This window comes from Cornus florida, unplaced genomic scaffold (assembly GCF_030987335.1).
Source record: "Cornus florida cultivar Cherokee Brave unplaced genomic scaffold, ASM3098733v1 CherokeeBrave_3.0.0_Hap2_Chr04, whole genome shotgun sequence".
Classification (NCBI taxonomy): Eukaryota; Viridiplantae; Streptophyta; class Magnoliopsida; order Cornales; family Cornaceae; genus Cornus; species Cornus florida.
The window spans coordinates 82,664,549-82,808,727 of NW_026775574.1; the positions used below are offsets into that span (position 1 = coordinate 82,664,549).

Consider the following 144,179-nt stretch of genomic DNA (forward strand, 5'->3'; position numbering starts at 1 on the left):
GATGGGCTAGACACACACACAATACAATAATAAGTGTTCTTAATCATATGAGAGAGAGAGAGAGAAAGAGAGAGAGAGAGAGAGAGAGAGAGAGCAACAATATCTTGTATATGTTAGGAAACGTGTTAGTTTTAAAAACTTTTTGAGGGATTTTCATTCACAGATCTTGATTCATCACATAGAGACAAGTTTTATGCAAAAATAAAATATGATGTATCATTCAATTAACAGATTGAATACTTACATCAAAGGTCTGAGTTAACCTTAAATCTTTCCTCTAAAGTGAATGTTCTCACTTATTGTAGATCCCTTAGCAAGATGCATTCTCCTTGGATCTCCATCTTCTTGGTACTTGTTTTGCCTTTAGGAATCATTCATAAGCCTCCATGAATGACCTTAGAAAACTAGGATTGTGGGAGCCTCCATTAGACGAGAACACTAACCCTAATTTTCTAGAGAGAGAAAATATATTCATTTTTTTCCTTCTTCCAAAAATCACCCCTAAAATATACATAGACCATGTTTATATATAGACAACATAAAGATAAAGAAAAGGAAACAATAATCCTTCTCAATCTCTAATTCACATGTCTCAAATCTAACAGGATTCCAATATCAAGTTGGGCTATGAGCGAGAATCCTTTGGGCTTATTATTTTATTGGCTATAATGAATTAATAATTGGCCCGGTTCATGGACCCAATTCATTTAATTCATAAATTAATTTCTACTCCACTAAAAGAAATTAATTGAACTCCAATTAAATAATAAATAACCTCTAAGTCAATGTTGCAGTTTGACCCCTCTATGCATAAGTAGTTATCGGATAAATAAAGTCATCAATCCGATTACTTAATTAATATATTTATTTTGGTACCATTGATTATTCCTGACTCGATCATAATAAAACATTTGTTTGACAAAAATAATAATTTAAATAAATAAATATATAATAAATTAATTTGTCTAAAAACACACGAAGGCCTTCGAATTTACTTTGTGATCAACCACAATCAATACAAAATAAATACAAGTAGCAATGTTGTAAATATTGAAAATATAACCCTCTAACTATTAATTACGTAACTACCCAAAGTGTCGGTCTAAGGATCCCGAAGTATCCGCCAAACAAATCAAAGTAATTATTAATTAATAAAAGAGTTTATACTTTTCTCATACTTAAGAGTCAAATGCCATGATGGTGATAGGGAGTAATTGCATTCAACGACTCTCGCAATATATCTCAAGCTAACGTGGATCCAGTTCAAGTCTTAATTAATTATGAGTCCATCCATAATTACTGACTATGAACAATTTATGATTACTATTTATATTCATGTATTGATCGCCATCACATACATATATAAATATCTCTTATAATCAAATGGACACTATCAATTCCATAATGAATTGAAACATAATACATTGAATTCACCAATTGTATAAAGCATAAATATTTCAGATACGTCAGGAACATATGTCACTTTAATCTAAACAGGAATTTGCTATGTCAGGGCATATAAATCCCAACAGCTCCCACTTCCCCTCATAGCCAATTCAGATTGCATCTAACTCCAATGTTATCCAGGTGACGATCAAAACTATTGATCATTACACCTTTGTTAATGGATCAATAAAGTTGTATTCCAACACAATGTTATAGCTATGAGTACATTTTCTTGTCGGACAATATCATGTAGGACATGATATTTTCCTCTCAGTGTACCTTGTTCCTCCATGGAATCTTGGGTCATTGGTTTGGACTACTTCTGCACTATTATCGTAATATAGCTTGATAGGCAGGTTAGTATGCTCCACAACCTCTAAATTAGTGAGATCAAACCAAAAAGGCTTTCTTTGCTGCCTTTAAGGCTGCAATGTACTCTACCTTCAGGTTTGAGTCAGTAGTTGAAATCTGCTTAACAATCTACTAATTAATTTATCCTCTATTGAGTGAATATACACTAAGTCATGAACCTCATAGTCTCAACTTCTGATTTGAAAATAGAACTATCATACCTAACTAGAACCACATCATTGCATCCATAAATGAGTATAAGATCATTGGTTCTCCTAAGGTACTCTATAATATTTTTCACAACAGACCAATTATCAAGTCTGAGTTTGGATTGATATCTACTGACTATCCCTACCATATAGCGGATGTCATGTTTGGTATAGACCATAGCATATATGAGACTCCCATATGCCGAAGCATATTGTTCCAGTCTCATTTGCTCAGTCTCCTCTAATAGTCTTGGAGAGAACAATCCATGTCAACAACGCAATAACTCATTCTTTGAGTTTTGCATACCAAACCTGGTCAAAACTTTATCAATGTAGGATTTATTAAGATAGCCTATTTTCCTTTTAACCTGATCTTGAAAAATATTGATCCTAGGAATATAGCTTACATCTTTAAAATCCTTCATTTCAAAATAATTGAACGGCTACTTCTTTACTGATGATAAAACTTTCACATCATTCTAAATGAGTAGGATGCCATCAATATATATAGATTAGAAAAATAATGACATTCCCTTGTACACTCATGATTTATTCACTAAGAAATCTTCTAGTATCCTTTTGTAGATTAACTTGCCTTCCATAGTTATCACCCTACTAGAAAGTTATACAAGATCCCAAATTTTATTAGAATACATAGATTCCAACTCTGATTTCATAGCAACTTGCTAAAATGATCTATATCCATATCGGTTCACGCTTCCGTGTAGCTTACTGGGTCCAACTCATGTTTAACAGGGATATTCGTAAAGGTCTCACCTAAAAACATGATTCTGTTAGATTGGATGATAATCCTCCCACTACATCAATGTACCGATGCAGGAATCTGTGTACTAGATGATGCTAATGCATCAATAGGGAATTCATCTATAATTCTTAATCTCTATAATAAGTGTGTTCATCTTGTGGTACAACTGGTACTAATACCATATTCTCACACATTATGCTACTAGGTATATGATTCATAATATGATCCTCCTATAGATAAACAGTGAGTGTAAACAATCAACTTTTATCATTGAGATCATAAAATAATCCATCCTAATGCCTTTAGAGTAGCTATCAAATCAATCATGCATATGATTTGCTTCCAACTTACTTATCCATATCAAGCGCACATGTGCAAGACTACCCCATATGTGCATGTGATTCAAACTAAGATTTAGTAAAAAACACAGCTCAATGGTATCCTTGAGATAGACTAAGATGGAATGCATTTCATAATGCTCATCGATGTCATTAACGCTAAACTCTTAAATGAAAGAGATAATGTGACATAATTGATCATAGATCTAACTATGTTAAGTGGAATTCTGTTATTCCTATTTGACACCTAAATCCATTTAGTATCAATTACAGAAAACTGGTACACAACACCCTCATTGACCATATAGTCTTTGCACTATCCTAAGAAATACTCATATCCACGATCAGATCGAAGTGTTTTGATAAGTTTACCTAATCTGTGCTCCACATCAGTCTTGACACTTTCAGAATATACCAAAAATTTAAAACTTGTGTCGTATCAGATAAATTTATCCAAAACGTGACTAATCTTGCTTGGATGTTCATAAGACCACACGTGTCTGTGTTTATCGACTTCAATTCTCCTTTATGTCTATTTCATTTGGCTGATTAAGCCCTTAGAGTTATTTATCCTTCAAAACAGGATTCACAAGTTTGGTTTAGGCTTCTCTGCATCACAAGGTTATAAACCTTCTTTGACCAATCTTTGAATCTTATTTTGACTGATTATAACCCAAAAATAGGTACTAAAAACACAATAAGTCAGGAATAACAAATTTTCTCTTAACATTCAATCCAGAAAATGCAACATTAGCTTCTACATCATGCAAATACTAAGAGTTTGTGATTATAGTATATCAACCATCTTTCAATGCACCAGAAGCAATCGCACATCTATTCAATTTTATAAAACCAGTTTTACAAAATAACAACACAGTTTTTATAAACCAAAAGTGAAACAAGAATTAGATTGTGTCTAACATCTGTGCATAAAGATAATTCTATAATACTAATATCCTCATACTCTCTAATTTCAGATGTAATACTCCCACTGACTTTGCTACAACCTTGGCATCAGGTTAAAAGACAAATATGTATCCACATCATCGAGGCTTCTGGATTCCTGAAATCCTTGCAATGAATTGCGACCATGTTTAGTGGCTCCAGAATCTATCCATCAGGAATTAATAGATACAACTACATAACACGACTCAATGATTAAATATATTTTCCTATGCCACGTCATTACTTAGACAGTTCGTCCTTTAGTGTCTTAGTTAGCGGCAAAAGAAACAGTTTCCTTGGCCCTCAACATACACTTCCTTATTCCCTTTAACCTTTTGGATACCCCTGTTTTGTGTTAGCCTAGTCCTATTATCATCCTTTTCATTTCCTTTACCTTTTCACTTGGACCTAGAAGAAGATGGTATAGACTAGATTAGATTGATAGGAATGCCTATACTTTTGATTATCCCTTTATCTGTTACTAATTCTATAAGAATATCAGCGAGTGTGAACTCAAACTGATTTCTTATTTAGTCTACTCTGAAAGAGCCGAACAAATTTGGTAACAAGGCAATAATCATGCCAATTTAAAACTTACCATTTAAGTCAGCCCTATTGATCTCCAGTTTAATTTTTAAATAATAAACAATCATTTTTAAAATACGATCTCATACTGGAGTTCCTTAGGCTATCTTAATGGTATTCAAGTCTGACATAGTATTTAGACATCTCCTCTATCTAATCTCATTAAAATATCTCATTGATATTTAACATAATACTTGAAGAAAATAAAATAATGTAAATGTTAGCTTTGGAACGTATTCGAGGTAAACTCTAAAATATTGCACCAAGTCCTATCATTTGCCTTATTTCACTTATTAAAAACATTAATGTTCTCTTGGGTATCTTAAAGTAAAAGGATTAGGTTTAGGAGTAATAAATACATTTTGTACCATTACGCTGTGAATAAAATATCTAAGTTCCTTATCCAGTCAATATAAATGAGGTCCAAAAACATTGAATATGTAAGCAAACAGATAAAATGGATTAGACATAAATAATCTGAATATAAATGCAATCATACAATATGCAAGGTGACTTATTAATATTATCATGCATATTTAAAATTAAAATGAGTTTGTCAGCCACATAATATAATAAATCTCAAAAGATCATTACATTATTGGTGAACAATCCCTTTTAATTAGTGCGGGTCCCGCAACTTTGTAGCATAATAAATCACACAATCAATACGTCAATAACTTATCCTGATGGAGGAATTCATTATTACTATTGTTGGGATTCATTTGCTATTAGGTGAGCACTTCCATTAAAGTAATAATATGTGGGTCCCTTAACCACTGCATGAAAAATCGGACGACCAATACGCCGATAACTTATTCGGTTGGCGAAATTCATTATTGCTATTGGCGGGCAAATCCCATCATTTCCATATCTCTTAAGACAATGCCTTGTCTATCATATGAAATGATTCCCGATTTATGATTAGCCTTTCTAAAATCACCTAGTGTAGACCACTCCATTGGAGAGCTAACACTATTGATTTTCGATTGAATGTATAACGTTATTAAAGCTCTAATGAAAAATAAAACATTAAATATCTTGTCATTATAATTTAAACTCTTTAAATCATGCGTAGGGCCTTATTTTTAAAGATCTAATTACAATGAACATTTAATATTTTTATTTTCATGAGACAACCATTCTTGTATTATTTAGACTCTTCAAATCATGCGTGGAGCCTTATTTTTGAAGATCTAATTACAATGGTTTTAATAACGAAGGCCATGGGGCAATGTATAAAAATCCCCGCTCCCACTCAATTTTTTTATCATTAATAATTAGGGTTTTCAATTTATTCATATCCATAATATAATGCATGCAAAACGCCTTGATTTTAATCCAATTAAATTTAGAAAATAACTGGACTTTTAAATGATTCACTAATATTTAATTTGAGGCACACTTTAAAAATAATTTACAAAAATAATTTTTCGTTTCCCAATAAGTGCCCTCTAATTAATTAGTAATCAAATCCAATTAATTTTCATAATTTAATTAATATAAATCAAGTCATTTAAGAAAAAATCATGGATCCAATGCATGAACAATAATAATTAACAATTGATTATTTCATGCATCACATACACAAATAGATAAATCAAATTAAATGGCCAATGGAATCAGCTTTTAACATTTATATGCTCTAAGTAATGCGCGAGGGTCTATCAAAGGCTAGCAAACACTCGCAGGAGGCAAATACGCATTTGGAGAAGCAAAACGGTGCTTAGGACGTGCCTGAATGGTCCTACACGCGCCTCTGGAGGTATACCGTAGGGTCATATGCACCAGGAGGAGTTAAAACAATGTCCCAGCAGGTCCCACGTGCCCACACAAGCTTCCCACGCGCTCTAAGACTTTTGCACGCGCCTACACGTGCTAAGAAAATGAGGCAGCGCGTGGCACTCCTTGCCACGCACTCGCACGCGCTTAATGGATGGGAAGGCGCGTGGCACGCACTGCCACGTGCCACATGGCTTTGACTTTCTCTGGCGCGTGGTCCTCAAGCGCCAGATTATTGGAGGCACACCGAGCGCATGCTTTCTGCGTCGCATGGAATCTTCCTTCCTTGTGTGCTATGATCCGACGGCTGATGCATGCGGTTGCACCTAATTCTGGTGCACCGCGAAGCACTGAATCATCCGTCATCCCTTCCGGCGTTGCCTTTGCCATCGGCGACACTTCGGTCTTCGGAAAGTCGCCGTTAATTCCAGAAAAACAATAATAAAAAAATCCCAGAAAATTAAATTAAGCCCAAAAAATTCCCGAAAAATTCCGAAAAAATTCCAGAAAATTCCAGAAGCCTAATTTAACCTTTTTGGACCTTCTTAAAGCTTCATAGCATCCTTTGATGAAGATTACATGACTTTAATAATATTTACAATTTGAAATATAATGAAAAAAAATAAATTACATCATTGAACTTTCAAACGACTAAATCAAAGCCTTAATTACATTCATCCAAAGATAAAATTATAATCAATATACCTATAAGCTTCATCCATGGCCCAAACACACATCATCATCTATTCACAATTATACATACATCATCATGTATCAATATATATCAATATATTAATTCATACATCAACATACATCAATAAATAAATATATGCATATCAAAATTGGATCTATGAATGATGAATTTTGATAAAAGCATGATCTCTAGTAATGAATCAAACCATGCTCTGATACCACTGTTAGGAAACGTGTTAGTTAAAAACTTTTCGAGGGATTTTCACTCACAGATCTTGATTCATCACATAGAGACAAGTTTTATGGAAAAATAAAATATCATGTATCATTCAATTAACAAATTGAATACTTACATCAAAGGTCTGAGTAAACCTTTAAATCTTTCCTTTAAAGTGAATGTTCTCACTTATTGTAGATCCCTTAGCAAGATACCTTCTCCTTGGATCTCCATCTTCTTGGTACTTGTTTTGCCTTTAGGAATCACTCATAAGCCTCCATGAATGACCTTGGAAAACTAGGCTTGTGGGAGCCTCCATTAGATGAGAACACTAACCCTAATTTTCTAGAGAGAGAAAATATATTCCTTTTTTTTCTTTCTTCCAAAAATCACCCCTAAAATATACATAGACCATGTATATATGTAGGCAACATAAAGATAAAGAAAAGGAAACAATAATCCTTCTCAATCTATAATTCACATGTCTCAAATCTAACAGGATTCCAATATCAAGTTGGGCTATGAGTGAGAATCATTTGGGCTTATTATTTTATTGGTTACAATGAATTAATAATTGGCCCGGTCCATAGACCCAATTCATTTAATTCATAAATTAATTTCTACTCCACTAAAAGAAATTAATTGAACTCCAATTAAATAATAAATAACCTCTAAGTCAATGTTGCACTTTGACCCCTCTATGCATAATTAGTTATCGGATAAATAAAGCCATCAATCCGACTACTTAATTACTATATTTATTTTGATACCATTGATTATTTCTGGCTCGATCACAATAAAACATTTGTTTGACAAAAATAATAATTTAAATAAATAAATATATAATAAATCATTTTGTCTAAAAACACACGAAGGCCTTCGAATATACTTTGTGGTCAACGATAATCAATACAAAATAAATAGAAGTAACAATGATGCAAATATTGAAAATATAACCCTCTAACTATTAATTACATAACTACCCAAAGTGTCGGTCTAAGGATCCCGAAGTATTCGCCGAACAAATCAAAGTAATTATTAATTAATAAAAGAGTTTATACTTTTCTCATGCTTAAGAGTCAAATGCTATGACGGTGATAGGGAGCAATTGCATACGACGGCTTTCGCAATATATCTCAACCTAACGCGGATCCAGTTCAAGTCTTAATTAATTATGAGTCCATCCATAATTACCGACTATGAACAATTTATGATTACTATTTATATTCGTGTATTGATCGCCATCACATACATATATAAATATCTCTTGTAATCAAATAAACACTATTAATTTCATAATGAATTTAAACATAATACATTGAATTCACCAATTGTATAAAGCATAAATATTTCAGATACGTTAGGAACATATGTCACTTTAATCTAAACTGGAATTTGCTATGTCAGGACATATAAATCCCAACAGTATATTCAACACAGACTAACCTAATAAGCCTATGTAGGCTTATATAAAGGGTACAAGTATTACTTAATAACACAAGGGCCCTAACTATATGTAATTACATAATGACCCAACACACATACACATATATATATATAAAACATTCTAACACTCCCTCTTAAGCTGGAGAATATATATCAAATAATCCCAGCTTGGAACAAATAGTTCTTAACCGATTATGACCCAATGCTTTGGTAAACATATCAGCTAATTGATCTTCAGACTTCACGAATGGAGTAGAGATGCTACCACATAATATTTTTTCTCGAATGAAGTGACAATTAACTTCAATATGTTTAGTCCTCTCATGAAACACATGATTTGATGCCATGTGAACTGCTACTTGATTATCACAGAACAATGGAGTAGGAGCTTTAACTGTCAACCCAAGTTCTTTTAAAAAATGTTATATCCATATCAACTCACTAGTGGTAGGGCCATTGCCCTATACTCAACTTCAACATTAGATTGAGTTACCACCGTTTGCTTTTTACTTCTCCATGTAACAAGATTTCCTCCTACAAATGTGCAGTAACCTATTGTAGATCTCCTATCTGAGGAGAACTAGCCCAGTCAGCATCTGTAAAACCTTCTACTCTGAGATGACCATTTGATTTATATGGTAACCCAAAGCCTGGAGCTTGCTTGAGATATCGAATAATCCGAAGAATAGCAATCCAATATGGCATTCTAGGGGCTCCTATGAACTGACTTACAACACTAGTTGCATATGAAATATTAGGTCGAGTGATAGGAAGATAAATTAATTTCCCAACAAGGTGATGAAATTTGCCCGGGTCATTAAATAGATCACCCTCATCAGACACAAGTTTTGTATTTGAATCCATAGAAGTATCAACCGGATGACCACTCAACATACCTGTTTCTTCTAATAAGTCCAACACATATTTTCGTTGGGATAAACTTATACCCTTCTTAGATCTAGCAACTTCAATACCCAAAAAATACCTAAGTTTACCCAAGTCTTTAGTGTGGAATTGATATTGTAGAAACAACTTCAACTTAGCAATGCCTTCAGAATCATCACCTGTGATCACAATATCATCTACATACACCACAAGAAATATGAAGCTAGCTTTAGTGCTTTGGTGAAACACCAAATGGTCGGTCTGACATTTGTTAAGACCAAATTTTAATGCTACCTCATAGAATTTTCCAAACCAAGCCCGTGGAGATTGTTTTAATCCATACAGGGCCTTTTGAAGGTGACAAACAGTGTAAATATACTCCCCCTGAGCAACAAACCCAGGTGGTTGCTCTATATAAACCTCTTCTGCTAAGTCACCATGTGAAAAGACATTTTTAACGTCTAACTGAAATAGAGGCCAATTTCTATTAGTAGCAAGAGAAATCAAAACACGAATAGAAGAAATCTTAGCAACAAGGGCAAATGTCTCAACATAGTTAATACCATAAATCTGGGTATAACCTTTAGCAACAAGACGTGCTTTTAAATGCTTAACGGACCCATCTAGAAGATAGTTCACAGTATATACCTAGTGACAACCAACATATTTGGCACCTGGAGGTAATGGAACAAGATTCCTTGTGCCATTATGATGCAAAGCATCCATTTCATCCTGCATTGCTTTCCTCCAGCCTGAATTAGACTAAGCATCTTGCATAGTCTTAGGAACAAATGTAGTAGACAATTGAGAGGAAAAACATGAGAATGATGGCGATAAGGAATTATAAGAGACACAATAAGTAATGTGATAATTAGTGACACACGAGCGAGTACCTTTACGAAGTGCAATAGGCAAGGAATCGGACACAGTGGATTGTGTTGGATCCAAAGACTCTGAAGACGATGGAGGAGGCATATCAGCAGATGGCTTTGGTCTTCGAGTGTACACCTGTAATGGGGCAGGCAAAAGAGGTCTAGGTTGAAGAGAAAGTGAGGGAAGAGGAACCGTAGGAAGAGGCGACTTGGGAGTGATCATATCAAGAAGTGAATCACTATTTGAAAAATATGGGATTGACTCACAAAAGGTTACATCCGCACTAATAAAGTATCATTGAGAAATAGGACTATAGCAGTGATAATTTTTATGAGAATGAGAGTATCCAAGAAATACACACTTTATGGCACGTGGGTCGAGTTTATCAAAACCAGGACCAAGATTGTGGACATAATATACACATCCAAAAACTCTAGGAGTAAGAGAAAACAAAGGAGAATCAGGAAATAAAATAGAATATGGAGATTTGCCATCTAATACAGATGACGGCATATGGTTAATAAGATGACAGGCAGTAAGAATAACATCACCCCAAAATCGTTTAGGCATGTGCATATGAAACAAAAGAGCACTGGTTACTTCTAAGAGGTGTTGATTCTTACGTTCTGCAACTCCATTTTGTTGAGGAGTATAAACACATGAATTTTGATAAATAATTTCTTTATCACTAAGATATGTATCAAATGGAGTTGAAGAATATTCCTTAACATTATCAGAACGTAGAATACGAATTGGGCATCCAAACTAAGTTTTGATTTCTTTTCAAAATTTTTGAAAAGTTAAAAATAACTCAGAATGATCTTTCATTAGAAACAACCAAGTCAGGCGAGAATAATCATCCATAAATGTCACAAAATAATGAAATTTATTGATTGAAGAATGCTTTATTGGACCTCATAAATCTGAATGAAACAAATGAAAAGGACTAGAGACACGATTATTAAGCCTAGACTTGAAAGACACATGATGGTGCTTACTAAGTTGACAAACTTCATATGACAAGAATTTCAAATGACTTAGAGTAGGAACTTGATGCTGCAAAACTTGAAGTGACGGGTGACTAAGATGACAGTGCCACTAGAATGGAGACAGAGAAGACTGAAGAGCCATAGGATAAGGTTCCAAATCAAAATAATATAAGCCACCAACTTCATGCCCCGTACCAATCTTCTTTTTGGTCTTGAGATCCTGAAACACACAAGAAGTAGGATAAAATGTAACAGAGCACTAGAGAGATTTAGTAAGCTTACTGATAAACATTAAATTAAAGGGAAACTGAGGAACATGTAAAATAGACGAGAGAGACAAGGAATCACTAAGTTGAGTTGTCCCCAAACCTGAAACCTTAGTGGATGAACCATTAGCGAGAGTAACACTTTGAGAAGGAGGTACAACATTAAAATCAGATAGAAGAGAAGAACATCCAGTCATATAATCAGATGCTCCAGTGTCTATGATCCAAGGACTAGGAGTGGAAGACAATAGACATGTGTGTGCAGTACCTGACTAGGCAAAGGTAACCATGGAAGATGAATTAGATACTCTCTTATAAGACAAAAACTGAGTATACTCATCACGTAGAACAAAGACCATATTTGATTCAGCTACGTTGTGAGATCTAGAAGCAACATCATTTGGAGAGGAGGAAACTTGATTTGCATAACTAGATGGTTTTCTATGAAGGTCCCAACAAAAGTTCATAGTATGATTAAAAAGACCATAATGAGTAGATTTTCTTAATTCCCTGCCACGGCCACGTCCTCCCCGTGAATCACGACCACCACATGTGGAGCATCCCCCACGACTTCCACGGTAAGCATTATGTTCACCCTTTGAAACTACCATTGCTGAACGCTCACCACTCTATCCAGTATTCAAATTTAAGGTGTCACTTGCAAGTGTAGTACGCTGAAGTTGAGAAAACACCTCAACAAGAGATGAAAGTGTGGGACTACCCATAATCTATGCACGAAAAAACTCATATGCTAGTGATAAATAAGTAAGAAAACGGACAACATTAAAGTCCTCACGTTGTTGTTGCATACTTTGAACATTAGCAGTAATGGGCTGATACATATTCAGCTCTTCACAGACTCCCATAACTTTGGAATAATACTCTTCTATACTGTGATTACCTTGTTCAAGATTAAAGTACTGCTTACAGAGCTCATAAACACGAGTGATATTACCTGTCCCATAATACAATTGCTGTAATCTGTCCCATATCTCCTTGGCAGTATCCAAATAAAGTAAAGTTGAACTAATTTAGGGTTTAATATTATTTATCATCACAGAGATGATATGAGCATCTTCCTTTTCCCATGCATCAAAAGAAGCATCAGTTGCCTTAAGTTTGTCTTTAGTCAGATGAGTACCAAGACCTCTGCCTTTGAGAAAAATTGCGACAGATTTAGCCCACAATATGTAATTCTTCCCATTGAGTTTAACTGAAGTTATAGAAGAATGAAGACTGGACGTGGGAGAAAGCAAATCTGAACTGGACGCTATGTTGAATCTAGCAAAACAGAGAAGAAGAAAAAAAAAAATAATTGCAGAATTTGTATTCTGGCCGAACTTGTAAAACAGGCCGGATCTGGTCAAACGGGGAGAATCTGGTCAAATGGGCTGGATTTGGTTAAACGGGTCGGATCTAGGCTATCCCAGGTTTTGTAAACTAGGGCTGGAATAGCTATCCCAACTTTACTAAACCAGGGTTAGAATAGCTTAACCATGTAGCCAAACATGGGTCTTCTTCTTCATACATTCACAAACGCCAGTGAATAACGCAGTGAAAACGACAGCAACCAAATCACAAGCAACGGCCGAATCAATAAGCAGTGACCGCTGCAACTTCCGGCCAAAAAAGATGAACCTCACCTCTGCAAATCGAGACGGTAGATGTCGGCGAGCTCGCTGACAACCAAAAACGAACCGCCGGTGATGACGAAAAAGACAGAAACAACGACGAACAAGCTTCAGATCTGACGACGCTGTAGATCATGATGGTGAACAAAGAACTACTGATGATGATGAGCGAGGAGCTGCCGGCAGAGACTACCAACACCACAATCGTGATTCTGATCTTATGAATCATATGTGTGTGTGTGTGTGTGAGAGAAAGAGAGAGCAACAATATCTTGTATATTTAACACACACTAACCTAATTAGCCTATGTAGGCTTATATAAAGGGTACAAGTATTACTTAATAACACAAGGGCCCTAACTATATGAAATTATATAATGACCCAATGCACACACACACACACACACACACATATATATATATATATAACATTTTAACAATATGGAAGAGGAATTGAGGAAAGGAACGCATAGAAATATATTATATTCTATTCATACTATTTCATCTTATTCTCTACCCACCTATAAAATAGGTATAATACATGAGTTTATAAAGACTCTAAAACATATGTAACTAATTACATTTCAATGTCCAATTACTCCCACTAATCCCACTAATATAGTATTTAGTAGACTTAACTCTCATGTCTTCCACTAACATAAATACAAACTCCCACTAACACACAATTAACATACCATATTAAAGGACTTGTAACCTTCACAAAAACCCAAAAAAGCACATAATCAAGTTTAATTTCCAACACCTCCCTTTACACTTGATTTTGTAACTTTCAAATAAACTTCTTATTGATCTTGGGAACTTGAACAAAAGTTCGTTGGTTGATTTTCAATTCCACCTCCTTCAACTGCAACAATCATCTTGGCCATTTCCATTGATGTATGGCTTGTGAAAAGTCTTTAAATGCTTTTTTGATGTCTTCACACAATCATATGTCATCCTCTTTATACAAATACACCATCTATCTTTTTTTTTTTTTTGAATTTTTTATGACTCTTCCACTTCACAAGTGCTGAGTCAAAAAATAAATCCATATTCACCCAACCTATGTCAATTACAAAATCCTCCAAACTATTTTTTAAAAAAATAATTTGAGAATTTCTTATCATTTTGAGTTTCAATCTCATACTTCTTTGGAGTAACTTTTTTCAAAAAAAAGTTCATCATTTTCCACAACATGAACACAATTATCATAATATTTGATTTCATTTTTCAATTGAGATGAATATGAAGAAATCATAATTTTATCAAATAAGTCAAATCTAACTTCTTTAAAGGTGGAATTTGTAACCATACCTGAAGATGTTAATGCACCCATTTCAAAAACTTTTTCCTCTTCTTTAGTACTTTTTTCTTCTTTAATTTTTTTTTCCACTTCATTTTTCTCCACTTTTTTAATTTCTTCTTTAACACCTTTGCTCACTACTTCCTCATTCACCATTTCAAGTTCTCATTCTATTTTTGAATCTTCAAAATGTTCAACTTCATTTGTATTGTATACCTCTTCATTCTCCACAAATTTGTCCTCTATACTTTCATAATCAACCTTTGTAAACTCATCGTCCTCAAAGCATTGTACCAAATACTCCATTAGTAGTGATTCACCTTTATGATTGGAACCGATGGCCTCGAGCGTCTTTCAAACACAATTTAGATTTTTGGGCTCTCCAAAATATTCCCAAATTTCTTGATGTATTGCCTTTTGCAACACTACCAATGCTTTTTCTTCTTTCTTTTCAAGAAACTGGTTGGACATGCCATTTTTTGGCTCTTCTCCAACTACATCCCACAAATCACATGCTTTGAGGTATGATGTCATGATAATTCTCATTCTCTTGTAATTAGATAACATCATTTTCTCATTAAGAAAATACATTTTCTCACATTCAATATCATCAAGGAGAAACATGTTTTTCTCAAAACGTTGAACCTTCTAGGATCAACTTCGTCAGACCTTCAGGATCGTCTAGGCTCTAAATATGAAATTTGGCTTTGATATGAAATCTAGCTTTGATACCACTTTGTTGAAAATAGTGGACGGGCTAGCTAGAGACACACACAACGCAATAATATGGAAGAGGAATTGAGGAAAGGAACATTTAGAAATATATTATATTCTACTCATACTATTTCATCTTATTCTCTAACCACATATAATATAGGTATAGTACATCAGTTTATATAGACTCTAAGACATATGTAACTAATTACATTTTAATGCCCAATTACTCCCACTAATCACACTAATATAGTATTTAGTAGACTTAACTTTCATTTCTTCCACTAACACAAACACAAACTCCCACTAATACACAATTAACACACCATATTAAAGGACTTGTAACCTTTACAAAAACCTTAAAAAGCACATAATCAAGTTTAATTTCCAAAAATATCATAGGAAGGGAATCAAACAGAAATTGTTCGACGTAATAATAATATAGAAGTCTATTAAGAGATGTAACATTGTAAAACTTGAAGGAGTAAAAAATATAAATTGCAGTCAGCTTGATCTATATCCTTTAATTAGTTTGATCCATCTTTTAGGAGATTGGATTACGAGTTTGATTAGGGGAGAATTTGCGCTTTATTGCTAGAGAGCCAACCCAACCCCAAAACAAAACAGAGTTGGTAAAACTATTTTTGTTGATTTGGTATAAAAATTATGTTATTTAGGATAGCCCAAAGGAAACTTTTACTTTCACCTTTTTCAAAATAATTGAGATTGGTTGGAGGTGTTGATAGGATTTCTTTATTTAAAAGGGTAATTGACTTTCACATAAATGTAATGTTTTGTTTGATAACCTCATTCAGCTTAAACGATTAAGACCTGTTAGGATTGGCTTTAAAAACTGTTTTTGGGTCTCTAAACCTCGAAAGCCAAAATTTAAAGTATTTGAATTGCTTAAGACAAAGAGCTTTAGAAGAGTTGGGAATTGGACCTCCAGATTCTTATCCTATGCTAGGAGAGCAATTCTTATTAAATCAATGATCTGTTCCATTCAGTCTTATTGGTCCCAAGCATTTGTTCTATGTACCTAAGAAGGTTTTTGATGAAATCAACAAGATTTTAAGAAGTTTCTATTGGTTAGGGGTTGAGTTTAAGAAAAGAGGGGCAAAGGTTGCTTGGATTGCTATTTGTAGACCAAAGATGTATGGTGGCTTGGGGTTTCCTGATCATAAGCTATCAAATAGAATTGCAAACCTAAAGCATATTTGAAAGTTGTGTTTGAGGAAGGAAAGGCTTTGGGTCGCCTGGACTTGATGTTAACTTATTAAGGACAAATGTTTCTGGACTATCAGGCCCTCTGCACTTAGTTCTAGTTTTTTAAGGAATTTATTAAGGCTATGGGAAATGGCAAGAGGTATCATTAAGTATAAGGTGGGGTGTGGGAAGGACACAAAGCTATGGATTGATTATTGGTTTCCTAATGGCCCAATTGTAAAATAACTAGAACTGAATGATTTAGAAATTCTTTAACTGGACACCTTAGCCACAGTTGATAGCCTAATTTCCAGTAATTATTGGATGGTTCCTTTATTACTAAGTTTCCCATAGTTCTTTCAGTCTCTAAACTTTCTCTCCCAGCTGTATTCCTTACTTCCTCCCTCTGAATAGCAAGATAAAATTGTGTGGTTGCCTAGTTCTTCTGGTATCTACTCATTCTCCTATACCACTGCTTACTTTATCTTTCCCGCCCCAACCTTTGTCTGGCATAAACTTATTTTGGTTCAAACATCATCTACCGAAGCACAACAGCATTGCTTGGTCAGCAGTAAGAGGTAGGCTCGACACTTTAAACTCCAAGCCAATGCTCTATAAGCACTATGTCAGTAGATGTTACCTATGTCTTGCTAAGAATGAATCTATGGACCACCTATGCTTCAAGTGTAGCTACAGTTCACAGATTTGAAGGTTTATTAAGGAGATTGCAGGGTTTTATATACTCCCTAACTGTTGGATGGATTTGATACAGTGGTGTTCAACTCATTGGACTTCTTATGATTTTTTGACACACAAATTCCTACTGCCTGCAACAATTCTTTTCCTCTGGTAAGAGAGAAATGGAAGGGCTTTCAAGAATGTTTCTACACCTCCTCATCACATTATTTCCCAAATCAAGACTTATACCAGAGCAAAGCTTGCAACAATCAAGTTAAGGAGGAGTGCTGATCTTAGGCTAATCATATCTGAGCAAGATCTTCATAGTTTGTTCGTGCAGGCCTATTCAACATCCTGTGTGCACTCTTGGCTAGTCTCATAAGGTTCTATTTGGAGGATATCAGCGGCAATATTGGATTATTTTGCATATTCAGTATTGTAGCTAATTTTCTGGCTTATTATTCATTGGTTGTACTAGGTTGCAGTTGTTGTTAAGTAAGTTGCATTAGGTTGCATTGGCTTGTTTTGGTTTAAGGTTGCTTTAGGTTGCCTCTAGTTGATTGTTCACCTCAGTATTTCCCCATCTTGGGGCTCCATGTACATTCTTTCTCTCTTTTATATAAGCTTACCCTTTAACCAAAAAAAAAAAAGACAAAGAGGTTTTGGCCTTCTGGAAGAGCCTTTATTTATAGGAAGCTGGAGGGGACTAGTTTCCTTCTTCCTAGAAAACAAGAGAAATCAATTTCCCTTTACTAATACTTTTCTAATTCCTTTCATATCCTTAATTTATGTGAGTGAAAAATTTAATAAAACTCCAACGGTATCCCATTTATATTTTGCAAACAATGGGAAGAGAGTGGACACTTTTCTTTTTCTTTCTTTAACATCTTGTAGAGCATTCTAAAATAGGGGTTTCGAAATGAAAAACCTATTGTACAGATGAGGGTTTGTGTTTCCTATCTAGATACATTTACTTTAACTAGTGAAAATTTTGTTTGATTCTTTGATTTTGTATTGTTTGGAGGTCTACTAGTTTTTTGATGATTTTTATAAAACTATTATTTGATATGAATTTTTTCATGGTTATATCACATTGGATTACCTGTATATGATCATTTTACACCTATATCTATATGTATTATTAAAACTACAAATTTATTCATTTAGTTAGGGTTAATTTCACTGAAACCCCTCAGGTTTGGCCAAATATCACCCTCAAACATCTGTCAAAAATAACTATCACTTAGGTTCATTTATATTTTTCTGTTAAAGTCTCCGTTAAAAATATAAAAAAAGACAATTTTGCCCCTAAATTTTTAATCATATTGCTTCCAAAATATCGGTTACTTAAATGACCATTATACCTCTCAAGTGTGTGTGTGTGTGTGTGTGTGTGTATATATATATATATAAGGTTAAATTCTTTTTTAATCCTATTTACTCCAAAATATCAGTTTACTGAAATGACTAATTTACCCCTTTGTTATTAAGGTTAACCGAGCGCTATTTCTCTAACATTGTTACTCCTATCTATTTACTAAACACAACCCTCTATATATATATATATATATATATATATATATATATATATATATACTATACATTCTTTTCATCTATTCTTTTGTCATTATTGGAGAGTTCAAGGGCAGTGACAAATGAAGACCGGAGATAGCGAATGAGGGTTTGAGAGACAGTTTAGAGAGAGAAATGGGTTTGTAGAGAGAGATTTTAGAGAGAGATGACTTTGCACAAAGAGTTTTGAGAGAGAGAGAGAGAAAAGGAGAGAGGGCAAAAGCAGTTGGAAACCAAATATATATATATATATATATATATATATATATATATATATACGAGGTGAGGTGACTTCTCACGGGCTTCGCGGAAGATCCCAGTATCAGGGGCAAGGTCACCTCATGGGCTTCGCGGAAGATCCCAGTATCGGGGGCAAGACAAGATATATATATATATATATATATATATATATATATATTTGGTTTCCAACTGCTTTTGCCCTCTCTCCTTTTCTCTCTCTCTCTCTCAAAACTCTTTGTGCAAAGTCATCTCTCTCTAAAATCTCTCTTTACAAACCCATTTCTCTCTCTAAACTGTCTCTCAAACCCTCATTCGCTATCTCCGGTCTTCATTTGTCACTACCCTTGAACTCTCCAATAATGACAAAAGAATAGATGAAAAGAATGTATAGTATATGTCAAACCCACAACTGGTTCGCGTTTGTCTTCGTTGGACTCAACCTGGGTTTATCTTCCATATATGCCACCACAATAATGACAAGAAGAATATATATATATATATATGTCAAACCTGTTTTCTGTATATTTTTTTCTTCAATTATGTCACATCGTCATGTTAATTAGCCCTTGATTTTACCATTGCTAATGGCACCCAAAATGGAAAAATGGCAGTGTGTAAAAAACTAAGAGCCATTTTATTATTATTATTATTATTTTTCTATCATAACAGAGAAAACAATTCAAGACACGTGGCAATTGGAAAGCACACACCAAGGTCGATCTGTATAGCTAGGTTTGCTGATAGAAATCTCAGGAATTAGCAGAGAAACAATAAAATTTGGGTTAGATTTATGTTTCATAGGGTATTTATTTTTATGTTTTGCAGTAATGCCACTGTGATTGGTAAGGCATAGTTTGTCTAAATAATGGTTTAAAGTTTTTTTTGAACATCTTGATATTTAAACATTGATTCTTCCCAAGTATGGTTATTCTCATCTAGCAAGGAAAAAAGGAAATTGTTTATTTTCTTGTATAGCGATGATGCATAAGAAATATGTTTTAGATTTGACTACTTTCAGATGTACGTGTTTGTCTGTATGTTTGTTTGTCGCAGCAGAAAGTATTCAAAAGTAATGTTTTCATTCTGTGTTGCAAAGAATTCTCCTAGCAAAAATCTACTAGTTGAAGGAGTCTAAAATATTAATTGCAATTAGCTTGATTATATCCATTAATTAGGTTCACATTTTCTTTGGGGAGATTGGAAGTAAGGTTCATCCGGGGAGAATTTGTGCCTTATTACTAGATAGCCACGCCCCTTCTCAACTTGGTGAGACACAGAGACTATTTTTGTTGATTTGGATTACGAAAATGTATCATTTAGCATAACCTAAAAGAAAATTTTACTTCCAGGTTTTTCTTGCTTATGCTTATTTGTCATAAAGAAGACCTATAAAGCAAGTAGTGTATGTGGTATGGTATGATTTAGTCTGATTTTCTGATGCTATTCCTAATCATATATGCTTTTGTGCTATGGGTGACTCTTTTAACCCCATCAATGGTGGGTGATTTCTCATGAAATTTGTGTCTTTGATCTGCAAAGAATATATATGTATATATATATATATATATATATATATATATTTCAAAAAGAGTATAGAGATGCTGTTTATATTCAAGTGGAAATTGTCGATCTGATCAGACATAAATCATTCTTGAAGATTTATAGCAAAACGGGGGGTTGGTTAGAGAGGGGAATCTCCCTATGAATGTTTTGAATGGTTAACAAGGCATATGCATGGCTTTGATATATATGTAGAATGGGTTCTTGTATACTTTTTGATGGTTATGATGATCGCTTTAAATTTACATGTGTTCTAATGGCAAACATCTTTTTAAATCGAAGTACTGGATGACTTTCTTCTTTTTCTGAGTTAAAAGGGTAAGCTTTGATAAATAAAAAGAAGAGAATACAAGAATGTACAGCCCAATCTAAGAAGTAGGTGACAATGCAATGCAGCTTAATCAGTGAAGCACCAAGCATGTCCACCTGCAAATGCGTATCCCTACAGAAACAGCTGTATGTAGCAGATAAAATAGATGAAGAAAATCTTGCGCTTAAACAACTATTGATTCTACAAATTATCTGCTGAGGTGACGTAGACCTGTCCTAAATGCTCTTGCATTCCTTTCATTTCAGATAAAGTAGATGGTTGCCGAGAGTAGAAGTTTATGAGTGGTAAAGTGATTTTCTGTCCAATTTGTGAACACCAAGCAATGAGATCAACCCAATTGTTTGGTTGAATATAAAAGCCTGCTACATGCTGAATAAATTCCCGAATGATGTCATTGTACCTACACTTGAAAATTCACTATCTAAGAGAGTAAGAAGCATTAGTGTAGTGCTTGTATCATAGATATACAAGTAGGGGCGGAGCCAGTGTGTTCCCTGGGCACATGCCCCCTGGCCTGGCCAGCTTACTATAATACATGTATTAAATTTATGTATTTTTATATGTAGTGAAAAAATTCATATAATGCACTCCCTAAAAATTTTATTTTTTAAAATTATCTTTTAAATTTTGTATTTTTGATCTTTGTTATTCTTTAAATTCGTTTAATTTCTTTATAAAAAAAAAAGTCAAAATTTTCTTTTTGAATCAAAGTCCAATTTTTTTCCCTTTTAAAATTTTTGTAAATTATTTATCTTTCTTAAATGACTCATTGATTGATATATTATTTTGAGTAATTTTTTTTATTAACCTTTTGAGTTGAAAATTCTATATTTATTGTCATGTTTATTGAATTTTTTTTTTTTTTTTTTTTTACACTGTGGCCACGGATTAATTTCTTCCTCCGCCCCTGCCTACAAGCCAGCCAAGAAATGAAGTTGTGCTTTGAAATATGATGCTTAAATCAGATGATTTGATTTACCCTACAAGCCAAGCCAAGAAATGGTTGTCATCCTTTATTGGGATAACTAATTGGAAAACACAACTCACAGTATTTCAAGCAGCCTATGTTTACCAATTACAGGAGGTTTTTTAGGGTATGTTTTAGCCAAATTATAACTCAAAAAAAATAAATTCTTATGGAACCAATATATTTATGAGAAGTGCTTGAAAAAATCAAAATCCCATAGCTTTACGCGGACATTTCATTGGAAGTTGAGTTGGAATGTTTTATTTTTTTTTGAACGGTAAATTAAAATATAAGTTGGAATATAATTGCCTCTCGCCTCTAAGAAGGAATATGTTTTCCCTGATATAGGGAAAGTTTTATATATGATATAATATTAAGAGTTGGGAGAAAATTCAAGCAAATTTCCATAGTTTGAATTCCTTTCTTTGGGAAAATATTGGGTACTCCGACCAATGGTGAGGGAGTAACAATTAATCATATTGACAGTACAAGTAAAAATTTGAATAAAATTGGCACAATTGCTTGTGTGTGACGAGTGTTTAACTGTCCGAGACAATGTAAAAAAAGTCTCTTGTACCGTCTGCCTGGTAGTACAGTTTAATCAAAGCTAATATTTAGAATCTTGATTGGAGTGAACCTCGCATTATAAACCTACTTGTTTTTCCTTTTCCTAATACAACAGAACTACCTTATTTAAGTTTTCTAAACCAATATTACTCATTTCTTTTACAAAATACTTGTCATAAATAAATAAATATATATATATACTGAAAAATATGAGAATTAAAATCTTGAAAGAACAAAAAAAAAAAAATAAATAAAAAATAAACATTCTGATAAACTAAAAAACAATATTACCAAAAATTTTTTAAAGATTTTTTTGCTAACTACTTTTTTTTCCCAGGTAGGTCTTTGTATAGAAGACACAGAACTAATATAGCCTAAAAACTCTTTATGCATAGACCCTTCTGCCGTTGGTGTGCTGCGAGAGAATGGGAAGGAAGAGAAAACAAAGAAAGTATAAATTGCCCCTCCATACATCTCCCCCCAAATCAGTCCACACATCTAAACCACCACTACCAACACTACAACCAACCAAGCCACCACTACCACCACCCAAACCACCTCTACCAACGAAGAGAAATGCTAGCAATGATTCGAATCAGCTTCTTCCACTTTCACCTTCAGTCACGGGGCTAATAAAGAGAAGGTCAGGCTCGTTTTACAAAATATATGATGGAGTCTTGAAACCATTGAGGCTTGAGAACAACAATGTCGTCCTTCTCCCAGAGGGCATTGACGTAGCTGTTATGGAGGCCTTCAAATTCGACCTTATCAATGAGGTGGTGTCACTGAGATCATAACTTAATGCCAAAGAAGAAGAATTAGGGGCAGCACTGGTTTAGATTCAAAAACTCACATCAGCTCCCTCAACTTCGGCGGTGGAGACATCCAGCATTGTTCAGGTGAAAACATTGCAAATAACGCTAACCTCACCCTTCCATCAGCAAAGATTGACCCCCATCAAATTCAAATTTGAGAAGGAGGGAAACAGATATATACAAGATCTCAACTCCTTTTCATGCACCATCCCAGCATGGCCAGTTAAGTCAAAGCCCACAGTTTCAGTCAAGTCAAAACCCAAATGGAGGATCTTCTTTATGGGAAAGATTATTACCTACCGGAGTTTAGTGCTGAAAAACCAGAAAATAAGACTGTTGTGGAATGGACTTCGTTACATCGACAGGTGTGTGGATATATGAGGCAGTGGGTAGATGATAATGTTTTGAATCATATTAGTGGAGAGACAAATGCACGTTCTCTATGAAGTAAGCTTGAACAGCTATATGCTAGAAAGACTAGAAATAATAAATTATTTTTGATTAAACAGATGATGGCTTTGAGATACCAAGACGGAACTCCTTTATCTGATCACCTGAATACATTCCAAGGAATTATTAATCAGCTGGCTGGAATGGGTATTAAGTTTGATGATGAGATACAAGGGTTATGGTTGCTTGGTTCATTACTGGACTCGTGTGAGACGCTCAGAACTTCATTGTCTAACTCCGCTCCAGAAGGTGTAATCACAATGGATATAGCCAAGAGTTGTTTGCTAAATGAAGAGATGAGAAGAAAAACACAGGGATCCTTTTCACAGTCAGAGATCTTGGTTATAGAAAAGAGGGGGAGAAGTAATAGCAGAGGTTCGAAGAATAGAGATAATAACAGAAGCAAGTCCAACAAGTTTGCAAATGTTGAGTGTTATCATTGCGGGAAAAAGGGATACATCAAAAAATATTATAGGCAGTTGAAGAAAGAAAACAAGAATGAGAAAGGGAAGGGAACAAAGAATAGAGATGACAAAGATGGTGATAACAGAGTTGCTACCACCACTCCTGCAGACTTCCTCATTGTTTATGATAATAAGACGATAAATGTTGCATACAATGAGACCAGTTGGGTGATTGACAGTGGTGCCTCCATTTATGCTACATCTCGGAAGGATTTCTTTACATCTTATAAATCTAATGATTTTGGAACAGTAAAGATGGGCAACGATGGCTTGGTTAAAGCCATTGGAATTGGGGATGTGTATCTAAAGACGAATAATGGCACGAAGTTAGTTCTCAGAGATATGAAGCATGTTCCTGACATTCGTTTGAATTTGATTTCTGCAGGTAAACTTGATGATGAAGGGTATTGCAGTACTTTCAGTGATGGTCAATGTAAGCTCACTAGGGGTGCTATGGTTGTGGCCCGAGGCATAAAGCACTCTGCACTGTACATTCTGCAAGCAAATATCTCCAACGACATTGTTAATATGATGGAGGATAATGATACAATAGAGTTGTGGCACAAGAGACTGGTTCACAAGAGTGAGAAAGGATTAGCTCTACTAGGGAAGAAAAGTCTACTATATGGATTGAAAAGTACACTTCTGAAAAGGTGTACTCATTGTTTGTCAGGGAAGCAGAGCAGAGTCTCCTTTAAGAATTCCTATCATTCGAGAAAGTCAGAGATACTGGATTTGGTACATTCAGATGTGTATGGCCCTATGAAGACGAGAACACTTAGTGGCTCCAGATACTTTGTGACCTTCATAGATGATCATTCAAGGAAGTTGTGGGTATATACCTTGAATTCAAAAGACCAAGTGTTGGCAGTGTTTAAGCAATTCCAAGCCTTAGTTGAGAGATAGACTGGGAAGAAACTGAGATGCATTCGTACTGATAATGGCGAAGAGTATTCTGGTCCTTTTGATGAGTATTGTAGACAGCAGGGTATCCAGCATCAAAAGACAACTCCTAAAACTTCTCAGTTGAATGGCGTAGCAGAAAGGATAAACAGGACACTGGTTAAGAGAGTGAGATGTTTGCTTTCACAAGCCTAGTTGCCAAAAATCCTTTTAGGGGGAGGCATTGAGCACAGTTGTTCATGTATTGAATCTTATACCCTATGTTCCTCTACAGTTTAATGTGCCAGACCAAGTTTGGACAGGTAAGGATGTTTCCTATAATCATCTACGTGTTTTTGGATGCAAAACATTTGTGCATATTCCAAAAGATGAAAGGTCCAACCTGGATGTTAAACCGCGACAGTGTATATTCCTTGGCTATGGCCAAGATGAGTTTGGGTATAAGCTTTATGATCCAGTTGAGAAGAAAATTGTGAGAAGCAGAGATGTCATGTTTGTAGAAGATCAGACAATTCAAGATATTGAGAAAAACAGGGAAATCTATGTCTCAACAAGGTGATATCTTGACAGATATGGATCTAGCTCCTCTAAAGAATCTGCCATCTCAAGTTAAGAATGATGTTCAGGTTGACTACCGTACAGGTGATATGGATATTCCCCTACAGGTTTAGGGAAATGTTGAAACTGATGAGCAATTGACAGCGCCTGAGATTCCATTAGAGATTCCATCCAGAAAGTCTCCCAGAGACCGACGTCCTTCCACTTGGTATTCAGTAGAGCAGTATGTGTTATTGACTGATGGGGGAGAGCCCTAGTGTTTTGCAGAAGCCGTAGAAGATGAACACAAGACAGAGTGGGTTGAGGCCATACAAGATGAGATGCAGTCATTGCATGATAATCACACTTTTGAGTTAGTGAAGCTACCTAAAGGAAAAAGAGCTTTGGAAAACAAGTGGATTTACAGAAAGAAGCCAAATGGGTTCTCTTCACAGCCACGGTACAAAGCTAGATTGGTTGTCAAAGGGTTCAGTCAAAGAAAAGGTATTGACTTTGATGAGATCTTCTCTTCAATCATAAAGATGTCATCGATCCGTATAGCACTTGGCCTAGCAGCTAGTCTTGACTTGGAAGTTGAGTAGATGGATGTGAAAACTGCCTTCCTTCATGGTGATTTGGAGGAAGAGATTTATATGAAGCATCCAGAGGGTTTCAAAGTAAAAGGGAAAGAGGATTATGTGTGCAAGCTGAAGAAAAGCCTATATGGTTTGAAACAAGCACCGAGACAGTGGTATAAGAAGTTTGAGTCTATTATGGGGGAGCAAGGCTACAAGAAGACAACTTCTGATCTCTGTGTATTTGTTAAAAAATTCTCTGATGATGATTTTATTATTCTACTGCTTTATATGGATGACATGTTGATTGTTGGTAGGAATGCTTCAAGGATTGACCAGTTGAATAAGCAATTGAGTAAGTCATTTACTATGAAGGATTTGGGGCCAACAAAGAGAATTCTTGGCATAAGAATCAGTCGTAATAGGAGTACCAAGAAGTTATACTTGTCACAAGAGGAGTACATTGAAAAAGTGCTTCAGAGGTTCAATATGGACAACACTAAAGTGGTTAGCTCTCCTTTTGCTACCCACTTCAGACTGAGTACAAAGAAATGTCCTTCTACAGATAAGGAAAAGGAAGACATGGAAAGAGTTCCTTAAGCCTCAGCAGTAGGAAGTTTGATGTATGCAATGATTTGCACAAGACCAGATATAGCCCATGCAGTTAGTGTAGTTAGCCGATTCTTGTCAAATCCGGGAAGAGAACATTGGAATGCAGTGAAGTGGATCATGAGGTATCTTCAAGGCACTTCCCGTTTGAGACTTGGTTTGGGAAACGGACAACCATTGTTAGTTGGCTACATAAATGCAGATATGGCAGGGGATGTGGATACTCGTAAGTCTACTTCGGGTTATTTGATCACTTTTGCAGGTAGGGCTGTAGGTTGGCAATTGAGACTTCAAAAGTGTATTGCTCTTTCTACGACAGAGGCAGAGTTTATTGCAGCAATGGAAGCGACTAAAGAGTTGCTATGGGTAAAGAAGTTCTTGAGAGAACTTGGTTTCAAGCACAGAGGTATGTGTTGTTTTGTGATAGCTAGAGTGCTATTCATCTTGCTAAGAATTCCAGTTTTGGTATTGTACATTAATGTGCTCTGATACCACTTTATTGGGAGAGATAACAATAAACAAATATAGCGGAATAAATAAACAAATATAGCGGAATAACTCTTCTCCCTATATGCAACCAAATATAGTATATCTTTACTTTTATATCTGCTAAAAATAATAAGGAAAAAAAAACAATCATACCAAGCCACAAGAACACAAGCAATTTTTTACGTGAAAAATTTCCCCAATGTGATGAACAAAAACCACGGGACCTGGTCCAGTTGAAACCTCCACTATCAACCAAATAATGGGTACACAAAGTCTTCTATAATCATAATTAGAGGCTACAATACATCACATCAAGTTATCACCAATCTTGGCAAAAACAAAGAGAATTAGAGAGAAAAATAGCAAAACCTGGTTACTGTTTACGGGCACGAATCACTGTTCTGGTGCTCAAACTCCGATCTCCACCGTTCAGATTTTAAATCATTGAGTCATGAACCTCTCCTCCAAATTTTAGCTCGATCGGACCATGGATGAAGCAGGATCAGATGTTTGATGAAATCTGGGCAGAATAGAAAAAACCTGCGTTTTTCTTCTCTCTCTTGTGAAAAAAAACGGCTAATCTCAATTCAAACCATAGCACAAGAAATATACGTAGTTCAAGAAAAATCAGGGTTACATCCATGGATGAGAAGAGATTTATTATATATGTAGAGATATTACAATAGTAGAGAATTTTAACACCGGACCATGCACACAAACTCTTAACCGAGTTCTCTGTGTACGCTATGAGACTCCCTCTCGCCATCAGTGTTCAATCTACCAAACCCGTAACTCACCCTTACCATCATCGTACTCCCTCATGAGGCTACATCTCTCTCAACTCATAACTCTCAACAATAGCCTAAGTGTCTATTTATAGAGTAACATACCCAATTCCTTTGTGAACAAGGATTACAATTTCTTAGAGCCTAATTTACGTCTCTATAAGAAATTACCATAAAAAATACACTCTAAAATAGAAACTAATAATAATGGGAATTTGAGACATAATTCCTAACACTAGCATGGATCAAATTACCAAGTTGGCCAATCACATATTTCACCACCCTCGAAAGATCTACACTAAAATCTCTCTCATAACCCTAGCTCGCCCTCCTAACGAATCCCACCACAATCACAAGATCATGCAAACCATATTAACCGCCACACAAACAACATAACCACCATAAGTAACAGCAATAAAAAGAATCAACCAAGCTGGGCTGCAGTTGCGTAATCTCCATCCATGGATTAGAACCTCCACTACCATGAACCCATCTATAATGAGGACTCAGTGCTAGTTGAACCACCAAAAGATACCATGTTGGAAAGAATTAAGTACTGGTAGCGCTGTATTATAGGATCATTTTAGAAAAGGTTACCATTTAAGGTGGTCTTAAGCTCTACTCGCACGCTGTGGGGCAACAGAGGACTCAAGAAAGTGGTGGCCAACTCAAAAGGTATTTTTTTCTTTCAATTTGATAGCATTAAGAATTTTAAAAGAATAGTAGCGGGGGATCAATGGTACCTGGCAGGGAAACCAATTAGTCTTAAATTGTGGGAGCAGGATTCAGGTAACTCAGCTAACCCTCACACCTCACCAAGCTCACTATCAATTTGGGTCATGCTCTTCAATGTGCCCTTTGAATACTGGTCCCCAAAAGGTCTAAGCTATGTGGGTAGTACAATTGGAAAACCCCTATATGCAGACGAGATCACTAGAGACAAGAGTAGGCTTGATTTTGAAAAGATATGTGTTGAAATTACCCCTATTTCCCTACTTCTAACCTCTTTCCAGGTGAGACTGGGGAGTAAGATAGAAACCATTAGAGTCTATTATCCATGGATTCCCCAAAAGTGTAGCTCATACTCATCTTTTGGTCACAATGATGATGATTATAGTGCAAAGCAGGTAGATAAGGGCAGCCCAAAAAATGTACATACTGAATCAATTGACTGACACATTGTAACTAAGAGTAATGGAAGGTCTGTTTGCAAGCCCATCCCCAACCCATTCTCACCATCTAACTCTCAGAACAATATTAGAGCTGCATCTACTTCTAGCTCAATTGACCATTGTGTCCTAGCTAAGATAAACAAAGTCATCCCCACTTCTAGCTCAATTGACCATAATGTCCCAGCTAAGATGAACACAATAATCCCCTCTGACAAGACAATCCAATTACCTTAAATCACCCTTCCCATTACTAAACCTCACACAAGCAGTCTACATTCAGGTGCAACAGCAGTAAACACAAAAGCCATTAACTTTGTAATTGATCTTACTCCCTCTAACCTTAAAACCACAAGAAAGAAGCCGGTCCCCAACTCCATAGTTGTAACTTCTAAACAATTTGAAGCACTCACAGAAGAGAGTGTGCATAAAGATATCCAATACTCAGTGGAGCTTGCCTCCTCATCAGATGGTGACTCCCTATCAAGTTGTAATGATCCAATATTCTCATCTTCAGTGGAAAGATTAATGAAACCAAGGAATCCTACTCACTTAAAATATTCCAAGATTGACAAAAGGGCAAGAATTGTTAAAGGTTTGACCACCCTTAAAGGGTATAGAGGTATGTGTAGCTTAAAAACCTCATCTCAATGATTTGGGGAGCTTGAAACATAAGAGGGCTCAATTTTCCCCTCAAACAAAGAAGAGATTAAGTTCCTTATTAGAGACATTGGAATTTTAGAAACCAAAGTTAACAGTGGGAATGTTGCGTTGGTGCATAAAAATATTACTCCCCAATGGAAAATCAAATACAATTACTCCTCATCTATTTTGGGAAGGGTTTGGGTCCTATGGGACTCACATAAATTGGAGATTGTATCTTCCAATGAGTGCAATCAAGCAATAACCTGTACTATCTTCCTTAAGGACCTGAAGCTGAAGTGTAAAGCCTCTTTCATCTATGTTCTAACACCGCTGTGGATTGAAGGGCACTATGGAGAAATCTTGACCTGAATGCAACCACCAATGAACCTTAGATACTTCTTAGTGACTTCAATATACTTCTTCATGTTAATGATTCTTTTGGTGGAACTCTAAGATGGACACCTGACATGCTGGAATTCAAAGATTTCCTTAACTCTAATGGGCTTAAAGACCTAAGATTTAATGGTATCTTCTATATATGGTCCAATGGGAGCTTTGGATGTGCTAACATCTCAAGGAAGCTGGATAGAGTCCTCATCAATCAAGCTTGGATGACCTCATTCCCACAATCTGAATGCCAATTCCTACCCCAGGGAATTTTAGAACACTCACCTATGATTGTTACCTTTAGAACACTGACTCCTAGAAGGAACACTCCCTTCAGATTTTTTAACTTCTGGGTTATCAATCCCAACTTCTTGACCATTGTTTCACAAGTTTGGCAAATAGAGGTCCATGGATCAAGGATGTTTAGGCTGGTGCAGAAAATAAGAGCTCTCAAACATCCACTCAAGCAGCTTAACAAGAGAGAATTCAGTGCCATTTCATAGAGGGTTGCAGCCTGTAGAGATGATTTACACTCTTGCCAGAGGCACTTTGACTCAAACCCATCACAAGACTCACTCAAACTCAGAGAAAATGAGCTAGAACAACAACTATCAGAGCTTGTTTTGGCTGAAGAAATGTTTTTCAATCAGAAATCACAGGTTCACTGGCTTAGGGAGGGAGATCAGAACACCTCTTTCTTTATGAAAAGCTTCAATTCTAAGGTTAATAAGAGGAAGATCTTTTCAATCACTGATCCCAATGGTGTCCAACTTCAAGGTCAAGATCTCAAAACTGAGTTGCTCAATCACTTCCAGTCTATCCTTGGCCAAAGCCGTAGCAGCTACACAGTTTCGACTCTATCTCATCAGTGTTCACAAGAACTATTTCCATCCCACCTTTTTCCCTCACTCACAACAATACCCACAGACACAGAAATCCAAAACTGCATTTTCTCATTCCACCCCTATAAAAGCCGAGGACCTGATGGATATAACTCATACTTCTTTAAGTAATCTTGCCATTAATAGGACAAGATATTGTGGCAGCTGTTAAAGACTTCTTTCTTTCAGGAAGAATGCTAACTGAAATCAATAGCACTTACATTACCTTGGTTCCCAAAAAACCAAACCCAACCTCAGCCAATGATTTCAGACCTATTTCTTGCTGTAATATAATCTATAAAACCATTTCCAAACTAATCTCCATCAAATTAAGCCCTATACTTCCCTTCCTAATCAGCCATGCCCAAACTGCATTCATCAAAGGAAGACAAATCTTTAATAATATCATCCTTGCTCATGAGTTGTTAAATGGTTATCATAGAAGAAATCACTCCCCCAACTATGCCCTTAAGATTGATCTTAGGAAAGCTTTTGACTCAATTCACTGGCAATTTATATTGGATACACTATTTCTTTTTTGGTTTCCTCCTCTTTTCATTAACTGGATTACTCAATGCATTACTACCCCATCCTTTTCAATATCACTCAATGGGGAACTATTTGGCTATTTCAAAGGTAGAAGGGGTATAAGACAAGGAGATTCATTGTCACCTATGATGTTTGTCTTAGCAATAGAGGTGTTATCACTATGTGTTAATAGACAAATTGAGATCAATGCTGGATTCACCTACCACAGGAGATGCAAGAAACTTTCAATCACTCAATTAACCTTTACAGATGATATTTTGATGTTTTCTCATATTAACTTGGCCTTAATTCAGGTGCTATTGGAAGCACTTAACCAATTCTGTAGCTTATTTGGTATGTAACTCAATAGATCAAAATCCAAAGTGTTCTTCTCAGGTGTGGACAATGGCTCAAAGTCTACAATCTTATCACTGTTCCAGTTTGAAGAAGGGACACTACCTGTAATGTACTTAGGCCTCCCATTATCCTCATCTTTAATCAATGCTAAAGATTGTCAGACTCTTATTGAAAGAATTACTGCTAGAGTAGGCTGTTGGACAGTTAGGTTCTTGTCATATGTAGGAAGGGCAGTGTTGGTCAAGGCAACACTTTCTTCCATCCAAGCATACTGGTCATAATCATTCATCCTTCCTAAAAAAGTACTAAATTAGATCAACCAATTGCTTAGGAGTTTCTTCTGGACTGGGGTTGCTTGGCATGCTATTTGTAGGCCCAAGGCTAATGGAGGACTTGGTTTTCAAGATTTGGTGTTGGCCAATAGAGTATCTAACTTGAAGCACATTTGAAAAATTTACAAACAGAAAGGAGCCTGTGGGTGGAATGGTCCAAAGTTTATCTCTTAAAATCAAAAAGCTTCTGGTCAGTTAAACCAACAAGTTTGAGCTCAGGCTTCTGGAGAAAGCTATTGGGTTAAGGTCAATTGCAATGGGACTTATAAGACACAAGGTAGGGGAAGGGAAAGATACAACACTATGGTTAGATTACTGGCTACCTAATGGTCCAATTACACTGCAGTTGGGACTCAATGAATTAAAAATTCTTCAACTTCATAATAGCATGCTAGTTGATAGCCTAATTTCCAATAATTATTGGGTCAACCCTAACACCTTACAGCTGCACCAGTTTTTTCAAACCAGAAACTTCTTATCCCAATTACATGAACTGCCTCTCCCTATCATAATTCCAGATGTTATTGAATGGCTACCTAGTCCCACAAAGGAGTTTTCTATGTCACACACATACAAGTACTTCACTCCACCCTCCCCAGTTTTCTATTAGCACAAACTAATCTGGTTCAAGCACCATATAACTATGCATAGTCTCATACTATGGATGGCAATGAGGGTAAGACTATACACTTTTGATGTTAAACCTGTTTTCCACAAACACTACACTAACAGCTGCTATCTATGCAATTCTGCTTGGGAGTCCATTGACTATCTCTTTTTTAAGTGTGCCTACACTTCTCACATTTGGAAATTTGTTCATGAAGTAGCAGGATTCTATATTAGGTCTGACAATTGGACACAACTACTGTATTGGTGTATTGCCCACTGGAACTCAGATTTTTTAGTACACAAATTACTTTGGGCTGTGGCTATTTATTTCATTTGGATGAAGAGGAATGCTAGAGCTATTAACAACATATTAGCCTCATCCACTAGCATCATAGCTCAGGTGAAAAGTTATGTTAGAGCTAGACTAGCAACAACCAAACTCACAGCCAATTCTGATTTAAAGAAAATCCACTATATCCAATAATACAGTTATTGTTTCAACAAGGGTGTGCCTCCTTTAGTTGTCAGCTCCTACTATCACCCTGACTCATGGTACTGAGCATGTTGATTGTGGAATAATCATACTATTACTTTGAAGGAGAATTATCCTGTTGATCATAAGTCTGTTTGTCCATTTTGTATCTCCTAGTTGGTGTAACTGTATTTTGGATTGGTTGTTTGTTCCTTATTTGTCGTTTGTTCTATGTTTGTTGATTCCCCTAATTGGGGCACCATGTATATTCTTCAATCTTTTATACAAGCTTATCATTTACCCCAAAAAAAAAGTATAAACTTGAAAGGAAAGAAATATGGATAAACCTTTTCTTTGTATTAGCACACAATTCACAAGTTTATACGGGTTCTCTTTATAGGAGAGAATACACGCACAAAATCAGAAAACTGATTACAGTAACTAGCTGGCCTAATTAATAATTTTCTAAATTACAGCATTTGACCAATATTCTATTTACAGCAAATATCCTCCAAATATTATATTTACAGCTAATAATATTTGGTAGTATTACTACCGAATCTTTCTTTTTCAACACTCCCCCTCAACTTAAAGGTTTTTTTTTTTTTTTTTTTTTTTTTTTTTTTTTTTTTTTTTTTTTTTTTCTTATGGTAGCTCTGATACCATATAAACTTGAAAGGAAAGAAATATGGAATAAACCTTTTCTCTGTATTAGACGGGTTCTCTTTATAGGAGAGAATACATGCACAAAATCAAAAAACTAATTACAGTAACTAGCTGGCCTAATTAAAAATTTCTTAATTTACAGCATTTGACCAATATTCTATTTACAACACATATCCTCTAAATATTATATTTACAGCTAATAATTTTTGGTAGTATTACTACCTAATCTTTCTTTTTCAACAGAAAGCCAGCAATTAAAGGTGACACATCGAATCTTCCATGTGAAATTATATGCACAATACTCTCAAAACTACCCATCAAGTCTCTACTGCAATTCAAGTGCATTTGTAAATCATGGCGTGCTGGGATCTCTGAACCCCAATTTGTGAAATTGTATCTCAATGAATCAATTAAGTTGAACCATCAAAGACTCTTTCACTTGGAGATGTTGTCCGAACCTTTCTACTCCATAGGCTATGAATGTTTTGATATTTCAGTGGAAAAACTAAGCTTTCCTTGTAAGAAGTATAGGAAGGCTGGAATGGTGTGTACTTGTCATGGTCTAGTACTATTGGGTCTTGACCATAACAAGATGTGTGTAGTATGGAATCCACCTATCAAAGATTATAAAAAGTTCTCATGTCCATCTCACAAATATGACAAATATAAGCCAGAAGGATTTTGCTATGATTCTTCCATGGATGATTACTGATATGGAATATTCGACTAGATAAGAATTCAAGTGACATGGAGACTCAAAGGGCATGGATAAAATTAAGGAGATAGAAATAACAACTATTACCCTCTCCAATGACTCTTAATTTCGTAATGGACAAGAAAAGTAAATTTGTTTCATGATAGAAGACTACTACCGTTAATGCTTCTATAAAAGAAGTCATTAGTCAACCTAAAAAGGTACGCGATAAATCTTATATTTAATCCTTTATCGGATATTCAACTATCAAGTACTAACTTAACCGTCGGAGTGCACTTAACCAGCACAACGCTGGTCGTCACTTCTATCTTATCTTCGAGGAAACATCTTCGACTCCGGCCCGTGTAGATTTTGTGGTACCCTTCGAATCTGAGACGCGGGTTGATTAGGTCCAGGTCCAAACCCGAGGGATATCAAACAATTAAAGTATTTAAAAATGAACACGGAATACAAAAATGATTTAAGAAATAAAATTAAAAGCTGAAAGAAACTAAAAGAAAAACCTTATATCACAATTAGTCCAATCTGATATTCCAAAACCTCAATAAGTTTACAACTCAGGAATCCATCCAGTGGACCCCTTATTAAGAATTCTCAAACTTAAACTGAAACTGAAATAAAAACTAAAGCTAACATAGAGAAGATTCCTACGTATTCGGAAGAATCAATATCTGTATCTGCTCTGCATGTCCAAGCTCTAACCCTGGAACTGACGAACACCTGTAAAATAAAAGAGTGGGTTAGGCCCACATGCAAGTCCTGATCTACTACGGTCTAAATAGTAATCTGATACGCAGATACATCCTAGAAAGACTGAACAATATCTAGAGTATTTCATATATGTATATATAGTACACACTATAGAATGCTCGCTAGTCCAATAGGTCTGTCTCAGCCTGAATAGAAGGCAACATGCAAAAACGCACCCTAAGATGGGCATGAGTACCTAGACCTACTAGGGAACAACACCTATGTCCAGTAATTCATTCTAGGCGATATACGCACCCTAACCATGGTCCTGAGACTCAAGCTCATACCATGGCACATATAATAAATATATAAAGTCTGTACTCCTAATACAAAATATCATTCATCTGTATAGTGGTCTGATATATGTATAACAAATCCATCGTGAAACCATAATAGGTCATTCAATTTATTTGATTGACATGACACAAGTAGGTAATGGACTTAACCTTTATGGTTAATCCATACCTTAATCCAAATTAGGTAGAACTTAGTGTTTTGAACTAATCCATTCCCAATATAGGTAGGTCTTAGTGTTTTGAACTAAGATATCCCTAATATGACACCGTCCTATACCGGTTCATATATATCCATATAAGTAGGACTTAACCTTGTAATCCAACTCATTCCAAATTAGGTAGGGTTTAGTGCTTGAACTAATCCATACCTAGTATGTCACCGTCCCATACCAGTGCATACCATCCTCCAGTTTACATAGTTAATAACACAGTATAATTATTTATTAACCACATCCCAGAATAAGCATAAATATAGTTTAGCATGTATGCAACCAATTTATGCATCCAATATAACATTTAGATATCTCATTACAGTTCTTTATATAAATGAAAAGACTGTACATTTAGCTCCTCCAATTAACATAGTTGACGAAAATAGTATTAGATACTAATCAACCATACTCCAAAATTTGCATAAATATAGTTTAACATGTGTATAACTAAATTATGCATCCAATAACAATTTTAGAATCCCAGTTCCAGTCCCTTAAATTCATAAATTAAGATTATACAATTTACTTCTCCATATAGTACCATAACTGATGCATTGTATGGCAGATTTTAAACATCAGTTAATTCCAACGAAGCATACACATATTTAACTACTATATGCTTATATCACAGCTAAAAACATGTCTCACAATTTAAGATTTTGCAGAGAAATAAAATTCCAAAATAGTAGACAATAGAAATTAATTTTCAAATCATCCACCCACGGGTTCATTGTTTAATCTTAGATTAATTCCGTTCTCAATTCCTACTTGCAATCATGCTTCCTAACATTTTTATAAGTCTTAAACATTAAATTAGAACATCCAGTAGCCTTTAAATAATTTTAGAAAATCCAATTTCAGCCGAAAAGTCCCTAAAACTCAATTTCAGTGCGTTTTAAAAGAGAGCAGGCTCTAGAAAAATAGGAGCCTGCTCTTTTCCATCTAGAGGCGGCTCTAGACTCTTTAGAGCCTGCTCTAGTCCACCAAGAGCCAGATCTAAGGGTTTTAGAGCTCGCTCTGTCCATTCTTGGAACCTGCTCTTGCTCCCTTAGGCGCCGTCATCCGTTTCTGTGTCTTCTTCTCCAACTCCGGTAATTAACGGAGCCTCTGTGGTGTTGTTAAATATTTGTTCTAGGTTCAAACTCAGTCCTAGGTACATATTAAACCACTGATATTCAATGATAACATGCATGGAACATAGTTTTAGAAGCAACGATCACAGAACCTTAGTCTGAAATTTTTAAGCAACCCACAACAGATTAATTTGGTGAAATTAAATACTGTGTTAATAACTTATTCTAGGGTTTGTTTAATGTCTCAGACTAATCCTCAAGCACAAATATATATATTCACAACAAGAATTTAACACAAGATTTAAAACAATCGGCAACAAGATCTCATTTAAAACTTTTAAGCAACATTAAAACAGATTAATTCAATGGAACTAAAAACTGATTAAACATACATATAAGATGATTCATAACATTCGTTTCATCTATTTTAATCTTTGATTAATCCCTGGAGTCTTAACTAGGCATGCACAGAACACGAATTAGCGGGAAAGAGAAGAACAGAGACTTGCCTGCAGTTTTAGATTTTGAAACTGTAATCCACCGTCTCTAAAGTTTTCGACAACGTACTAGACTATCGTTCCACTCCTCCAGTGCTCTTGGTTCAACCCAGAAGCACTCCACTCCTTCCACCTTAAGCCTCTCTGTTTATTACTCAAACTCCCTCTCTATTTCTCTGCCCTCACAACTCTCTGTATGACTCTGTTACGTGAATAGGGTTAACAACCCTTGGCAGATGTATGTTTATATATTTATAAACTTTACTTGAAACCCTAAGTTAAATCCTAAACCAACTACGAGTCAGCTCAAAACCTAGACACGATGAATAATACAAAACCCTAATAATTAAACAGTTAAATTACATTTAATTTACAAAGCCACATAAGCATATAAATAATTAAAACACAATACAATTCCACATAAGCACATAAATAATTAAACCACAATAAAATTTAAATAACCAAATCCATAAGTAATTTAAATAAAAGGAAACAAGCAAGAAATCAATAAACTAACAACAATTGTAATTAAATAATTTAAACAAAATGCCGGAATTATCCTTTTAAAATTAGGGGTATTACATTCTTCTCCCCCAATAAAAGGAATTCCATCCTCGGAATTCGCTCTTACATTCTTTCCATAATTTAGGAAACTGAGAGCGAATAACATCCTCTCGTTCCCAAGTAGACTTAGCCTCATTGTGATGACTCCATTGAACACGAACTAAAGCGATAACCTTATTATGAAGGATTTGATCCCGACGGTCAACAATACGACACAGTGACTCCAAATAGGTTGCATTCGACTGCAACTTAATCTCCCCAACATCGATATGCTGATACCGATCCGCATCGCGCAGAAATTTCCTTAATATGGAAACATGGAATACGTTGTGTATGCTTATCCAAAGTATCCGGAAGTGCCAATTGATAAGCAACAGCTCCAACGCGATCCGTGATCATAAATGGACCCACAAACCGCGGTGATAACTTCCCTTTCTTCCCAAAGCGCATAACACCTTTCATAGGTGACACTTTGAGTAGAACCTGATCTCCAACCCTAAACTCCAAAGCACGAGTACGCCGATCAACGTAACTCTTCTGCCTACTCTGAGCAGTGCGCATACGATCCCTAATAAGAGTAATCTTTTCAGAAGTATCCTTAATAAATTCAGTACCCAAGAACCTGTCTCTCTAACTTCCATCTAACAAATAGGTGATCGACACGGTCAACCGTACAATGCCTCAAATGGTGTCATACCAATAGTCTTTTGGAAACTATTATTGTACGCAAATTCCATGAGTGGTAAGTAATCCTCCCAATGGCTCGTGAAATCAAGAACACACGACCGAAGCATATCTTCCATGATCTGATTCACTCTCTCAGTCTGTTTATCAGTCAGAGGATGATAAGCAGTGCTAAGATGCAACTCTGTACCCAAAGCCTGTTGAAAACTCTTCCAAAATCCAGACACAAAGCTCGAATCCCTGTCCGATATGATAGACAATGGAATGCCATGTAGCTTCACAATCTCTGCAATGTAAAGCCTCGCCAACTGCTCCGTAGTGTAATCAGTGCGAATAGGCAGGAAAAGAGCTGATTTGGTCAATCTGTCCACGATGACCCAAATGAAATTATGCCCCTTGAAAGAAATGGGCAATCCATCCACAAAGTCCATAGAAATGCTCTCCCATTTCCACTCTGGTATCGGTAGTGGTTGTAGAGCTCCTAGCGGCCTTTGATGATCAACCTTAACCATCTGACAAGTACTACACTGAGAAACAAATAAAGCAATATCCCTCTTCATACCAGCCCACCAAAACTGCCGCTTCATATCTTGATACATTTTGTCTCCTCCTGGATGAATAGAGAACCCAGAGTGATGAGTCTCAGTCATCACATCCTTCCTCAAATTGTCAGCGGAAGGTACCACTAAACGTCCCTTATATCTCAAGCCTCCGTCAGTCCCAACATAATAAATTGGAACTTCCCCAGCAGCTATCTCTGCAACTTTGTCAATACACTGTTGATCCGTGAGTTGTACTTGCAGAACTTTATGAATAATGGAAGGTGTAACCACCATGCAAGCCATAAAAGCATCCGATAACTCATCCACATTCCTTAAAGCATTCCACTCAGTGGTGAACAAAGCAGAAAGACTACCAACAAGTCGGCGACTGAGTGTATCTGACACCACATTCGCTTTCCCTGGATGATACTGTATAAAAAAGTGATAGTCCTTTACAAACTCCAACCATCTGCGTTGTCTCATATTCAGTTCCCAATGAGTGAACAAGTACTACAGACTTTTGTGATTGCTAAACAATCTGAAGGATTCACCCAACAGATAATGCTTCCAAATGTGTAAAGCAAAGACCACATCTGCTAATTCCAAATCATATGTTGGATAATTAAGTTCATGAGGCTTAAGCTTTCGAGATCCATAAGATATCGGTCACTCCTCCTACATCAGAACACATCCAAGACCCTACAATGAAGCATCCGCGTAAACAAGATACTCGATCCCGCTCCCTGGAATAGCAAGAACCCGGTGCAGAAGTCAACTTCCTTTTGAGCTCCCCAAAAACTCGCTGACAATGTTCATCCCACACGAACTGTACACCCTTCTTAGTCAGATAAGTGAGTGGTCCAACTATCTTAGAGAACCCCAGGATGAATCTCCAATAATATCCCCCTTTCTGACAGCACGTGCCCCAGAAACGTTACTTCCCTCTACCAAAATTCACACTTCTCAAACTTGGCATACAACTGGTGCTCACGAAGCATCTGCAAAACTATCCGAAGATGTCTCGTATGATCGTTCTCCAATCAAGAATAGATCAAGATATCCTCAATGAAGACAATAATAAACTGATTCAAATAAACCCTGAAGACTCTATTCATTAAGTCCATGGACATTGCCGGTGCGTTAGTTGTCCCAAATGGCATGATACGACACTCATAAGAACCATATCTCATGAGAACCATTGTCTTAGGAACATCTTGTTCCCTAACCCTTAACTGATGATACCCAGAACGCAGATCAATCTTGGAGAAATATGTGGCTCCCCTTAACTGATCAAACAAATCATCAATCTTGGGTAAGGGATACTTGTTACGAATAGTAACTTTGTTCAACTCCCTGTAATCAATACATAAGTGAAGTGAACCATCCTTCTTCTTCATAAATAGAATCGATGCTCCCCAGGGTGAAGTATTACTATGAATGAAACCCTGGCTGAGTAATTGCTGAATCTGATCCCTTAGCTCTCTCATTTCCCCTGGTGCCATCCTGTAAGGTGCCCTAACAATAGGCGTAGTGCCTGGAGCTAAGTCAATCACAAAGTCGATCTCGCGACTAGGTGGCAACCCTGTAATCTCTTGAAATACATCTGGAAAGTCCTGTACAATTGATATGCGACCCAATGACACAGTAACCTCTTCTTCCGTTTCCTCCTCCACATGGAACGAATAAGTGCTAATGACCATGTTAGGTCGTGGCATAGCGACGACATACATAACCTGACCATGTATGGCGAACACGAATGACCTATCATATTAGCTAACTTGAGTATGGTAATGCAATAACTAATCCATGCCACGCATCACATCATAAATGTGCATGTCCAAATCAAAAGATTGGCTAGATATCTGAGTTTACCAATATCTAGTGTCATCAACTAAACTATCCCAACCCAAAATGTTAAATACCCGTAGAGCATAACACGGAACATATACACAATATTCAGACATCTACCCACTTGTAGATTTATTGTTCCATCCTGGGAATTCCGCCTTCGAAACCAAACCTACCATTTTGATTACACAAGTTCTTTTATAAACTCCTTGGAAATCGTTCCGTTTTAACACAACAAACCTATAAGCAAAGCTTTGTGTGCTTGATAAAAAATAAATCACTCTACTGTGACTTTCCGTTATTATCACATCATACACAATTCACTATAGTTTAAATAAACCATAGGTGTATAAATCCAACAATGCCATCATAATCCACAACAGAGATAGCCAAAACTACTAATTTACTTTATTAAAAACTTCTTTAAATCATAAACCTCCAAAAGAATAATTGTCAAATATTCTTTATAATACTATTGTACGCCATCGAAACAATACTACTCTTTAAATAACACTCCCACTCCTACTAGTAATGAAAATCATAGCACTCCTAGAAGAACATTCATTCTTGAACCCCGGTAGCCTCCGTCTTGGACGCTTCGTTATCATCTCCATCTTGATCTTCTTCGGGGTCTTCCTCTTCACTTGGCTCAGCTTCAAGCACCACCGAAGTTATGTTCGGTCCACAGTATGGCGGCCAATCCCGCACACAAGAAACCTTCCTTACCTTATACTCCGAGACAACACTGACTGGATACAAGTCCTTGGTCTCTAGCTTTGCCTTCTTGGTCGGCCTTCGCAGAGGAATTATCGGAGTAACATTCCTCTTCTTCTAGTCCCTCTTTGCTTTCATCGTGGACCACATCCTTCTCCTAGTGCCAAACATTCTGAAATTTCAGAATAAAATTGACATCAGTACTTTCTAAACCAACCGTAAAGTAATTCAACGAATCCTAAACTTAAGTTCTAATCAAGAGATAACGCTATGCGGAAGTCTTAATACGAAACACCCTAGAGACACTTGAATCTGGAGTGCTCTGATACCAACTGTGATACCCCTTGGATCCGAGAAGCGGGTTGATCAAGTCCGAGCCCAAACCTGAGGGATACCAAACAATTAAAGTATTTTAAATCGAACACGGAATACAAAAATGATTTAAGAAATAAAATTAAAAGCTAAAAAAAACTAAAAGAAAAACCTTTTATCACAATTAGTCCAATCTGATATTCCAAAACCTCCATAAGTTTATAACTCAGAAATCCATCTAGTGGACCCCTTATTAAGAATTCTCAAACTTAAACTGAAACTGAAATAAAAACAAAAGCTAACATAGAGAAGATTCCTACGTAGTTGGAAGAATTAATATCTATATCTGCTCTGCACATCCAAGCTCTAACCCTGGAACTGACGAACACCTGAAAAATAAAGGAGTGGGTCAGGCCCACATGCAAGTCCTAATCTACTACGGTCCAAACAGTAATCTGATACGTAGATACATCCTAAAAAGACTCAATAATATCTAGAGTAGTCCATATATGTATATATAGTACACACTATAGAACGCTCGCTAGTCCAATAGGTCTGTCTCAACCTGAATAGAAGGCAACATTCAAAAACGCACCCTAAGGTGGGCATGAGTACCTAGACCTACCAGGGAACAACATCTATGTCCAGTTATCCACTCTAGGCGATATACGCACCCCAACTATGGTCTTGAGACTCAAGCTCATACCATGGCATATATAATAAATATATAAAGTCCGTACTTCTAATACAAAATATCATCCATCTGTATAGTAGTCTGATATATGTATAACAAATCCATCCTAAAACCATAATAGGTCATTCAATTTATTTGATTGACATGACACAGGTAGGTGATGGACTTAACCTTTATGGTTAATCCATATCTTAATCCAAATTAGGTAGGACTTAGTGTTTTGAAATAATCCATTCCCAATATAGGTAGGTCTTAGTGTTTTGAACTAAGCCATCCCTAATATGACACCGTCCCATACCGGTTCATATATATCCATATAAGTAGGACTTAACCTTGTTATGGTTAATCCAACTCATTCCAAATTAGGTAAGGTTTAGTGCTTGAACTAATCCATACCTACTATGTCATCGTCCCATACCGGTGCATACCGTCCTCCAATTTACGTAGTTAATAACACAGTATAATTATTTATTAACCACATCCCAGAATAAGCATAAATATAGTTTAGCATGTATACAACCAATTTATGCATCCAATATAACATTTAGATATCTCATTATAGTTCTTTATATAAATGAAAAGACTGTACATTTAACTCCTCCAGTTAACATAGTTGACGAAAACAGTATTAGATACTAATCAACCATACTCCAAAATTTGCATAAATACAGTTTAACATGTGTATAACTAAATTATGCATCCAATAACAATTTTAGAATCCCAGTTCCAGTCCCTTAAATTGATAAATTAAGATTATACAATTTACTTCTCCATATAATACCATAACTGATGCATTGTATGGCAGATTTTAAACATCAGTTAATTCCAACCAAGCATACACATATTTAACTACTATATGCTTATATCACAGCTAAAAACATTTCTCACAATTTAAGATTTTGCAGAGAAATAAAATTCTAAAAATAGTAGACAATAGAAATTAATTTTCAAATCATCCACCCACGGGTTCACTGTTTAATCTTAGATTAATTCCGTTCTCAATTCCTACTTGTAATCATGCTTCCCAACATTTTTATAAGTCTTAAACATTAAATTACAACATCCAGTAGCTTTTAAATAATTTTAGAAAATCTAATTTCAGCCAAAAAGTCCCTAAAACTCAATTTCAGTGCGTTTTAAAAGAGAGCAGGCTCTAGAAAAATAGGAGCCTGCTCTTTTCCATCTAGAGGTGGCTCTAGACTCTTTAGAGCCTACTCTAGTCCACCAAGAGCCAGATCTAAGGGTTTTAGAGCTCGCTCTATCCATTCTTGGAACCTGCTCTTGCTCCCTTAGGCGCCGTCATCCATTTCTGTGTCTTCTTCTCCAACTCTGGTAATTAACGGAGCCTCTGTGGTGTTGTTAAATATTTGTTCTAGGTTCAAACTCAGTCCTAGGTACATATTAAACCACTGATATTCAATGATAACATGCATGGAACATAGTTTTAGAAGCAACGATCACAGAACCTTAGTCTGAAATTTTTAAGCAACCCACAACAGATTAATTTGGTGAAATTAAATACTGTGTTAATAACTTATTCTAGGGTTCGTTTAATGTCTCAGACTAATCCTCAAGCACAAATATATATATTCACAACAAGAATTTAACACAAGATTTAAAACAATCGGCAACAAGATCTCATTTAAAACTTTTAAGCAACATTAAAACAGATTAATTCAATGGAACTAAAAACTAATTAAACATACATATAAGATGATTTATAACATTCGTTTCATCTATTTTAATCTTTGATTAATCCCTGGAGTCTTAACTAGGCATGCACAGAACACGAATTAGCGGGAAAGAGAAGAACAGAGACTTGCCTGCAGTTTTAGATTTTGAAACTGTAATCCACCATCTCTAAAGTTTCCGACAACATCCTAAACTATCGTTCCACTCCTTCGGTGCTCTTGGTTCAACCCAGAAGCACTCCACTCCTTCCACCTTAAGCCTCTCTGTTTATTACTCAAACTCCCTCTCTGTTTCTCTGCCCTCACAACTCTCTGTATGACTCTGTTACGTGAATAGGGTTAACAACCCTTGGCAGACGTATGTTTATATATTTATAGACTTTACTTGAAACCCTAAGTTAAATCCTAAACCAACTACAAGTTGGCTCAAAACCTAGACACGATGTATAACACAAAACCCTAATAATTAAACAATTAAATTACATTTAATTTACAAAGCCACATAAGCACATAAATAATTACAACACAATACAATTCCACATAAACACAAAAATAATTAAACCACAATAAAATTTAAATAACCAAATCCACAAGTAATTTAAATAAAAAGAAATAGGCAAGAAATCAATTAAACTAACAACAATTGCAATTAAATAATTTAAACAAAATGCCAGAATTATCCTTTTAAAATTAGGGGTATTACAGATTTTTACATCAACAATTGGCGTCGTCTGTGGAACACGATGTTTGATGATAGTCATCCTCCCAAAATCCACCCGGAGTTGAGTGGATTTCGTTCAACAATCATTAACAGGGAATCCTCTAATTTTTATTTTATTTTTTTCTATTTCATTGATCCATGTATTATTTATATATGGTGATCGACTAACCAAAACTTGATTCAGTTACGACTTGATCCACTAATCGGATTAGTGTCAATTCACTACCATCCCTGAAATTACAGTAGAAGTATCTATAATCTTTAGTCTTTGACCAAAAAGCCATTATTTATTTTTTTCTTTTGTACAAAACTCCCATTAAACTTCATAATTAGTTTTTTCTTATTTTCTCTATAAAGAAGGTTGATAAATCAACATTCCATAATTTATTGATTAATGCAACAAAATAGTTAATGACTTGCCAATTGAATTGATTAATAATCTAAAGGCCGAAGCTAATAAATTGTCGTACAACTCATTATTTTTATATGTCGTTGTCACATATATTGTACTTGCAAAGTGGTTCCATTGTCAGAACATTCAATAAATTGCAAGTTATGTTTATTTCTCCGTATTGTTCATGCTATTCTATCCTTGATACAAGAGCTTCTAATATGTTATGGTCAACCATGCATTCTGATCAAACTAATTTTTAGAGTCAAACATGACTAACAAAATGGCAGCAATGATCTAAGATCCAAGGTCTGATATTGTGTCTTGTATTCTCCATTCTATCAAACAACTGGAATTATTTGGTCAACTAAAGTTTCATAGATCTAACAGTTCCAGTAATCTTTGAACCGAAAGCTGTTTGAACCGTACTGAAACTCCATTAAAGATCCGGCCCAAAAGCTCAACATCAATTTTTTTTTTTATTCCACATGGAGTGGAGCTGAACCGATAGAAATCAGATATTCTTCTTTAGTCTTCGTAGTGACAAGACAGAAGCAACTTTTAATTCTTCAATGGACATATGTGTTACTGGAATAGTGAATTTTATAGACACCAACATTACATATACACTTGTGCAGTGCCACTACAGACTTGGCTCTAGATGATACTAATACATGCCTGAACCTGTGATAGTGAATATTTCAAGTTATTGCTATTTTTCTCGAGGGCAAGACTTCTTCGCGAGAAGTGCTGAAGTATGATTTATGTGCTAAAGCATAACTGAATATCCAATTTTAACTCAAATTCAAGGTACTTCCACTTTAAGGTTTTTGTATCTACTGTCTTGCAATAAGTAGTAAAACTAAAAGATGGAAGGTTGGAAACTGAACACCCTACGTGAATTTAGATAAATCTAGTTCATATGTGCTATAATCATCTGACTATTTGGAAACTATATTTTATTTATGAGAAAGAGATTTGAATTTTGAATTGTTTGTGAAATATCTATCATTCTTTCCATTGACACTACAAGATTAATAATTGCAAGTACTTTTTAGTGTCACTATTCTATTTATATGGAGCCTATATTCAAAAGTTTAAACTCAATATACTTTGAAACTGGCAAAATAAATAAAGTCGTGGGGTTTCTTATGAATTAAAGCAATTTAGTTGTGACTGTTATAATTGGGTTGGATACCTGACTTAATTATTGTCATATCCTATGGTGTCTTCTCGGGCGGTGCACAAAATAGTGCATAAAACTTTGAGTTTGGAAATTAGTGTCAAGTGGGCACCATAATTTAAATTATAAACCGCTTAACACCTATACTATGTAGTATGAGTGAGAAGGGATCGTCCCAAGAGATTGAGGTGTCGTACTAGGTTGAGGAATCAAAATTAGGGTTAGTAGGTCGAGTGATCAAAATAGTGGTTGGTTGGTTAAATTAAACTAAAGTAAACAATAGTGCAATGGAGAGAATAAAAGAGAGAGAGAGATCTTGGGGTTTAGAGATCACCACTAAGCATAACTTTTCTACACCTTTAATGAATGATTAATGAGGGAAAGAATATGTATTGCAACAAAATGTGCGTGTGCGGTTGTTTTAATAAGCATGGATGGCAAATTAAGCATATATTGTATAAACAACATGGTGGATAGCACACATATCAAATTAAGCCATTAATCCTTTCTTTAAGCTCATAATCCAAACACATCATAAGGTTAGAGATACATGTTACTTGCTTTCATAAGTATGGAACATCAACAACAAGCATAGATTGTCCTCCCATTTAACAACTACACTACAACTAAGCTAATGACATGAAATTAAGCTAATTAAACTAAAGGAGAAGTACAATCCATCAAGCAATGAGTATGAACCATCAAATAAACCACAAGAACATGACATTAAGCCCTATGTCTTGACATTCTCTAGATCTATAGCATCAACACACATAGACATGCATCAATAACATAAGAAATAGAGACAAACACAGGAACATCTATTCTAGCATACATAGACATATGGATAGAATGAAATAATCAATTAGAAGTATTAAACCACATAAATCATTGAAGAAACAAGATCTATATATATATAAGTGTCAAGACATGAATCACAATACAAATCCCCTCAAAATACATAAATCAAGAAGTAGAAAGCATGCTTAGGGCTAACTCTAGCCCCAAGAGGATGTCTAGCCACTCATGGATGATGTCCTCCAACCCTCAAGGGCAAGCTCCATGGAAGAAATCTGCTCCTTGGTTGATAAAGAGTCTCCAATGGTGTCTCTAGCCTCCTTCTCCTCTTTTCTTCCTCACTAAGAGTTCTACAAGGTATGATATGATATGATGTAAAAAGTAATCCTTATCCTTATATAGGTAGGTTAAATGACACCCAAAATGAGCTGGGGTCGTACAGCAAATATTCCCCAATGATTGGATAAAGGACAACTTTTTGTGAGCTGGAAATTTAACTTTTTCGCACTGGAGGAAGTTCAATCGATCGAACCTTGGACTTGGATCGATCGAATATGGCTGAGATCTATCGAACTTAGGCTGGATCGATGCTCAATAGTGGCTCCTTTTTGGAAAAAACAAATCTGAGATATTTTGAAGATATTTTTGGGAAAAGGATAAAAGTGGTTGGTAGGGTGGTACAACTGGATAAGATCAATCATTTGAATAAGAACAAGAATGTTTGATCGATCAGAGAAGGAAGTTGGATCGATCAAACTTTTGAGATCTTTGAACAGGGACAAACATGGCTCAGATCCATCTTGAAGTGCTGAGATCTATGAAAGTTGGATCGATCGAACTTTTCTTGAGATCGATCAAAGTTGCTAAAATTCCACCATTTGTTTCCTTTTGCTATACTTTGCTCCTTTCTTTTATTCATCCCAGAATTGCTTCAATTATGCTCTTATTTGGTTGAGTTTGCTTGTTTTGGGGATAAGTACCTGAAAATAGAAATAACACGAAATTAGTACAAAATGGTAAAATAAGATAGATAAAGGTTCTAGAATACCTAAGCTTAAGGGGTTTAAATACACACTTTTTAGTGCTCATCATCCTAAAATCAAAATTTATCCTAAAATCATAATTTTGGAGATTATTAAGATCTTTTTTGGGAAGCTTGAAATTTTTATTCCTGTCATAAAGTTTTTCAAGATAACGTGTAACTACGAACCCCCTTATCAAAGGTGGTGATCAACAAGCTGACTAAAACCTCTCAAGATTACTACGTCCCCCATATTAAAAGGGGTCAAAATCAAAGTGCCCCATACTATAAGGGCTTGAGCTGAGTAAAGCTTGTAATTATCGTCCCTTGTTAAAGGGTGAGCTGGGTGCAGCTTATAGTACTCTACTTCCCTTGTTAAAGGGTGAGCTGGGTAAAGATCATACTAATCTACTTCCCTTGTTAAAGGGTGAGCTGGGTGCAACTCATAGTACTCTACTTCCCTTGTTAAAGGGTGAGCTGGGTGAAGCTTATAGTAATCTACTTCCCTTGTTAAAAGGTGAGCTGGGTGAAGCTCATAGTAATCTACTTCCCTTGTTAAAGGGTGAGCTGAGTGAAGCTCGTATTAATCTACTTATCTTATTAAAAAAACGAGCTGAGTGAAACTCGTATTAATCTACTTCCCTTATTAAAGGGACGAGAGGTCGACTACACCTTATTAAATGTTTTCTTATTAAAGGGACCAAGGGCCAACAACACATTCTTCTCTTATTAAAGGGACAAGTATCCGAGTACTCCCTCTACACAGAAGGGTGAGATAATTAAAGCTTCCTTCATTTACCAGAGAGACGAGACGACTACCTCTCGTATTAAAGGGTCACCCTCCTTCAGATTACACCTCTTCCCCTATAAAGGAACGAAGGGTCAACTTCATCTTCTTCCCTCGGTAAAGAGACGAAAGGTTAACTACTCCCTTATTAAAGGGTGAGCTCACAATGCTCGAGCAAATCTACTTCCCTTATTAAAAAGGGCAAGAAAGTAATCATCAAGCATGCTTAGCTTGGAAGGACTTGGCATTCTCGACGCTTGACAAGCAAGATTTCAGGAATGGGAGGCTACTAATATAGAATATTCGACTAGATAAGAATTCCAAGTGACATGGAGACTTAAAGGGTATTGATAAATTTAATGAGATAGAAATAACAACTATTACCCTCTCCAATGACTCTTAAATCCATAATAGATAAGGAAAGTAAATTTGTTTCATGATAGAAGACTACTACCGTTAATGCTTCTATAAAAGAAGTCACCAGTTAACCTAAAAAGGTATACGATAAATCCCATATTTAATTCTTTATCGGATATTCAACTATCAAGTACTAACTTGACCGTCAAAGTGCACCCGACCGGCACAATGCCGGTTGTCACTTCTATCTTATCTTGTAAGAAACATCTTTGACTTCGTTCCGTGCAGATTTTTGCATCAGCAATTACAAGGTGGTATTTATGTCTAAAGCTAATTTTTTCGACCAGATGATTTTTTTTTTTTTTTTTGGTTTTTAGTTTCAAAGCTCAATGTTGGACCAAGCCTAGGAAATTCCCTTACTTGGGTTTTCGCGGTGCTACGATCACTGTGAATGGTGTGTCACACTGGATTGCTTTTACACTACTAAGAAATGCCAAGGTGAGGCGATACCTCTCTTCCGATTCTTCTAGTTCAACATCAGATGGTGATGACAATGGTAATTACCCAGCTTTTATTCACCCATCCCAAGATTTTAGAATGGATACAGTCAGAACACCCTATACTCTACCGCCTTATTCTCGTTCCTCTTTATACAATTCAAACACCCATATATTCGAATATGTGTATGACTTCACTAAAACATATGTGATTGTTTACTATGATATGGTGGATGAGAGGTTCAAGGAGATACCACCACCAAAATATATAAAAGAAGGTGATATATTTAGTTTGACGGTTATGAGAGGATGCCTTAGTTTATTTTGTAATTCCATTGATAATAAACATGTTGGGGTGTGGACTATGAAGCAATATGGTGAGAACAATTCTTGGACCAAGTTCATTGTCATCCCACGTTCGGTTTAAACAACGAGACACTTAGATTACTTAACGCTGTTGTGTGCTACTAAGATAGGTGAAGTTGTGATGATGAGAAATCTTGATAGTTTAGTCATCTATAATCCTAAAGAAAAAAGGTGCAGGAGTATTGGGCTAAAAAAACAATGGAGTTCAAGAGTGGTTTTATACATGGATAGTTTGGTTTTGCCCATTAGTACACCTCAAGTAAAAGGAAAGAGGAAAAAGAAATTGTAAAGAGGTAAATCAAATCATCTCTATTTTCTAACTTCTATACCATTTCTAAGTTAATTCTTGTGTTATGATTGTTGTGTTATATATTAGCTAGTTATCAAAAGAAATACATCTAGCTTCTCTTTTGGTAGAGAAAAAAAATGAAGTAATCAATATGTTATTGTTGTATGTGTTAATTAGTTCATAATTTAGTGTAATTAAAATGACAGTTACCATTATTTGTAATAATGAGTGTCAACCTCAGACTGTCAACTTATCTATATGTAGCTAAAGCATTGTAGTTAATTTGAGGGATTAGTGAAGATAATGAAGGCAAAGATAATGAAGGCATGCAATGGTAAATAGAAACATGACTGAATTACATATGTGTGTATAGCTATGTGTGTTTGTATGTGTTTATAGTGTAAGTATGTAACTAAATGCATACATCTCGACAAAGTTTATATCTCATTCCCTTCCTACATAAAGGCATTTTTAAGTTTAATTTTAAATTTCTTGTATGATGTTTTCTTTTTCCCTCTCTCCTTTTCTATTTTTACAATGTGAAGCGCCTTTTTTTTTTTTTTTTTTACCATGTCCAAATAGAGATAACAATTCAAGATACATGGCATCAATTGGCAAGCACACACCAGGCTCTATACATAGCTTTGCTTGAATGATGGAGATCGATATCGGGAATTAGCAGAGAAACAATAAGTTTTGGGTTTGCTTTACGTTTCATAGGGTGTTTATTTTTATTTTTTGCAGTAATGAAACTGTGATTTCTGAGGCACACTAGGAGTTTGCCTTTATTCTCGTCTTTATAATGGTTTAAAATAATTTGAACATCTTGATATTTTGGCATTGATACTTCCCATGTACGGTCATTCTCATTTAGCGAGGAAAAGAAAGAAATTGTCTATTTTCTTGTCTTATGATGATAAGAAACACACTCTATATTTGACTCCTTCCAGATGTGTTTGTTTGTTTGTCGGAGGAGAAGATAGTAATGTTTCCATTCTTTGTCGCAGATCATTCTCTTGGCAAAAATCTACCAGTAACCACCCATTACAAATGGTGAAAGCCATATTTAAAAATGTGTTTCATCCTGCGGAATGGAGTTGGCAGTAATTTTCATACGTCCAAAGAATAAACAAAAAAACGACATTAATTAAGAGATATTAAAAAGAAAAAATAGAAATTGTTCAACTTAGTAATAATCGAGAAATTTATTAAGAGATGTAATGTAATATTTGAAGGAGTGCTCTAAAATAGAGATTGTAATTAGATTGTATATCCTTTAATTAGGTTCATCAAGGGAGAATTTGTGCCTTATTGCTAGAGAGCCATGCCCCTTTTCAACTTGGTAAGAACCGAGACTATTTTTGTTGATTATGAAAATTGTATTATTATTTAGCATGGCCTAAAATAAATTTTTACTTCCAATTTTTTCTGGATAGTTGAGATTGGTTGGTGGTGGTGTTGGGATTTTAAAGTGATTTCAGAGTGCTAGCTATGTGACTCAAACCCCTAGTGATGATGTATAAGGACCATGCTTTAAAATTATATTGATAGTGATTAGTGAATGAATTACCAATTTTACTCGTAGCATGTAGGTCTACACAGATATGATGATGGTACGTTAAGTTTTTATAAATTCAATGCAGTAAAGTAAAAACAGTATTTTTTTAAATGAGTTACGGTGTAATCAAGGTTTCAATATTTGACTACTTCAAAATCGTTTTTTTGTTTGTTGCAGTAAAGATCATTCTCTTGGCATAAATCTGTTAGTAACTAGCAATTCCAAATGGCGGCTATTTTGAAAAATGTATTTCATGACGAGAAAAGGAGTTGGCAGTTATTTCGATATGTTTTAAGAAGGTAATCTTCACGATAATCAGAAAACATGGTATTATTAATTAAGAAATATTCAAATATATATATATATATATATATATATATATATATATGTATGTATATTGTTCCACGTAAGAATAATATAGAACTTTATTAAAAAAGAAAAATAGTTTAAAGTTTGAACTAATTTATGTCGGATTTCAATTTCATGACACTAATTTCATGCAACCGAACCCCTAGCATAATGGTGTATAAAGCAATCTTTGTTTGGGCTATGAAAATTCTCAGTTCCAATCAAGGGCGGAGCCAGTATATGCCAGGGGCACTTGCCCCATCTGGCTTGCCTCGCCCACTATACATATAGAAATTTTTTTAAATTTTATGTGTATATATAGAATTCTTTATATAATGCCCTTCTGAAATTATTAGTTTTTAAAATCATTTCTTATTTTTTTTCCTAATTAACTCTTCAAATTCCTTAAAAAAAAGTTAAATTTTCCTTGTAAATTAAATTTTAATTGTTTCCTTTTTAAGTTGTCATTTTTCTTACTTTACTTTTCTTTTTCTTTTTTTTTTTCAACTCCTTTAAATAATTTTTTTTTTTTTTTTTAACATTGTGCCCCCCTAAACTAAAATCTTGGCTCCCGCCCGGTTCCAATGGAACTGATTGGGAGTTCCGAGAACTTAGAAGTTCCAGGTTAAAGTATCCAAATAATATTTCAGAAGGAAAATTGTAAGATCCTGAGAAGATGCCTAGAATGACCAACTCTAAAGTTTATTTTTACCTTTGATGAAGGACTTTTCTTATGGCTAAAAAGAAAGGAATTGAAAGTGCTAGACTTTGAAAAAAAAAAGGTCCTGGAAATTATGTATGGAAAGTGTAGGATTAAATTAAATATATTGAAAGGACATTGCTTAAATGTAAAAGATAAAAGAAATTGAATTAAATTAAATGTTGTTTGAGTATTGTGTTGAACAAGGTTTTAAATTTACAAAGAGGTGCTCTATTTACATAGTATTATGATGGGCTAGTTGTACGTTGCAAGTAATTCCATCAACAACTAGGATGCTTCCTAGTGGAATGTACTGTATGGATGGGAAAAGGAATTTGGAAACCTGAGAGGACATGCATTGGGTCCTTGCTTTTTATCAATTAGGTTTCGTTTGGTTAGATAGAATCAACAAGAAAAGAAAGGAAATAGAAGATTTTGAAACTTTATAAGAATTTGGTTAGATAGAAAATAAAAAGTTCTAAAAAATTAAGATTCTCGTAACCCTTTATTTTCCTCAAAATGTTTCCTCCATAAAACATGATGAAATTTTATTTTCACGTGAAAGCAACATCTTTTTATTTGGTGTTCACTTTTTATCCAACAATATTATTTTAGAGAACAACTTTATTTTATTTTTTTTACTGCATTTCTAAAAATTGCTGTCCAACAAAAATTTTATCATTGATGGGGTTTTAATTAACTTGACTTTCATTTTTAGTTGCTTTCTAACATATGTGAATGAAATAAATAGTTTTTTACAAAGTTTAAATAAATTGAAAACTCCATGATTTTTTTTTTATATATATATATACATACTACTAATTAATTTTTTTATTATTTTACCATTTTTATAAAATAAGGACGATTTAGGTATCTAAATTATAACATGTATTTTCTACAATTTTCTTGATAAATTTTTATCTTAACCAAATACATATACAAGAAAATCAATTTTCTTTTCATTCACTTCACTTTTCTTTTCATTTTTCATTTCATTTCTTTTCTTGCTATTTCCATCTAACCAAACGGAGCCTTAAGCTTTTGATAAAAGCACATGCAGCTTCCAACACAAAAGTGTAGATTATATTTTTTGTAATTCTGTTTTTCTTTTGTGAAATTAGACAACTTAATGCAACCAATTTGTGAACAAACTTTGAATGGCATAAATGCTTAAGGTTTATTTGGAGGTGATTTGAGATTTCTTGAAGGAGTGTGAGGTTAAATTCATTTCCATTTGGATATTGAAGGGAACTGTAAACTTTATAATTGTGGCTATATGCTAGAGGGTTGTTTGTGAATTTCCTAAAAAAATTTGTATTGACAACTAATGATGATAAGTATGTCTCCTATGTAACATTATGCATATTACTTGCAATTTGCTACTAATAAATAGTTGATCGATGATTAATTGTTAATACTTTATGTATTTGACGAAGAAATAGTAGATTATTGATTAAGATGAAATGTTCTCGTATATGTTTTTTTTTTTTTTTTTTGGCTAAATTATACTTACTTGATGCTTGGGCAAATTTCATATAGGTGGAGCGTTTAAGGTTTATTACTTTGACCTTCCTTAAGACTTTAAATAAGTCAATTATACCCTTATGTATGTAATATATTTTTATAATACAAAATATAATCTAAAATCTAAAAAAAATCAATTTTCTATCTAATCTCTCTTATTACTTTTTTTCTCCTCTCCACCGTAGTTACTCTCTCTTTAAAAAAAATCTTGTAAATAAATAAAAATATGTGTAAGGGCAACTTGGTCATTTTATGAAATTTTTTTACAAGTTTTGATGGAGAGGGGAGGTTGTTGAGTATACATTCAAACCTCAAGGGAGGTCAAAGTAATAAATTTTAAACGCTCCACTTGTGTGAGATTTGCCCAAACCTCAGGAGAGGTTAGTGTAATTTATGTAAAAATGTTGGTGAGAGATATAGGTGCATGTAATGTAACTGACTGCTTTTGATTTTGATTGGAGTAAGTTTAATTTAAATTTTGTATTAAATTTTTTTCAATTCCGAATTCAATGTGCTTATTTAGTGTCGCCAAATATAGCATAATTGTTTTGGACCTTAAATAAATTCCCCTGTTTAGTACTCCCTAGGCCTCCATTTCATATTAGTTGTCCATATTTCTATTTTGGGATGTTACAAAATACTTGTCTAATTTAAGAAGTCAAAACAAAATAAATCAATCTTTTCAAAAATACTTCTTAAATTTTGGAGGATAAAGGCTATGAACATCCACAAACTTTGTAACACAACTACGAGCAAGTTTAGCCTCAACTTTCAAAGCTAATTGATAAGCATCATTAGCCCTCCATACTGGATGGATTTCTACTTCATCATGAATTGGAATTTTTAACCCACCAATAAATCTTGAAACAAGTTGTTCTTCGGTTTCTTGAATAACATTTTGGGCCATGAGTTTGGAAAACTCTTCGGCGTAATCTAGCAAACTTTTTGAATCTTAGCGAAGGTTGTTAAAGTGAAAATAATAATAATAATAATAATACTAATAATAATAAATTTGTGAAAAATCCAAAGGTGGAAATTTCTCCTTAAGACTAGATTTCATTTTCTTCCAAAAAGTAATTTTAGGCTTTCCCTTGCAAATCCTCCTCTCTTCAACTTTGTTCCATCATTGCCGAAGCATAACCTCAAAACCTTGTTGCTATAAGCTTCACCTTTTGATTCTCAGGTGTTTCTTTGTTACCAAAGAATTTCTCAATGGCACTAAGTCAATCAAGAAACTCGTCAGGCTGAAGACGACCATGGAACTCCGGTAAATCAATTTCCACATTGTCGGAATCATGATAGAACCTTCCCAACCATGGCTCCACACGATTCGCAAAAGGGTTCTGATCATAAGACTCGTCACTAGAAGACCCACGACTTGATATACCACGCTCGATATGAGCTTCTTCGCGTTCAAGCCACAAGGTAAGTTGCTCAAATTGTCTTCAAAATGCTTGGAGTTCTTCATCTCTTTCATCTCTCAAATCTCCCATCATACGGTTACCATTTCTTCCACTACCTCTCCTAGCCACTATGAAACAAGAACAATGGAAGTTGGCCCGAGAGCATACAAGCTCTAATACCAAATGATGCGGATGGATAAAGAGGCAAGAAGAAGAATATCGAACAAGAAGTCACAACCAAGAAATGAGTTGGATAAACGAAGAGCAAAGCTCTATAATTTCATTATCAAAATCTGATTTTTGCCTTCACATACAGGGATGGAGCCAGTGTATGTCCGGGGGGTAAAAAATTCATATAATCCCCCCCCCCCCCCCCCCACCCCCACCTATTTTTTTTTTTTTTTCTAAAATTATGTCTTAAATTTTGTATTTCTTCTCTTTGTTACTCTTTAAACTCTCGTTTAATTTCCTTAAAAAACATGGTCAAATTTTCATTTTTGAATCAAAGTTCAATTTTTTTCCCTTCTCTCATTTTTCCCAACTTTCACACAAGACTCAAGCTAGGTTGAAATTTTTGAATTAAACAAAACTTACGAGACCCAAAATACCAAGAAAATTAAAGTACATAGAAGTGGTTCAGGGAAAACAAGTAATTTTTTAAGTCATCTCTTGATCTTCCAATTAGCCACTTAAGTATCCACATGGAAATGATAAGGCTGCCATGACCAACAAGCTAGTGGCCTAGTAATATCAGCTCCTACTTCCCAAAGAGAGATCAAGGGTTTAAGTCTCAGTAAAGACATGTGTGTGTGAGTACCAACTAAGAAAAATAATGATAAGGCTGCTATGTTGCCACTGCATCATAACTTGTCTAGAAAACTCTCTAAATTGGCTCCTTCATTTTCTGCATGCTTTTTTTTTTTTTGGTTGAAATTACTTTACATGATTTTAGGGAGCCATTGCTCCATAGCTTCAAGATTTTATTTTCTTCCTGGGCTTTGCTGTTGGTTATTTACTCATTTTGGGCAGCCACTTGTTACACTTCCAATGGCTGTGCACATTAATTCTTGTTGTGGCAAGTTCTGCCGGAATTCGCCACATGTCGCTTTTGTATTGGGGCGTAAACAATCTTTTTTCTTTTTTCTTTTTCTTTTTATTTTTTACTCATCAGCGGTAAACTCACAAAGCCATTTGCCTTAAGGAGACTTGAACCTTTGCCGGCCACATTTTAAGGTACAGGAGATATCACTAGACTCTTTGCCGGCCACATGTAAAACAGTATTCAAGATTTCAAATATTTGGATTTGACATGCTTCTTAGGGATTATATTGCCAACATACCTGCACTTATTTGGAAGTGCTGCTGTTGAATGACCCATTGCAATCCCACTAAATTAGAAGGATTGCACTATTGCAGCCCTGAAAATATTAATGACTACAAGACAAATGTAAACCATGTGGAGGTTAATCTCAACAAGTATACATGGATTAGGGTTTTTTTTTTTTTTAAAAAAAATTATAATAATAATAATAATTAATTAATTAATTAATCAAAGTTGACATCCACCGTTCAAATAAACTGATTGAGAAACTTTATGATCAACTAAATCTGCTTGTTGTATTAAACTTCTTTCAAGAGAGTTCTATAATCCAAAATTCCTCTCCACATATTAAAACAGTAGAGGATATATTATATAATTGCTTTTAAAAATTTGCATTTCCTTTTAAAAAATATTGCCTTGGAGGACATCTATATATATATTTTGGTCATTTAACTGGTCGTGTAAGCATGGAAACTAGTTACTGTTAACTGGAAATTTGTTAGAACAGGTAATAATACACATTGAGACAATATGAACTGTTTGTATTTGTAATGTAACCTAGAACTTTTAATGTTTCAGTATCTCTAGATGGAAAATTATGTTATGTGCTCAGAGCTCAGGTTACTCATGTTAATTCTTATGTTGTGTACATGTGTATTGAACTGCATGCTCTTTTCGCTAATTCTCTCAATGTTTCTCTGCATGACAGATTTGAGCGTACAAGCAACAGTTAGCTGGACACTGTCAGAATTCTTTGGTGGCCTTAATGTTTCTATTGTTGCTGAAGAAGATGTCAGAACTCTGTCCAAGGTTGATTTAGCAGATCTATTGGAAGCGGTGGTATGCCATGTGAACCAATGCTTGGCTGAAGCACCCAAGTTTGGCCTTAAAAGTCCAGACAAGGCCCTTGGGGCTCCTCAAGTTCTCGAGGCCATCAGCTGATGCAGCTCAACTGGGGGCCCTAAAGGAAGGCATTGGGTCCTTGACCCTGTTGATGGAACATTAGGATTTGTGCGTGGAGATCAATATGCTGTGGCTTTAGCCTTGATTGAGGATGGACAAGTTGTTATTGGAGTTCTTGGGTACCCTAATTACCCAATGAAGAAGGAATGGCTAAATTACCATCACCAACACTATCAAACTATGTCAAAAATGTCATCATCAACTATTGATTCTCGGGAAGAAGGATGTATGATTTACTCAAGGAGAGGTAGTGGAGAAACATGGATGCAACCTTTAATCTATGGTGATAAGAAGCTTGAGTGGCCAAACTTTGCAAGAGCAGTTCGTATTTCTTCCATTAATGATCCAGCACTGGCAACTTTTTGTGAACCAATGGAGAAATCAAATTCAAACCACTCCTTCACTTCTGGACTTGCTGAAAGTATTGGGCTTAGGTATGTTCGCATTGGTCTCTCTTTTTACAAATTTAAAGTCTCAGGCCTTCTACTCGGACTGTTAAAGTTGGTTGGTTGAATTTAATTTTGTTAAAAAGTGGAACCAAAATTGTCATAGGTCGCTGTTAAAGGTACTGGGAGGTGGAAACAGCAACACTAACATACATAGAAGTATTTCAGTTTTATTTTATTTACCCAGAGGAGTGCAATCCAATAAAGTATAGAATCAAGGAAGTAAACATTCTGTTCTACCCTCAGTTCCTTGTAAAATTCAAGAGACTATTTTAGTATGAAAGCAAGAATATTCTCCACACTCTCTCTCTCCACAAACACTTACATATATGTATATAACAAAAAAAGGTGAAATTAATAGAGTGACTGGAAGTTTTACCGCAGAGATTTATCAGGAAAAGAAGTACAGACGAGAAGTTTTGGTCTTAGATTCATGTTCTAGAAAGTGAATTAAGAAGATAAAAGTAGTTTACAGCATAATAGTATCTGTTCTCGGCCTTAATTTGTAATCATACACTCGCGCCTAGCTTTTTTTGCGACATTTACTTGGTGAGGATCCTTTTTGGATACAATATAACTGATATATTACCCAAGTAACATGTAAAGCTTTAGATAACTGGAAACTGGAAATAGCTGGTTTTCTTAATTTCTGTAGTCATAATGGTATTTTTTAATCTAATAGTTTCTTTCTTTTAGTCAGTCGGTAAGATTTGAATTCAAACTCATCTCTCTCAATGCCTTCACCTCCATGCTGAGATAGCCTTAACCACTATACAAATTTTTTTTTATGCTCTCATGGCAGAAAGAAACCACTTCGTGTTTATAGCATGGTGAAATATGCAGCCATAGCTCGGGGAGATGCTGAGATCTTTATGAAGTTTGCAAGAGCTGGGTACAAGGAGAAAATATGGAATCATGCTGCTGGTGTTCTTATCGTGCAAGAGGCTGGCGGTGTGGTAACTGATGCAGGAGGGCACCCTCTGGATTTTTCAAAAGGATTGTTTCTAGAAGCTCTTGATCGGGGAATAGTTGCTTGCTCTGGGGCTGCACTGCATGAGAAAATTATTGGGGCTGTTTATGCTAGCTGGGACTCTTCTAACCTGTGATGCTTTCTTTAGTGTTTCAACGGGGCCAATACTCTGATTTAGAATTATTTTGGTACCCTTTGGCAGGTTAAGAAAATTGCAGTAACGAGTGTTTCACACAGTTGCGGGACTTTTAATTTTGGTTTCTTCATTACATCAATCATTGTGATAGGCCTACTAAGTCAATTTTGTGTGTGACTTGGCTGGTTTTGCGAAATGGATTGATGTTGTGGAGCTTTCCCTGAGCATATATATATAGTCGGAAATTTCTGTCAACTATAATTTGTACAGGAATACCAAGTTTTTTGTGTTTTATTTCTTATTGATCCCCAAAATGGTGAGTAAAATGGCCTGTCAATATATTGCTTACTTGGTTTAGAAGTTTCTTCTATGAGTAGACAATAACATTTTAGATTTTTGTGACGACCAACTTGATTTGAAAATGTGATAATTTTAATAAATGCATTGGTAAAAAAATCTTGATGTAAAATGTTGGAATTGGAGGATATTCATGCCAATGTTCAAAATGTTTTAGTATATTTGGGGAAAAAGTACAATTTAGAGTAAATAAAAAGGGGAACCTGGAGCTGATGAAGTTCACTTTCATACAATATCATCTGTTGATCGACTAGAGTGTTAAACAGTAGGGTTACATAAACTAGGTTGAAGAAACAAGGTTTTCTTTCAGTATTTTGCTTCTTCCCATCCTCGATGATTATCAGCATTTTGTTTATAATAATTTTAGCATTTATTATGTTGGTTTGTGAATGATCCATAATGGTGCTCTGCCTTATGCTGTTGGTGAGTTGGCTTCATTTTACCTGATTTAAGAGCATCTGGTTTTCTTTTTGCTTGAATTTTTCAGCGATGAATAAAGGTATATTTTGTAATTGGGAACGGAAAGTTTATGGTACAATGTTTTAAGGAAACATCTGCATTTGTGAAGTTGATCAAAATGCTCTGCTTCGAATAGTGAATTAGCAAGAACCTCTGTATCTGATTGATCCATAGAGTTTATCGTATTGATGGTTCAGGAAACATCCGTGCATTTGTTGTTTAACTTCAAAGACAGAAATTATGAAAAAAAATTACAACTTGATCAATCAGGGATTTGAAATTGAAATTTACCAACCAAATATGAAGTCGCTCACAATTTCGTGATAAAACTACTAACACAGCAGAAAAAATATCATAGAATTGTACAAGAAGAAGATTCTTCGCGCATGGCAACTTCTTGAGATCTTACTTCCCGGGAATGCTCATCCATAAAAGATGTTGCTTTGCGTATAACTTCTTCTTCATGCCGTCTTCCTTCCTGGGAAAGCTCATTTCCTGAACGATGGGTACAAGAAAATATTCACAATATTAAATTCATTATAAATGTTCCCCCCTTCTTTTTTACGATCAACATTATCTTTCCATTTCAAATTCTCTAGTGCATCTTCATCAGTAATCTCGAGCCATGCATTTTGCACTCGCATTTCTACAAACCGCAAGGCCCTCTATTCTACGTTAAAAGCTGTCTTCATTTCTGTGAGGTGTACTGCTAGGAGCAGCAAATTTATGATCCTCTCTTGGGTCAGTGTTCAAAACACAACTTTAGAGTAGTCTAAGTTGCCAATAAGCCTATGTTTTCTTTTTCTAGATGTCTCAATGGGTCAATAGATTAGTGTCTCCTGTAAATTTTGGATCCATCTACTAATCTAATTTTTAACACTTCTTATCTTAAAAAAATAAAAAAATTTGTTGTTCCCTATCATGAATGGAAATAGAAATTTTTATAGAACTCCAATCTTAAAAGAAATGATACCTCTATTCGATATTTTTAAAATTAATAATTATTTTTTTCAAATACCACACTACCCTTTTCAATTATGGTAAGATCTTTCTGTCACCGCCGTATCCTGCCTCTTTCCCAATCAACGTTTTTGGTATCCAGCCTATTTCCCAATCAACGTTTTTGGTATATTTTTGTTAATCCCTCTTTTTGTTTTGTTTTTTTGCCTTTCTAAACCTTTTGTTTATTTTGTATCCTTCTCCCGTTAGGGTTTGATATTGATCTTAATAGAGTTAGCGATCAATGTAATTAATCTTGGTACCATAAAAAAATAAAAAAAAATTAATAAAAAAAATTAAAAAAATTTGAATAACTATTAAAACTTGATAAACCATTAAACTTCTTTGATGGTAATAATAGTGATGGGAATGGTAATTTGTTTCTTTTATTTTTATTTTTATTTTTTATTTTTTTGTTTTATGCATTGAGTTTACCGTTTGGGGATTTTTTTTTTTTCTGATGTGATTTTTAAACATTAATTTGGATGGTGATGGGAATGGTAATATTTAAAATAATAATAATAAATCTTATCTATTTTATGCTTTGAGTTTAGTTTGATTTTTTTTCCCTAATGTGATTTTAAGAACTAATTTAGAATTTATTTGAATATTTATGTTTACTTTGTACTTGTTGATAAATAAAGTCTTTTAACTCTTTTGACAATAAAATTAAAATATTAGGAATTTTGTGAACAAAATATATAGTAAAGAAAATAAATAAGGTAAAAGAAAAAGTTTACAATATTATAAAGGGAAAACAACACATAAATAAAGTTAGGAGCCATAAATAACAAATCGATCAGTTTTAAAAGTTAATTTTCTATTTTGATTGAATATTTAAGCAAAATAATTACAAATACATCAATATTTATTTCTCAGGTCCAAAATATCCTCACACTCTTATTTCAAAATCCCAAAATATCATCCTTAAAATTATATAATTTCAACATAATAAAATAAATAATTAAAAATTAGTTTGACTAGCAAATAATAATTCTCTATCACTTACCTTCGTCGTCAATTAGCCACCAACATCAAGGCATCACCCACCTCGCAGGTCTTCTAGGTCCCCCTCCCTCTCTCTCTTCACACACACATATAAATATAAATATGTTATATTTTTGTTCAAGAGTTTCAGATCTAGGACTCTGTAAGCTTTAGAAGTATGTAATATCTTATGAATTTAGGGTTCGTGTAGAGGGTTATCAATTTGGCATCTCAAAATTTATTGTGATTTTTTATAATTGATTGAAGAAGGAACAACAACTAGAGACCACTAGACAACATAAAAGAAAGGTAGGTAGATATTTCAATATTTCAATACCCTACTGCTAGGATATGAAATCCTTAATAAATCCCATTATAGTTTTGACATCTTCTAATATATTAACAATAATAATAGCTTCTTTTAAGTAACAATTGAAAATTTTTCTGTGATATACCATCACTGCCCTAGTAAGCTTGTAGAGATTCCCTTTTCAATTCTTACCTTTGAGATTAGATGACATCAATTCTAAAGGGCAATCCAATGGCGATGGACGACGAAGAAAAGACATGGAGAATTTTTATTTGCTAGTTGAACTAATTTTTAATTATTTATTTTAATTTTTGAAATTAGATATTTTTAAGAAGGATATTTTTATATTTTGTAATAAAAGTGTAACGACATTTTAGACCTTAGCACCAATTAATATTTATTAAAGTCCATGTTTTTTTGAATCTTTTTTTTTTTTTTTTTAAATGTAAATTTCAATTTTTATAAATAAGAATATAAGCATATGTACAGGCCCATGAGTTAGCCCAATGCCATCACAAAGTGTCCAACATATATATATATATATATATATATATATATATATATATATATATATATATACACACACACACACACACACACACATTCGCAAAACCTATTCCGCAAACCCTATTCCATAAACCCTTCTGCGGCATTGAAGAGCTAGATAAAGTTGCAATAGAAAGGAAACGAAGAGAAAACAAAGAAAGCCAGCTGTGATGACCTTGTGGGCGGGTGTGCCGTGGGCGGGTGCGAGAGACACTGTCAGGCTACCACACTGGCGAGCTACGGGTGCACAGTCCCACATCGCCTGGGTAGAGGAAAGGTAAAGTGCTTATATGCAAGTGTGTCACCTCCAATTGGTATGAGGCCTTTTGGGGTGAAACCCAAGATCAAAACCGTGCGGGTTCAGGCCTAAAACAGACAATATCATACCATAAGGTGGAGCGGGTCGTTACACCAGCAATGGAAAGCGACACACAAAGTCTTCCATGTGATGTCATATACACCATACTCTCCAAACTACCCGTCAAATCTCTGTTTCAATTGAGATGCGTTTGTAAATCATGGCGTGATGTAATCTCCCAACCCCAATTCTTGAAATCACATCTCACTGAATCAATTAAGTTGGTCGATTGTCAAAGAATCTTTGTCTGGGACACCATGTGGGCCTGTTTCCGCTCCATAGATTGTGAGGACGGTTTAGACGAAGAACTAAAGTTTCCTGTTCAGAAGTATTGGAGGGCTATAGTGTTGTGTTCTTGTAATGGTTTAGTACTGTTGCGTGCTCACAAGAGTGACAATATGTGTGTACTTTGGAATCCATCCATAAGAGATTACAAAAGGTTCTCATGTCCATCTCATATATCTGGCAACTATATGCCACATGGACTTTACTACGATTCTTCCATGGATGATTACAAGGTCATATTTTTCTCTAAAAAGCCGGAAACTAATTTTATTGTTTTTAGTTTCAAAGGTCAATCTTGAACAGAGCCTAAGAAATCCCCTTATTTGGGTTTTCACGGTGAGATGGTCCTTGCAAATGGAGTGTTGCACTTGGTTGCTCTTAAACCTAGGAAAGTTGCCAACGCGAGGCCTCCCCCTTAACCATACCTATTTTTCTATGGTGATATTGATATTGATATTGATATTGATAGTAGTGATATTGAGGATGGCAATAAACTATATAAGCATGATCCCATTCGAACATATTTGATTGTTTTCTTTGATACGGTGGATGAGAAGTTCAAGGAGATGCCACGACCAAATTGTATAAATGAAGGAGACAAATTTAGTTTGACGCTTATGAGAGGATGTCTCAGTTTATATTGTGATATGATTCGTCAGCAACGTGTGGTGGTGTGGACTATGAAGCAATATGGTGACAACAATTCTTGGACTAAGTTCATTGTCATCCCACATCAGCTAGGAACGACCTTTTTTCTACCTTGACACTCTTGTGTGCTATGAAGAAAGGTGAAGTTGTGTTGATGACTGAAACAGGAAAGGTACTCATCTATAATGATAAAGAAAACAAGCACCGATATATTTGGATAGAAAACAAGCACCGGTATATTTGGGGGGGATCAAATCTAAGTTATCCAACTTTATATGTGGATACTGATGAGCACTAAAAAGTGCGTATTTAAACCTGTTAAGCTTAAGCATTCTAGTACCTTTATCTATCTTACTTTGCCGTTTTAGACTTATTACGTGTTATTTATATTTTTAGGCACTAATCCCAAAATTGAGCTAACTCAGCCAAATAAGAGCTTAATTGAAGCAATCCTGAGATAAACCAAAGGAGGGAGCAAAGTGGAGAAAGAAAGGAGCAAAAAGGAATCAAAGTTGTGCAGCTGAAAAGTTCGATCGATCCAACTTAAAGTTCGATCGATCGAACATCTATGATCGATCACAGTACTTCTCGATAGATCCAACCTTGGCCTTTGCTGAAATTCCAAGTTCGATCGATCCAACATCACCTTCGATCGATCCAACCCTATTTTGTCCTATTCAAATGATTGATCTTATCCACAGCTGTACGCCTACCAATCACTTTTCTCCTTTTCCCCATAAATATCTTCGAAATATCTCAACCTTGTCCTTATCCGGAGGAGTCAGACCACTTCGATCGATCCAAGATGCAGTTCGATCGATTGAACCCATCTTCGATCGATCCAAGTTAAGGTTCGATCGATCGAACTTCCTCCAGCGAGAAAAAGTTAAAGTCCAGCTCATTTATTTCGTCCTTCATCCAATCATTAGAGAATATGCCTTGCACGACCACAGCTCATCATAGGGTGTATTTGACCTACCTATATAAGGAATATGATAAACTTTTTGGGGAGGAGTCTAGAGTCTCTTGTCACACATTGAAAATCATCTTGGAGGCTATTCTTGGAGGGGAAGAAGGGAGGAAGCTAGAGCAACCATTGGAGGAGATCTTCACCAACAAGGAGCAGCCATGGAGTTAGCCCTTGAGGGTTGGATCATCACTACCATGAGTGGCTAGACATCCTCTTGGGGCTAGAGTTAGCCCCAAGCATGCTTTCTATACTCTAATCTTGTGTATTATTGAGGGATTAGTGTTGTATGATACATCTTGATATTCATGTATATATAAATCTTGATTATTTCATGGTTTGTATGGTTTAATGCTTCCAATTGACTATTCTATTCTATCCATATGTCTATGTATGCTAGAGGAGGATATTCATGTGCTTATCTCTAGATTTAGTGTTTTTGATGCATGTCTATGTGTATTGATGCTATAGATCTAGAGATTATCAAGATGATATGCTTAATGAATGCTATTTTGGTTCATTTGATGGTTTATGCCTATTCTTGATGGCTTCTGCCTCTCCCCTAGTCTAGATAGCTTTATTTTCATACTAGTAGTGTAGATTTAGTGTAGTGGTAGTGTAATGTTAGATGGGAGGACAATCTAATCTTGATGTTTGATGTTCCATGCTTGTGAGTCCAAATGGCATATTCCTCTAATATTGTGTTGTATGTGGATTATGAGCTTAATGAAGGATTAATGACTAGTTATGATATGTTGTATCTTTCACATGTGTTTAGACAATTTATTCCTCTCCCAATAGATATTTTGTACCTCTCACATGATGTTTAGATAATGCATGTTTAACTAAGTCATCCTTATGGATTGCTTGGACTGTGAGCTTAATGAAAGGTTCAATGACTTGATTTGATATTTTGTTCTCTTCACATGATGTCTAGACAATATATTCCTCTACCAATAGATGTATTGTGGCCTCACGCATGTTGATTGAGACAATTTGCACTTGTTGAGTCACCCTTACTAATTGAATGTCTTTTACACACACAACATTGTTGCAACACATTCATTTCCCTCATTAGTCACTTGATTATGGTTTGGAATAGTATTGTTTGGTGGTGATCTCTACACCCCAAGACCTTTTCTTCTTACTTACTCTTTATCTTATTGCATTTTAATTAATTCTTTTCTAGAAGTAAACAACCAACCCAATTCTCTTTTGCAATCATTTGGTACGCTAGAGTCGAAGTTGAAATTTCAACACGTATAATCCCTTGGGACGATCCCTACTCACTCTTGCTACGTTAGTAGTAGTGTTGGTAGTGGTTTTTATAAATTTAAATTTGACATAAAAGGCTTTTCTTGAACCACACATTCACTACATTTAGTTTGGCGTATTACAAGCGACCTCGTCAGATTTTGGCGCCGTTGCCGGGGATTAACGGTTTTGTTGGAATTAAACTAGACAATAGTGTTCATTAGATTGCTTCTATTTTTATTTTATTTTCCATTGTATATTCTTTTCTCTTGATTCTCATTATTATTTGTTCAATTAGGTACTTGACTACAAGGAAGGCGAACTTTGGAACTTAAAGCAATCATTGGAGCTTAAAAGCTAAATTTGGAGTTGAAGTGCTAAAGGACCATTGTGACCAATTCTTGGCTCTCTTGTATTTTAATTGTTTCACTTCTTTGTATACTTGTGATAGCCCTTGTTGAGGCTCATTTTATTGCTAAATTTTTGTCCAAGCATAGGCCCTTGTTGAGGCCAATTTTTTTTTTTCTTGCATTTGGGTTTTAATTGTGAATGGAGGAATTGTTTAATCCAAGTTTAGGGGGGAATTACATCCCTTCACCTTATGCTCCTCCATCATGTTTTAATCCTTATGAGATTGAGTCCAATTCATTTCATGCATCATCTTATTATGGACTTGATCACTCATTTAATCCTTCTTATGACTATTGCCCTCCCCCACCATTTTATGATGAATCAATTCCACCACCTTCTAAGTACTCACCCGGATTTGAAGAAAAAGTGTTAGCTTTACTTTATGTGCATATGTCACACACTTCACTTATTAATTCTCATTCTCAAGCTTTAGCCAACTTAGAAGCTCAAGTTGAGCAAATTGCAAATACTCTTTCTCATCAAGAGGAGGAGGAAGAGACAAATGAAAAAATGGCAAGAACTTCAATGTATATATATGAGGATGATAAGAGTGAGGAGAATGAAACAAGTGAGCTAATTCCTAGCACTCTATCTTGTATAGAGGAGGAAGTGGCAAGTGAGTTAGTGGCTAATCTAATAGAACATAACATGATTAATGAGGACTTTCCTTGTTTTGATTATAATTTTATCTATGATATGGCTACTCTAGAGAGTGAGGAGATGTTGACCACACTTGAGGTAGGAGAGAAAAAGGAGGAACTTGTTGAAGAGGGCCTTCCTTCTATTATCTCTAATGACCCTCTTGAGGAGTGTTTTTTGGAAATATATAAAAATTGTGGTTTTGACTTTAAAAGCTCTAAAAATGAAATAAACTCTCTAATGGACTCCTTAGCTTACTTAGAAGGTGAGGAAATGGTAATTTATGAGGAGGAGAAGAGGGATGAAGAGAGGGTGTTTCTTGTTAATCCAAATGAGTCTTTGAAAGATAATGCCTCACCAATTATCAATGTGGATGATCATTTGAATGTGTTTCAAGAACACAACAAAGAGGCAAGCCTAACCATGATTGATTTTGTTTTCAAGACCGTGGATGAAAGGAACAATATCATCTCTTTTATTTCTTTTCAAGTTATTCTTTTGGAGGATGATTTTATTGTCATAAGTGGGACATTAAATGAGAAAAAGTGAAAAGAGGGTCAATAAGGATGTTTCATAACCAGTTTTTGATTCATTTGATTAGTAAGTTGACCTAACTTCTTGCTAGAGACGTTAAACACTGGTATTCGTAGAGTTTCACAACTCTATTCCTCCCTCATTTCTTTTTATTTTTCATTCTTGTGTACATTCTTCCATCTATTTTTCAAATTTTCATTCTTGTTACCATCATTGGGGCTTAGCATAGGATTTTCTGCACTTTCAGTTCAAAATTAGGCATTTGGTGCCAGTTCGATCGATCACAAAAGCACCTTCGATCGATCGAATTGTTCTTCGATCGATCCAACTATGGATTCGATCGATCGAATTCCACTTGAGTCCCAACACTTAGAAAAAAAATTTGGACCTGCATCCAAATTCCAAAATGCATGCTCTCGGGATCTCCAAATTTTCAAAAGTTCGATCGATCGTAAACCATTTCGATCGATCGAACTACCTTTCGATCGATCCAACATGTGGTTCGATCGATCATGAGTCCCAACACTTAGAAAAACTTTCAGGCCTCATCCATTTTTCAAAAATGCATGCTCTCGGGATCTCCAAAATTTTACATGTTCGATCGATTGAATTTCATCTCGGATTGATCACAGCTATGTTCGATCGATCGAACTTCATCTTCGATCGATCACAACTTTGCCCCTTTGACCCTTTGACTTTTTGACTTTTTCCCATTTCTATTTTTATTTTATTTTATTTTATTTTATTTTTTATTTTCTTTTATTTTATTTAGTTACTTCTATCTTGATATTAAAAATAAAAAATATATATATATAAAAAAATAATAATAATAATATTTCTTTTCTTTTATTTTATTTCCTTTTATCTTATTTCCAAAAATCCAAAAAATATTTTGTTTAACTTTAATTTTTTCAAACAAAAAAAAAAAAATCCAAAATTTCAAAAAAAAAAAAAAAATGCCATTAAGAGTGGAGACATAAGTTCGATCGATCGAACTCCATCTTCGATCGATCGAACTCTGCATATCGTGTTTTTAAAATATAACCGAGTTGGATCGATCACTTTGGATCGATCCAACTTCAAAAGGAAACCAAACCCTAGTCTCCCTCTTCTCTCAATCTCATCTCACTCCGGCCAACCTCCATTCCAATCATCTTCCTCATCTCCGGCAAGCAAATTCCGGCCAACTCAAGCCTTATTTTCACCGCGGCTTCGCCCCCTCTCTCTCATCTCATCCCTCTCGGTTTTGAGGTAAACCGCGAGCCATTTCTTGATTTAAAAGTTTAATCGATGCATGATTCATGATTTTCTATATTGATTTATGTTGTATGTGTATTAATCATCCATTTTGAAGCATCAATTTCATGATTATGATATACATCTACCCATATCCATTCGGCCGAACTAAATTGGGGATTGTGATGTGATTTGTGGAGTTTGGGGAGTGTTTGGGTGTTGAGGATGGGATGTTTGGTGTGTAGATGGGCCCACAAACACGTTTGTGTGGGCCTCGTGCTCTAGATCTCACAGATCTGTGACTTTTCAGATTCGGCATTCGCACAGTTCGATCGATCGAACTTGTACTTCGATCGATCGAAGTAGTGAACTTCATTTCACTACCTTCGATCGATCCAATCTTGTGCACTTTCATGCTTCGATCGATCCAAGTGTTGGATTGATCCAATTCACTTCGATCGATCTAACTTTTGAACATTTTTCACTTCGATCGATCGAAAATTTTCGGTGATCGATCGAACTTTCACAGATCACACATGCACACTCCATTCATCTCATGTTGTCTTCATGCTATCTTTATATGCACAATGCCTGTGATATTCCACATTGAATGCATTTCATACCTACACTGCTTAGCATGACTCATATTTCATTATTATCATAAATTCATGTCATCCATATTTTGTCTATCTTATTTGACATACATGTTTCTATTATGCACTTAAATTCTTATATCTGGCACTGACTTATATTGAAATTTTCTTGTCTTTTTACAGATCATGCCTCCGCGGTACAAGAGTACAGCCAGGAGATCTTCGGGGCCACAGCGACCCCGCAGACATATACGGCCCAGGATAGAGATGGTTGCAGAGCCATCTCATGCTCAGGAGGAGCCCGCACAGGCTACTCCCCCTTAGTCCCCATCCCACGAGGCTGAGGAGGGAGCTGATCACATGCCATCTTCATCCCAGGCTCCTCCAGCCTTCACACCATCACCTTCTCCTGTGCGCCATCAGGCAGATGCAGCCGCCATGCCATCACCGCAGCCACTTCTACCGGCTCAGCGCCGTGACCAGTTGCTGCCGAGATATGCAGCCATGACCGTGGCTCAGGAGTCGTACTTCGATACTGAGTACTTCTCCGAGTTTATCCTGACCCGGTTTGGCTATCAGGATATCATGCAGCGGGGCCTCTCAGCCATCTTTGCCCCAGTCACCGGCCTTGTATACCCGCGACTGGTGCGGCTATTCTTTCAGCATCTCCAGCCCTCGCCACGATCTACCGCAGAGATGATCACTACACTGGACGACCACGAGATTGTCATCACAGTTGACACTCTGGCCCGTGCTTGCCGGTGCCCACACCGGTGTCCACCTGAGCTTGCAGAGACATACCCGAGGCTGCATAGGCCTTCATTTTCTGACATGGCTGTCTCCTTGACAGGCCATCATGCCTGTGGTCAGACATTCGCCACCAGGACCTTCTTGCCTGACGACCTCTGGTTCATCGACACAGTTCTCTTCCAGAACATTTACATGGCGGGCCACAAGATCCAGAGGCGTCATGACTACTTGACAGCTCTTTACGCTTTTTACACGAGCTGCTGGGTATCTATCCCAGTCCTCATCTGGAGCGTGATGAGGTTGCTGTATGATTCTTTCATTTCCAGGAAGGACCCTAAGCGGTCCAAGGTCCTGCCCTTCGGACACCTCATCACGCAGATCCTTCTTGACCAGCGCTACAGAGTGCCCCCAGATGAGGAGCCCCTTGCACGGTCCAACTTCTATAGGAGGAGCGACTGGAATAAGAGCTATAATGCTCTTATTCGGAGTCTTCAGGAGCCAGCTGTAGAGGCAGCAGCTGAACTAGAGGAGGAGGAGGCAGTCCAGACACAGCCGGCACCTCCAGCAGCAGCAGATATCGCAGCGGACGACGCACCAGTCGGTCCGGCTACCGATCGCATGGACATTGACCTGGAGCGACCTGCGGAGGAGTATGCCGATGCTGCAGATGATGCTGATGCCGATGATACCAGTGATCAAGCCGCTGCTCAGGAGCGAGTTCGGGAATCTTCTTCAGAGGCATCTCTGCCTGAGTCTCCAGTTCCCACTCCCGGATTCGGAGCACGCTTGCAGACACTGGAGGAGGACGTAGCAGCCATGCGAGCCGACATCACTGCCCACCGAGCTGAGTTCACCTCTTTCAGGGCGGATGTCATGGCTTGCTTTGCCGATCTCTCCAGCCGACTCCCTGCACCAGCACCCACACCTGCACCTCCAGCCACTGCAGATCTTCACGATCAGGCCTCCTGAGACCCCACTTCCAGTTGTTTTATGCTTTCATTTCTTTTATTCTGTATCTGTATTATACTATCACTGTTACTGTATTATACTTTGCGGTCGGTCTGTCGGCTTTATTATTTTATTGATGTACCTGCACTTTATATTCTCTATATATTGCTTTTTGATTATGGATGTCTCTTAGTATCTCATATTTGTATGTTTGACTCCATCAGGTACACCACAGTGACTTCAGTGAGAGAGTGCTACCCAATTTTTCCGGACCACTCTTACACCTCTCTCTCTATTCTCTATTTATCCCATTTTACACTTGCATGTCCACTGTGCACTGATTATCCTATCTTGTTATCTAATGAGTTTATCCAAGTGCAAACTTTTCAGGACCACAGTTTATCCCAAGTTTGGGGGGGCTATGCCACCCACTTTGGATACTTCTATCCCGATCATTCATGTCTAAAGCACTGGTATACTCTTTCCTTTGTTCTCTTCACACATTGAGGACAATGTGCAGTTTAAGTTTGGGGGTATTGGTGTATATTTCAGTGTTACTTTAAAATTTAAATTTTGAGCATGTCTTGTGTATTTGAGGGATATTTCTATACTTGGTCCATTTCTAGCTATGATTTTGATCTTTTGAGGACTATATTGCTTAAAATTTAAAAATTGCTTGACTTGAGAGTCCAATACTCCTTGTATGCCTTGAGGATGCCATTTAGGAGTAAATTTTTCAAAAGATTGATATCTTGCTTGCATTTGTGGTCCACATCATCCTGAATTTGTGATTGTTTTGAGATTCATTCTAGGATTCTACACTAGCACCGGTGCACACTAGCATTCATTTGTGGGGTACATGCTTTGTTGATTATTGAATTGGTTATATCCCAATTGGGCTAGTAGTGCATTGAAAGCTTTCATTCTTGATAAAGGTGGATAACAACCCCTTTTCATTGAGTAGCCGGGATTCTTGCCTCATTAAGCAGTGAATTTCTCGCGCCAAAAGGTGGAGGGCCCAAACTCTAGGTTAATAATTGATTAAAAAAAAAAAAAAAAGAGAAAAACTTGCAAAAGTAATAAAAGTGAGGACTTCTCCCAAAAGGTGAGAAGTAGGAAATGATTAGATGGTTGTTGTCTTGATTTGTAGCCTAGTTGATTTGAGTTTGTAAGTCCGTAGGGGTGTCTTAACACCTAATGCCCTAAAGCCATCTGGTTTGGGAGTCATTGACCTAACGCTCGCTACATGAATCTTCTAGAAAGCTTAAGAGATCAACATATTACACAATATTTCCATCTTTGACCCTCAATAAAAAAAAAAAAAAAAGAAAAAAAAAAAGAGTGAAAAGAATAAGCGCACCTAGAACAATAAAGCTTTAATAAAAGGTCCACTCTCTTATCTTGATGATCGGTACTAGATTTGTGTGCTAGTTTGAGGGTAAGGATGTGATTACTTCTCTAGTTGGCTAAGATAGCAACACACTTGATGCCGGACCTCTCACATAGATTCTAGACTTGTTTCGATTTTCATGATCATTTTCTTGATGTGTGGAGGACCATGCTTGCTTGTTTGATGTTGAGATTTTGGGAGATTGCTTAGAAACGGTTGAAAAATTGCATACTTGAGGTAGTTTTCTCCCAATGCTTGTTTGCAATATTGGTGTCTCTTTTGAAAGAATGAGCTTAATGTTTATGGGTACCATTTCTGGAAACCCTCACGAGACTTTACTCGTCTACTAGGGGTAACCTAGGGGTTTAAAAGGCTTGTTGCATATGCTAAATGCAATCATGTTCCCTGCGAAAATGGTGTTATCATTTTACTTGCTTTCCAGTTTATACTTGTTTAGTTGTTCATTTCATTCCTTTACTTCTTAGTTCATTGCTAGGGACTAGCAATATTTAAGTTTGGGGGTGTGATGAGCACTAAAAAGTGCGCATTTAAACCCGTTAAGCTTAAGCATTCTAGTACCTTTGTCTATCTTACTTTGCCGTTTTAGACTTATTACGTGTTATTTATATTTTCAGGCACTAATCCCAAAATTGAGCTAACTCAGCCAAATAAGAGCTTAATTGAAGCAATCCTGAGATAAACCAAATGAGGGAGCAAAGTGGAGAAAGAAAGGAGCAAAAAGGAATCAAAGTTGTGCAGCTGAAAAGTTCAATCGATCCAACTTAAAGTTCGATCGATCGAACATCTATGATCGATCACAGTACTTCTCGATAGATCCAACCTTGGCCTTTGCTAAAATTCCAAGTTCGATCGATCCAACATCACCTTCGATCGATTGAACCCTATTTTGTCCTATTCAAATGATTGATCTTATCCACAGCTGTACGCCTACCAACCACTTTTGTCCTTTTCCCCATAAATATCTTCGAAATATCTCAGCCTTGTCCTTATCCGGAGGAGTCAGACCACTTCGATCGATCCAAGATGCAGTTCGATCGATCGAACCCATCTTCGATCGATCCAAGTTAAGGTTCGATCGATCGAACTTCCTCCAGCGAGAAAAAGTTAAAGTCCAGCTCATTTATTCCGTCCTTCATCCAATCATTGGAGAATATGCCTTGCACGACCACAGCTCATTATAGGGTGTATTTAACCTACCTATATAAGGAATATGATACACTTTTTGGGGAGGAGTCTAGAGTCTCTTGTCACATATTGAAAATCATCTTGGAGGCTATTCTTGGAGGGGAAGAAGGGAGGAAGCTAGAGCAACCATTGGAGGAGATCTTCACCAACAAGGAGCAGCCATGGAGTTAGCCCTTGAGGGTTGGATCATCACTACCATGAGTGGCTAGACATCCTCTTGGGGCTAGAGTTAGCCCCAAGCATGCTTTCTATACTCTAATCTTGTGTATTATTGAGGGATTAGTGTTGTATGATACATCTTGATATTCATGTATATATAAATCTTGATTATTTCATGGTTTGTATGGTTTAATGCTTCCAATTGACTATTCTATTCTATCCATATGTCTATGTATGCTAGAGTAGGATATTCATGTGCTTATCTCTAGATTTAGTGTTTTTGATGCATGTCTATGTGTATTGATGTTATAGATCTAGAGATTATCAAGATGATATGCTTAATGAATGCTATTTTGGTTCATTTGATGGTTTATGCCTATTCTTGATGGCTTGTGCCTCTCCCCTAGTCTAGATAGCTTTATTTTCATGCTAGTAATGTAGATTTAGTGTAGTGGTAGTGTAATGTTAGATGGGAGGACAATCTACTCTTGATGTTTGATGTTCCATACTTGTGAGTCCAAATGGCATATTCCTCTAATATTGTGTTGTATGTGGATTGTGAGCTTAATGAAGGATTAATGACTAGTTATGATATGTTGTATCTTTCACATGTGTTTAGACAATTTATTCCTCTCCCAATAGATATTTTGTACCTCTCACATGATGTTTAGATAATGCATGTTTAACTAAGTCATCCTTATGGATTGCTTGGACTATGAGCTTAATGAAAGGTTCAATGACTTGATTTGATATTTTGTTCTCTTCACATGATGTCTAGACAATATATTCCTCTACCAATAGATGTATTGTGGCCTCACACATGTTGATTGAGACAATTTGCACTTGTTGAGTCACCCTTACCAATTGAATGTCTTTTACACACACAACATTGTTGCAACACATTCATTTCCCTCATTAGTCACTTGATTATGGTTTGGAATAGTATTGTTTGGTGGTGATCTCTACACCCCAAGACCTTTCCTTCTTACTTACTCTTTATCTTATTGCATTTTAATTAATTCTTTTCTAGAAGTAATCAACCAACCCAATTCTTTTTTGCAATCATTTGGTACGCTAGAGTCGAAGTTGAAATTCCAACACGTATAATCCCTTGGGACGATCCCTACTCACTCTTGCTACGTTAGTAGTAGTGTTGGTAGTGGTTTTTATAAATTTAAATTTGACATAAAAGGCTTTTCTTGAACCACACATTCACTACATTTAGTTTGGCGTATTACAAGCGACCTCGTCAGATACTTTAGTTTTGCCCATTTATACAACTCCAGTAAAAAGAAAGAGGAATAGGGAATTATAAGGAGGTAAATAAATAAATAATCTCTATTTTTCTAGCTTCTCTTCAATTTCTAAGTTAATTATATATGTTTTTTTATTATTGTGATTGATATTACTTATCAAAAGAAATATATATAATTTTTTCAATAGTAGATTCAATTACCTTGAGTCATGCCTGTATTTTCGAGTACATGTTTATGTAGCTAAAGCATTGTAGTTAAATTTAGGGATTAGTGAAGATAATGAAGAAATGCAATGGTAAATAGAAACAGGACTGAATTATATATGCATGTGTGCATATATACGTATGGTTGTATGTATTTATATTATAAATTTCTAACTAATTGCATACATCTTGACAAAGTTCATCCCATTAATTACGGGGGAAAAAAAAAAAAAAAAAAAGGTTCATATCCAATGCTGATAGTGATTGACCTTCTATTTGACAATGTTATTTGCCATTTAATATTTTCATAACTTACAAGTTATATTAGTAAAATTGTGACAAGCTTGGATATTTATATGGACGCTAGAAATTACTTCTCATTCTCTTCCCACATAAAGACACTTTTAAATTTTATTTTGAATTCCTTGTGTGATCTCTTTTTTCCTTCCCCCTAGCTCCTTTAGTATTTTATTTTATTTTTTTTATTTTTTTTTGAAGATTATTTTTACTTTTCCTATCATGTCCTAGCAAGGATAACAACTTGAGATACTGGCAAGTATGCATGGGCTACACGAGTCTAGTAGGGTCATCCGCCCCAACTAATTTTTTTTTATTTATATTAAATACATACCTCGATTGAATTTTTGGTAAAACTCATCTATTTTGGTAGTTTGAATATTTATTATTATTATTATTATTATTATTATTATTATTATTATTATTATTATTTTGCTGTTGTTTAAAGTTGCCCTTACTTAAAATAGTTTTCTCACTGATTATTTATACCTAGTTTCGCTTGAATGATAGAGACCTCAAGAATTAGCAGAGCAACGTTCAGTGTTGGGTTAGCTTTATGTTTCATTTATCTCTATATTATGCAATAATGGTATTATGAAGCACTCTAAGCCATTCGCCTTTATTCTCTTGCTTTTATAATGGTTTAAATGTATTTGAACATGTCGGTATTTTGACATTGATACTTCCCAAAGCATGAATAAAAAACAAACTTTAGATTTGACTACTTTCAAATGCATTTGTTTGTTCTTTAATTGCAGTAAATATATCATTTTCTTAATTGGCAAAATTTTACTACAAAGTTGCAGTTACAAACGGTGAAAGCTATATTCTTTCACGCTGAGGAAAGGACTTGGCAGTAAATTCCATATATGTGTTGGTTTTTATTCTGATACCATTTTGTTGGAAATTGTGGACGGGCTAGACACACACACAATACAATAATATGGAAGAGGAATTGAGGAAAGGAAAACTTAGAAATATATTATATTTTATTCATATTATTTCATCTTGTTCTCTACCAACCTATAAAATAGGTATAATACATGAGTTTATAAAGGCTCTAAAACATATGTAACTAATTACAAATCAATGTCCAATTACTCCCACTAATCCCACTAACATAGTATTTAGTAGACTTAACTCTCATGTCTTCCACTAACACAAATACAAACTCCCACTAACACACAATTAACACACCATATTAAAGGACTTGTAACCTTCATAAAAACCCTAAAAAGCACATAATCAAGTTTAATTTCCAACACCCCCCTTTAAACTTGATTTTATAACTTTCAAATAAACTTCTTATTGATCTTGGGGACTTGAACAAAAGTTCGTTGGTTGATCTTCAATTCCACCTCCTTCAACTGCAGCAATCATCTTGGCCATTTCCATTGATGTATAGCTTGTGAAAAGTCTTCAAATACTTATTTGATGTCTTCACACAATCATATATCATCCTGTTTATACAAATACATCATCTATCTTTTTTCTTCTTAAATTTTTTTATGACTCTTCTACTTCACACGTGCTTCTTCTTTAGAGTCAAAAAATAAATCCATATTCACCCAACCTGTGTCAATTACAAAATTCGCCAAACTATTTTTTTTTAAAATAATTTGAAAATTTCTTATCATCTTGAGTTTCAATCTCATACTTCTTTGGAGTAACTTTCTTCAAAAAAAAAATTCATCATTTTCCACAACATGAACATAATTATCATAATATTTGATTTCATTTTTCAATTGAGATGAATATGAAGAAATCATAATTTTATCAAATAAGTCAAATCTAACTTCTTTTAAGGTGGAATTTGTAACCATACCTGAAGATGTTAATGCACCAATTTCAAAAACTTTTTCCTCTTCTTTAGTACTTTTTTCTTCTTTAATTTCTCTTTCCACTTCATTTTTCTCCACTTTTTAAATTTCTTCTTCAACACCTTTGCTCACCACTTCCTCATTCACCATTTCAAGTTCTCCTTCTATTTTTGAATCTTCAAAATGTTCAACTTCATTTGTATTGTATGCATCTTCATTCTCCACAAATTTGTCATCTATACTTTCATAATCAGCCTTCGTAAACTCATTATCCTCAAAGCATTGTACCCAATACTCCATTAGTAGTGATTCACCTCTATGATTGGAAACGATGGCCTCGAACATCTTCCAAACACAACTTGGAGTTTTGGGCTCTCCAAAATATTCCCAAATTTCTTAATGTATTGCCTTTTGCAAAACTACCAATGCTTTTTCTTCTTTCCTTTCAAGAAACTTGTTGGACATGCCATTCTTTGGCTCTTCTCCAACTACATCCCACAAATCACATTCTTTAAGGTATGATGTCATGATAATTCTCATTCTCTTGTAATTAGAGAACATCATTTTCTCATCTTCAATATCATCAAGGAGAAACATGTTTTTCTCAAAACGTTGAACCTGCTCGGATTAACTTCATTAGACCTTCAGGATCATCTAGGTTTTGAACATGAAATTTAGCTCTTATATGAAATCTAGCTCTGATACCACTTTGTTGAAAATAGTGGACGGGCTAGCTAGAGACACACACAACGCAATAATATGGAAGAGGAATTGAGGAAAGGAACATTTAGAAATATATTATATTCTACTTATACTATTTCATCTTATTCTCTACCCACATATAAAATAGGTATAGTACATCAGTTTATATAGACTCTAAGACATATGTAACTAATTACATTTTAATACCCAATTACTCCCAGTAATCCCACTAATATAGTATTTAGTAGACTTAACTCTCATTTCTAACACTAACACAAATACAAACTCCTACTAATACACAATTAACACACCATATTAAAAGACTTGTAACCTTTATAAAAACCCTAAAAAACACATAATCAAGTTTAATTTCCAACAATATCATAGGAAGGGAATCAAACAGAAATTGTTCGACATAGTAATAATATAGAATTCTATTAAGAGATGTAATATTGTAAAACTTGAAGGAGTAAAAAATATAAGCTTGATTTATATCCTTTAATTAGCTTGATCCATCTTTTGGGAGATTGGATTGCAAGTTTGATCAGGGGAGAATTTGCGCTTTATTGCTAGAGAGCCAACCCAACCCTAAAACAAAACTGAGTTGGTAAAACTATTTTTGTTGATTTGGTACAAAAATTGTGTTATTTAGCATAGCCCAAAGGAAACTTTTACTTCTACCTTTTTCAAAATAGTTGAGATTGGTCGGAGGTGTTGATAGGATTTCTTAATTTAAAAGGGTAATCGACTTTCACACGAATGTTATGTTTTGTTTAATTACCTCATTCAACTTAAATGATTAAGACTAGGATTGTCTCTAAAAATTGTTTTTGGCTCTCTAAACCCCGAAAGCCAAATTTTAGAGTAGTTGGATTGCTCAAAACAAAGAGCTTTAGAAGAGTTGGGAATTGGACCTCCAGATTCTTATCCTATGCTGGGAGAACAGTTCTTATTAAATCAGTGATGTGTTCCATTCAATCTTATTGGTCCCAAGCATTTGTTCTATGTACTTAAGAAGGTTTTTGATGAAATCAACAAGATTTTAAGAAGCTTCTATTGGACAAGGGTTGAGCTTAAGAAAAGGGGGGCAAAGGTTGCTTGGATTGCTATTTGTAGACCAAAGATGTATGGTGGCTTGGGGTTTCCTGATCTTGAGCTGTCAATTAGAATTACAAACCTAACGCATATTTGAAAGTTATGTTTAAGGAAGGAGAGTTTTTGGGTGGCCTGGACTTGCTGTTACCTTATTAAGATAGATGTTTCTGGACTATTAGGCCCTCTGCACTTAGTTCTAGTTTTTTAATGAATTTATTAAGGCTATGGGAAATGGCAAGAGGTATCATTAAGTATAAGGTGGGGTGCGGGAAGGACACAAAGCTGTGGATTGATTATTGGCTTCCTAATGGCCCAATTGTAAAACAACTAGGACTGAATGAATTAGAAATTCTTCAACTAAACACTTTAGCCATAGTTGATAGCCTAATTTCCAACAATTATTGGATGGTTCCTTTATTACTGAGTTTCCCACAGTTCTTTCAATCTCTAAACTTTTTCTCCTAGTTGTATTCCTTACCTCCTCCCTCTAAATAGCAAGATAGGATTGTATGGTTGCCTAGTCCTTCTGGTACCTACTCATTCTCCAATACTAATACTTATTTTATCCTACCATCCCCAACCTTTGTCTAACATAAACTAATTTGGTTCAAGCATCATCTACCTAAGCACAGCAGCATTGCTTGGTTAGCAGTAAGAGGTAGGCTCTACACTTTAAACTCTAAGCCAATGCTCTATAAGCACTATGTCAGTAGATGTTACCTATGTCTTACAGAGAATGAATCTATGGACCACCTGTTCTTCAGGTGTAGCTACCGTTCACAGATTTGGAGGTTTATTTAGGAGATTGCAGGGTTTTATATACTCCCCAACTGTTGGATGGATTTAATACAGTGGTGTTCAACTCATTGGACTTCTTATGATTTCTTAACACACAAATTACTACTGCTCGCAACAATTTATTTCCTCTGGCAAGAGAGAAATGGAAGGGCTTTCAAGAATGTTTCTACACCTCCTCATCACATTATTTCCCAAATCAAGACTTGTACCAGAGCCAAGCTTGCAACAATCAAGTTAAGGAAGAGTGGATCTTAGGCTAATCACATCTGAGTAAGATCTTCATAGTTTGTTTGTGCAGGCCTGTTTAACATCCTGTGTGCACTTTTGGCTAGTCTCATAAGGTTCTATTTGGAGGATATCAGTGGCAATATTGGATTGTTTTGCATATTCAGTATTGTAGCTAATGTTCTGGTTTATTGTTCATTAGTTGTACTAGGTTGCAATTGTTGTTAAGTAGGCTGTATTAGGTTGCATTGGTTTGTTTTGGTTTGAGGTTGCTTTAGGCTACCTCTGGTTGACTGTTCACCTTAGTATTTCCTCATCTTGGGGCTCCATGTACATTCTCTCTCTCTTTTATACAAGCTTACCCTTTAACCAAAAAAAAAAAAAAAAAAAGACAAAGAGCTTTGGCCTTCTGGAAGAGCCTTTATTTATAGGAAGCTGGATGGGACTAGTTTCCTTCTTCCCAAAAAACAAGGGAAATCAATTTCCCTTTAATAATACTTTTATAATTCCTTTCATATCCTTAATTTATGTGAGTGAAAATTAAAATTAATAAAATTCCAATGGTATCCCATTTATATTTTGCAAATTATGGGAAGAGAGTGGACACTTTTCTCTTTCTTTCTTTAACATCTTCTAGAGCATTCTAAAATTGGGGTTTCGAAAAGAAAAACCTATTGTATGAGTGAGGGTTTGTGTTTCCTATCTAGATAAATTTACTTCAACTAGTGAAAATTTGGTTTGATTATTTGATTTTGTATTGTTTAGAGGTCTACTAGTTTTTTGATGATTTTTATAAAAATATTATTTGATATGAATTTTTTGATGGTTATATCACATTGGGTTACTTGTATATGATCATTTTACACCCATATCTATATGTACTATTTACAAATTTATTCATTTAGTTAGGGTTAATTTCACTAACACCCCTCAGGTTTAGCCAAATATCATCCTTAAACATCTTTCAAAAATAACTATCACTTAAGTTCATTTATATTTTTCCGTTAAAGTCTCCATTCAAAACATGAAAAAAGACAAATTTGCCCCTAATTTTTTAATCATATTTCTTCCAAAATATCCGGTTACATAAATGACCATTATACCTCTCATGTGTGTGTGTGTGTGTGTGTGTGTGTGTATATATATATATATATATATATATATAGGGTTAAATTCTTTTTTAATCCTATTTACTCCAAAATATCAGGTTACTGAAATGATTAATTTACCCCTTTGTTATTAAGGTTAACCGAATGCTATTTCTCTAACATTGTTACTCCTATCTATTTAACCAAACACACCCCTCAATATATATATATATTTGGTTTCCAACTGCTTTTTCCCTCTCTCCTTTCTCTCTCTCTCTCTCAAAACTCTTTGTGCAAACTCATTTCTCTCTAAAATCTCTCTCTACAAGCCCATTGCTCTCTCTAAACTGTCTCTCAGACCCTCATTCGCTATCTCCAGTCTTCGTTTGTCACTGCCCTTGAACTCTCCAATAATGACAGAAGAACAAATGAAAAGAATATAAAGTATATGTCAAACTCGCAACTGGTCTGCGTTTGTCTTCGTTGGACTCAACCTGGGTTTGTCTTCCATACATACCACCACAATAATGACAAGAAGAATATATATATATATATATCAAACCTGCTTTCTGTATGTTTTTTCTTCAATTGTGTCACATCGTCATGCTTATTAGCCCTTGATTTTACCATTGCTAATGGCACCCAAAATGGAACAATGACAGTGTGTAAAAAACTAAGAGCCATTTTATTATTATTATTATTATTATTATTATTATTCTATCATAACAAAGAAAACAATTCGAGACACGTGGGAATTGGCAAGCACACACCAAGGTCTGTATACCTAGGTTTGCTGATAGAGATCTCAGGAATTAGCAGAGAAACAATAAATTTTGGGTTAGCTTTATGTTTCATAGGGTATTTATTTTTATGCTTTGCAGTAATGACACTGTGATTGGTGAGGCATAGTAGGAGTTTGTCTTTATTCTGTTGTCTAAATAATGGTTTAAAGTTTTTTTTTGAACATCTTGATATTTTGACATTGATTCTTCCCAAGTACGGTTATTCTCATCTAGCGAGGAAAAAAAGGAAATTGTTTATTTTCTTGTGTAGCGATGATGCATAAGAAATATGTTTTAGATTTGACTACTTTCAGATGTACGTGTTTGTCTGTATGTTTATTTGTCGGAGGAGAAAGAATTCAATAGTAATGTTTTCATTCTGTGTTGCAGAGAATTCTCCCGGCAAAAATCTACTAGTTGAAGGAGTCTAAAATATAAGTTGCAATTAGCTTGATTATATCCATTAATTAGGTTCACATTTTCTTTGGGGAGATTGGAAGTAAGGTTCATCCGGGGAGAATTTGTGCCTTATTGCTAGATAGCCATGCCCCTTCTCAACTTGGTGAGACACACAGCCCCTTCTCAACTTGGTGAGACACACAGACTATTTTTGTTGATTTGCTGTACTCAGGATTACGAAAATGTATCATTTAGCATAACCTAAAGAAAATTTTACTTCCAGGTTTTTCTTGTTTATGCTTATTCGTCATAAAGAAGACCTATAAAGCAAGTAGTGTATGTGGTATGGTATGATTTATTCTGATTTTCTGATGCTATTCCTAAGCATATATGCTTTTGCGCTATGGGTAACTCTTTTAACCCCATCAATGGTGGCTGATTTCTCATGAAATTTGTGTCTTCGATCTTTCGAAATGAGTATAGAGATGCTGTTTATATTCAAGTTGAAATTGTCGATCTGATCAGACATAAATCATTCTCAAAGATTCATAGCAAAACGGGGGGTTGGTTAGAGAGGGGAATCTCCCTATGAATGTTTTGAATGGTTAACAAGGCATATGCATGGCTTTGATATATGTACAGAATGGGTTCTTGTATACTCTTTGATGGCTATGAAGATCGCTTTAAATTTACATGTGTTCTAATGGCAAACATCTTTTTAAATCGAAGTAGTGGATGGCTCTCTTTTTTTTTTTAGTTAAAAGGGTAAGCTTTGATAAAATAAAAAGAAGAGAATGTACAGCCCAATATGAGAAGTAGGTGACAATACAATGCAGCTTAATCAGTGAAGCACCAAGCGTGTCCACCTGCAAATGCGCATCCCTACAGAAACAATTGTATGTAGCAGATAAAATAGATGAAGAAAATCTTGCGCTAAAACAACTCTTGATTCTACAAATTATCTGCTGAGGTGACGTAGACCTGTCCTAAATGCTCTTGCATTCCTTTCATTTCAGATAAAGTAGATGGCTGCCGAGAGTAGAAGTTTATGAGTGGTAAAGTGATTTGCCGTCCAATTTTGTGAACACCAAGCAATGAGATCAACCCACTTGTTTGGTTGAATATAAAAGCTTGCTACATGCTGAATAAATTCCCGAATGATGTCACTATACCTACACTTTAAAATTAACTATCTGAGAGAGTAAGAAGCATTAGTGTAGTGCTTAATTGTATCATAGATATACAAGCAGGGGCGGAGCCACAGTGTTCCCCATGGCCTCATGCCCCATGGCCTGACCAGCTTAATATAATACATATATTAAATTTATGTATTTTTATATGTAGTGAAAAAATTCATATAATGTCCTCCCTAAAAATTTTATTTTTTATAATTATCTTTTAAATTTTGTATTTTTTATCTTTGTTATTCTTTAAATTTGTTTAATTTTTTTTTTTTTTTAAAAAAAAAAGTCAAAATTTTCTTTTTGAATCAAAGTCCAATTTTTTTCCCTTTTAAAATTTTTGTTAATTATTTATCTTTCTTAAATAACTCATTGATTGATATATTATTTTGAATAATTTTTTTTATTAACCTTTTGATTTGAAAATTCTATATTTATTGTCATGTTTATTGATTTTTTTTTTGACACTGTGGCCACAGATTAATTTCTGCCTCCGCCCCTGCCTACAAGCCAGCCAAGAAATGAAGCTGTGCTTTGAAATATGATGCTTAAATCAGATGATTTGATTTACCCTACAAGCCAAGCCAAGAAATGGTTGTCATCCTTTATTGGGACAACTAATTGGAAAACACAACTCACAGTATTTTAAGCAGCCCATGTTCACCAATTACAGGAGGTTTTTAAGGGTATGTTTTAGCCAAATTATAACTTAAAAAAAATAAATTCTTATGGAACCAATATTTACGGCGACAGTAGGACCCCAAAAATACTCCTCGTTGAGCTTATAGTACAGGTTCTATTCCTTGGCAAACCAAGCGGCAACCGGGGCGATTCTTCCGGTCTACAGAATTTCCCACGATCTCTGGGCATGTCAGACATTCCGCATCTCTTTTTATGCCCTATCAATATAGCGTATATAATGCTCTAGTGTGATTTGATTGGAAAACGCTTTCTCGCTTGTTTAGTCAAGGTCCGTTTTTGGACCTATCCTGACTTTCATTCTTGGATGACGCCTCATTTCCGTTTACTTCTTGTTGTACTTAGACTCCCTATCCTACTAGCCTTGTCTGGAAGTGCCTTGTCCTAGTCCTGTTCTAGTCCGAGTGCTAAGAGTCAAGCAGGAGCCAAGTAGGTCTATATACAAAGTTTCTCTCTCATGAGAAGTGTTTGAAAAAATCAAAATCCCATAGCTTTACCCGGACATTTCATTGGAAGTTGAGTTGGAATGTTTTATTTATTTATTTATTTTTTGAACCGTAAATTAAAATATAAGTTGGAATGTAATTGCCTCTCGCCTCTGAGAAGGAATATGTTTTCCCTGATATAGGGAAAGTTTTATATATGATATAAATATTAAGAGTTGGGAAATTATTCAAGCAAATTTCCGTAGTTTGAATTCCTTTCTTTGGGAAAATATTGGGTACTCCGACCAATGGTGAGGGAGTAACAAAAATTATTAGATAGTCATATTGACAGTACAAGTAGAAATTTGAATAAAATTGGCACAATTGCTTGTGTGTGACGAGTGTTTAACTGTCCGAGACAATGTAAAAAAAGTCTCTTATACCATCTGCCTGTTAGTACAGTTTAATCAAAGCTAATATTTAGAATTTTGATTGGAGTGAACCTCGCATTGTAAATCTACTTTTTTTTCCTTTTCCTAATACCACATAACTACCTTATTTAAGTTTTCTAAACCAATATTACAAATTTCTTTTATAAAATACTTATCATATATATATATATATATATATATATATATATATATATATATATATTTACTGAAAAATATGAGAATTAAAATCTTGGAAGAACCAAAAAAAAATTAAAATAAAAAAATAAACATTCTGATAAACAAAAAAACAATATTACCAATTTTTTTTAAAGATTTTTTTGCTAACTACTTTTTTTCCCGGGTAGGTATTTGTAAAGAAGACACAGAACTAATATAGCCTAAAAACCCTTTTATGCATAGACCCTTCTGCCGCTGGTGTTCTGCGAGAGAATGGGAAGGAAGAGAAAACAAAGAAAGTATAAATTGCCCCTCCATGCATCTCCCCCCAGATCAGTCCACACTCCATCTAAACCACCACTACCAACACTACAACCACCCAAGCCACCACTACCACCTCCCAAACCACCTCTACCAACCAAGAGAAATGCTAGTAATGATTCGAATCAGCTTCATCCACGTCCACCTTTAGTCACAGGGGCTACTAAAGAGAAGGTCAGGCTCGCTTTGCAAAATATATGATAGAGTCTTGAAACCATCGAGGCTTGAGATCAACAATGTCGTCTTTCTCCCAGAGGGCGTTGGTGCAGCTGTTATGGAGGCCTCCAAATTCGACCTTATCAACAAGGTGGCGTCACTGAGATCATAACTTAAAGCCAAAGAAGAAGAATTAGGGGCGGCACTGGTTCAGATTCAAAAACTCACATCAGCTCCCTCAGCTCCGGTGGCAGAGACATCCAGCATTGTTCAGGCGACCACGTGGCAGATAACGCTAACCTCACCCTTCCATCAGCAAAGATTGACCCCCGTCAAATTCAAATTTGAGAAGGAGGGAAACAGATGCAGACAAGATCTCAACTCCTTTTCATGCACCATCCCAGCATGGCTAGTCAAGTCAAAGCCTACAGATTCAGTCAAGTCAAAACCCAACTGAATCTTGCACTTTGAAACCTAATTACTTCAGTCACGATCCAACTAGCACGGATCAAATTACCAAGTTGGCCAATCACATATGTCACCACCCTCGGAAGATTCACACCCAAATCTCTCTCATAACCCCCCCCCCCCCCCCCCCCCCCCCCCCCCCCCCCAACGGATCCCACCACAATCCCAAGATCATGCAAACCATATTAACCGCCACACAAACAACACAACTACCATAAGTAACAGCAATGAAAAGAATCAACCAAGCTGGGCTACAGTTGCGCAATCTCCATCCATGGATTGGAACCTCCACTACCACGAACCCGTCTATAATGAGGACTCAGTGCTAGTTGAACCACCAAAAGATACCATGTTGGAAGGAATTGAGTACTGGCAGCGCTGTGTTATAGGATCATTTCAGAGAAGGTTACCATTTAAGGTGGTCTTAAGCTTTGCTCACATACTATGGGGCAACAGAGGACTTAAGAAAGTGGTGGCCAACTCAAAAGGTACTTTTTTCTTTCAATTTGATAGCGTTGAGAGTTGTAAAAGAATAGTAGCGGGGGATCAATGGTACCTGGCAGGGAAACCAATTAGTCTTATATTGTGGGGGTAGGATTCAAGTAACTCAGCTAACCCTTACACCTCACCAAGCTCACTATCAATTTGGGTCATGCTCTTCAATGTGCCCTTTGAATACTGGTCCCCAAAAGGTCTAAGCTATGTGGGTAGTGCAAATCCCTATATGCAGACGAGATCACCAGAGATAGGAGTAGGCTTAATTTTGCAAAAATATGTGTTGAAATTACCCCTGTTTCCCCACTTCCAACCTCTTTCTAAGTGAGACCGGGGAACAAGATGGAAACCATTAGAGTCCATTATCCATGGATTCCCCAAAAGTGTAGCTCATGCTCATCTTTTGGTCACAATGATGATGATTGTAGTGCAAAGTAGGTAGATAAGGGCAACCCAAAGAATGTACACACTGAATCAAATGACTGGCACATTGTAATCAAGAGTAATGGAAGGTCTATTTGCAAGCCCATCCCCGACCCATTCTCACCGTCTAGCCCTCAGAAGAATGTTGGAGCTACATCCACTTCTAGCTCAATTGACCATTATGTCCAAGCTAAGATGAACAAAGTCATCCCCACTTCTAGCTCAATTGACCATAGTGTCCCAGCTAAGATGAACACAGTCATCCCCTCTGACAAGACAATCTAATTACCTTTAATCACCCGTCCCATTACTAAACCTCACACAAGCAGTCTACATTCAGGTGCAACAACAGCAAACACAAAAGCCATTAACTTTGTAATTGATCTTACTCCCTCTAACCTTAAAACCACAAGAAAGAAGCCAGTCTCCAACTTCACAGTTGCAACTTCTAACCAATTTGAAGCACTCACAGAAGAGAATGTGCATAAAGATAACCAATACTCAGTGGAGCTTGCCTCCTCATCAGATGGTGACTCCTTATCAAGTTATAATGATTCAGCATTCTTATTTGCAGTGGAATTGAAAGATTAATGAAACCAAGGAAGCCTACTCACTCAAAACATTCCAAGATTGACAAAAGGGCAAGAATTGCTTAAGGTTTGACCACCCTCAAAAGGTATAGAGGTATGTATAGCATGAAAACCTCATCTCAATGATTTAGGGTGCTTGAAACATAAGAGGGCTCAACTCTCCCCTCAAACAAAAAGAGATTGGGTTCCTTATTAGAGACATAGGAATTTTAGAAACCAAAGTTAACGGTGGGAATGTTGCATTGGTGCATAAAAATATTACTCCCCAGTGGCAAATCAAATGCAATTACTCCTCATCTATTTTGGGAAGGGTTTAGATCCAGTGGGACTTACATAAATTGGAGATTGTATCTTCCAATGAGTGCAGTTAAGCAATAACCTGTACTATCTTCCTTAAGGACCTAAAGCTGAAGTGTAAAGCCTCTTTCATCTATGTTGCTAACACCGCTATGGATCGAAGGGCACTATATGGAGAAATCTTGACCTGAATGCAACCACCAATGAACCTTGGATACTTTTTGGCGAATTCAATGTACTTTTTCATGTTAATGATTCTTTTGGTGGAACTCTAAGATGGACACCTGGTATGCTGGAATTCAAAGATTTCCTTAACTCTAAGGGGCTCGAAGACCTAAGATTTAATGGTATCTTCCATATATGGTCCAGTGGGAACTTTGGATGTGCTAACATCTCAAGGAAGCTGGATAAAGTGCTCATCAATTAAGCTTGAATGACCTCATTCCCACAATCTGAATGCCAATTCCTACCCCAGGGAATTTCAGAACTGTGATACCCCTCGGATCCGAGACACGGGTTGATCAGGCCCAGGCCCAAACCCGAGGAAATATCAAACAATTAAAGTATTTTAAAACGAACACAGATGACAAAAAGAACAATAAAGATAGAATAAAAACTGAAACAAACATTAATTATAAAATCCTCCATGTATAACTGAAAATTGAAACTCCAATCCTCCAAAACTTCAAGGTTACAACTTGGGAATCCACTGATGGACCCCTAACCAAAAGTTCAACTGAAACTGAAAACTGAAAATAGATAATGCTAGAAATATCGAGAGAAGTCCTACGAAATCAGATGAGGGTAAAACTATCCTCGACAAGCCCGATCAAGCTCTAAAGCTAGAACCGTCCTGTACCTGAAAAGAATAATGAAGGGGTGGGTCAAACCCACGAGCAAGTTCTAATCTAACTGCAATCCATACAGTGACCCGATACGCAGATACACCGTAGACACCTCACAATATCTATCTAGTCCATATGTATAAATATATCCACACTAAGGGACATTCACTAGTCTATAATAGGGGTCTCAACCTGAATAGAAGGCAACATGCGAATACGCACACAAAGGTAGGCATGAGTACCTAGACCTAACAGGGTACACCTCAACCTATTATAACCAACTACGCATCCACTGCATATATGCACCCTAACCAACGAGTCTGAGACTCAAGCTCAACTCGTGGTACCATAAATATATATATAAAGTCCGTCCAAATCCAGGGTAAGCAGTTCAATTATTTATTAAACTGACATACGATAAACCAACTAGTTAGTCACTCAACTTATTCAGTTGATATGACTTAACTACCATCCGTTAATCCAGGAAGTCATCCAACTTGGTTACAGCTGATCTAACTTAGTCACAATTAGGATTCGATATCTTTCAATCCATTCCATTAATCCATTAGGTTAGGTTTATGCGTTTTGAGCTAAACCGTCCCTAGTATGTCACCGTCCCATACCGGTATATACAATCCTCCATATCCAGGTAAATTACAACATATATAACAGTTTAATAATTTACAGACCCAAAAACCACCATCCAAATAATTGCAGAAAAATATTTAAAACTTCAGCAATTTAAATCCAAGCATTTAACCATATAATTGCAGGAGACGATTTAACAAATCAGCAACTAACATCCAGAGCATGCACAGACCAAATTTAATATGTCAGGGACTCCATCATGCATATAAATAGGTTAAATAATCCTATTATTATCCAATAAATTGCTAAAACAATTTCAGAAGATTGTTTAATATTTCGGCAATTTAAATCCAAGCATTAACCATATAGTTGCAGGAAACGATTTAATAATTCAGCAACTAGCCTCCTAAGCATGCATAGATCAAAATTAATAATTAAATGACCTTATCATGCACTTGAATGCATTCTAAAACAAGTTTTATAAACACATTATATTCCATCAAATTGCTGAAATTTAATTCAACAATTAATTCAACTTCCATTTGTTAAGTGCCTTAATTTTTACACTGTTTGTCCTGACAATATAGAATTAAACTTTAATCAATTTAGGGTCTTAATAACACTCAAAATTCATTCCTTAATCCCTCTGTAAAGTTCCAAATTCATTCAAATAGTCTCCATGCTCCAACAGTGAACATAGTACGTAAAAAATAAAAAAAAATAAAAACTTAAAATAAAACAAAAATAAAAAGGGAGCCTGCTCCAAAATTTGGAGCAGGCTCTTTTTCCAGCCTAGAGCCGGCTCTAGGACTCCTTAAAGCCGGCTCTACTTTGTTGTGGGAGCCGGCTCCCACTTCTATGGAGCCGGCTCTCACCTCCTTTGAGAGCCTTCAGTCCCCTGTGCGTCGTTTCAGCTCTTGTGCTCCTTCTCCGGCTTATTCCTAACACTCTGTTAGTTTTTAAAGCCAAACTTAGGTATCATATTAATACCCAGTAGCATCCCAATGGCTTGATAACAACAATTAAAATCAATTACAGAGATTAAATTTGCTACCGAACTAACCCGCGTTAGGAACAAAACTGAAACTATAATTCTATTCCAACCTCTCTGTTTCTCTTCACAAACTGATCTTAGGAGTCTTATATCATCCCATTAACATCCCCAGGGTTTGTTTACAGAAGATAGAAGCAAGAATCGTAACTAAAATTTAAACAGATTTTAATATGCTTTAACGAACAGAACTGGGAGCAACAATACACGAACTGTAAACAGATTTGAATTCAATGCAAACAAATCATCAACCAGCATACATTAAACACATAAGTTTCATTTACTAATTTGTTAATCCCTAGAGACTATCTAGGTGCACAGAACACGAGCCAAATAGAAGGAGAAAGAGAAGAACTTGTCTGTAGTTTTAGACTCAAAACTTGTCGCCGTCGTCCTAACTTCCGGCAACCACAGACTACCTTCTAGCCTCCTCTGGTTCTGGTCAAATCCACCAAAATCCTCCCTTGGTACTCACTGTTCTTCTCCTTGACAATTTTTACAAGGCCTCCGTTCACAACCCTCTGTGCTAAGAACTTACTTCACGTTTATATAATCTGATTTATAGTTGTAAACCCTAGGCTAAAGCATAATGGTCGTATTTATAGGTTTAGCTCTAAAACCCTAATCCTTGTAATTTTAGAGGCAGGGCCCTAATCTTAATCCTAGTCGGCCCATAAACAAAACCTATGATTAAATTAAAAAATCACGTAACTTAATTTTAACAATTATAGTAAGTTAATTACCTAAGTTTAAAACAGTGAATTACAAATAATACAATTAATAATTTACGAAAATAGACACAACAATTTAAGAATTTAAATAAACCAAATAATGCACATAAAACCAATTTAATTTCAAATAACCAATTAAACAAATGAAAAACAATAAAAGAAATTAAAAAAATGCGATAAAGACAATAAAATAAATAAATATGCAATACAATAAATATTAAAAATGCCGAGACTATCCTTTTTAAAATTAGGGGTATTACAAGAACACTCACCTATGATTGTTACTTTTGGAACACTAACTCCTAGAAGGAACATTCCCTTCAGATTTTTTAACTTTTGGGCTATCAATCCCAATTTCTTGACCATTGTTTCACAAGTTTGGCAAATGGAGGTCCATGGATCAAGGATGTTTAGGCTGGTGTAGAAAATAAGAGCTCTCAAACATCCACTCAAGCAGCTTAACAAGCGAGAATTTAGTGCCATTTCATAGAGGGTTGTAGCCTGTAGAGATGATTTACACTATTGCCAGAGGGACCTTGACTCAAACCCATCACATGACTCACTCAAACTCAGAGAAAAAGAGCTAGCACAGCAGCTATCAGAGCTTGTTTTGGCTGAAAAAATGTTTTTCAAGTAGAAATCACAGGTTCACTGGCTTAGGGAAGGAGATCAGAACACCTCTTTCTTCATGAAGAGCTTCAATTCTAAGGTTAACAAGAGGAAGATCCTTTCAATCACTAATCCCAATGGTATCCAACTTCAAGGTCAAGATCTCAAAACTGAGCTGCTCAATCACTTCCAGTCTATCCTTGGCCAAAGTAGTAGCAGCTACATAGGTTTGACTCTATCTCATCAGTGTTCACAAGAACTATTTCTATCCCACCTTCTTCCCTCACTCACAGCAATACCCACAGACACATAAATCCAAAACTGCATTTTCTCATTCCACGTCTATAAGAGCCTAGGACCAGATGGATATAACTCATACTTCTTTTAGTAATCTTTCCAATAATAGGACAAGATGTTGTGGCAGCTGTTAGAGACTTCTTCCTTTCAGGAAGAATGCTAACTGAAATTAATAGCACTTACATTACCTTGGTTCCCAAAAAAGTAAACCCAACCTCAGCCAATGATTTCAGACCTATTTCTTTCTGTAATATAATATATAAAACCATTTCCAAACTAATCTTCATCAAATTAAGCCCTATACTTCCCTTCCTAATCAGCCCTACCCAAACTGCATTCATCAAATGAAGACAAATCTCTGATAATATCATCGTTGCTCATGAGCTGTTGAATGGTTATCATAGAAGAAATCACTCTTCCAACTATACCCTTTAGATTGATCTTAGGAAAGCTTTTGACTCCATTCACTGGCAATTTATATTGGATACACTATTTCTTTTTGGGTTTCCTCCTCTTTCATTAACTGGATTACTCAATGTATTACTACCCCATCCTTTTCAATTTCACTCAATGGGGAACTATTTGGCTAGCTACTTCAAAGATAGAAGGGGTATAAAACAAGGAGATCCATTGTCACCTATGTTGTTTATCTTAGCAATGGAGGTGTTATCACTGTGTGTTAATAGACAAATTGAGATCAATGTTGGATTCACCTACCACAGGAGATGTAAGAAACATTCAATCATTCAATTAACCTTTGCAGATGATATTTTGATGTTTTCTTAATGTAACTTGGCCTCAGTTCAGGTGCTATTGGAAGCACTTAACCAATTCTGCAGCTTATCTAGTATGCAACTCAATAGATCAAAATCCAAAGTGTACGTTCTTCTCAGGTGTGGACAATTGCTCGAAGTCTGCAATCTTATCACTACTCCAGTTTGAACAAGGGACACTACCTGTAATGTACTTAGGCCTCCCATTATCCTTATCTTCAATCAATGCTAGAGATTGTCAGACTCTCATTGAAAAAATTACTGCTAGAGTGGGCTGTTGGACAGTTAGGTTCTTGTCATATGCAGGTAGGGCAGTGTTGGTCACGGCAATTCTTTCTTCCATCCAAGCATACTGGTCACAATCATTCATCCTTCCTAAAAATGTACTAAATCAGATCAACCAATTGCTTAGGAGTTTCTTCTGGACTAGGGTTGCTTGGCATGCTGTTTGCAGGCCCAAGGCTAATGGAGGACTTAGTTTTCAAGATTTGGAGTTGGCTAATAGAATATCTAACTTGAAGCACATTTGAAAAATTTACAAACAGAAAGAGAGCCTATGGGTGGAATGGTCCAAAGTTTATCTCTTAAAATCAAAAAGCTTCTGGTCAGTTAAACCAACAAGTTTGAGCTCAGGTTTCTGGAGAAAGCTATTGGGGTTAAGGTCAATGGAAAGGGGACTTATAAGACTCAAGGTAGGGGAAGGGAAAGATACAAGACTATGGTTGGATTACTGGCTACTTAATGGTCCAATTACACTGCAGTTGGGTGATAAGCGTCGAATACTGTATATTCAAGCGCCCTAAATTGCATTAGTTAAGTCCGTTGTTTGTTTAATTAAGTAGATTATCTTCATTTGTGTTTTTTTATGCATTTTCAGGTTTAATTGCAAAAAGGGAGCAAAAATAAGCCCTTGTGGATTTTTGATCAACAATGTGCTCAAAAGCTGAATTTCTGGCAGCAGTGGATCCTGAACTTTGCTTGCCATTTTGACCTTGAAAACTTGGGAAATGGACTTCCCTTATAACATGAAAGATTTAGAACTCTGAATCAGCTTTCTAAATCTTCAAACGGTTTGTCATTCGGAGCTCGGAGCAGAGAGTTATGGCCTTGTTACCAGAGGTGCGCAGAACTGCCTGGCAGCAATGCAATTCTGCCTTGATCTTCATTTTCGACCAACCATCCTTGAGAATTGGATCTCTACCAAAACATGAAGTATTTAAATCTCTGAATTAGCTCTCCAAATCTTCAAACGGTTTGTCATTCGGAGTTCGGAGCGCAAAGTTATGGCCATTTCATCAAAGTAGGTCCGGGCGGAGCAAGGCAAGAATGGAGCATTCTGCTCCAATTTCGAGTGCTCGAGCCCTTATTTCGAGTGCTCGAAATTAGGGCAGAATTGCACTCGGGAATGGCCCATTTTCAGCCACTTGCATCTTGGGTTCCTCAATTCTAATTTCCCTCTTTAATGGTTGGTTGGAGATGTTGGTTGGTGGGGGTTTTTAGAGCCTTATCTATACAAGAGAAGGGAAGCAAGGCCACATATATCATTAAGCTTCATTTTGGGAAGAGAGATGAGAGAGAAGAGAGCAAGAAAGAGGAGTTCTTCAAGCCAACACAAGGGAGCACGAAAATGGAGTTGGATGCCTTGCTTCCTCCTTCATCTAGAGCTACCATGGGTAACTAAACCTCTTCTTAGGGAGTTGATGTAACCCTTGTCAAGTAAATATGTATTAATTGTGTTTATATTTGGGGAACTTTGCATTTATGTAACAAGTTGTCTAATCTAGAGATACACTTTGATGTATTTGTGTTTCATTCCATATTTAATCTTGTAGAGACTCTTATCTTGTCTTAGAAATTGTTTCTTCATGATTATGCTACTTACATCTTTATAGTGAGAATGAAGATGAGATTATACAATGGTTTTAATGGCATGTTGTTTAAGAAATTTGATATTCCATGGCTTAGGGAAACCTTTGATGGATTATGGGTTAGTTCTAGACTTCATGTGCACTTACCACACAAATTGAGGACTTTGATAGTTCATAGCTTAGGAAGGATACTTCATTCTATACCATAGTTTAGATAGATGACTTATGCCAACCTTGGATGGATTATACTTAATTCTTGAATGTGTGAACTTCTTGAAGATATTGTAGTTATCTTGCATTTCTACATATCATGGTTGCATGTATACTTTGTTCCCCAAGTTAATTGCAATTAGGCATGTTTATATGGCTTGTGGTGAAGTCAATTCCCTAGTCTTTTCTCTATTGTTCTATCTCTTTACTTCCTAGCACACTATTGTTTTATGCACTTTGAATTCCTAGTTTAGTGACCATCAAACAAACCCTTATTATCCCTTATCATTCTAAGAACAATTCTAGACACTTAGGTTGCCATAGACTAGCGCAGTCCCAGTGGTTCGACTTACCCGACCAATAACCCTATTTTACAATGATTCGTGCTATTGCGAAGGTTGATGTATAGTTGATCAACCGATCACTGGGACTCAATGAATTGGAAATTCTTCAACTTCATAATAGCATGCTAGTTGATAGCTTAATTTCCAACAATCATTGGGTCAACCCTAACACCTTACAGCTACACTAGTTTTTTCAAACCAAAAACTTCTTATCCCAATTACATGAACTGCCTCTCCCTACCATAACTCCAGATGTTATTGAATGGTTACCTAGTCCCACAAAGGAGTTTTTTATGTCACATACTTCACTCCACCCTCCCCAATTTTCCATTAGCACAAACTAATTTGGTTCAAGCACCATATACCTAAACATAGTCTCATACTATGGATGATAGTGAGGGGAAGACTATACACTCTTGATGCTAAACCTGTCTTCCACAAACACTACACTAACAGTTGCTATCTATGTAATTCTGTTTGGGAGTCCATTGATTATCTCTTTTTTAAGTGTGCCTACACTTCTCACATTTGGAAATTTGTTCAGGAAGTAGCAGGATTCTGTATTAGGCCTGGCAATTAGACATAACTACTGCATTGGTGTACTGCCCACTGAAACTTATATTTTTTAGTACACAAATTACTTTGGACTGCGGCTGTTTATTTCATCTGGATGAAGAGGAATGCTAGAGCTATTAACAACATATTAGCCTCATCCACTAGCATCATAGCTCAGGTGAAAAGTTGTGTTAGAGCTAGACTAGCAACAACCAAACTCACAACCAATTCTGATTTGAAGAAAATCCACTCTATCCAAGAATACAGTTATTATTTCAACAAGGGTGGGCCTCCTTTGGTCGTCAACTCCTACTATCACCCTGACTTATGGTACTGAGCATGTTGATTGTGGAATAATCATACTATTACTTTGAAGGAGAATTATCCTGTTGATTATAAGTCTATTTGTCCATTTTGTATCTCCTAGTTGGTGTAACTGTATTTTGGATTGGTTGTTTGTTCCTTGTTTGTCGTTTGTTCCATGTTTGTTGATTCCCCTAATTGCGGCACCATGTATATTCTTCAATCTTATATATAAGCTTATCATTTACCCAAAAAAAAAAAAAAGTATAAACTTGAAAGGAAAGAAATATGGAATAAACCTTTTCTCTATATTAGCACACAATTCACAAGTTTAAACGGGTTCTCTTTATAGGAGAGAATACACGCACAAAATCAAACTGATTACAATAACTAGTTGGCCTAATTAATAATTTTCTAATTTATAGCATTTGACCAATAATCTATTTATAGCAAATTTCCTCCAAATATTATATTTACAGGTAATAATATTTGGTAGTATTACTACCGAATCTTTCCTTTTCAACACTCCCCCTCAATTTAAAGGTTTTTTTTTTTTTTTTTTTTTTTTTCTTTCTTAGGGTAGTTCTGATACCATATAAACTTGAAAGGAAAGAAATATGGAATAAACCTTTTCTCTGTATTAGCACACAATTCATAAGTTTACACATGGGTTCTCTTTATAGGAGAGAATACATGCACAAAATCAGAAAACTGATTATAGTAACTAGCTGGCCTAATTAATAATTTCTTAATTTACAACATTTGACCAATATTCTATTTACAGCATATATCCTCCAAATATTCTATTTACAGCAAATATCCTCCAAATATTATATTTACAGCTAATAATATTTGGTAGTATTACTACCGAATCTTTCCTTTACAACAGAAAGCCAGCAATTAAAGGTGACACATCGAATCTTCCATGTGAAATCATATGCACCATACTCTCAAAACTACCCGTCAAGTCTATACTACAATTCAAGTGCGTTTATAAATCATGGCGTGCTGCAATCTTCGAACCCCAATTCGTGAAATTGCATCTCAATGAATCAATTAAGTTAAACCATCAAAGACTCTTTCGCTCGGAGATGTTGTCCGACCCTTTCTACTCCATAGGCTATGAAAGTTTTGATATTTCAGTGGAAAAACTAAGCTTTCCTTGTAAGAAGTATAGGAAGGCTGGAATGGTGTGTACTTATAATGGTCTAGTACTGTTAGGTCTTGACCATGACAAAATATGTGTAGTATGGAATCCACCTATCAGAGATTATAAAAAGTTCTCATGTCCACCTCACAAATATGACAAATATAAGCCAAAAGGATTTTGCTATGATTCTTCCATGGATGATTACTGATATGGAATATTCGACTAAATAAGAATTCTAAGTGACATGGAGACTCAAAGGGTATGGATAAACTTAAGGAGATAGAAATAAAAACTATTACCCTCTTCAATGACTCTTAAATCTGTAATGGACAAAAAAAGTAAATTTGTTTCATGATAGAAGACTACTACCGTTAATGCTTCTATAAAAGAAGTCATCAATCAACCTAAAAAGGTACGCGATAAATCCTATATTTAATCCTTTATTGGATATTCAACTGTCAAGTACCAACTTAACCGTTGGAGTGCACTCGACCAACACAACGCCGATCGTCACTTCTATCTTATCTTGTAGGAAACATCTTCGACTCCGACCCGTGTAGATTTTTACATCAACAGTTGGCGCTGTCTGTAGGAGCACGATGTTTGATGATAGTCATCCTCCCAAAAATCTGTCCGAAGTCGAGTTAATTTCTTTCAACAATCATTAACAGGGAATCCTCTAAATTTTTTTTTTTTTTTTTTTCTATTTCATTGATCCATGTATTATTTATATATGGTGATCGACTAACCAAAACTTGATTCAGTCACGACTTGATCCACTAATCAGATTAGTGTCAATTCACTACCTTCCCTGAAATTACAGTAAAACTATCTATAATCTTTAGTCTTTGACCAAAAAGCCATTATTTATTTTTTCTTTTGTACAAAACTCCCATTAAACTTCATAATTAGTTTTTTCTTATTTTCTCTGTGAAGAAGGTTAATAAATCAACATCCCATAATTTCCTGATTAATGCAACAAAATAGTTAATGACTTGCCAATTGAATTGATTAATAATCCAAAGGCCGAAGCTAATAAATTATCTTACAACTCATTATTTTCATATGTCGTTGTCACGTATATTGTACTTGCAAAGTGGTTCCATTGTCAGAACATTCAATAAATTGCAAGTTATGTTTATTTCTCCGTATTGTTCATGATATTCTATCTTTGATACAAAGGCTTCTAATATGTTATGGTCAACCGTGCATTTTGATTAAACTAATTTTTGGAGTAAAACATGACGAACAAAATGGCAGTAGTGATCCAAGATCCAAGGTTTGATATTGTGTCTTGTATTCTCCATTCTATCAAACAACTGGGAATTATTTGGTCAACCAAAGTTTCATAAATCTATCAGTTCCAGCAATCTCTGAACCGAAAGTTGTTTAAACCGTACTGAAACTCCATTGAAGAACTGGCCGAAAAGCTTAACATCATTTTTTTTTTATTCCGCATGGAGTGGAGCTGAACCGATAGAAATTAGATATCCTACTTTAGTTTTCGTATTGACAAGACAGAAGCAACTTTTAATTCTTCAATGGACATATGTGTTACTAAAGTAGTGAATTTTATAGACACCAACATTATATATACACTTGTGCAGTGCCACTACAGACTTGGCTCTAGATGACACTAATACATGCCTGAACCTGTGATAGTGAATATTTCAAGTTATTTCTATTTTTCTCGAGGGCAAGACTTATTCGCGAGAAGTGCTGAGGTATGATTTTTGTGCTAAAGCATGACTGAATATCCAATTTTAACTCAAGGTACTTGCACTTTTGGGTTTTTGTATCTACTGTCTTGCAATAAGTAGTAAAACTAAAAAATGGAAGGTTGGAAACTGAACACCTTACGTGAATTTAGCTAATTCTGGTTCATATGTGCTGTAATCATCTAACTATTTGGAAACTATATTTTATTTATGAGAAAGAGATTTGAATTTTGAATTGGTTGTGAAATATCTATCATTCTTTCCATTGACACTACAAGATTAATAATTACAAGTGCTTTTTAGTGTCACTCTTCTATTTATATGGAGCCTATATTCAAAAGTTTCAACTCAATATACATTGAAACTAGCAAAATAAATTAAGTCGTGGGGTTTCTTATGAGTTAAAACAATTTAGTTGTGACTGCTATAATTGGGTTGGATACCTGACTTAATTATTGTCATATCCTAAAATCAAAATTTATCCTAAAATCATAATTTTTGGAGATTATTAAGATCTTTTTTGGGAAGCTTGAAATTTCTATTCCTGTCATAAAGTTTTTCAAGATAACGTGTAACTACGAACCCCCTTATCAAAGGGGGTGAGCAACAAGCTGAGTAAAACCTCTCAAGATTACTACGTCCCCCATATTAAAAGGGGTCAAAATCAAAGTGCCCCGTACTATAAGGGCCTGAGCTGAGTGAAGCTTGTAATTATCATCCCTTGTTAAAGGGTGAGCTGGGTGTAACTCATAGTACTCTATTTCTTTTGTTAAAGGGTGAGCTGGGTGAAGATCATAGTAATCTACTTCCCTTGTTAAAGGGTGAGCTGGGTGCAGCTCATAGTACTTTACTTCCCTTATTAAAGGATGAGCTGGGTGAAGCTCATAGTAATCTACTTCCCTTGTTAAAAAGTGAGCTAGGTGAAGCTCATAGTAATCTACTTCCTTTGTTAAAGGGTGAGCTGAGTGAAGCTCGTATTAATCTACTTATCTTATTAAAGAGACGAGCTGAGTGAAACTCGTATTAATCTATTTCTCTTATTAAAGGGACAAGAGGCCGACTATACCTTATTAAATGTTTTCTTATTAAAGGGACCAAGGCCAACAACACATTCTTCCCTCATTAAAGGGATAAGAATCCGACTATTCCATCTATACAGAAGGGTGAGATAATTAAAGCTTCCTTCATTTACTGGAGAGACGAGACGACTACCTCTCATATTAAAAGGGTCACCCTCCTTCAGACTACACCTCTTTCCCCCATAAAGGAACGAAAAGTCAACTTCATCTTCTTTCCTAGGCCTCGGTAAAGAGACGAGGGGTTAACTATTCCCTTATTAAAGGGTGAGCTCAAAATGCTCGAGCAAATCTACTTCCCTTATTAAAAAGGGCAAGAAAGTAATCATCAAGCATACTTAGCTTGGAAGGACTTGGCATTCCTGACGCTTGACAAGAAAGATTTCAGGAATAGGGGGCTACTGATATAGAATGTTCGACTAGATAAGAATTCCAAGTGACATGGAGACTCAAAGGGTGTGGATAAACTTAAGGAGATAAAAATAACAACTATTACCCTCTCTAATGAATCTTAAATCTGTAATAGATAAGGAAAGTAAATTTGTTTCATGATAGAAGACTACTATCGTTAATGCTTCTATAAAAGAAGTTGCCAATTAACCTAAAAAGGTATTCGATAAATCCCATATTTAATTATTTATCGGATTCAACTGTTAAGTACTAACTTGACCGTCAGAGTGCACCCGACCGGCACAATGTCGGTTGTCACTTCTATCTTATCTTGCAGGAAACATCTTCGACTCCGGCCCGTGCAAATTTTTGCATCAACAATTACTAGGTGGTATTTATTTCTAAACCTAATTCTTTTCGACCAGATGAATTTTTTTTTTTTTTTTTTGTGATTTTTAGTTTCAAAGCTCAATGTTGGACGAAGCCTAGGAAATTCCCTTACTTGGGTTTTCGCGGTGCTACGATCACTGTGAATGGTGTGTTACACTGGATTGCTTTTACACTACTAAGAAATGCCAAGGTGAGGTGATACCTCTCTTCCGATTCTTCTAGTTTGAGTTCATCAGATGGTGATGACAATGGTTATTACCTAGCTTTTATTCATCCATCCTAAGATTTTAGAATGGATACAGTCAGAACACCCTATACTCTACCGCCTTATTCTCGTTCCTCTTTATACAATTCAAACACCCATATATTCGAATATGCGTATGATCTCACTAAAACATATGTGATTGTTTACTATGATATTGTGGATGAGAGGTTCAAGGAGATGCCACCACCAAAATGTATAAAAGAAGGAGATATATTTAGTTTGATGGTTATGAGAGGATGCCTTAGTTTATTTTGTAATTCCATTGATAATAAACATGTTGTGGTGTGGACTATGAAGCAATATGGTGAGAACAATTCTTGGACCAAGTTTATTGTCATCCCACGTTCGGTTTAAACAACGAGACACTTAGATTACTTAATGCTGTTTTGTGCTACTACGATAGGTGAAGTTGTGATGATGATAAATCTTGATAGTTTGGTCATCTATAATCCTAAAGAAAACAAGTGCAGGAGTAATGGGTTAAAAAAACAATGGAGTTCAAAAGTGGTTTTATACGTGGATAGTTTGGTTTTGCCCATTAGTACACCTCAAGTAAAAGGAAAGACAGTTACCATTATTTGTAATAATGAGTGTCAACCTCAGACTGTCAACTTATCTATATGTAGCTAAAGCATTGTAGTTAATTTGAGGGATTAGTGAAGATAATGAAGGCATGCAATGGTAAATAGAAACATGACTGAATTATATATGTGTATAGCTATGTGTGTTTGTATGTGTTTATAGTGTAAGTATGTAACTAAATGCATACATCTTGACAAAGTTTATATCTCATTCCCTTCCTACATAAAGGCATTTTTTAGTTTAATTTTAAATTTCTTGTATGATGTTTTCTTTTTCCCTCTCTCTTTTTCTATTTTTACAATGTGAAGCTTTTTTTTTTTTTTTTTTTTTTTTTTTCCTACCATGTCCAAATAGAGATAACAATTCAAGATCCATGGCATCAATTGGCAAGCACACACCAGGCTCTATACCTAGCTTTGCTTGAATGATGGAGATCGATATCCGGAATTAGCAGAGAAACAATAAGTTTTGGGTTTGCTTTATGTTTCATAGGGTGTTTATTTTTATTTTTTGCAGTAATGAAACTGTGATTTCTGAGGGACACTAAGAGTATGCCTTTATTCTCGTCTTTATAATGGTTTAAAATAATTTGAACATCTTGATATTTTGGCATTGATACTTCCCCATGTATGGTCATTCTCATTTAGCGAGGAAAAGAAAGAAATTGTCTATTTTCTTGTCTTATGATGATAAGAAACACACTCTATATTTGACTCCTTCCAGATGTGTTTGTTTGTTTGTCGGAGGAGAAGATAGTAATGTTTCCATTCTTTGTTGCAGATCATTCTCTTGGCAAAAATCTACCAGTAACCACCCATTACAAATGGTGAAAGCCAAATTTAAAAATGTGTTTCATCCTTCGGAATGGAGTTGGCAGTCATTTTCATACATCCAAAGAATAAACAGAAAAATGACATTAATTAAGAGATATTAAAAAGAAAAAATAGAAATTATTCAACTTACTAATAATAGAGAAATTTATTAAGAGATGTAATGTAATATTTGACGGAGTGCTCTAAAATAGAGATTGTAGGGCAGAATTTGCGACTTATTGCTAGAGAGCCATTCCCCTTTTCAACTTGGTGAGAACTGAGACAATTTTTGTTGATTCTGAAAATTTTATTATTATTTAGCATAGCCTAATATAAATTTTTACTTCTAATTTTTTCTGGATAGTTGAGATTGGTTGGTGGTGGTGTTGGGATTTTAAAGCGACTAGGAAAAGGCACGCACATGGTGAATATTTTTCTAACTTATAGAATTTTTGTTTTCATATATATATATATATTTTTTTCAAATTGTTGATTTGAAGCTTGTAACAATAAACATTACAAAAAATTGCAATTTTTTGTAACTCTTTTTATATTAATTAATAAATATTTTTTTATATTAATAAATAAATACTGAAATATTTTGAAATTGCTGGTAGAGTTTGAGTTTTGTAAAGTAATAAATTCTTTTAAGTTTATATATTAATACAGAAATATTTATAGCGTGATAGAGTATTATTGAAAATAAAATAGGTAATTTGTGATAGTGTTTTATGGAAATTATTTTATTTTTTTAAATATATCATTTTCTAATTAGATTTCCTTTTAATAAAAAAAACTCATAATAAATAGATAAATACAGGTGATATGTGATAGAATTTTAAAGAAAATAAGATTGTTAATTTGTGGTAGAGTTTAAGTAATTTGTGTTAGAGTTTAATAGAAACTCTTTAAATATTTCCTTGTCTGATATGATAGAGTTTTATTGAAAATAAAATAGGTAATTTGTGATAAAATTTTATATAAATTATTTATTTGTTTTAAATATATATCCCCTTGTCTAATTAGATTTTCTTTTATTAAAAAAACTCATAATAAAAGGTAATTTGTGATAGAGCTTTAGAAAAATTATTTTATTTTTATATCAATTATTAAATATTTTTTATATTAATAATTCTTCTTTAGTTATATTTTCTTTTATTAAAAAAGTCATAACAATTAGATAAATAGGTAATTTGTGTTAAAGTTTTATAGAAACTATTTAAATATATCTTTGTCTGATGTGATATACTTTTACTAAAAATAAAATAAGTAATTAGTGATAGAGTGTTTTAGAAATTATTTTATTTTCTTTAAATATATCATTGTCTAATTAGATTTAATTTTATTCAAAAACTCATAATAAAAGCTAATTTGTGGTAGAGTTTTAGAAAAATTATTTTATTTTATATATCATTTAATAAATATTTTTTACATTAATAATTCTTGTCTAATTAGATTTTTTATTTATTAAAAATTTCATAATAATAAATAGATAAATAAGTTAATTTGAATTTTATTAAGTAGATTTTAGAGTATTATAGATTTGTTTACTTATAAAAACTCTTTTCATATCAATTAATAAATATTTTTTTATATAAAAAGTTAAAAACTGAAATTCTTTGCACATTTAATAATAATATATATAAAAAGTCTTTTTATATCAATTAATAAATATTTTATTGATAAAAACTCTTTTTATATCAATTAATAAATATTTTCTTATATAAATAAATAATAAATAAATAATTTGTCCTACAGATTAATAGAAACTCTTTTAAGATCTCTTTTTATGTCAATTAATAAATATTTTTTATATTAATAATTCTTGTCTAATTAAATTTCCTTATATTAAAAAACTCATAATAAATCAAAAAATAGGTAATTTATGCTAGAGTTTTATAGAAACTCTTTTAAAACCTTTTTTTATTTCAATTAATAAATAATTTTTTATATTAATAATACTTGCATTTTATTTTATTAAAAAACTCATAATAAATAGATAAATAAGTAATTTGTGTTATAGTTTTATAGAAGCTCTTTAAATATATATTTGTCTAGTGTGATAGTGTTTTCTTCAAATAAAATAAGTAATTTGTGATAGAGTTTTATAGAAATTATTTTATTTTCATAAATATATCCTTGTCTAATTAGATTTAATTTTATTAAGAAACTCATAATAACAGCTAATTTGTGGTAGAGTTTTAGGAAAATTATTTTATTTTCTATATCAATTAATAAATATTTTTATTTTAATAATTCTTATCTAATTAGATTTTTTTATTAAATAATTCATAATAATATATAGATGAATAGGTTAATTTAAATTTTATTAGTTAGATTTTTGAGTTTTATAGAGTTTTTTTTTTTTTTTAATAAAAACTCTTTTCATATCAATTAATATATATATATATTTTTATATAAATAAATAAATACTGAAACTCTTTGCATGTTTAATAATTGTATATATAAAAACTCTTTTTATATCAATTAGTAAATATTTTTTTAATAAATAAATAAATATTGAAACTCTTTGGCAGAGCTTTTGTATTTTATTCTGAAATTCTGAATTTCTAAAATTCTCAATTTTTGTACACCTTCCTCCTTCTTCAATGCTTTTATTTATAGGCTTCTTGAATTAATAGAATGATGACATGTGTCCTGATAATGACATAATCATAACTGACCGGCCGATTATATTGTGATAATTATCCATAAAAAATATTTATTCTTTTTATGTTATTAATAAATATTTTATTGTGATTGATTTTATCAAGTAATTTTTAAAATTTTATAGAAACTATTTTTATAAAAACTTTTAATATGACAAAATTTATTTCATCATCTTCCTAATCACTTTTCATTGATAAAATGAGAAATGATATACATTCATATTTAGTGCCAAATTCTTAACAAAAATAACATATCATATCCTATCTATATTTGTAATTTTTTTTTTCGAATTTTTCAACAATTTATTAAATAAAACATCAAATTATATCTGTATCAATTAATAAATATTTTTTATTAAAAAACTTATAATAAATAGATAAATAGGTGATTTGTGTTAGAGTTTTATGGAAACTCTTTTAAAACCTCTTTTTATATTAATTAATAAATAATTTTTTATATTAATAATACTTGTCTAATTAGATTTCCTTTTATTAAAATACTCATAATAAATAGATAAATAGTTAATTTGTGTTACAATTTTATAAAAACTCTCTAAATATATCTTTGTCTAGTGTGATAGAGTTTTATTGAAAATAAAATAGGTAATTTGTGATAGAGTTTTACAGAAATTATTTTATTTTCTTTAAATATATCCTTCTCTAATTAGATTTAATTTTATTAAGAAACTCATAATAAAATTAATTTGTGGTAGAGTTTTAGAAAAATTATTTTATTTTATATATCAATTAATAAATATTTTTATATTAATAATTCTTGTTTAATTAGATTTTCTTTTATTAAAAAATTCGTAAAATAAATAGATAAATAAGTTTATTTAAATTTTATTAGTTAGATTTTAGATTTTTTTTTTTTTAAAAAAAAAAACTCTTTTCATATCAATTAAAATACTGAAACTCTTTACACATTTAATAATTGTATAAATAAAAATTCTTTTTATATCAATTAATAAGGTTTCTATATTTTACTCTGGAATTCTAGGTTTCTAGAATTTCTTAATTTTTGTACTCTTTCCTCCTTCCTCCATGCCTCTATTTATAGATTTCTTGGATTAATAGGATGATGACATGTATCATCTCCTGATAATGACATAATCATAACTAGGCCTTCCCGGTTATATTGTAATAATTATCCATAAAAAATAACTATTCTTTTTATACCAATTAATAAATATTTTATTGTGACTGATTTTATTAGGTAATTTTTAGAATTTTATAGAAACTATTTTTATAAAAACTATTAATATGACAAAATTTATTTCATCATCTTCCTAATCCCTTTTCATTTATAAAATGAGAAATGATACATATACAATCATATTTAGTGTCGAGTTTTTAACAAAAATAACATATCATATCCTAATGTATCTATATTTGTAATTTTTCTTTTACTTTTTTTTTTTGAATTTTTCAACAAATTATTAGATAAAACATCGAATTATATCCGTATCAATTAATAAAAAAAATTTATTAAAAAATTCATAATAAATAGATTAATAGATTTCCTTTTATTAAAAAACTCATAATAAATTGATAAATAGGCAATTTGTGTTAGAGTTTTATAGAAACTCTTTAAATATATATTTGTCTAACGTGATAGAGTTTTATTGAAAATAAAATAGGTAATTTGTGATAGAGTTTTATAGAAATTATTTTATTTTTTATAAATATATCCTTGTCTAATTAGATTTAATTTTACTAAGGAACTCATAATAAAAACTAATTTGTGGCACAGTTTTAGAATAATTATTTTATTTTATATATCAATTAATAAATATTTTTTATATTAATATTTTTTGTCTAATTAGATTTTCTTTTAAAAAAAATTCATTATAATAAATAGATAAATAGGTTAATTTAAATTTTATTAGTTAGAATTTAGAGTTCTATAGAGTTTTATTTTTTATATATAAAACTATTTTTTATTAAAAAAAAACTCATAATAAACAGATAAATAGAATTCCTTTTATTAAAAAAAAACTTATAATAAATAGATAAACATGTAATTTGTGTTAGAGTTTTATATAAACTCTTTTAAAACCTCTTTTTATATCAATTAATAAATAATAGTTTATATTAATAATTCTTGTCTAATTAGATTTTATTTTATTAAAAAACTCATAATAAATAGATAAATATGTAATTTGAGTTAGAGTTTTATAGAAACTGTTTAAATATATCTTTGTCTATTGTGATAAAATTTTATTGAAAATAAAATAGATAATTTGTGATAGAGTTTTATACAAATTATTTTATATTTTATAAATATATCACTGTCTAATTATATTTAATTTTATTAAGAAACTCATAATAAAAGCTAATTTGTGGTAGAGTTTTAGAAAAATTATTTTATTTTATATATTGATTAATAAATATTTTATACATTAATAATTCTTGTCTAATTAGATTTTCTTTTAGTAAAAAATTCATAATAATAAATAGATAAATATGTTAATTTAAATTTTATTAGTTAGATTTTAGAGTTTTATAGAGCCAGTTGTCTTTCTCTTCTTATTATTATTAATCTTATGTTTTTATTATGTATTGTTTTATTATATATATTGCTACATTTAATGTATACAAAATACTGAAACTCTTTGGCACAGCTTCTGTATTTTACTCTGAAATTCTGGATTTCTAAAATTCTCAATTTCTATACCCCTTCCTCCTTCCTTCATACCTTTAATTATAGGCTTTTTGGATTAATAGGATAATGACATGTGTCATCTCCTGACAATGACATAATCATAATTTGGCCGGGCTGGTTATATTGTGATTATTATCCATAAAAAATAACTGTTCTTTTTATTTCTATTTTTTAATATAAATACTGAAATACTGAAACTCTTTGTATATTTAATAATAGTATAGATATAGATATAGATATAGATTTCAGAGTGCTAGCTATGTGACTCAAACCCCTAGTGATGATGCATAAGGAACATGTTTTAAAATTATATTGATAGCGAATGAATTACCAATTTTACTAGTAGTATGTAGGTCTACACAGACATGATGATGGTTAAGATTTTACAAAGTCAATGCAGTAAAGTTAAAACAATATTTTTTTTGAAATAATTACGGTGTAATCAAGGTTTCAATATTTGACTACTTCAAAATCATTTTTTTGTTTGTTGCAGTAAAGATCATTCTCTTGGCATAAATTTGTTAGTAACTAGCAGGTCCAAATGGCGGCTAGTTTGAAAAATGTATTTCATGACGAGAAAAGGAGTTGGCCATTATTTCGATATGTTTTAAGAAGGTAATCTTCACGATAATCAGAAAACATGGTATTATTAATTAAGAAATATTCATATATATATATATATATATATGTATGTATATTGTTCGACGTAAGAATAATATAGAACTTTATTAAAAAAAGAGAAATAGTTTAAAGTTTGAACTAAATTATGTCGGATTTCAATTTCAAGACACTAATTTCATGCAACTGAACCCCCAGCATAATGGTGTATAAAACTGTCTTTGTTTGGGCTGTGAAAATTCTCCGTTCCAATTAGGGGCAGAGCTAGTGTATGCTCAGGGGCACTTGCCCCCTCTGGCATGGCCCACCCACTATACATATAGAATTTTTTTTTAATTTTATGTGTGTATATATAGAATTCTTTATATAATGTCCCCCTGAAATTATTAGTTTTTAAAATCATTTCTTATTTTTCTAGTTTTTGCCTAATTTACTCTTTAAATTCCTTAAAAAAATGTTAAATTTTCCTTGTAAATTAAATATTAATTGTTTCCTTTTCTATTTGTCATTTTTCTTACTTTTTTTTTTCTTCTTATTTTTCTTCCCTTCAACTCCTTTAAATAATTTTTTTTTTAACATTGTGCCCCCTAAAAAAATCCTGGCTCCCGTCTTGGTTCCAATGGAACTGATTGGGGGTTCCGGGAACTTAGAAGTTCCAGGTTAAAGTAACCAAATAATATTTGAGAAGGAAAATTGTAAGATCCTGAGAAGAGGCCTAGAATGACCAACTCTAAAGTTTATTTTTACCTTTGATGAAGGACTTTTCTTATGGCTAAAAGGAAAGGAATTGAAAGTGCTAGACTTTGAAAAAAAAAGTCCTGGAAATGATGTATGGAAAATGTAGGATTAAATTAAATATATTGAAAGGACATTGCTTAAATGTAAAAGATAAAAGAAATTGAATTAAATTAAATGTTGTTTGAGTTTTGTGTTGAACGAGGTTTTAAATTTACAAAGAGGTGCTCTATTTACATAGTATTATGATGGGGCAGTTGTTGCAGGCAATTCCATGAGCAACTAGGATGCTTCCAAGTGGAATGTACTGTACCGATGGGAAAAGGAATTTGGAAACCTGAGAGGACATGCATTGGGTCCTTGCTTTTTATCCATTAGGCTTCGTTTGGTTAAATAGAATCAACAAGGAAAGAAAGGAAATAGAAATTTTTTTAACTTTTTAAGAATTTGGTTAGATAGAAAAGGAAAAGTTCTAAAAAATTAAGATTCTCGTAACCCTTTATTTTTCCCAAAACGTTTCCTCCATAAAACATGAGGAAATTTTATTTTCACTTGAAAGCAACATCTTTTTATTTTGTATACCTTTTTTATCCAACAATATTATTTTACAAAATAACTTTATTTTATTTTTTTTACTGGGTTTCAAAAAATTGCTGTCCAACAACAACTTTATCATTGATATGGTTTTAATTAACTTGACTTCCATTTTTAGTTGCTTTCCAACATATGTGAAAGAAATAAATAGTAGTTTACAAAGTTTAAATAAATTGAAAACTCCATCATTTTTTTATTTATTTACATACTACTAATTAATTTTTTTTTATTTTATCATTTTTATAAAATAAGGACGATTTAGGTATCTAAATTATAACATGATATTTTTCTATAATTTTCTTGGATAAATTTTCATCTTAACCAAATACATACTAAAAAATCAATTTTCTTTTCATTCACTTCACTTTTTTTTTCATTTTTCATTTCATTTCTTTTCTTACTATTTCCATCTAACCAAATGGAGCCTTAAGCTTTTGATAAAAGCACATGCAGCTTCCAACACAAAAGTGTAGATTATATTTTTTGCAATTCTGTTTTCCTTTTGTAAAATTAGACAACTTAATGCAACCAATTTGTGAACAAGCTTTGAATGCCATAAATGCTTAAGGTTTATTTGTAGGTGATTTGAGATTTCTTGAAGGAGTGTGAGGTGGAATTCATTTCCATTTGGATATTGAAGGGGACTGTAAACTTCATAATTGTGGCTATATGCTAGAGGGTTGTTTGTGAATTTCCTAAAAAAATTTGTATTGACAACTAATGATGATAAGTATGTCTCCTTTGTGAGATTATGCATATTACTTGCAATTTGCTACTAATAAATAGTTGATCAATGATTAATTGTTAATACTTTATGTATTTGACGAAGAAATAGTATATTATTGATTAAGATGAAATCTTAATACTTTATTGTTAATACTTTATGTTTTTTTTTTTATAGATAAATTTTACTTACCTTTCTTGATGATTGGGCAAATTTCATATAGGTGGAGCGTCTAAGGTTTATTACTTTGACCTCCCTTAAAACTTTAAAAAGTCAATTATACCCTTATATATGTAATTTATTTTTATAATACAAAATATATTCTAAATTTTTAAAAAATCAATTATTCTATCTAATCTCTCTTATTACTTTTTTTTCTCCTCCCCACCACAGTTACTCTCTCTTAAAAAAAAAAAAAAAAAAAAAAAAAAAAAAAAAAAAAAAAAAAAATCTTGTAAATAAATAAAAATATGTGTAAGGGCAACTTGGTCATTTTATGATTTTTTTTTTTTTTTTTTACAAGTATTGATGGAGAGGGGAGGTTATTGAGCATACACCCAAACCTCAAGGAATGTCAAAGTAATAAATTTTAAACGCTCCACTTGTGTGAGATTTGCCCAAACCTCCAGAGAGGTTAGTGTAATTTATGTAAAAATGTTGGTGAGAGACATGGGTGCTTGTAATGTAACTCTTTTGATTTGGATTGGAGTAAGTTTAATTTAAATTTTGTATTAAATTTTTTTCAATTCCAAATTCAATGTGCTTATTTAGTGTCACCAAATATAGCATAATTGTTTTGGACCTTAAATAAATTCCCCTATTTAGTACTCCTTCCATTTCATTTTAGTTGTCCATATTTCTATTTTGGGATGTTACAAAATACTTGTCTAATTTAAGAAGTCAAAACAAAATAAATCAATCTTTTCAAAAATACTTCTTAAATTTTGAAAGAGGATAAACGCTATGAACATCCACAAACTTTGTAACACCACTATGAGCAAGTTTAGCCTCAACTTTCAAAGCTAATTGGTAAGCATCATTAATCCTCCATACTGGATGGATTTCTACTTCATCATGAACTCGGATTTTTAATCCGCCAATAAATCTTGAAACAAGTTGTTCTTCGGTTTCTTGAATAACATTTCAGGCCATGAGTTTGTAAAACTCTTCGGCGTAATCTAGCACACTTTTTGAATTTTAGCGAAGGTTGTTAAAGTGAAAATAATAATAAATTTGTGCAAAATCCAAAGGTGGAAATTTTTCTTTAAGCCTAGATTTCATTTTCTTCCAAGAAGTAATTTTAGGCTTTCCCTTGCGATTCCTCCTCTCTTCGACTTTGTTCCACCATGCATGCCAAAGCATAACCTCAAAACCTTGTTGCCTTAAGCTTTACCTTTTGATTCTCGGGTGTTTCTTTGAAACCAAAGAATTTCTCAATGGCACTAAGCCAATCACGAAACTCATCGGGCTGAAGATGACCATAGTACTCTGGTAAATCAATTTCCACATAGTTGGAATCATGATAGAACCTTCCCAACCATGGCTCCACAAGATTCGCAAAAGAGTTTTCATAAGACTTGTCACTAGAAGACCCATGATTTCATCTACCACGCTCAAGATGAGCTTCTTGGCGTTCAAGCCACAAGGGAAGTTGCTCAAATTGTCTTCGAAGTGCTTGGAGTTCTTCATCTCTTTCATCTCTCAAATCTCCCATCATACGGTTACCATTTCTTCCTCTACCTCTCCTAGCCACTATGAAACAAGAACAATGGAAGTCGGCCCGAGAGCATACAAGCTTTGATGCCAAATGATGCGGATGGATAAAGAGGGAAAGGAAGAATATCGAATAAGAAGTCACAACCAAGAAATGAGTTGGATAAACGAAGAGCAAAGCTCTATAATTTCATTATCAAAATCTGATTTTTGCCTTCACATACAGGGATGGAGCCGGTGTATGCCCGGGGGGCACGTGCCCCTTACCTTGGCCTACTAACTATAATACATATACTAAATTTATGTATTTTTACACGTATATATGAAAAAAATTCATATAATCCACCCCCCCCCCCCCCACCAAAATTATGTCTTAAATTTTGTTAATTTCCTTAAAAAACAGTCAAATTTTCCTTTTTGAATCAAAGTCCAATTTTTTTTCCCTTTTTTCCATTTTCCCAACTTTCACACAAGACTAAGGTTGAAATTTTTGAATAAAACAAAACTTACAAGACCCAAAATAAATAGAAGTGGTTTGGGGAAAGCTAGTAATTTTTTAAGTCTTCTCTTGATCTTCCAATTAGCCACTTAAGTATCCACATGGAAATTGATAAGGCTGCCATAACCAATGAGCCAGTGGCCTAGTAGTATCGGACTCCTAGTTCCCAAAGAGAGATCAAGGGTTCAAACCTCAATGAAGACGTGTATGTGAGTGCCAACTAAGAAAAACAATGATAAGGCTGCCATGTTGGCACTGCATCATAACTTGTTGAGAAAACTCTCTAAATTGGCTCCTTCATTTTCTGCATCTATTTTTTTTTTTTAATTATTTTTTTTTTGTTGAAATTGCTTTACATGATTTTAAGGAGCCATTGCTCCATAGTTTCAAGATTTTATTTTCTTTCTGGGCTTTACTGTTGGTTATTTACTCATTTTGGGCAGCCACTTGTTACACTTCCAATGGATGTGCACGTTAAGACTTGTTATGGCAAGTTCTGCCCGAATTCGCCACATGTCGCTTTTGTATTGGATAGTAAAGGCTAGAAAGTGGGGCGTAAACAGTCTTTTTTTTCTTTTTATTTTTATTTTTTACTCATCAGCAATAAACTCACAAAGCCATTTGTCCTAAGGAGACTTGAACCTTCGCTGGCCACATTTTAAGGTATAAGAGATATCACTAGACTCCCTTTGACATGTAAAATAGTATTCAAGATTTCAAATATTTGGATTTGACATGCTTCTTAGGGATTATATTGCCAGCATACCTGCACTTATTTGAAAGTGCTGCTGTTGAATGACTCAATGCAATCCCAAACAATTAGAAGGATTGCACCATTGCAGCCCTAAAAATAGTAATGATTGCAAGACAAATGTAAACCATGTGGAGGTTAACCCCAACAAGTATACATGGATTAGGTGTTTTTTTTTTTAGTAGAAGAAGAAGAAGAAAAAGAATTTAATTAATGAATCAAAGTTGACATCCACCGTTCAAATAAACTGATTGAGAAACTTTATGATCAACTAAATCTGCTTGTTGTATTAAACTTCTTTCAAGAGAGTTCTATAATCCAAACTTCCTCTCCACATATTAAAATAGTAGAGGATATATTATATAATTGCTTTTAAAAATTTGCAGCTACCCAATGTAATACAACTAGCCAGAGAAGGTATAAGTACTGCTAGCAGCAGCAAATTTATGAGCCTCTCTTGGGACAGTGTTCAAAACACAACTTTAGAGTAGTCTAAGTTGCCAATAGGCTGTCTAAGTTGCCAATAGACCTATATTTTTATTTTCTAGATGTCTCGATAGGTCAGTGGATTAGTGTCTCACGTAAATTTTGGATCGACTCTATCCATCTACTAATCTAACTTCTAACACTTCTTGCCTTAAAAAAAAAAAAAATTGTTGTTTCCTACCATGAATGGAAATAGAAATTTTTAGTGCACTCCAATCTTAAAAGAAATGATACCTCTATTCCTTATTTTTAAAATTAATAATAATTTTTTTCAGATACCACAACTACCCTTTTCAGTTATGGTAAGATCTTTCTATCTTCGCCGTATCCTCCTCTTTCCCAATCAACGTTTTTAGTATATTTTTGTTAATCCCTCTTTTTGTTTTGCTTTCTGCCTTTCTAAACCTTTTGTTTATTTTGTATCCTTCTCTCATTAGGGTTTGATATTTATCTTAACAGAGTTAACGATCAATGTAATTAATCTTGGAACCATAAAAAAAAATAAAAATAAAAATAAAAAAATAACTATTAAAACTTCATAAACCATTAAACTTCTTTGATGGTAATAATAGTGATGTGAATAGTAATTTGTTTCTTTTATTTTTATTTTTTATTTTTTATTTTATGCATTGAGTTTACTGTTTGGTTTTTTTTTTTTTTTTTTTCCTCAGGTGATTTTTAAAAATTAATTTGGATGGTGATGGGAATGGTAATATTTAAAATAATAATAAAAAAAATCTTATCTATATTTTTTGCTTTGAGTTTAGTTTGATCTTTTTCCCTAATGTGAATTTAAGAACTAATTTAGAATTTATTTGAATATTTATGTTTACATTGTACTTGTTGATAAATAAAGTCTTTTAACTCTTTTGACCATAAAATTAAAATAGTAGGGATTTTGTGAAAATAAAGTATAGTATAGAAAATAAATAAGGTAAAAGAAAAAGTTTACAATATTATAAAGGGAAAATTACACATAAATAAAGTTAGCAGTCATAAATAACAAATTGATTAGTTTTAAAAGTTAATTTTCTATTTTGATTGAATATATAAGCAAAATAATTACAAATACATCAATATTTATTGCTTAGCTCCAAAATATCCTCACACTCTTATTTCAAAATCCCAAAATATCTTCCTTAAAATTATATAATTTCAATATAATAAAATAAATAATTAAATATTAGTTTGACTAGCAAATAATAATTCTCTATCACTTATCTTGGTCGTCAATCAGTCACCAACGTCCAGTGCATCACCCATCTCGCAGGTCTTCTAGGTCCCCCTCCCTCTCTCTCTTCACACACACATATAAATATAAATATGTTATATTCTTGTTCAGGAGTTTCAGATCTAGAACACTGTAAGCTTTAGAAGTATGTTATATCTTATGAATTTAGGGTTATTGAAGAGGGTTATCAATTTGGCATCTCAAAATTTATTGTGATTTTTTATAATTGATTGAAGAAGGAACAACAACTAGAGACCTCTGGACAACCAAAAAGAAAGGCAGGTGGATATTTCAATACTTCAATACCCTACTAGATATGAAATCCTTAATAAATCCCATTATAGTTTTGAAATCTTCTAATATATTAACAATAATAATAGCTTATTTTAGGTAACAATTGAAAAATTTTCTATTTGATATACCATCACTGCCATAGTAAGCTTGTAGAGCTTTCCTTTTCAATTCTTACCTTTGAGATCAGATGACATCAATTCCAAAGGGCAATCCAATGGCGATGGCCGACCAAGAAAAGAGATGAATAATTTTTATTTGCTAGTTAAACCAATTTTTAATTATTTATTTTAATATTTGAAATTAAATAATTTTAAGAAGGATATTTTTGTATTTTGCAATAAAAGTGTGAGGACATTTCGAACCTTAGCAACAATTAATATTATTAAAGTTTATGTTTTTTTCTGAATATTTTTTTTTTTGAAAGGTAAATTTCAATTTTTATAAATAAGAATATAAGCATATGTACGGGCCCATGAGTTAGCCCAATGCAATCACAAAGTGTCCAACATACATATATATGTATATATATATATACACACACACATTCGGAAAACCTATTCCACAAACCCTATTTCATAAACCCTTCTGCCGCATTGAAGAGCCAGATAAAGTTGCAATAGAAAGGAAACGAAGAGAAAACAAAGAAAGCCAGCAATGGAAGGCGACACACAAAGTCTTCCATGTGATGTCATATACACCATACTCTCCAAACTACCCGTCAAATCTCTGTTTCAACTGAGATGCGTTTGTAAATCATGGCGTGATATAATCTCCGAACCCAAATTCTCGAAATCACATCTCACTGAATCAATTAAGTTGGTCAACCGTCAAAGAATCTTTGTCCGGGACACCATGTCCGCCTGTTTCCGCTCCATAGGTTGTGAGGACGGTACCGGTTTAGACGAAGAACTTAAGTTTCCTGTTCAGAAGTATCGAAGGGCTATAGTGTTGTGTTCTTGTAATGGTTTAGTACTGTTGCGTGCTCACAAGAGTGACAATATGTGTGTACTTTGGAATCCAGCTATCAGAGATTACAAAAGGTTCTCATGTCCATCTCATATATCTCGCAACTATATGCCACATGGACTTTACTACGATTCTTCCAGGGATGATTACAAGGTCATATTTTTCTCTAAACAGCCGGAAAATAATTTTATTGTTTTTAGTTTCAAAGGTCAATCTTGGACAGAGCCTAAGAAATCCCCTTATTTGGGTTTTCACGGTGAGATGGTCCTTGCAAATGGAGTGTTGCACTTGGTTGCTCTTAAACCTAGGAAAGTTGCCAACGTGAGGCCTCCCGCTCAACCATACCCATTTTTCTATGATGATAGTGATAGTGATAGTGAGGATGGCAATACACACCTATATAAGCTTGTTTGCTTTGATACAGTGGATGAGAAGTTCAAGGAGATGTCACAACCAAATTGTATAAATGAAGGAGTCAAATTTAGTTTGACGCTTATGAGAGGATGTCTCAGTTTATATTGTGATACGAATCATCGGAAATGTGTGGTGGTGTGGACTATGAAGCAATATAGTGACAACAATTCTTGGACTAAGTTCATTGTCATCCCACGTCGGCAAGGAATATGCTATTTTTCTACCTTGACACCGTTGTGTGCTACGAATAAAGGTGAAGTTGTGGTGATGACTGAAAGAGGAAATCTACTCATCTATAATGATAAAGAAAACAAGCTCCGGCATATTTGGGGAGAAAACAAGCACCGGCCTTTATGGGGAGAAAATCTAAGTTATCCAACTTTATATGTGGATACTTTAGTTTTGCCCATTTGTGCGACTCCAGTAAAAAGAAAGAGGAAAAGGGAATTATAAAGGAGGTAATTAAAAAAAAAAAAAAAATCTCTATTTTTTAGCTTCTCTTTAATTTCTAAGTTAATTATGTTTGATATTAGTTATCAAAAGAAATATATAGAATTTTTTCAATAGTAGATTCAATTACCTTGGTCATGCCTGTATTTTCGATTACATATTTATGTAGCTAAAGCATTGTAGTTAAATTTAGGGATTAGTGAAGATAATGAAGAAATGCAATGGTAAATAGAAACAGGACTGAATTATATATGCTGATATGCATGTGTGCATATATACGTATGGTTGTATGTATTTATATTATGAATTTTTAACTAAGTGCATACATCTTGACAAAGTTCGATCCCATTAACCATTAATTACCGAAAAAACAAAAACGGTTCATATCCCATACTGATAGTGATTGACCTTCTATTTGACAATGTTATTTGCCATTTAATATTTTCATAACTTACAAGTTATATTAGTAAAATTGTGGTCTATTTTTTCCTTCCCCCTAGCTCCTTTAGTATATTTTTATTTATTATTATTATTATTATTATTTTTTTTTTGTGAAGCTTACTTTTTTTTTTTTTTTTTTTGTGAGTCCCAGTAGGGTCATCCGTCCCCACTAATTTTTTATTTATATTAAATACATACCTCAGTTGAATTTTTGGTAAAACTCATCTATTTTGGTAGTTTGAATATATATTTATTTATTATTATTATTTTGCTGTCGTTTAAAGTTGCCCTCCCTATTATTTATACCCAGCTTCGCTTGAATGATAGGGACCTCAAGAATTTGCAGAGCAACGTTTGAGTGTTGGGTTAGCTTTATGTTTCATTTATCTCTACATTATGCAGTAATGATATTGTGAAGCACTCTAAGCCGTTCGCCTTTATTCTCTTGCTTTTATAATGGTTTAAATGTATTTGAACATGTCCATATTTTGACATTAATACTTCCCAAAGCATGAATAAAAAACAAGCTTTAGATTTGACTTCTTTCAAATGCGTTTGTTTGTTCTTTAATTGGCAGTAAATGTTGCAGTTTGTTTCACGTTGAGGAAAGGACTTGGCAGTAAGCTGTTGGTTTTTGTTCTAATACCACTTTATTAGAAATAGTGAACGGGCTAGAGACACACACAACAACACAATAATATGGAAGAGGAATTGAGGAAAGCAACACTTAGAAATATATTATATTCTATTCATACTATTTCAATTATTCCCTACCCACCTATAAAATAAGTATAGTATATAGGCTCTAAGGCATATCACTACAAGAAAAATGATTTTTAACAAGGGACGAAAAACAGTTCTACAATGGGCGATGCCCGTTGTGATATCCCATGTCGTTGTTAACTTGGGGTCTTCTACGACGGTTCCAACCCATTGTAGAAAGAGGGATTTCTACGACGGGCAGCGCCGGTTGTAGAAAGATTGCTTTCTACAAGGGTACGTGCCTCCTGTAGAAAGAGTGCTTTCGATGAAGGGTCTGGCCCCATGTAAAAAGAATTTTTTTTATAAAAAATTTCAATGATTGCCTTACATTGCCCCAACACAAAATCAGTACAACTAAACACAACAATAAATCCACCCAAAGGTATATATATCCACACCAAGCCATATACAAACAATATGATACAAGATGAAAAAGAGTTCAAGTCATATAAAATGAAAATTTACATCTACATCCCATTAATCACAAACAAATAGATTCCAAATTTATTTTATATTAGTTAAAGATTACAAAGTTCCCTTCATTGTTACCATCTGTATAAGGATTAGAAAAGTTTCAATACCAACACAACCAAGGCATTTCCCATCATGCTTAGATTGCAAAAACTTTCCCTCCAAAGCATTCAAGGCAAGACTCCAAGCAGTGAAAACAAAGAAGAAAATTTTAGCCGAAACTCTCACTAGAAAACTCAAGAAAGAAAAAATATATTAAAAATAAATAAATCAGAGCATACACAAATCTATGAATTAATATCCATTAAATAAGTGATAATAAAAAATTGTTCCACTAAAAGTGTGACAGATAATAGGTTCCTTGGTAATATCTCCGATTTGCATTAAAATAAGCTACTAGCCTACCATTAATTGTCTTAGGCCATTAATCTTTTAGAAAAAACTGGTAATTAATAAGACTGAAGCTCTCAACTTAAGTATTATGATGTTGTGCTGAAATCATACAAATTTTAGATCAGTCCCACATCAAATACAGGACATAAGCAAACAAGAAAGAATATTTAGGCACATTATCTTCATCAAGAGCTTCTGGTTAGGAGGCTTACACAACCACTAGAAGGAAGTGCCTTGTAAATTTCTATGTATTGCTGTCCGTGCAATAAAAGACGTGGATCAAATCTAGCAACAGAAAGCAGAATTTTAGTTAGTTTTCAATTTACCAAGGTGAATGCATGTATCGATGATTCATATAAAGGAGAGGTTATGGCCTAACAGGCTAACAAAGTAGTGTTTGTAAATTATCAAATTCTAGTGTGTACAAAGATGGAAAAAAACCTCAACCCCTTTCAAGATACATGAATACATACCGCAACCCTGGTAGTTGAGAAATTTGAGACGCAGGTCCATGAGAAAATAGAACAGCAAAAGTTGGCAGGACCTACAAACTAGGAAATTGACATGAAACTATGTCATCTTGTGTCAAATGTAATATTTTGGCAAAATTCTTTTGCAAACATACTTAATATACTAACTTGAGTAGAACCAAAGGCAACTACAAAGAAAGCACCAATATTGTCCTACTAATGTTCACAGGGTATAACTAATACTCAAACAAGCACTTCAATGGAGAGTCTATAACCCCAATCTCACTTTCCAATTTGTATAACAGCTTGCAAATTCTTGTTCGTTTCTCATTTGTCTTTCAAAATTCCAATTTTCTGTGCTTAGATGCTAACCCAAGATTAAAATTTTCAAAGAACAATCAATATGTACATTCTCCTCATTAAAAAAAAAAAAAAAATAGAAAAAAGAAAAAAAAGAAAACAGCATGGTTTTAAGCCTTTGAAAGCTAAGTCTGTAGATTATCTTTTGGGGCAAACTCTCAAGCTTATAGTTTTCCAAAATGCCCAATCTAACCTCTTTTGCGGGTGTAGCGTAAGTCAAAGTTGAATTTTAAAACAATCACCATCTTAAACTTTGTTCACAAAACAATTCTTCTTTCAGAAGGTGATAGCTCATCATACTATACTTAAAGAATTTTAACTTTTAAGCCTTCGGCCCCACCTAGTCGAGTTTAAATCCAGTGCTGAACTAGTTTTCTGAAACAGGACAAAGCAGATGATAGGTAGTACACAATTTTGGCTCCAAACAGTATTATGTCGTCCATGATCCATCTATTTGTTTTTCAGTTTTATTGGTTTTTTTTTTTTTTTTTTGAAATTTCTATAGAGCTTTGAAATTCATCTTATTTATTTATTTTAAATTTTAGATAAGCAGAATTTTGACATTCGTCATATATAAATCTATCTTCTATTAAGACTACTAATCAACCTTTATGTTATTTAGGCAGTTGGACTAGAAGATCAAAGTGATGGAGTACTTTAATGATTTTAATGACAATTTGGGTTTGAGCATCTTGGTTGAACTATGTCAGAACTTAGCATTCGAATTTCCCAAATTGATCCGTAAATCCCAACTAGTCTTTGAAGATAATAAAAGGCAAATAAATCTAAGAGTTACTGAATACATCAACACTAATATGCATAATCTTGATAAAAATATTAACAAGTAACTATGCAATGTGTGTGAAAGTAATATTCAAAGGCATATAATGAGAGAATCTATAAACCTTGGTTTAGTAGTAGCATGAAAATCCTGTTCGTCGTGTTTTAAAGGCAGTCTATATCTTTTACTAGATAATCCTGGTAACAACATAACATTCAATTAAATAATTACTGTCTCCAGATGAGAACATGTATAATTACAAACACAAATACACCAATGTATATTATATGTGCAGATGGATATATATTGTTTATGACAATAGTGATTGGGGAAAAGGTTATCAGCATGTACGATTTCAGAACTAGGAAGAGTTGACTCAAATTAATACATTATCCGAATCAATTTAGCCTAATTAGGGTACCAACACTCAGTAGTGATTAAATCAATTCAGCTCCAAGTGAACAGTGAGTCATTAGCTGAATTCCAAGTTTTCATTTTTAGAAATTTATTCTATAATTATAGCAGAAAATATAAATAAATTTTAAAATTAGTTTCAAAATTGTAAAATTAAATTGGAAAAGTACCAATAGCTGAGGACACTGTAAGGACTCGGCAAGGCACATACTACTGATCTCATTAATAATCTGTGTAAAGTAAACATTAAGAGTTATTAAGAACAATAATAAAAGATAATGCTAACATTAAAATTAGTGAACAAATAAAATTAAACCAAACCATATATATAGAGAGAGAAAGAGAAAGGTAATCCGATTACCGGTGAGAAAATAAGGAAAGCGGCGAAGCTCTGTGCCTTGAAGGTAGAGAGAGACTTAAAGATGGTGAGATAGCTGATAATAAAATACAAAATAGAAGTGATATAACCTACTATCTTTTGAAGAGAAGGAAGAGAGATAGAGATTGAGAAGAAAGCAGAAGAATTAATACTTAATGGGATACGCCGATTGGGGATCACACAATAGACTTGATGCACTGTACCAATTTGACCTATAAAAGTATATTTGAGTTGCATAAAAATAAATGATGGGATTATATTCGATTCTTTTAAAGTGCTAATAATCCAAACTACTGAAAAAAGAGAATAGTGATAAAACAACTTGTTTCCTTCCTATTTCTATTTTTTAATTTCCATTCTCCTTGTGAACAAAGTGATTCTTAAATAAATTCTGTCATATGCCAAAATAGGGGAAAGGACATCACTTTTTTCCCCTTTATCTCTCCATTATATTAATTAATACTTCCCTTTTCATTGAATCCTCCCTTTTTCAGCTACCAAAAAGTGCAAGTGGTGTTAAGGCATTCGACATTCAACACAAAACCAGCTTTAAAACCCATTTCCATAACCTTACCATTCACCTACCTACTGGCGTTTAGCCTATAGCCTAAATAATGAGATAGTGTATATATGATTAGAAGCCTAAAGCTAATGCAGTGCCAATCATGGGGTGGTGGTGGTGATGGTGGTGGTAATAATAATAACAGCAACAACAAGAAGAATAAATATTGCTAATGAATGAATCAATCAGATTTCTAATCACATAAAAAATTAAAAATTGAGGTACTTACCCACCCATTTCTGATGACTCTTCTTTGTGAGAAACTAGTTCATGCGGATCAGCACCTCTTACAAAGTTTTGACTGCATATTATAGTTTCCACGCATCAAATATTAGATGATAACTAAAAACGAGATCAAGATCTTAAGTCAGCATGCGACATTGAAGAACACAAGTAATTATTGCTCAGACAAACTGTGCTTTTGCTACAAGAAACAACTAAATTTGTAAATATATACCATGGTTATTGTGCAACTATAACTTGTGCAAAAGTCAGTCTTATGATAAAAAGTCAGCTCAAACACTGAAGACATGATTTAAGAAAACTATCATTTTATTAGGAAATTAAAATTTCACTAATTGCAAACTCCAAAGAAAATTTAGCAGCAGCTTATACTGCATTGTTCACAAGATTTTAAATTTTTACTTGGCTAAATCCGACATGCAAATCATTGTCATATAAGTCAAACACCAAAAATTTACTGATTGAGTAAAAGCTTAAAGAAAATGATGGGGTAATATTTCCCTTGTTATTTGATGTTATAATTGTTCCAAAATAAAACAAATCAGAATTCAAAAATGAAAGAACCAGTCAATAAAAAAAATTGGCTACAGCAATTCTCCTCAGTTTGATCTTTAACACAAATCATTTCAGCTTATATTATTATTTCAGATGAACTTGTTAATTGGTCTAGTCTTCTATAATCTTATTCCATACTTTTTTACCCATTTTACTGTTCTGTCCAAATTCTCTGAATATAGAACATCAATAGAACACTCTATCCATTAGCAATCCAAATCTAACAAATGCCACAAGGGCAAGTTAGAAGAGTCAAAATCAAAGTTACCAAAGCTGACATTTTCTAATAAAAAGGCATGTTTTTTTAGCACTGAGATAAATAGCACATTAGCACTTGTGATAAAATTGGGAAATAGCATAAAGTAGAACTAACCTTTAACATTATAGGAACTGCCAAAAATTTAACTTTTCTCTTATAACTGCATCCCCAATATCCCCGTTTTGAAAGCAAACATCAATCAAGAACTTCCCGTCATATGAAATTCTAGCTTGTCTACACCGTTTTCAGTAAATTTCATACAATCGGTGAATTAGAGACCAATGGTAAAAATTAATACATGGGAAGGCAAAGACTTACTTCGGAAGGATACAACTGTTCAAGCTTTAACCGGGACTTGTTTTCCTTTAGAAGTCGGTATAACTCCGGTTTCCCCAACCAGAGTATAATAAAGTCAAGAAATATACATCTAAATAAAAAAATCAAAAGAAATATATATATATATATATATTTGTGTGTATATATATCTTTGTGTGTGTACAATCGCATATACACACATGGGCATGAATGAATGAAAGGATATTTCGAAGGGTTTTCTTTTCCTCGGAAGAGATTTTGTAGACTTGGATGGGCTTGCTCTTCATGAGCATCTCCTTCGGTCCGCGTTCGATCATGTAATCGAACGACACTGTGGTGCCTGAACAGCTCTCTCAACGCCTCGTAGTCCCATTTTGCCACCAAACTTGTTAGACGAGGGCACATCAAACAAAGATAAATCTAGGGTTTTTGAGACAAAAAGAGGCGAAAATTGTGGAGAGATTAGGGGGAAGAAGGATAGTGAATTTTTTTTGTTTTTGATTAGGTTTCGGAAAGTAACTGTGTTAGAGCACAAAGAAGAAGAGAGGAGAAGAACAGAGATGAGAGTTCTAAGATGAACCATATATATATATATATATATACGTACCTGGGTTATTTTCCTCTTAAGGCGAAACTTGAGGAATTTGGACTTAGAAAGGATTACGGTTTCGTGTGGATTTTGGTTGATGGATCGATGTGTGCGAATATGTGAGGAATAGGAATGGTTTGTGTGCGAATTTGGGAGGAATCGCGCGCCGCTAGCTTGATGAAAAACAATGGCCGCCAAAATTAACTTTTCATAAAAAGAAAGCCTATTCTACAAGGGGCCATGCGGGCCTGTTGTAGAAACACCTTTCTACAATGGGCTACGCGGGCCTTTTGTCAAAAAACTATCCTTCTACGAGGGTTTACATGGGCCTTGTAGAAAATGTGCTGTTAAAAGCCTATTTTCTTGTAGTGTATGTAACTAATTACATTTCAATGTCTAATTACTCCCATTGATTCCACTAACATAGTATTTAGTAGAAGTAACTCTCATGTCTTTCACTAACACAAATACAAACTCTCACTAACACATAATTAACACATCATATTAAAGGGCTTGTAACCTTCACAAAAACCCCTAAAAACACATAATCAAGTTTAATTTCCAACACCCCCCTTTCAAATAAACTTCTTATTGATCTTAGGGACTTGAGCAAAAGTTTGTTAGTTGATCTTCAATTCTACCTCCTTCAATTGCAACAATCATCTTGGCCATTTCCATTGATGTATATGACTTGTGAAAAGTCTTCAAATGTTTGTTTGATGTCTTCACACAATCATATATCATCCTCTTTATAGAAACACCATCTATCTTTTTGCTTCTTAAATTTTTTATGACTCTTCCACTTCACATTTGTTTCTTCTTTAGAGTCAAAACATAACTCCATATTCACCCAACCTGTGTCAATTACAAAATTCTCCAAACTATTTTTAAAAAAATAATTTGAGAATTTCTTATCATCTTGAGTTTCAATCTTATATTTCTTTGGAGCAACTTTCTTCAAAAAAAGTTCATCATTTTCCACAACATGAACACAATTATCATAATATTTGATTTCGTTTTTCAATTGAGATGAATATGAAGAAATCATAATTTTATTAAATAAGTCGAATCTAACTTCTTTCAAGGTGGAATTTGTAACCATACCTAAAGATGTTAATGCACCAATTTCAATAACTTTTTCCTCTTCTTCAGTACTTTTTTCTTCTTTAATTTCTCTTTCCACTTCATTTTCCTCCATTTTTTTAATTTCTTCTTCAATATCTTTCCTCACCTCTTCCTCATTTACCATTTCAAGTTCTCCTTCTACTTTTGAATCTTCAAAATGTTCAACTTCATTTGTATTGTATGCCTCTTCATTCTCCACAAATTTATCCTCTATACTTTCATAATCAACCTTAGTAAACTCATAATCCTCAAAGTATTGTACCCAATACCGTGAATTTTTGAGGTATGAGTTGGGGTATGATGTTATGATGATTCTCATTCTCTTGTACATCCCACAAATTTGGCTTGTTGCCATGAATTTTTTTGCCACGTATAAAATTTCGTGATAAAAAGTAGTGTTTTGCCACAAAATTAAATTCTTGTGGCTAAATATTGGTATTTGCCACAGAACAAATTTTTGGTTTAAAATATTAGGTTTTTGCCACGAATATTAAAGATGACAAAAAAATTTGTGGCAAAATGTTAATTTTGCCACAACAAATTAGGGACAACATACAAAGTTGTGGCTGAATGTTATTTTTGAACTAAAATTGCATGCTCTTTTACCACGCAACTATTTTTGTGGTAAATCTATTAGCAATTTGCAACGATGTCATTCTTGTGGCGAAAAATATCGTTTTACCACAATTTTTTTGTTTCGTGGCTAAAATATTTATTTTGTCATGAATTTTCAATCGTAGCTATTGTATGCTCTTTTGCTGCGTAACTATTTTCATAGCAAATGTATTAGTAATTTGCAACGATATCATTCTTGTGATGAAAAATGTTATTTTACCACGAATTTTTTTATCTTATGGCTAAACAATTTATTTTCCCACGATTTATTTTTCTTATTAGAGAAATTCATATCATCTTTTTTTTTTTTTTTTTTTTTTTTTTGAAAGGTGAGAAATTCATATCATCTAGTTTAATCGTAGCTGCCTATATGTCTCAAGGTAATAAAAATTTATTGTTCTAACCAAGGTTCAGTCTCCGGTTTATATTTTGTTAACCAATCTTCCCTAATTCAAATCTTTGTTTAAATTTTTACATAATGATACCAAAAATATAACATCCCCACCTAAACTAACAAAGTAATTGTTAATAAAAATCCAAAATGAAATTACCACTCAACATTGAAAAACAAATTATTGTATAATTAATACTCAACATTAATTATAAATTCAAAATGGATTTGGTGATTTTCATTAACAAAATGAAAATTACCACAAATCCAACTTTTCACATTGAAAAACAAGTGTGCCTTAAAAATTATATTTAGGACAAGTAAATCCTACTTTGAGAAAGAAAAAAAAAATTCATTCAAGTCCAAAATGACCGAATCTTCATTTATAACCTTACAAAATTAGATATTCTCTCGACTGAAACTCTCATGCATACTCTTAGACATAAAATTAAAATAAAGGGCTAAAATCATAAAATCCCCCTATTGTTTTCAAAAACTGTCAACTAACTCCCTCAAAGTACGTACTAAAGAAACTATTATATTACCCTTTGATATTTTAAAAAGTCTATCATATCACCCCCTCCCTGTTAGTTTCCCGTCTAAAACTAACAGGTTGTATTATTTTGCTAACCAAAATAACATTCTAATTCGCACTACAAGAATTCTGGGCAATAGGAACGGACAATCAAGGACAGTTTCAAATTTGTCTCAAAAAGGTAGTTTATTTGGGACGGAAGAGGTTGTTTGTCCCAAATTACCCAAAAAAAGCCCTAAAAGACCAAAAAAAAAAAAAAAATTCCCCCCTCCAATTTGTTAGCGCGAAAATTTAGCGCCATATTTATATTTTTTTTAATAAAAAATTTTCAAAATAGCCTTTTGGGACGGTAAACGTACCATCCTTGATTACTTACCAAGTAATTTTACAAAACTATCCTTTTAAAACGATGTAGTTTTGGTCAATTAGTATATATATATTTTGCCCACAAGGGACACTTGCGCAGGACCCTCTCAATTAAACTTGTTCTGCTCTCTTTCTGAAGGCTTGCCCTCGCTCTTTTCCTTCCGTCTTCTCTCTCAGACGATGATGATCCCTCTACCTTTACATGACATCTAGTGCTGAAAAACTTGTATGGTCTTCCCCAATATCGATCTCTTTATTTTCAATTGAAGTCATTGCCAGCTGATTTTCTCTTTCGCAAAGTGGGTATCAACATGGAGGTCTTGAAGAGCCCCTGATAAGCGCTGAATACTGTATATTCAAGCGCCCTAAATTACATTAACAAAGTCCATTAACTGATTATTTTATGTAGATTAACTTCATTTGCATGTTTTTATGCATTTTCAGGTTAAAGTGCAAAAAGGAAGCAAAAATGATGCCTTGTGGAATTTTGAACAAAAAGGGTGCCAATTCTGAATTTCTGACAGCAGTAGAACCTGACTTTTGTCACCATTTTCGACCTAGCAAACTCAAGAACTGGACTTCCATCATAACATGAAAGATTTTGATCTCTGAATCAGCTTTCCAAATCTTCAAGCGGTTTATCATTCGGAGTTCGGAGCAGAGAGTTATGATCTTCTTAACAGAGGTGCGCAGAACTGCCTGGCAGCACTAAAGTATTGCCTTTCTCCCCATTTTCGACCAACCAGACTTGAGAATTGGGTCTTCATCAAAACATGAAGTTTTTAAAGCACTGAATCAGCTCTCCAAATCTTCAAACAGATCATCATTCAGAGTTCGGGGTACAAAGTTATAGCAGTTTTACCAAAGTAGGTCAGTGCTGAGCAAGAAGAGCATGTTGCACATTACACTAATTTAGAGTGCTCGAAACCACTCTTCGAGTGCTCGAAAATCAGGCAGATTGCACTTGGAAATGGCTCAATTTCAGCCACTTGCACATTGGTTTCCTCAATGCCATCTTCCTTCTTTATGAAGTGGTTGGAGGTGTTCCTTGGAGGGGAGAGAGCCTTGACTTGAGCTTGATAAGAGAGAGGAAGGACCACACAAAATCATTATCATATTTTCTACAAGATTAGGGAGAGAGGAGAGAGCAAGAAAGGTGTGTTCTTGGAGCTAGAAGAGGGGAGCTCGAAAATGGAGGTCAAGGCTTTGCTTCCTCCTTCCTCTAGTGCATCAATGGGTAACTAAACCTCCATCTAGGGAGGTGATGAAGCTCTACCTTGTAAGCATGTCTAGTTTTTGATTTATTTTGGAGAATAAAATGTATATTTGGCTAGTTCCATAGTCTAGAGCATGTTACAAATTGTAATGAAGATTTTGAATGTTTGAATGACTATGTTGATTTACATACTTTTGTCTTAGATTATTTAATCTTATAGTTGTATGGCTTATAGTTTCATAGTGACAATGTAACTAAGATTATGGAACGGTTTTAATGGCATGGTTTTGAGTAGTTTGTTAATCCATAGCTTAAGAATTTCTTTTGATGAGTTAATTTTGTGACTTGATATCATGTGCTTCCACCAATTGATTAATTGTTTCACAATCTCTAGCTTAGTGAGCATGTCTAGGGTTGCATCTTAGTTTAGGTAACTCAACCATGTGAAGCTTTGATAGGTTGTTCTTACTCTTTAATTAATTGAATTTCTTGAAGATATTATAGTAGTCATGTATTATTATATATCAAGGTCATTTCTACATTAATTCCCCAAATCAATCATATAATTAGCTTCTGTAGAGGTTTGGAGTGGATTCACTTCCCTAGACTTCCTTCTCTAAATCTTCTCTTTTTATCTCCTTCAATTTATTGTTTTATGCATTCTGAATTTGTAGTTTAGTGACAAACAAAACAAACCCTCTATGAACACCCCTTATCATTCTAAGAACAATTCTAGAAACTTAGGTTGCCATAGACTAGCGCAGTCCCAGTGGTTCGACTTACCCGACCAATAGCTCTATTTTACAATGATTCGTGCTATTGTGAAGGTTGATGTTTAATTGACCAACCGATCAATTTTTGGCGCCGTTGCCGGGGACTGCAAACGGTTTAGCGACCAAAGTTCTAGGGTTAATTTTAGTTTGATTGTGAATATTGTGTCTTGTGATTACTCCTTGTGTATTTTTTATCATCTTCGTGTTTGTGAGATTCTAGGGACTCGAAACTCGCCGTGGGAACGCTAGCAAATTGTAAGTCTAGAGGCCCCCAGGTAAGTCTCGTGACTTCTAGTTTCGCATTGTGAATATTGTGTATGTGTTTAATTTAGCTTGTGAAGCCCTTGTCGTGGCCATTTATTTCCTATCTTGTTGATAATTGAGGAGAAAGGGAACATCGTATGTAGAGTTGATGATAAAGATTTGTTGTGATGATGTTGTTATGAATTGTTGATGTTTGGCTATAGGTCACTCTCTCTACCCACACTTGACTCGCCTATTGATATAAATTCACTTGAAAGAACTCTTAGACGGAACCTTAGGGAACCCACTCTTAAAAGGGATCTTGAAACTAAATTCAATACAATGGGGGATAACGTAGGAAATTCGGGGAATGAAAGGGCTGAAATTCCTAATGTAGGACCAATGACTCTTAGAGATCATTTCATTCCTACCACCTATGCTTCTCCTTCTTGCATAGTAATGCCAAACATCGATGCAGCTCAATATGAGATCAAATCAAGCACCATCCAAATGCTTCCATCATTTCATGGCTTTGATAATGAAGATCCATATAAGCATCTTGATGAGTTCCTTGAAATCTGTTCGACCATCCGGTTGAGAGGTTTTCCGGACAATGCACTTCATCTCCATCTTTTCCCATTCTCCCTAAAGGATAGGGCAAAATATTGGTTGAACTCTCTCGCTCCCAATTCCATTACTTCTTGGGCTCAATTGCAACAAGAATTCCTTAAGAAGTATTATCCGGTGAGTAAAACCAACCAAATGAGGCGTTCCATTCTAAGTTTTTCTCAAGTTGATGGAGAACAACTCCATGAGACTTGGGAAAGGCTACAAGATCTTCTTCGAAAATGTCCTCATCATTTGATCCCAAAATGGCAATTAGTGCAAGCTTTCTATGCCGACTTGACCGAAACCCATAGATTCATGGTTGATTCTTCTTGTGATGGGATGTTCATGTCCAAGAATGTGGATAAGGCTTGGACCCTACTTGAGAATTTAAGCGAAAATTCACTTCAACATAATTCTCGTAGGGCTCCGACAGCAACCATTGCAAAGAACACCAACCCTTGTCAACCAAAATCAATAAGGGAGGAATCATCTCAAGTGGATACCATCGCTCATAAATTCTACAAATTGATGACACCACATCTTCCTCCTTCATTGTCTTAAAATTCGGCAAGTTCAGTTTGTGCTTCATGTACTAGTCCATTCCATCTCTCGGAAGATTGCCCCACACCGGAGCAATTTCCCAATCCCAACCAAGAGCAAGCTAATGCCATGTTCTCGCGGCCCGGGAACAATCCATATTCCAACACCTACAATCCGGGTTGGCGAGATCATCCGAATTTCTCGTGGCGGCAACAAGCCCCACAAAATTCCCAATTCCAAAACCAAGGGCGGCAAAATCAGCCCTCTTCTCAATATCAAGGTAGACCTTTCCAAGTCTCTTCAAGCTACCATCCTCCTTACAATCCAAATGTCTCCAATCAACCTCCTGTGTGTCCAACTGACGAGATAGTAGCTGCAAACAAGCAAATGATGGAATCATTAAATAAGCAAATAATGGATGCCAACAAGCAACTCTTGACATCCTTGCAGCCTACTCTCCAAATGGTTCACTCACATACTCAATCCATAGCTAATCTCGAAAATCAAGTGGGCCAAATAGCTAACTCGGTGAATCAATTGCTTCAAAAGGACAAGGGCAAGCTTCCCTCTCAACCTTTTGAAAATCTTAGAGGAATGCATGTGATTGATGAAACCCCTCCTCCGAGTGGGCCGACTCATGAACAAGTTCAAGCTATCACCACCCTTCGAAGTGGTAGAGTGGTTGACAACAAGGTTGATGGAGACACAAGTGAGAAAAACCCTCCTTTGAAAAAATCCAAATTCAAGCTCTTCTAATCCAAATTCTTTTCCAAATACCATTCACGAAAATCCCACACATGTCACCCCAAATGTGGAAACTACTTATGAGCCAAAAACTCCGTTTCCTCAACGTTTTCAAGAGTCGACACATTTTGGGAACAAGAATTGTAAAATTCAAGACATGTGGGAAGTTTTCAAGCAAGTGAAGATTAACTTGCCCCTCTTGGATGCTATCAAGCAAATCCCTCCCTATGCAAAATTTCTCAAAGATTTGTGCACTCAAAAGCGCACTTCTAAAAATCATTTGCCAAAAAAAGTGAGGTTGACTGAAAATGTTAGTGCTATCATTCAGCACAGCACTCCTCCGAAGTATAAGGATCCGGGTGCCCCCACAATCTCTTGCGTCATTGGTGACAGTAAAATTAAGAGGGCCCTCCTTGACTTAGGAGCTAGTGTGAATTTAATTCCATATTCAGTCTACCTACAACTTGGTTTGGGAGATCTTAAGCCGACTTCCATGGTTTTGCAACTTGCCGATAGATCGGTCAAGCATCCACGAGGTTTTCTCGAGGACGTTATCATCAAAGTGGACAAATTCTACTTCCCGGTAGATTTTGTGGTTCTTGATACGGAACCAGTCCATGACCTAAAAAAGCACATTCCCGTGATCCTTGGTAGGCCATTTTTAGCCACGGCTAATGCATCAATTAATTGCCGAACCGGGGTGATGGACATTGCTTTTGGAAACATGCAAGTCAAACTCCACATCTTTCATGCAACTCAACATCCCTCCAATGAGGATGATTGTTTTCTTGTGGATGTCATTGATGAAGTGGTCGAAGAATCTCTCCCCTTCATTCTAAGCAAAGATCCTCTTGAAACTTGCATGTCCCATTTTGCCTTCTCAAACTTTGATGTTGATCAAGCCATTCAAGAAGTCAATTCCTTGCTTGATATTAATGCTATCATGGATGTACCTCCTTGGAAAATTCCAAAAGAACCACTTCCCCAACTTTCCACCACTCCTCTGGTCCCATCATTGTTATCTCCGCCACAACTTGAGCTTAAGCCGCTCCCGGCCTATCTCAAGTATGGGTTCCTTGGTCCAAAGCAAACCTTTCCGGTCATTATTGCCTCGGACCTTCAAAAAGACCAAGAGACCAACCTTTTAGCAGTGCTCCAAGAGCATAAGGAAGCTATTGGTTGGACAGTGGCAGATTTGAAAGGAATTGACCCCTCCATTTGTATGCACCGTATTCATATGGAGGATGACGCAAAGCCTACTAGAGAGGTCCAGCGCCGGTTAAATCCAAATATGAAGGAAGTGGTCATGAAAGAGGTGATCAAATTGCTAGATGCGGGAATCATCTACCCTATCTCTGATAGCAAGTGGGTGAGCCCCACACAAGTTGTCCCCAAGAAATCCGGTCTCACCGTTGTTGAAAATTCAGCGGGTGAGCTCGTGCCACAACGAACCACCACCGGGTGGCGTGTGTGCATTGACTACCGGAAACTCAATTCATCAACTAGGAAGGATCATTTCCCACTCCCATTTATTGATCAAATCCTAGAAAGGTTAGCTGGCCAAAGCTTCTATTGTTTTCTTGATGGTTATTCCGGCTATAACCAAGTGGCAATCGCCCCCCAAGATCAAGAGAAAACAACATTCACATGTCCCTTTGGTACTTTTGCCTATCGACGCATACCTTTTGGTCTATGCAATGCGCCGGCAACGTTCCAAAAGTGCATGATGTCTATATTCTCCGATATGGTTGAAAAGTTCTTGGAAGTTTTCATGGACGATTTTTCCGTATTTGGCTCCTCCTTTGACTCGTGTCTCAAAAATTTATCTCTTATGCTCCAAAGATGCAAAGAGACGAATCTCATTCTAAGTTGGGAGAAAAGCCACTTCATGGTCCAAGAAGGCATTGTTTTAGGACATGTCATTTCTAAGCTGGGAATCGAGGTAGACAAGGCAAAAGTTGAGTTAATCTCTAATCTTCCTCCTCCGAATTCAGTCTGTCAAATTCGTTCTTTTCTTGGCCATGCCGGATTCTATCGTCGCTTCATCAAAGATTTTAGCAAAATCTCACGGCCCTTGTGTAATCTCTTAGCCAAGGATGTTCCGTTCAATTTTGATGACGCTTGCATGGAAGCTTTCATCAAACTTCGCACTCTCCTCTCATCCGCCCCAATCATGAAACCCCCTAATTGGTCTCTTCCCTTTGAGATCATGTGTGATGCATCCGACTATGCATTAGGGGCGGTTTTGGGCCAACGTGTGGATAAACTTCCGCATGTCATTTATTATGCTAGCAAAACTCTCTGCGATGCCCAATTAAACTACACCACCACTGAAAAAGAATTGCTAGCTGTGGTGTACGCCTTGGATAAATTTCGCTCTTATCTTCTTGGCTCCAAGGTCATCGTCTTTTCAGATCATGCCGCTCTTAGGCATTTGTTAGCGAAAAAAGAGACAAAACCCCGTTTAATTCGATGGATCCTCTTACTTCAAGAGTTTGACATTAAAATCCGGGACAAAAAAGGGACCGACAATGTTGTCGCCGATCATCTCTCTTACTTACTTATTGAGAAATCTTCAGCATTCGCAGCCATCCGTGATTCCTTTCCGGATGAGCAACTTCTTCAAGTTTCATATTCTACTCTTCCATGGTTTGCGGATATTGTCAATTATCTTGCGGTTGGCAAAATTCCAGCTCATTGGTCTAAACAAGAGAGGGACCGGTTTTTCTCCCAAGTCAAGCATTTCTTTTGGGAAGATCCGGAACTATTCAAGTATTGCCCGGACCAAATCATCTGGTGATGCATTCCTGAAACCGAGGCCACAAGCATTCTAAATTTTTGCCATACTCTTGCTTGTGGAGGCCATTTTAGTGCCAAAAAGACCGCTAACAAATTTCTTCAAAGCGGATTCTTTTGGCCTACCTTGTTTCGGGATGCATACAATTTTTGCAAATCGTGTGAACGATGTCAAAAACTTGGATCCATGTCCTGAAGAGACATGATGCCCCTCACCAACATTTTAATTGTTGAAATTTTTGATGTGTGGGGGATTGACTTCATGGGACCATTTCCATCTTCTTATGGCTATGAGTACATCCTTGTAGCGGTGGATTATGTGTCTAAATGGGTTGAAGCCGAGGCTACCAAAACCGATGATCATAAAGTCGTGATCCATTTCATTCAGTCTCACATCTTTAGTCGTTTTGGTATACCCCGAGCAATCATTAGTGATGGCGGATCTCATTTCCGAAATCGTTATCTAAAATTCGTCCTTGCTAAGTATTCCGTCATTCATAAGGTTGCTACACCTTACCACCCTCAAATAAGTGGTTAAGTAGAGATTTCTAACTGGGAGATTAAGCACATTTTGGAAAAAACAGTTAGACCAGACCGCAAAGATTGGTCATTAAGGCTAAACGATGCGCTTTGGGCTTACCGGACAGCTTATAAGACACCCATTGGCATGTCACCATATCGACTTGTCTTTGGCAAAACATGTCATCTCCCAGTAGAATTAGAGCACCGTGCTTATTGGGCCATAAAAAGGTTCAATTTTGATCTCAAACAAGCCGGCTCTAATCGGCCGTTGTAATTAAATGAACTTGAGGAATTGCGTAATGAAGCGTATGAAAGCGCAAAAATCTACAAGGCAAAGACTAAAGCTTTCCATGACAAACACATCGTCAAGAAGTCTTTTGCCCCCGGACAAAAGGTTTGGCTTTTCAATTCCCGCTTGAAACTCTTTCCCGGTAAACTCCGGTCAAGATGGGATGGTCCATACATTGTCACTACCGTCTTTCCTCATGGAGCAATCGAACTTCGTGATCCTGTAAGTGGATCACTCTTCAAGGTAAATGGCCAACGGCTTAAGCCTTGCATTGACGGCACAATCCTAACCTGAAAAGTTGAGGAAGTCCTCTTGACGGATCCAATTTATAAGGATTAGTGCCTGTTCTAGCTTTGTCTAGCTATCAACATTAAATTTAGCAACTCAAGGGAAGCAATTCTTTCAATTTCCAAGCTTCCTTCTCTTTGAAATTGCTCGTTCCTTGCAAATTTTCTGGGAAACGGTTTAGAAAAGCCAAAAATTTGATTTTTCTTAGACCTTCTCAACTCTAATTTTCATTCCCAGAAGTCTCCATCGCTTTCTAGCAATTTCATTAGATTTTTCAAATGCGACTCATGTGCATATTTTCTCATTTTTAATGAAAAGTTTGAAAATTTTCTCAAAATTCTTTATGCATTTGAGATGATTAAAAAGTTGAAAAATTGCAAGGTTTCAAAACAAAACTTTCAAAATTTCCCATGCATTGGAATGGAATGAATTTGCAAGTTTAAAAATTTTCTCCAGAAATTTCATTCAAGCATTGTGTGATGTTGCAAAGGTTTGAAAAATTTCTTACATCCACCCATGCTTTGTGTGATGTTCTGAAAGTTGGCAATTTTTCCATGCATTAGAAAATTGCAAAAAAGTTTCAAAAGTTTCTTAAATTCTTTCATGCATTAGAGAGTAGTTGCAAGATTTTAATATATATATATATATATATATATATAAATAAATAAATAATCAATAATCAAATCGATATATATATACATATTTTTATCATAATCATAATCATAATGCATGCAGCTTTGATGCCAACATGATGCACAGTTTATTCATGCATGCAAAGGAACTTGCATTGTATTAAGTTCAGGTTCAACAACTTGCATTGCATGAAATGGTCAAGAAATGTTAGAGTTCAGGTTCACATGTTGCATCAAGGCATCATTGCATTGCATTCATGCATTGCTTTAATCCTCATGCAAGCTTTGAGTGCTCCAGTTTTCCTCCCAAGCTTCATTCATCCGAACTCCTCCTACCCAACACTCAAGCCCACTGCATGTAGAGCTTGATCGATCTTCAAATGCCCTCATAAAGCTTGCACTCAAATGCACTCATCAGTTGAGCTCACTGTCCAGGCTTCGAGCACTCGAAGTTGAACTTCGAGTGCTCGAACTTCTCTTACCCACAGACCCCAACTCTCTGCCTTACTCTCGAGCAATCTCAACCCCATTCCGAGTGCCCAAGCTTCTTAACCCAACTCACTGCCCAGATTTCGAGCACTCGAAGACCAAGCTTCGAGTGCTCGAACTCCATCTCAACATACAAACCAAACCAACCCCAACTTCTCTCTCATTAACCCACCATACAACCCACCACCTTCCCAAACCATCATTCCCTCAACCTTAAACCTTCCTCCCAACCTCATCAACCCAAAAACCATGCAAACCACCAACTCCCACGCCCTGCATGCATGCATGCATGCACCTCCATCTTCTTCTTTCTCTCACCACACAACCAATCTTCCCTCTCCTCCACAAACCCACCATTACCTTCATTCACCCTATGCCCACCATGCTTTCTCCACCCTCGGCACACCACCATGCACCCACAACTAACCAAACCAACCTCATCCATGCAAGCTCACACTCGGCAACTCATCCATCTCTTCCAAACCCACCACCTCACAACCATCTCATCAACCACTCAACTCAACCCCCATCAACACCCCTCTCTATCATCCCTCAACCCCATCAACCATCTCGGTTATCTCTCTCACTAGCCAACTCCAACACCATACCACCCTCATTTCCCTCCTCATGCATGCACCAACCTTCACTTCCCTCTCATCCCACCATGCAACCCCACACCCTGCATGCACCTTCAATCCTCAACCTTCTCTTTCTCTCTTATCACTCTCGGCCACCTCAACTCCAACCCACCAACCTCTCACCATGCATGTCCTCAAGCACACCTCCATGCATGCACACCATGCAAGCCACCACCATCCCTCATCAACTCTCTCTCATTCCACAACCCACCATTACCAATCTACACCCCTCCAACCTTTCCCTCACTCACTGCCAAGACTTCGAGCACTCGAAGTCCCATTTCGAGTGCTCGAAGTGTGGAGCACAATACACCATCCTCACAACCGAGCCCACTGCCCCAATTTCGAGCACTCGAAGACACCCTTCGAGTGCTCGAACCAAGCTTCCCTTTCTTTTTTAAAACCAAGCCTCTCTCTCACTCACCCCTCTAGGCTCCAACAACCCATCTCACACCCTTCCCTCATCTTCTTCATCCCTCCATCAACCCACTCTCAATGCAACCCATAAACCATGCACCATGAAGCAACCTATAAACCCATAAACCCATGCACACCCATGCATGCCATCAACCTCTTCCTACCTTCCTTCTTGCTCTCGGATACACTAAAATTCAGGTCTGTGTCCTCGTCATTTGTTTTTCTTTTCCTTCGTTCATTCATGGTGTTTTACAAGGAGCATGGGCTTGTAATGTTGGAGTTTGGTTCTGTGTTGCTTGTTGTTGATGTTGCTCTATGCTAGAGCCTTGTTTGTGCACAAAATTTTTGGGCTTCATCATCCACCCCATTCATTTTCACCTTATCCTTTTTGTGGTGCACGCCAGGTGTTCGCTGAAATTCCTCAACCAAGTCCACCTCTCTAAATGTCTCGTGCCGGTCCTTCTCGCCCTCCTAGACCCTCTACGGGTGCCCGTGCTGTCAATCGTGAGCGACCACGTGATCCTTGGGATCGCAAACAACTCAACTACGAGCTTTCTTTTCCGCTCACGGATGCCTTTGATATTCTACCCACAACTTCGTGGGCTGTAGCAGAATTGACTAACCGGCGTCTGCAGCACATTTGCGCGCCCCTTGCCAGGGTTGCCTAACCCCGTGTAGTGCGCCTCTTCTATCAGAATCTCCAATGCCCTGAAGAGCCACCCATTTCTCTCACTACATCCATTGATGGCACCACCTATGCTTTCACTATGACTGACATCATTCAGGTTTCTGGTTGCCCCATTCAGTGCCCCGATGACATTGTCAATCATGAGAATCTCCCTTTATATAAGGAGCCGGATACATTAACTGTGGAGCAGATTGCCGCTGCCATTTGCAATGTTGACGATCCTAATAGGCCCCGGTCTTTTATCCGCAAAACCAATCTTCCGGAACGCCTCTGGTTCATTGACACTGTCTTCAAGCACAATGTCTGCCCTTTGGTGCATAGCACCGAGCGTAGGGGCCTCCTTTTGCAAGCCTTATATGCCATGGACCAAGGCCAATGGTTCTCCATCCCAGAGCTCATTTGGACCACATTTATGAAGTTTTGGCATGACGCTCATAATGCACGGGTTCCGCGAGTTGAAAATCGGAAATTGCCTTTGCCGTTTTTCATCACTCGGCTCCTTCAGCACAAGGGTTTCGTTGTTCCTCCCCATGAACCAAAAGGCGAAAAGATTAAAATTTTTACCAAGCGCCGGTGGATCAATGTTCTTAGCCATTCTACTACCCCTCAGTCTGCTGCCCCTCTGTTCATCCAAGCTCCACCTCCTCCTCCTTCTGAGGATGCTTCCACCGCAGCAGCCGCTGCAAGGGTAGAGCCTCCGGTCGACTCTCACCAGGACTAGGCTTTCATCCGGGCTAGCATTGCCGGTATTCATGAGCGGCTGGATCGTTTTGAGAATTCTTTGTCCGCGTACACTCGGACTCTGTGTGAGACTTTTTCACGTGCCGAAGAAGATCGCCGTCTTGCTGCTGAAGACCGTCGTGTCGCAGCTGAGGAACGTCGTTTGGCTTCCGCCGAACGGCATAAGACTCAATCTCTCCTCCATTCCATCATCGCCCGTTTACCCTCTGGACCGTAGCTTGTTGCGAGTGTTGGACCTTATCTTTTTGTTTCATATGTAACTATTTCTCTTGCATCTTTTGTTTTCCTTTTGAACTGTAAGAATTTGCTATGTATAGGTTGCTCTAGTAGACATGATCCCTGTACAGCTCTTTTTGTAATCATGTAAACTCTTTTTGAAATGCAAATTCTTTCTTTTCTATTAACTTTAGGTACATTCTTTTTTTGTATTTATGCTTGTGCTATTAATGCTGTTTGTGGTTGTTTCTTTTTGTTCTTCATGATGCTCTCCAGGTTGCGCAGTCCAATTCAAGTTTGGGGGTTTTTGTTTCACCATGCTGTTTCCTCCCCCTGGGTATTTTTGTTCCTTTTTATACTCTTTGTCATTTTTGTCTCTAACTTACATCCATGTCCCACATTGAGGACAATGTGACATTCAAGTTTGGGGGTGCAATAGGACATTTTTGGTTTCACATTTTTGCTAAGTAATGACAGTGTAACTTGGAACTTGTCAGAGACAAAGCAGATGTTTAATACCTTGTGTATAGAAGCAATTGAGAAATTTTTGAAAATAAAGAAATTTGAATTTGAAATGATCAGGCAAATACAATGTAGTCTGTATAAATGCCCCAATTAGATTCTTGCTGGATTTACACTCTTATAAGCTTCACAATGCACAGATGCACATTGGAAACTTAACTGTGAGGCATGCAACTTGATCAACCTTGACCTTGGCCTAGTTAGTTTGATTTGATGAACCTGATAGATGAATATCTTTGGCATGATTCAACAAAATATATATATATATATATATATATATATATATATATATATATATGAGAAAGAAAGAAAATAATGACCAGTTGAAGTTCGTAGCCTTTCCAACTCGAGCTATTAAGCCCTATGGAGTGTCTCTACACTTAACACCCTAAAGCCATCTGGTTTGGGAGTTGTTGGCCTAACGCTTGCTACATGGGTTGGTTAGAAAGTTTAAAGGATTTAAACATTGCATGGTCATTCAAAAAAAATTTGTAATAAACATGGTTTGCTAGAGTTCGTAGCCTTTCCAACTTGAGCTATTAAGCCCTTTGGAGTGTTTCTACACTTAACACCCTAAAGCCATCTGGTTTGGGAGTTGTTAGCCTAACACTTGCTACATGGGTTGGTTAGAAAGCTTAAGGGACTTTAGCATTGCACAACCATTCTATGTTTCGCTAATGAGTTACAATAAATTGTCAACAGGCAACAAAAGTTGCCTTGAAAATAAAATCATGCCTTAGGGACTTCATGTAAAGGGGAATTCATTGATTTGAAAACTTGTGCCTTGGAATTGGAAAAGAAAGTAAAAGGCGCATGTTGAGAATTCAATTCACTTTCACTAGAGTTTGAGTTATTTCCATTTAAGAGATGACAATTGAATTATTTATATGGACTATGATGTTGATGCATGCATGTTGAAATGGTTTTTGCCAATTTTTGTATCAATGCTTCATATATGCAAGGTAGTCTTCCCAATGATCCCGTCTCCAGCTCTTTATCTGTTTCAAGTTGTATTTGAAATATGTTTATGTTTATTTTTGCCATGGTGGATATTTTTGTAATAGCATTCCCATGTTTTTCATTCCATTGAGCTTTGCATTTTGGTTTTGCTAAGGGACTAGCAAAATGTAAGTTTGGGGGTGTGATAAGCGCTGAATACTGTATATTCAAGCGCCCTAAATTACATTAACAAAGTTCATTAACTGATTATTTTATGTAGATTAACTCCATTTGCATGTTTTTGTGCATTTTCAGGTTAAAGTGAAAAAGGAAGCAAAAATGATGCCTTGTGGAATTTTGAACAAAAAGGGTGCCAATTCTGAATTTCTGGCAACAGTAGAACCTGACTTTTGTCGCCATTTTCGACCTAGTAAACTCAATAACTGGACTTCCATCATAACATGAAAAATTTAGATCTCTGAATCAGCTTTCCAAATCTTCAAGCGGTTCATCATTCGGAGTTCGGAGCAGAGAGTTATGATCTTCTTAACAGAGGTGCGCAGAACTGCCTGGCAGCACTGAAGTACTGCCTTTCTCCCCATTTTCGACCAATCAGACTTGAGAATTGGGTCTTTATCAAAACATGAAGTTTTTAAAGTACTGAATCATCTCTCCAAATCTTCAAACAGATCATCATTCGGAGTTCAGGGCACAAAGTTATAGCAGGTTTACCAAAGTAGGTCAGTGCTGAGCAAGAAGAGCATGTTGCACATTACACTAATTTAGAGTGCTCGAGACCACTCTTCGAGTGCTCGAAAATCAGGCAGATTGCACTCGAAAATGGCTCAATTTTAGCCACTTGCACATTGGTTTCCTCAATGCCATCTTCCTTCTTTATGAAGTGGTTGGAGGTGTTCCTTGGAGGGGAGAGAGCCTTGACTTGAGCTTGATAAGAGAGAGGAAGGACCACACAAAATCATTATCATATTTTCTACAAGATTAGAGGAGAGAGGAGAGAGTAAGAAAGGTGTGTTCTTGGAGCTAGAAGAGGGGAGCTCGAAAATGGAGGTCAAGGCTTTGCTTCCTCCTTCCTCTAGTGCATCAATGGGTAACTAAACCTCCATCTAAGGAGGTGATGAAGCTCTACCTTGTAAGCATGTCTAGTTTTTTGATTTATTTTGGGGAATGAAATGTATATTTGGCTAGTTCCATGGTCTAGAGCATGTTACAAATTGTAATGAAGATTTTGAATGTTTGAATGACTATGTTGATTTACATACTCTTGTCTTAGATTATTTAATCTCATAGTTGTATGGCTTATAGTTTCATAGTGACAATGGAACTAAGATTATGGAACGGTTTTAATGGCATGGTTTTGAGTAGTTTGTTAATCCATAGCTTAAGAATTTCTTTTGATAAGTTAATCTTGTGACTTGATATCATGTGCTTCCACCAATTGATTAATTGTTTGACAATCTCTAGCTTAGTGAGCATGTCTAGGTTGCATCTTAGTTTAGGTAA

At 35.0% G+C, this 144,179-nt stretch overlaps 2 protein-coding genes and 1 pseudogene across 4 annotated transcripts; 2 read left to right on the forward strand and 1 right to left on the reverse strand.

Moving 5' to 3' along the window:
- Window positions 1-31,019: 31,019 nt before the first annotated feature.
- LOC132305227 (PAP-specific phosphatase HAL2-like) lies at window positions 31,020-60,600 on the forward strand (annotated as a pseudogene).
- Window positions 60,601-118,154: 57,554 nt separating this feature from the next.
- On the forward strand, window positions 118,155-119,333 carry LOC132305228 (F-box/kelch-repeat protein At3g23880-like). Its single transcript, XM_059802903.1, has one exon. It carries the CDS (start codon window positions 118,155-118,157, stop codon window positions 119,331-119,333), a length of 1,179 nt encoding a protein of 392 aa, XP_059658886.1.
- Window positions 119,334-120,876: 1,543 nt separating this feature from the next.
- Window positions 120,877-125,817, reverse strand: LOC132303681 (uncharacterized). 3 transcript variants are annotated; one of them, XR_009481308.1, is made up of 6 exons: window positions 125,739-125,817; window positions 125,535-125,654; window positions 123,784-124,664; window positions 123,593-123,652; window positions 121,871-121,948; window positions 120,877-121,682 (listed from the first exon to the last, which is right to left on the reverse strand). XR_009481308.1 is itself a non-coding variant. In XM_059801042.1 (5 exons), the coding sequence occupies exons 2-5, from the start codon at window positions 124,036-124,038 to the stop codon at window positions 121,677-121,679; spliced, it is 399 nt and encodes a 132-aa protein (XP_059657025.1). In that variant the 5' UTR covers window positions 124,039-124,664; window positions 125,739-125,817; the 3' UTR covers window positions 120,878-121,676. The 3 variants fall into 3 exon arrangements, 2 of the variants coding, with proteins under 2 accessions (XP_059657025.1, XP_059657024.1); XM_059801042.1 differs by lacking the exon at window positions 125,535-125,654 and having other exon boundaries at window positions 120,878-121,682; XM_059801041.1 differs by having other exon boundaries at window positions 120,878-121,682; window positions 125,535-125,817.
- Window positions 125,818-144,179: the final 18,362 nt, after the last annotated feature.

Coding starts and splice junctions, on each gene's coding strand:
- LOC132303681 (XM_059801042.1), bottom strand. CDS start 124,038: ATGCAACTCAAATATACTTTTATAGGTCAAATTGGTACAGTGCATCAA. Junction 123,653..123,783: donor CTTTCCTTATTTTCTCACCG/GTAATCGGATTA, acceptor TACTTTACACAG/ATTATTAATGAGATCAGTAG. Junction 121,949..123,592: donor TACAGTGTCCTCAGCTATTG/GTACTTTTCCAA, acceptor TCAATTTCCTAG/TTTGTAGGTCCTGCCAACTT.
- LOC132305228 (XM_059802903.1), top strand. CDS start 118,155: ATGGAAGGCGACACACAAAGTCTTCCATGTGATGTCATATACACCATA.